This window comes from Cinclus cinclus, chromosome 13 (assembly GCF_963662255.1).
Source record: "Cinclus cinclus chromosome 13, bCinCin1.1, whole genome shotgun sequence".
Taxonomy (NCBI): domain Eukaryota; kingdom Metazoa; phylum Chordata; class Aves; order Passeriformes; family Cinclidae; genus Cinclus; species Cinclus cinclus.
This window is the reverse complement of record NC_085058.1, coordinates 5,916,792-6,060,970: the sequence shown is the minus strand read 5'-3', so window position 1 is coordinate 6,060,970 and position 144,179 is coordinate 5,916,792. Positions and strand designations below refer to the sequence as shown.

The window sequence follows — 144,179 nt, the reverse complement described above, 5'->3', positions numbered from 1 at the left end:
AAAAAGATGGTAAATACTACCGAAGGAAAAGCAGTATCCCAGTGATTCCAAAGGGAAGAGATTTTTCAAAACTTCCCTTATTTTTCCAAATTAACTTGCATTTGATTTTATATCCTCAAGTATGAATGAAACTCCCCCTCCTCACTCACTCCCCAGAAAACAGTAGTATTTGTTAAGAGATTTTCTGGGAACTGGTTTGGCACTCTCAGTGAAACAACTCTTCCATTTCCCTCATGCACTGAGATTCATTTACAAAACTATTTTCACTGAAAATGTAGATGTACACTATAACTCAAAATGTGCCCACATACATATTTCCCACTGGAAATCAGTCAGATGTCCAAATTGTAGCCATGCTCCTCTGCACCTTACTGGATATCTGTGAGTATCTAAACCAGTTGTCCTTTGGAGCCACTCAGCTGTGAATAAGTAAATGCTCCTGGAGTACAAACCACTGATTAGATCAATTGCCTATACAATTCCTGGCGGGTGAATGCTCTGTACACTCCCTGACTGTCTTAAATGTTGCCAATTAGAGCTTAAATGTCTAATTAACAAGAAATAGACAGAGTTCTCTACTGCTGACTTTGGAGGAATGTGACCAATAACTCTACCTGCACAACACAATGAAATGAAGAGAATGAGAAAGTGAAAATTAAATTAGTTTATCTAATTTAATATCTGGATAGCCTTAATGTGTGTATATACACACACGTATATATATACACAAACAAATATACATAAGTGTGTGTGTGCATATACATATATATATGTATGTGTATATATATATCTGGAGACATTGCAAACACACCTGAATGCATTCCTGTATCACCTGCTCCACACTACCCTGCCTGGGCAGGGGGGTTGAACTGGGTAATCTAGAGAGGTCCCTTCCAGCCCTGACTATTCTGTGATTCTATGAAATAATGTGGGTATAAATTTTCTTGGCTTATTTCTCACTACGTAGCTTCTTTTAGAATATACCGTCATTGGTTTCTATTAATTTCTGCTTGATTTCCCTTGGCTTCTAGAAAACACAATAATTTTTTAATAGAAAGTAACTGTAAAACAAGAACCTATAGCATAACTAATTTGGCTGTAATAATAATCACGATCCTGGAACTTAAGTGTTTGAAAGCATCCTTGTAAGCAAATAATGTATGGAGCAGACTGTAGTTTTCCTTTAAAAACATATCATACATTATTGACATTCCTCTTACAACAAATGAGACAGAGAAAAGAACTCTACAATGCAAACTTTGTGCATTCACTGTGAGCCTGAACAGTTCATCACTGCAGATTATGAACTACTCTGGTTGGAGCCAGTTGCTCAATATGTTCATAAATACCTCGCTCACAAACAACCCCAGCATTATTTCATGGTTCAAAGCAATTTCCCCCTCTTGACCAGGGTTAGACAACTGCCAAGAGCTACACAAATAGATGCAGTTTTGTGCTACCTAGAACAGAAATCTGCTGAGAAAGACATTTGAAACTGGCAATAGATGCAGGCACTGCAAATAATTTTTCTGCATAGATGGATGATGCACCAGAGATTACCTCTTATCATAAAAACTACAATACCAGATGTCAGTGAAATAATACTTAGCAATGACATGGACATCCTGCAAAAGTCAATGAAAAAAAAAATTCTTCTCAGATACATGTGTATGTTGTTAATCATAATTAAGGCAAGTGTGACAGTTTCTTGGCAACAGACACTGAGTTCCCTTCCCTGACAAACAAATCCTGCAGGATTACTCTCTTTCATTACATCAAGCCTGCAGTTCTTTACGCTAATATCCTCCACTTGGAACACCCCAAGTCATAGGGAAACTTTTGTTTTATCAATTGTTTTTTTCCTGGGTAATCCCATGATAATCACCACCAAAGAAAAGAGCAAGTTTTTCACTAGTAAAATAAAAAGAGCTTTAAAAGCCAGTACTATAAACAAGCACATATTATACCATTGTAGACAGGGGTGTGAGAGCAGGAACAAAAGACAGATTCACATCATCCAAGTTAGGAAAATAATGTCCACCATATCCTACAAGGAGATTCAGAGCAGCACATGGAAAAGCAAAGCAAAACATCCTAAAAGCAGCAAATGGATGACACATGCCCTAAAATGTATTTTTACTTGCATAATATGGCTGATGTAGGCATAACAGTATCTGTGACACCTGGCTATCAGCACCCATGTGTAAACACTGCCAAGAAAGAAAGAAATTTATAGCATGAGTGTATATTATATATATATATATATATATATATATATATATATATATGTAATAAGTATACATATACATTTACAACTGACCTTTGAGTAATCAGGGGATTACTGATTCTTCAACAGCAAAAACCTGATGGTTTGAAGGGAAGCAAGCATTTTCAAAGAACTTCCATTATCCTCCCTCCTTTTAAAAGAAATCCTTTTTGATTGCAAGGTTTTGGTCAGCTGAAAGTTTTTCACTCAAAACAAGTCACATTTTACCATGATGCATGAATTTTTTTTCAAAGCAAAAAAGGTTGAATAAAGAATGCTGAACCATTTAAAGAATAAGCCATAAATGCATGTATTAAAGGCTTGCAAAGAAAAATGGTTATGATTCTAAAAGACGGTGTAAATACCACAGAGAGAAAAGAAATCCCTTACAGTATATATAATTACATTACTGGTAATTATATCTCAGTAATGAGGAAATTACAGTATAACACCAGCAAAGCATCACACAATAAACTGCACAAGTTTATGGAACAGTCTCTTCAGGGAAGTGCAGAAACTCCCTACATCATCTGAAAGCCATAAAACACAGGAGACAAAACACATTCACAATGTGCTGTGGGGACAATGCTGAGCAGGAAGAGAGATGGACTGGCCTTTTCCATTTCTCAGAACTGTGCCCTAAGCCTGGCAGTGGGGTTTAAAATCACCACCTCTGCTATCTTCCGATTTTGTTGTCAGTTTCTGGCTGTATCTCATGTTAGTGAGATCCCACCGGGTTTAGCAATTAGCATGAAGAAAGCAGTATGATAATCAGAAGAAATTAATTGTTTAAAAACATAATCTTATACTTCCCATGAGATTTGTTCCATACAACAGGATTCTCAAAAAAAAAAAAAAAAAAGGCAACAAAAACCAACAAAACAAAACAAAAACAAAAAAAAAAAAAAAAAAAAACCAAAAAAAAACACACCAAAAAACCAGGTAATTGATTCTCATTAAGAGAATGATCTGCCACAAAATGCCAACCATGTGAAAAATATGTTCAAGTGCTCTCAGAGTCAGTGTGAACCTCTTCTCTGACTGGCTTTCTGAGGAAGAGAGGGATCCTCAATGCCACCTTTGCTTTTGCACCTATTTGGAATAGCTGAGCACAATAGGTTTTCACGTGCTAACAAACAGCAGCTGGAAAAGGGAGCATGATGTGACAATGAAATAGCAATCTCTAAACAATTTCAATGAGAAAAGATAATTTTTCCATCTTTCTCAGTCAATTGTGTGGAGAAGACAGGAGAACTCATGAGTCAAGGATAAGCTATATATATTGTATTTGACCATATCCATTGCTGAAAAAACTGAGTTACAGACTTTATTCCCATGGTTAGCTACACTATTAAACACGTGTATTATTTATTCTGTCTTAATTTCTGTCTCACTACATTGTTTAATGATGTAAAAAAGCAGTTCAGTGAAGCAGAAAGCCCTCAGTAAATGTCTTGTCCTACTTCAGTAAGTGTAGAACCTAAGCAGACCTCTTAGGGACTTCAAAAAAAATTAAACAGAAATTCCCAAGCACTTCAGTCCAAACTAACGCTTCCTTATACTGAGTAAGTTAACCAGCTCTTGATTAAAATAATTTTTCAAGATTGCTATTCCAAGGGGAAAAGAGGTTTTTCTTATAAATCTTTTTTGACAAAACAGCAGAGGCGTTTCAACTCCACGATTTCTTCATACAGCTTTGTCTATAAAGAGTGAGCAGCATTTTTTTCTGCGAACCTTTTCATGAGCCGTGCATGCTCTGAATCACACAGAGCAGCCATGCCTCAAACACTTGCTGAAGTCAAAGGGAAAGGCTGCCTTCAAACTTTGGGTGTTGCGGCAAACCCAGCCCCGCGGAGCATCTTCCCTCGCCTGGCCAGCAGCTCGCACGGCACGGAACAGACTGAAGTCCGTGAATTCCAACGCCACCTGGTGATCCCTGTCCCCTCGCACAGAGGGATTTAAAGCTACATTTTTCGTTTCCAAGACGGTAAGCTAAAAAGGTTAAAAAAAATAAAAAATAAAATAGATAACGTTCCCGAATAACAGAAAATCGCAATTAAAAATTTTAAGTGTCTATAAAATGTAAAATCGTTATTTTTAATTGTAAGTCTCAAGACTCCAGAAGTTTGTTTGGGTTTTGGGGGGGGGGTGGGTGTTTAATGGTTTTCCTTTTTGACTGTTTGTTTTTCTTAAAAAAAAAAAAATCTGTATTGTGGCATGGCAAGAACAAGTCACTGGGGAAGGCAGATCGGGAGACAGAGCTCGGCAAGAGGCGACTCAAACACAACTGAAATCGGCCACCACCAAGAGGGCGATTTGTCCTTCGCGACAACCCCACGCGACTGAGGGCAAGGAGAGGAGGAGCAGAAGGAGAGGGAGAGGGAGAGGGAGAGGGAGAGGGAGAAGGAGAGGGAGAAGGAGAGGGAGAAGGAGAGGGAGAAGGAGAGGGAGAAGGAGAGGGAGAAGGAGAGGGAGAGGAGAGCGCCCTCCGAAGCGGCCGCTGTGCGGGCTCACCCTTGCCTTGCTTCTGCCCGGGACGCGGGGCCACGAACCGCACTGTCACAAGCCAGCTGTGCCTGCTCCCCCTAGAAAGCTGCAGTGCACTAACCCAGGGAGGCCCGATTTGAAGGCACAGCTGTTCCAGACATCGGGAATCCCTGCATTTCTGAATTACAACTGATTTCTAACACACGCAGCCTGTGCTCTTTACAGACCTAGAGCCCGCTTTAAAGCCAGTCACCAGCTTGCAGCCTCACGCCCTTAGTGGCTCCAAACACGGCATCTGTAATATTAGTCCAGGGAAAACCAGGAGAAATACTATTTATTCAGACAGATGTCAAAACAGTTCTTTTTCCCCAGGGACATTCTGCCTGACTGCCCTGCTGGTTTTGTCATTCTGAGAGCTCAACACAACTCTATTAGGAAAAATTTTGTCATAAGATAAATTGCACGCTCAAAATGCCTCCTGAAGTTTCAAAATCCACAATTAACAATTTCATATTCATAATGGTAAACATTAATACATCTTCCTTGGAAAGAAACTACCATCTGCATAAATTTAATGAGTACTTCATTACAGTGCTATTGTGGTAGCAGACTCATGCCACTATTTCTCTTGCAAAATCTGAAAATATGTGCTAGAAAAATGTTGATGACATTGTGGTTTCCTAGGTTGTTTTCACAGGCTTCACAAAGGGAGCAGGTATATTCACAAACTATCTTCATGATTACAGGGGAGAAACAGACCTGACCCTCAGAGAGTGGTAACAGACACTGCTTTTTAAAGTTTTATAAGGCTGGACATCTAAGGCCAATGGGATCACAATGAATTAGGTTGATTTTTTGTTTAATTTATGTTTTATCTGAGACGGAATATCAACCTGTAGAGAAGCTAATAAAGGAGCCAATGTTGAAAAGCCAGTACCTTCTAAAATTCAATGTATTTAAAAGGATGACTATTTGTCAAGTATTTTTCCCTGCTGTCCAGTGCCATCTTTTGCACTTTTGCAAAAGCATCACCTGGAAATGTATTCTCTTTGGTTTTGTTTAATTTCTCAGTACTGGAACCTTGTTCTATCCGCTTGAACTAGGTTAATTTACTAGAAAGCTCTCAAGGAGCTAGATATTTTTTCGAAGCATTGGATGCTGTGTGTCACAGTCAGCCCTTTGGCATTAGGATTAGATTCCATAATAGATATATAATAGCACGATTGATTGTACTGTTGGATGGAAATAAAGGAGAAGGTTGTAGACAACTTGGAGCTTGCAGAGGATGTGCCTAATGCTTTCTTCTTTCAGAAAATACAGTAAATCTGCATGAAAGATTGCAAAAAGGATTTGATAGAGAATGCCCACGCAAGAAGAAAAAAAAAAATTCCCATGAGCTTTTTTGGAACTGGAGGCAGCCAGTCAGACCAAATGATAAGGGTGCACATGGAATAGCAGAGCTGGCAGTTCAATCTTTTTTGCCACAGATCATTATGGTTATACAATTATGCTCATAGCATACAGTAAATAAGTCTGATCTGTAGCAAAGATACATTGCCCCCTTATTTGTAAGAACAACTTATAGCAGAGACATTCCAACGAGTCCAACTAATACTACTAGAAATACTAATGTTTGCTATTTCCTTTTATAAAGGAAGGACTAACACCAGTATCAAAGAAGGAATGGCAAAGAGCAGTTAAAATAAAAATACTTGATCCTTTGCCATATGGTTCACCAGGCCTAACTCCATAACACTCTTCTCTGAATCTATTGAACTATTCCATATTTTGCACACTCAAGTCACCCCAAAGTGTACAGAGCTGACCACAAATAAGAATTAGTCAGAACTGTGAGCCACAACAGAAAACAGTTGCTTACTGCTTTTCTGAACTTCTAAGAAAAACACTGTGCTGAGAAGAGGTACAGAATTTCAAAACAGCTGTTTCATTGGTAGAGATAGGATTTATACACACTGTAAAAAAAAGAGGAAATTTTCCATAACTGCATAAATGAAGAGCCACCCCCTGAAGGGTAATATGTTGTTGGTTTCTGAGGCACTGATGCTTTACTGTTATCAAGGACTTATGGAAGTTGTGGCAACAGTAAGAAGATATTTTCTGAATTCAAAACTAGAGACAGGTTGTTAAACATCTACTGTTCTCCAGCATTCTTCTCTTACCATCTAGTTTGTATTTTTATTATAAATACTGTGTTCAGCTTGTAATTTTCTAATCAACTGAAATGGCAAAATACTGATTAATCTAAATGATAACATAATTATAGTGAAATCAGATGCACCACTGATTGAAGGCAGATGCAATCTGAAGAGAGTGATTGGTGTCTTAAAAGTGGCATCTTGGGATAACAGCAGGGAACCTAAAAGGATTTTTAATGCTAACATTACAGTTGATAAGTAAATACTATGATGCAGAGCTATTTAGAAAGATGGAAAGAAGATTAGGATGGAAGGGTTGGGGTTTTTTTTGTCACAGAACTTCCTAATTCTTTGTCTAAGAAGTGCCATCAGTGAAGGAAAAATAATTCTGTAAAGGATGTTCATTACTGAAATGTTCCATCTACCTCTCCTTCCAAATCACTCCAGCTACATGTTCTGTCAAGATCATTTGCAATTTCTGGTTTATTTGCTGATCTGATAAAGGAACTCTAGTTTCTCGCAAATTAGCTTTTGGTCCTCTAGAAAAAGTAACATTCATTTTCCTTTTCTAGTCCATACATTTTGGGTAGCTGCAGACTGATCTGGAAATCATAAGAGTAAGTTAAAAATGGTGGAGCTGGCTTTTTAATTTTTAAGTGGTCCTATTTTAAGTTGGACTTTCACAACTCCCAACATTTCTCCTCATTCTAGGTATCTAATCAACTTTTCCTCCAAATAATTTTTAAATGAGCAGTGATGTACTTGGATGGCTATTTAAGAAGTCATAACATTCTATTAAAAAACCCAACCAAACTAAAGAAACCAAGAATTATGTGGCAATAAGATCACTAAACCTATTACCACTGTGAAGTTCCATCTCATGTCCTGCTTCCAAGTGATTCTGGGCATGTCCTTCCCCATTCTTACATCCTAAGAGGCTTGATCAACCCAGAGCATGGGCAGAGGAAATGAATCTTATTCTACATCTGTTCAAATACACAAATTTTCATTGTGCCAGAAAAATGTTTGTAGTGCAGGCAGAGTATCACAATACAGACTGAACTCCCCTTGTCAATTCTGTGTTTCTTCCCTCAAACAATTCCGATGCAAGTTATTTTATTCCCACTGCCAAAATTCATTTTTTGGTAGCTGAAGATCATATTAGTGTCCACTACCTTATTCCAAAATACAGAGTAAGTCACTGTGCTGTGGCAGAAATAAGAAAGATACCCCATTTAGAGCCATATGAGCACTTGAATGTTGCAACAGGCTTTTGATCCATCCCTTTATGTTGTTTATTATTCAAATTCCCTTAGAGCTTACCCTATTTTTTTTGTTTGATTTTTACTTAGGTTTCCATGCAGATTTGAGATTGAGATACCTAAGTTTCTATACTATTACTTCAGCTCTGATTCAACAGTTTCTTATCTGATCATACAAAAGATGGAAGCAATTTTAAATTTAACTTTTTCTTTATGCCTTATTTCAGATGGGTATATAAGAAGTACAGGTCATTTTTCTAACGTGAATCTGTCAAGTCAGAAAACTGAATACAGTGATGATGCATTTGGGATTTGCTGCTCAAGCACACTTTATAAATTCTTTCTGATGCTGGAGAGACCTGGAGAATTCTGACTGGTGAAGCAGAGCAAACCAACGTCCATCTGCCTATGTCCATTTGCCTCTACATCAACTAATCCTTAAGGTACAGATAACTTGGAAAGCCATTGAATACACTCAAAAATATCCTTTTACAAGAGAGGAAATTCCATGGCATTTCTTTCTTCAGAACAATCAGTGTCTGTAGCATTTGTCATTGGCTGAAGTTCCACACAAAACTTCCAGCCTGTTCCCATTTTCTTTTTAGAGCTTCTGTTAGCACTCAGCAATCTGTGATCAAATACAGGCTAAGCATTCTGATATAAATCCATCATATTGGAGATTGTCTGAGTGAAACCTGAGTTTTCTGAACTTGTCTCCCATAACATGAAACAATTAAAGATGCACTGAATTAATTTTACTAATGTTTAATAGATAAAACTGGAATTAGGTTCTCCAAAGGCAGGGTTTTAATATGTGTTTACCAGTAGAAGAGTGGCAATGATTGATCAGAAATAAAACCAGAATGTTTATTCTAATTAATTTCTTGGTTATTTGAATATAACTCACATTTTATTTAAGGTTGTTTGTCTAGAAAAACAAGATTGCCAATGGAAACAAGAAATCCCTTAGCTTTCTTCTTTCCACTGGCAATCTGCTAACAGCAGCAAATTACATTCAAATTGCACATCAACTAGTATTAGTATTAATTGTAAACTAACCTCAGTTCACTTAATTGTGGGCATAATGAAGTATTACAATTAGCCATAATTTATTATTTAAATAAGAAATATCAATATTATTTAGAGCAGGTGCCAATTGCAGCAGGCAGTGAAATATGCTGCCAAAAAGGATTTCAATTAGAAATTCAATCTCAGCAAAGACAAAGGTCCCAATCACCCTGTAAAAGAGCCAAGAGCCCTGATTTGCATGATGTCCATGGAGAAGGGCAGGAACGAGGAGCTCAACTGCTCGGTGCACCGTGGATTCAGGGGGGTTCTGGAAAGGTGGTTACAGACACACCTGCACAGCTGTGCAGAACAGCATAACACAGCACTGGACACGAGAGAGAAATCACTACACAAACCTACCATGTTCAGCATTAATGTACCACTATTTGACTTTAAAATTCCTTTGGTCAAGGTCACATTTCATATCTATATAGTCACTATTGCTTGAAATTCTCTCTGCTTAATACAGTGATAAATACAAAACCTAGTTTTCAAAGGATTTGGATGCAAAAACTCTAGGGCTGAATATGTATTCCTTTTGCAGTATTTTAAAACTTTCAAGATTACTTCCTGGCTTCTTATTCCAGTTCTCTGCAGTTTTGAGCAAAGTAGTAAATGCTGAAGTTTAAATCCCCCCTGACATAAATTTGGATTGAAGATCCTTAGCTCTCCTATTAAAAAATAATGTATCTAGTTTAGTGTTTCTACAGTTCTCTATCAGGATGAGGACATTCACTCAAAATACTCATGTCAAACTTACTATTAGTTAGAGTAACCAATACTTTTGTCAGAATATGTTTGTCTTAGCAGTAAGGAAATTGCATCCACCAGAACAGTATCTGCCAAAGTGGAAACAAGAGGCATCTATAAAACAGCTTAGACTAATGTATACTAATTAAACTTTATACTAAAGATGACATGCTAGTGCTGCTAAAATCTAAATTTCTCAGCGTTCATATATTCTCACTGCTTCCTACCTCAGTTTGTATAATTATAAATTAGATGTAGCAACTGCAGGTTAGCAAAGCATGAAACATCTCAGGGGAAAGAGACAAAACAACAAACAGGTTTTGCGTATTCCATTATTCCCTAGAAGTGCTCTTGGGTTATGTTGGACTCTAAAACTGAGGCTGTCAAATGAATGTTGCCAACAACAAAACATAGCATCAGCGATTCTTTTAATTTTTCTGGTTTCTGAAAGCATTAGTTCCTGACTTCATGCTGCAACAACACAAAGCAAGGAAAAGATTTTGATTAGCTAGGAAACATTGAAGAGAAAAATTGCAAGCTGAAATATGCTGCAAGTATGCTCAAGTTTCAGCCACAGGCCCATGGTGATAGAACTTTTCTTGCTGTACATTAAGATAATTTCAGTATACTACAATTATGTGCCTAATTAAAATTAAGAAATTAGAACACAGTTAAAAGGAATGATATTTTGCTCACAGCTAATTTCATTAAAGTATTAATGAACAGGACTCATTTTGTGGCTAGAGGGCAACTACTTTCTGCAAAGTACTTCCATGCTAGCTAATTTATTCATGCATGAAAAACAATCCAATGAGAAATGAGTGAACCGGGAACTGCTGGTCCTAATTAAAATATTTAAAACACCATGTCTATTCTGTTCCATCCAGCCAAAGACCTAAGCTAGGAGCCAGCACGATACCAATTAACATGGAACAAGCAAACACACAACACCCACAGATTCTGATTAAAGTGCATATTATTGCACCATACAATATATTGTTCCACACATGTGTGTAAATGTTTCATTAATCCATGTCTAAATCTCTGTAATGTTCAGGAACTGATACTTTAAATCCTAACCAAGTGACAGTCAGACTGCATGATGTTCACTTTTATTTATAACAATGCTTTCTTAGCACACTCATTGGAGTCATCCTGCAATTATGTGGTGAATTTCTAAAGGGAGGGGACAGAGGCAGAAGCAGAGGGAAAAAAAAAAAAAAAAGGAAGAGGCAAAAGATTTTCTTCTGTGCATTTTAGACAGCAATAAGATTGCTGGTTGCCAAAGGCTTGGAAATGGAATGAAATGTTGGGTTAGCCTCAGGTAATACAATATTTTTCATTAATAATTGAAAGACAAGCCTGGGACTAAACCCATTTGTCAGTCTTGGACGCCAGCAACAAAAACAAAATGAAAGTGCTTCCCTTATAAACCAAAGAACTGTTTGTGGGGAAAGAACCCAAGGGAGAGTTCCCACTAGAGAAGAACACGGCAAAGGCTCAGAGAGAACTTTAAGACTTGCAAACTTACTCCAAAGAAGGATCAGAAATACAGAAAATTCTCTAAACTTTACTTCATACACAGATGAAAAAAATCTGAGTTCAAGAAGACTTGAAAAAGCAGAAATTTGCCTCAGTTTGCACCATCATATGTCTTCCTTTCTGAAAAGATTCTAGGGTCAATCCTCTCCCCTCAGTTAAAGCATTTCATGAGAAATCTGATTCCCCATAGATGCTTTTCTTCCCCTTTTCTGTGCCATTCCCCTACAAAACTCAGACACCAGTTTCTTCATTAAATGCAGCAAGTGAAAGAAGTCAAATAGCCTTCCCTTGCATTTTCTGGCCTATTGGGCAGACTATTTTCTACCCTTCCCTAAAGGACAAGCTTTGCAACATATTGATGGAAATGTCCAAAAGAATCCAGAGTAGCCAGAAACCCCACCAGAGAAGCTCTTCTGAAAACCTTCCAATTACCAAACTGTGCAAATCTGTTATCACAGCCAGTACCCATGCAAATGAATGTGTGCCCAGTCTTCATGCACTGGTTGTGGAGGGGTGAGAAAAGAGCGAGCTCACACCCACTCTGACTCTTCCCAGGCTCAGATATTTTGTGCCCTGGACTTGCTCCTCACTTTTCTCTGGCTCAGTGGCAGAAACTAAGTGCTGTAATCCTTCAGAGACCAGGGATGCAAAGATACAAGACCAAAAGGGGAAGAGGCAGGAAGAGCCAGGGAGCTCCGAAAGACTAAGGATTTGGAAGGCAGGTGAGGTCTGAATACAGAGGGTAGTGAAAGGCTGCAAGGAAGACATACAGTCAAATAAAAATTAAAGTTCCTGGCAGAGAGACCAAAGAGAAGTGTTTGTAAGGGAAAAGAGCAAATAAAAGATCTGAGAAAGAGAAGAACTGAAAGAGGGCAAAGAAAACACAGATGCAAACCCAGTGGAAGGAGACATCCTTATGTCCAAGAGACATGAGCACATCATCTCAGGTCTGGTAAACGCAAAGAACAGAAAAAACGAACGTGAGAACAAAGCAATTACCCAGAAGTACTGAAATCAACAGTTTGTGTTACAGCTCTGGGATAGAACTGGTAGCTGAAATTCACTGGTGCCGAAGGCACTAAAAAAATCCACTAAACCACTCCATAGAAAGGCCACCTTGCTTTGATATCGTTAGTTTGCAAGTCATGAAGTTATAACTTCCCATGAAACAGATTTGCACCAAAGGCAGTTTTGACACCTCTGCTGCTGCCCTTTACTGAAAGTAAATGAAGACTCTAGTGTGTTCTATGACAAAACAACCCTATAGCCTCCTATAATGAATGTCTTCAGTCTTCACATGTACATTCTGGTCTTTTCTACCAGTTGATGCAGTGAGCTACGCTACACATCCCACTCCAGTTCCTATTCCCTGCTCAGTCTCTCTGCTGCCACAACAGCACAGCTGAGTCAGATTCGGGATCCAGCGTGAGGTACAAGACAGAAAGATGACTCAAGGCTACTTTAGTCCATCTTCACCCTCTGTTGTTCTTGCACTCAGGACAATTACCTGACCAAGTCCGTGTCTTGGGACCAACACATAATAATTTTCAGCCATCAGGGTTGTTTATTGCCAGGCAATGTTCCTCTTTGTCAGTTCTTTCAGTGCTGAACTGGAAAAAGATACAAAAAGGTTCCATAGTTCCATATCCTAAAGCCTGGAAAACATCTTTACTGCCCATACAAGACTAAAGATTTTGTGCTTTGCCCCAGCTCCCCAGACTCTTAACACATCACTGCACATCACGGAGTTGTCATACATTTGTGACCCTTGTAACACTATACATTCCAGATAAAATCATGTCTCATGCTAAATAATTCTGCTGCCTGTCCTTCCCAACAGATGCACTTAAATGACTTGTATCCCATGGTAACCACTGAGGGAATTTTGCTACAAACTACTTCAGGTGGAAACAAGATTCTGCTCACTCAGCATGACTGGCAAGATCAGAGAGGTTGTCAGTTTGGGTTTTTTTTCATTTTCTGATTCATCCCATACAAGCAAGAGTGGATACAAATACCGGATGCAATTGGCTTCATCAGTGCTGAAGATCCTCCTTGATATTCAAATGGCTGATAGACAAAGAGCTTTCCCTTTGCCTCAAACTCTGGTTGAAGTGAAGGAAGGTCTTCTAAAAAATCTGTGGATATTTTCTCAGTAAGGTGTTGTTGCTTTGCAAAGACCTAATCTTTTCCTTGAGAGCTGCAATGAAATTTGAATAGCCTGTGTACACTGCACACAAAGGTAGAAGTCACTGGTGACAGCCAAACCTCTAAACAATATACCCCTATGGATCTGGGGATTTTTTTAAAGGCACTGCAAAAGCAATGTTTATCTGAGATAGCTGATCTCCTGCATGCTCTAATGGGAAATTGTGCTATCACTTGTGTTCTAAATTACACGGTGTAGGTTAATTTCAACATTCTCAAATAGCAGGAGCAAAGAGCAAACTTCAAAAAGACACTACATTTTTATGCATCTTTAGCCAGACAAACATTAGTCCTTTCTCCTAACTGAAGCAGCTATTCTAAAGAAAGTTAACTGTTTTCTAAATATTCAGATGTTCTGTTGTCATAGTTTCATAAAGTCATGAACAGCTTCTTAATATTTAATAAACCTTGCCTGCTGTCCCCAGGCAGGGAGCACAGACTGTTGATAGCCAGCTACAAAATATCCATTAAAATACAGTATCTCTCCTTAAAATGTATTTAACAAACAGGTTTTATCATCTGGAATGAAATGTTAATTGCATCAGCCACAAGACTGAAATGGTCTTATCCTACAAGAAACAGATGGGGAGCAGAGAAAGCTGGTACTTCCTGTACTCTGTTCTGGCTCTGATGGAACCCTTTCCCTGTGCTAAGTGCTTGTTACTGATGTCATTACACTCTGCTGTGTGGCAAAGTGACAGACCAAAACAACTGGAGCAGTCAAGGAATGCTGCAGAGAAGCTATTTATAAAGCTGCTTCTTGGAAATCTTGTTTATTATCTCCTGTGTGCAATGCAAGTCAGAACATATTGCAATAATGATCTTCACTAATTGGATACAGAAGTCATTAATTCAGAACAATAATATTTGTAAACTTTAGTTCTGGCTTTTTGTGTTCTCAAAGCAAAAACTAATACTGATGGGATGTGAAAGAAACAAAGCAAAACACAAATACAGCTAGGACCAGGTATTGCCCTTTATGGTGCTGCCAGATTCTGTGGTGGCCATTAAACCAGCTGAGGTAAAGGCTGCCACCGTCCCCTGGAGGGACAAGCCGTGAGCACAATCCCCTGGGTCATGGTGAGGTAAAAGCTTCTCCCAGAATGCACTGCTGGCATTGTAACCCCTTGGCCCTTCCCCCTCGCTCCTCCCCTGAGCCCTCAGGTGATTTGCCCTGATGTTCTACCCCACCCTCTGCCTTTCCTATACAAACCCCTGCTCCCTCTAACTCTCAGGCTTTGTCCCTGGACCCCTTAGAGGAAGAAGCTGAATGAAGCCTCCTGCAGAACCCCATATGAAGGCTCTGTCCTTCTCTTTTGCGTCGCCCTGAAGAGCTGAGCTCACAACTGAGTGAAATCCCTCAGTGGCAGCAGACGTGCCTGTGCCACCAGGACATACCTTAAAGGACACTTCCCTGGGAAGGTTGTGGCACTCTGTCCACCACTGCCTGCTGTGACAAAATTTGAGGTCCATCTGTGCACTGGACCCTAGCTGGACTGATGGCCGCGTGGCCTAAAGAGGTGCCAAAGTGCTGTGAAAAAATGTGCTGCAAAAAAGTGAAGGAAATTTCTATCTCCTCCTCCCTGATCCACACAGGCAGGCAAAGGCCACATCCAAAGAGCTGTTCTGTATCTGCAGTTATTGCCTCACAAATAACCTACACTGCCAACACAGATGTCATCAGTTTGAAATAAAAGAAGTGTGTTAATGTCAAAAGACAAAAAAAATACACAATCAGAAATAAATACGAGAACTAACTATTTCACCAAAGCCCCATGTAGCTGACAGGGAGTTCGGCTCTGGCTTTACAGGAAACACAGAAATAGAAGGAGGATTAGTGTGCCGATTAAATAATCTCAAGGATCTTTAAAACTGATCTCAACTAACTCTGTAAGAACTTTATCATTTCAGACTATATTTCTTGGTGCCTAATTGGTTCAAAGGCTGAAGAGAAGCAATAAAGGTGATTAGAGAGACACAATCTGCCTTTTGAAATCAAGAACATCTTAGACTCTTGAATACCTCTTAAAAATGAATTGGCTTCGGTTGGCTGCTTCAGTGCTTTTGAGCTACAAGACCCTGACTGGGCTACAGTTCATAACTTAAAAGGTTTTAGAAATTGTAGGGCCAATCTTTTCTAGATAAATGCACTCTCATGAGTTTCCTGCAAGAATGCAAACGTAAAAAGGGAAAACGTTAGTACAAGACATCACTGATTTATTCCACTGTTCAATATATGTTGCTCCTGGTGACGATATGAACCTGGGTTCACATCTATCCCTAACTGACCAGGAAGCAAATTGGAAATAAAAATGTTATAAAAGGATTTTATTTCTACATGTCCATGAAACAGGCAAGCATCATGCCTTGCAAAGAAAGAGCACCTGCTAGAAGAATACAAAGTAATAAAAAAAAAAATTTGATATTTCTTATCAAAGTACCGCTGTCCCGTATTTCTCACTAAGATTTTGACACACCTGTTTGTATAACCAGCTACAACTGTATATTTTAAAAACACTCCTACTCTTACCAGCTGTATTCACCCTGTAGAGATTTCAAAGTTTTTAAAAGGTGCACAACAGTACCTTCCCCAGGATATTCTCAGAAACAATTTTGAAATCAGGATGCCATCTTTGCTCCTGGTCTTTTTCTGATCAGGTGAATTAGAAATACAGCAATTTGATTTGTTCATAGTTGTTACATGGCATGAGAATGGACATGGAGAGAGTTAGCATGTTTGTGGGGAAGAAGGAAAAAGGAGAATGTATCAAAATATTTTTTTTTGCCATAAGCAAGGACAGTTGTTCCTTATCTTTCAACTGAGAACTCTTGTTTGCGATCTTACAGTCAACTTGAGTTGGATGAGCCAAAAGCCAGCAAACTTCTGATACAGTGAGGAAATAATGGAATAAGGCATGTTGTACTGAAAGCACGAAATTGTGAAGTAATTTTGGTAATTTTTCTTCTCTGAACTTTTCAAAAGCATTAGAAAGATAAAGAACTTTTTTAGGAACTGTTTTTATCACTCAGATACACTATGTCTGTGCTGACATTGAATGTCAGCAACAAACTACAAAACGTGGACACATCCAGAAAACAATGTAATGGCAGAAATATTTATATAGAGACTGGCCTTTCCTTAACTTAAAGACAACATATATTTAGACTTCTCAAAGTAGATCAGACCATGGATCTTCATGCTAAGAGACACAGTGACAGTAAATAACTAATAACTCTCACACTTGCCTTGAGTTCAGGCTTCAGTTTTCCCCTTCTGTGGTGATTGTAGCAATTGCTGGATGTGAATGCCCAATCAGCCAGATTTAGTAAACTGAGGTGCGGATCTCCATGTGATCAGCTGCTGGAATCAGTAGCTCTAGCCTGTTACAATCCTTGGGTTAGCCTCCTTATAAACAAACAGGCATGGATAGTATGTCCCCATGCTTAAAGCTGAGGTCTAAAACACAAGATGTATCCACAATCAGAAAAAAAAAAATTAGAACCTAAGCCTAAAATCTTATGGGAAGGCGTGTCATATCCCTGGGCTCTGGGTATTACCCAGCCAAGCAGGAAGGACAGAGGATGCTGCTCTTGGCAGCCCATGAAAAGTGACACCTTCAGTGTTTACTACAGATTGTCTGGGGGAATGCAGATGAGCAGTTACTCAGTCACTGTAAATGAACTGAAGGCTGCTATAGAGTAAAAAGGTTTTGTTTCTCATTCAACTCACCAGCTCACAACCCAAAATCTCATTTGGGGCTCCTCAAAAATTGCACCAACTTTCTGATGAGAGATTGTCTCCCACGAGGCTGCTGTTGAGCCCAACTGCCAGCAGCCTGCAGCTTCCAAAGCGAGTTTCTACCACATGGAGAACTAAATATACTGCCTTTATGCACTGCAGTTGACTGTTGCATATTATGGAGGAGAGTTGTTTCAGCCTTGAACTTCAGAAAACAAATACTGCATATTAAAATATTTCCTTTGTAATACAGAGACCCTGACACCTTGAGATTGAAGGAATCCCTCTCTGAGTAGATACTGTAATTAAGATAAATAATCAAGAAATTGGTATTGAGTAAAAGTTATAGCTTACAGTGGGAGGCAAAACAAAAAACCCTGAAGCACGAAATTTCTGATTTTTCTTCAACTTATTCTCATCAGCAGGTTCTTCAAGACAAACTCATTTAAAAGTTCCTGGTACTACGTACCTCTCAGTTCAATATTTAGATTTTTTTTTTATCATAACATGGCTAAAGAAACCTCCACTTATACTAAAAGGCATGTACATCAGCTATGAAATTGTGTGTCCTAGTGGTGGATTTCCATGACACTGCACTTTCAGCTATCTCAATATTCATAGAGGCAGTTAGGCAGTATCTGTGAAGAGGAGACTTTGAGGCAAAGAAATAAAGTCTGAAGAGTCTGAATTGAATAATGAATGAGAAGACTTGAAGCTTCCAAACAAACAGAATGGCTGACAGCCTGTGGAACACAGAATCTTGAACAAAGATGCCACTGGTGCAGCATTCAGAACCTGTCTTTAAACAAATCTTCCACAGCACTCCTTACAAACAAGAACATTTCTTGAAATTATATTATTCAACCCTAAAGAAGTTCCAAGTAACGAATGCTGGACAGGGCTTGATCTTGCCCTTGCATCGTGATTGAGTTCGATTTTAAGTCTATAAACAGTTTTATACATTTATTCTAACTAACAGTCAAAGACACTGGCCCATGAGATTTTAAAGATGCCTATGTTAACACTCTGCTACCTGTGCTGTGGCTGCAATCACATATTGAGAGGTCAGTATTTGTATCCCACATGACTGGATACCAACGGTTGAAGTAAAAGCCCATCTCTAGAAGAAAAAAAACCAACAAATTTCTAAAAGCATTTTATCACCTGTCTGGTTGTGATTTGGTGGCTTTAAGAAATTTTAAAATAAAAAACCCACTTGGTTTTAACTCTGAGCTTAAAGTTCTGTAATGACTGGTGTCTGACTCTACTAACACTTAAGAACATATTTCCTTTTCATAAGAGTCCATAAAAAGTAGTTTCATTTCCTACCACAGTGCTATACCTAATATGCTCTTTCTGGTGAGGAACATTCTGGAGATTGTCGTCCTTCAAAGCAAAAGATGTCTCTGACAATTAAAATATTGCAAGAGCTGATTGTTGTTGATAATATTAGCTCTTAATAATTAATTTTTAAGAAGATATCTGATACTTTATTTAGAAAATAATTATTCCTGTAAACTATCATTTAAAATATACATATGCTGCATAAACTGGAGATGCCCTGAGCAATGATCCAAAGAGCAAACCTATCAGAGGAACACGTCAACAAGCCTGTCATCCAAATAGCCCCTTCCACCAGCCACAGATGCTGTTCTCCTATTATAACTTGGATTAACTTTAATATATATATAACTGCTGCTAGAATTTTAAGTAGAAAACAGCGCTTTTTTTATTATTTTGATACCACAAAAACCATTACAGACAACCTTCTCCCTCAGAACAAAAGGACTTTATGTACGTACTGTACCTCTTTTCTCTGTGGGTTTGAAATTACACACACTAGTGCCAAAGGTAAGTCATTTCTAGAGGTTTAATAAATTTCTGATTTTCTTCCTCCCTCTTGTGAAATATATTTGTGGCCCACAGCAATCACTTTAGACTTTTTAGACACGTCCGGATAGAGATAGATGACACAAGTAATCTACTTATCTTCCTTTTCCATCACCAATAAAAGTGACAGCCTGCCTAATTAGACCTAATAAAGCAGCAGCCGGGAGAGGGGCTCCGCAGCGATCTAAGGAGGAATGGCATTGACCCACAGATACAGGTGCCGCCTTCAGGCACTACTGGTATTGCTTTATCTTCCACACATTACAGCCAGCTCATACCATATTCAAATGCAAGTAGCATGTTTTTCTCCTCAATTCTCAGATCAAGAACAAAAAAAAAAAAAAAAAAAACAAAAAAAAACCTCATCTAATCAAAAAAGGCACTGACAATTTTAAAGCCTCACATTAAAAGCAAAGAGTCATTCAGAACAGTGCACTCCATATTCTATTTTATAATATCACTTTAAGCTATTTCTTTGAATCACAGGCATTTCTTTGTTAGGAAGGAAAATCAAAAATTCATCAGAAGAAGTTCTCAGGTTTTTTTTCTTTTTTTCCCCACCCCTTTTTTCCTTTGCTACCCCCCTCCCCCTTTCCTTCAAACAGGGCTATTGCATGGGGTTTTTAGCTGGAACCAACATTTATAGAAGTTAGGGATCCTTAAGCAATTATTAGTGGTGAGACTTTGACACGCCTGAAAGTTGTCAACAACTGACTTTATTTAAAGTGGAAGGGAAGGGAAATAAACGGTACTCAGCAAAATTAATACAGAGCCTTGCAAATTAAAGATGTAGTGTTTTTTAAACAAGGAAAAAAGTGAACTTCACATGAAACAGCATTTTAAGTATATCTTCACAAAAATTATCAGATTGTCAAACGGCGTGAAAGTAAATCAAATCTGCAGCTATGTGTGATATTTCTACATTTGCTCAAAACAAAACAATCTTGTTGGTTTTTGTTGTTGTTCTTTCTTTTTTTTTTTTCCTTTTTTTTTTTTTTTTTTAATCTGCAAGTGTTCTTCATTCTTATTAGTCCAGACAGCCAAAGGCTGTTTTTCTTTAACTGGTACTGGAATACCACCACTTTCTGTGCATTCCTTGGCAGTGAAGGGTTTGTACCAGGAGAGCTGAATACACAAAGGACTTTATTTTGAATTATTATTCAGGTTTCTATCTTTTCTGAATGATATGGAAAGCCTGCAGTTCTGTGGTCCAGAAAGGTTGTCAATGTTTTGCATAACACCCCCAAGTACCCCACTTCAAATGGCAGCTTATACATTAGTCAGTAAATCCTGTCAGTGATATCTGTGCAGGCAGAACTTAGACCTGCTGTTCAAAATGGATGCAGAGCATTGCAGATGAAGCAATCTCCTTCCATTAGAGAACTATTGCTGTGAAAATATGCAGTACCAGTCTGTGCACAAGGTACCATCAACACTACGGCTGTTGGAGGAGAAAAATAAAAGAATTTAACATTATCAAACAAATTTCAGAAGGAACCAGACCTTCCAGTTCAGGGCAGTAATTCATCTATGAGCACCAGGAATTACTGAAAAACACTGTTTGCCAACCATGACTGTTGTTGTTGTTCCTTAATAATGTACAAACTGAAACACACGTTTGCTGACTGGGTATCCAAAACACTTTAATCAAAATATTTCAATTTATGTCAATGCCCTTGATTTAGATTTTTTTTTTTTACTACAGAAGAAGACTGTTGCAGAAATTTAAAACACAGAAAAAGATGACTGTTTGTGAGAATAGAGAATTTGAAAAATTACCACAGTGATATTTTCTGTCCTTTCTCCACATATAAAAATGACCCTTCACATGCAAGGCACTAGATAATGACACACTAGTGGGTGCCAAAGAGCAGTTTTACTTTTAAGATTATCTTGTTAAAAGAGTCCTTCAGAAAAAAGGTTTAACTAATCCTATAGTTACTCTTGAAATTAAATTCCTACTTACCATACAATTAAATAATATTTTTCATGCAATCACAGCACAAAGGACACATGGAAGATATAAATGAGAAATCTATGGAAAGCTTCTTCAGGTATGTGAAATAAACCTAAACCTACAGTTCAGGGGATGATGTGTCAACAGGCACAAATTAAAGAAGGACATAAAGAATTGAGACCCATTATTTTGATTTGACTGATTCTAATGAAATCACATGTTCAGCCTAAAAGTGTTGATATTGTAACTTCTTATTCATCAGTATAATACTTTTGCAACAGCTGATGTCTTGCCATTGTTTGAGGATGTTTCTTTTAAAGGAAAAAGATTTTTTCCAGTTCACTATCACAAAAAAATTCAGAACTCAGACCTCACTAAAATGATAACTACCTTAGGAGCCACAGAGAAGGCAGAGCCACTGCTTGTTTAACAGGTTTTCTTCCCCCAATTATACTGAAAACAGAATTCAGTTTTTAAAAATATAGCTGTCATAATAAGCCAAATGATGTGCAAATTATGCTGAGTTGTAACATCAACAGATTGTAATTGGAAACTAGAGCTAAGTAAGGGACAACAGACTGCTGACACACTTTTTAGTAAGGATATGGGTGTACAACCAGAATCATTTATATGGAATGAGAAAACAGAGTTGCCACCAAATAAAGAATGCAACACAATGAACACAGAACAGAACATAAAACCACGTGAAGGACACACTTATCCAACTGGTTAACATCAAGATACCCCTACAAGGCACTCAATGTGTTCAGCTTTGAAATCATTCATGGAGGGATGGAACTTAACGTTCGGCTCAACTACCAGAATCAGTCAAGCTACTGCTATTATCAGCTCTGGTGCACTAAATACTTGGAGGCCTCTGACTCCAGCCTCAAAATATTCAGTGTATTCCAAAAAAAATGAGTATCTGGGCTGAGCAAAAGCCAGATGATTTGCTTAAAGAAATCTCTCTGCAAAAATAAGAACATCTTTGGTCTGCTTGCATATTCATCTTATGTTTTTTAGTGGCCACAGTTACCCATTTCCTGTTTCAAAACAGCCATTTTGCACAGAAACTCTGGAAGGTTATCTAAAGGGGTTGAGCGGAGTAGGTTTGGTGGCTCAGCAGAATAAATTCAAGTGAGTTTAACACAGAGGGAAAATAATACCTCACCATTAAATTTGAACTATCTCAAGATTCAACCTCTTATCCCATAGTTAATCTCACTGGTTTAGTATTCTTGGCAAAAGATGAGGGTTGAGGAAAAAGAGGTGCTGCTCACAGGTAATGTCTCTGCATAATCACAGGGAACAGTAATTAGCTCACTACATTTGTTGCTTCTGTTTTCTCCACTCTGTGGAGGAAAAGAGTTATTCCTGCTCCTCTTATGTGATGCTGATTTTCTAACTAAGGGGAACTAGGACTTCTGTAAGGACATGGAAAAAACCCAGAGCAGGCAAGTACGAAGTCAACATCGACAGCTCCACAGGACTGGAAGAGCTGACAAAGCCAAGTGAACCAACAGCAATCAGAAGATTGAGGGGTTCGGATTAGGAGGGGACAATTTTGGGTCACTTACTCTGAGAATGAAAATCCTTGGAATGGAATCAGTTATATATTTCTTACTGCCTGCGTGACAACTGTGCTAACTGAAGTCACTGGTTTATAACACAAACCCCAGGCCCTTTCCCAGTCAGACCTCCCCAGCACGGAGGGTGACTGTGCTGGAAGCAGAGGACATCCACTCTGTGCCAGCCCTCAATACTGTGGCATGTGCTGGCTCAGCACTGCTATCTCAGCCTGAATTGGTAATAGACATAAAACCCTTGACCCTTAATGAAGTGAAATAATGTGATTTGCTGAAAATGCTGGGCCTTCTTTTTTATTGGTATTATTTGAAAGGAAGTAACAGATGTAGATCAGCTTATGAACAGAACAGATGAATAGCATTTCACTGCCTCTCACTGGTCAAACTAAAATGCTCTGCTGGGACTGCTACCTGCAAGTCTGCAACGTGCAACATCTTACTCATTTCAAACTATGGTTTCCACTTCACTACATTCGTGATAAAAGGCTTGTCATTATATAAATATATGGGTCAACTGGGCATGAAAAACCCATGTATGTTATCTTAGGTGTTTCAAGATTTGAAAGTTTCAGTTCTCACTAACAAGCCCAATTTAAATTAATCAGATCTTATTAGCAATTTTGTGCTGTGGTGATATCCCCTCGTGAATGAGGTCACAGCTCCAGAAATACAGGGAATTTCACTGCCAGATCCTGCATTAAGAAATTGAATTTTCCGCATCAGCTTCCAAAGACACTCCAAAGCTTCCTGACTTGATTGAAACCTGGTGATCTGCTGTTTTGAAGACCTGACCCAAAAGACATTGCTTAGCAAATTCCAAGACAAAGTTACCATATTGAGCCTGAAGTTAAAAACATTTTGTTTGCTGATACCTACCAAAGACACCACATTAATTTTAGCTGAAAATATTCCTCAGCCTCTTCAGGAAGCTGTTGTTGCTTTCTCATTTTTCAGTCCAATGATTTGCTCACATAAGAAAAATCTCTACCTTTACGTTATGAATTTCTGTAATCAGGAAGAGAAAAAAGCATTTTATCCAGTTAATCCATTGAATGATTTTTTTAACTGAGTCTCAGAATCACCCTCCTTGATACCTAGGCAGCAAATTGCTATGGCTTTACTCCCAGTACATCCTGGATAAGAATCAAAAGTCCTCCTACAGCATCCTGCAAGTACATGTTTATGGTTGAACAGGTTACTAGCTCCACCCATGGCAAAGATTTTTCTACCTGAAGTGAAGCCAGTGTTAGATTGGATTTCTGATGCACATATTGTGATCAGGAACAAATGATGAAGAAAGAGCTTTTGATGGAACTGATGAGCAATGTCAAGTGATTTTCTAGACATCTGTCTCACCTACATCTTTTCTTAGGGGGTTTATACATCACCTCATCTCAAGCTGAGAAAGTACATAAGAGATTGACAAAGTTTAAGACAAGCTACTGTAAAAAAAAAAAACCAAAAAAAACCATAATTGTCTGGTGTTTTGTGTCAAACATAACAAAATCCCACTTCATGCCCACAGAAATACACAGTCTTCAAAAGCCCTGTACACTTACCCATGCTTTATGACCCTGTACCTCAGAGATCAAGGGCATAAGAGGATACAAAGCTATATATTTATGAATACATCATGTGTCAGTTTTTTTTTTTCCTCCTTTTTTTTCCTCTCTTTTTGTGAGAGATTGGGCAGGTTTTCTAGAGAGACAGATATTCGTAACAATGCCCTGAGGGTTAAATAATGATGTTGAGGGGGAAAAGTTGGGTCAACCTGCATAGTTTCATATGGCCTTAGTGACCAGTGTGGAGCTGATCACCACAGCTAATGATTACATGGAGAAAAAAATTCCCTTAGTGCTCCATAAGTAAATAGAAAATGCTAACCTTAGCATATTCAAAGGAGCATTTTAGCATGCAGTCATTAAGTTATCTCTTGGTTATTTATTTCTTCTGCTTGTTATTAGCTGTGTGAAGAATATTATTCTAATTATGTCAGCCCAATCAGCAGTATTGCATGTCCAGGCTCATTTCCATTAGTTTGAGCTTTGTCTTTCACACTGTGATACTAATTCAATGAGACATCAAACATTTAAATCGACCCAGGATGCCGAGGTCAGGCAGTTTTGCCCTTCCACTCTATTAGCACTCGAGTGTAATTGTGTTTGTCACTCCCTGCATGACTAATAGTATCAGGGTGGCAATCAGAGCACAAATGAGCAATGCACTAATATATTATTTTGTTCTATAATATCAATATGTGTTTATTCAGTGGTTGTGTTAGCCAAGTTGAAATGTTCGCTTTAATACAATAACCATAAACTGTTCACTTAAACAGGGGCTCTCACTCATACAATTACTTTACAGCAATAGAATTTTTACTTTGCAGCAACAGAATTTTGCTTAAGTGGGAAAAATGAAAAAAGAATCTCATTTTAAGAATAAGCTTTCAGAGATGCAGCAAACCTCAATTTGGCTTAAAAGCATCAGGAAAACCAGCATAGTTCATACAAGAGCATATAAAACAATTTGCAGAATATAAATATAAATATAAATATAAATATAAATATAAATATAAATATAAATATAAATATAAATATAAATATAAATATAAATATAAATATAAATATAAATATAAATGCAATCAGAGAGTGTGTATACCACTGAAGCAACTTAAAAGCAGTTTGCATCTTTAAGAACGATTGCTAAAAACTTTAAAGCACCAGGCCTTGAACTACAATATTTAGATACCAAAAGAATAGGAAATCAAGAGATTTCCTTTACATCACTGCAATGATGCAATTCACTATGGAATTTCAGCATGTGGCAGACTTGAAAGACTCAGGTAATTACCAGCTGATGCTGTTCATGTACTTAAAGCTATAAATTTGCCTTAATAAATTCCTGAAAAGGAGATGTGATTAATTCCCTCAAAACTTACATAAATAGGGGAAAAAGAAGGGGGGAAAAAACTAATTATGAATTCAGCATAGCTGATAATGATAAAATCTGATAATTTCAAGAAAAAAAGAATTTCTCTGTTCTCAGTGCAATAAAGCCTCTGAGTATTTTAAATACTGCATCATTAACAGATGGTTTCAGAATAACTAGCAACGTCCTTATGCATTTTCTTTGCTAGTTAATGTTTCAAAACAAGGTAAAATTTATTCTTTATACTTTCTAGGGCAGAACTTGCTCCAGCTCCAGGCAAAGTTAGTTTTCACCTACAGCATTTGTGCTTTTGCAATTTCCTTCTCTAGTGCAGAGGAAAGAACACGCAACAACTTTTGTGTCAGCTTTAAAAATGCCAACAGTAAAAAGTATTACTTCAGAGCAGCATGACATAATCAGCTCGTTCAAGGTTAGAGATGTAAAGGGGAGCTTTATTTCTTCACTGAACAAATACAGTTTGCTTCTCAATAATATACAGTAGTTTTCAACATCTGTAATGCACAAATAAACTTCATAAAAATAATCCAAACTTTTCTCATTTTAAGGCACATTCATTAAAATAAAAACAGAAGCACAAAACACACACAGCCAGTCAACTCCTACAGCCATATGCCAAAGCTCTGGGATGCTTTCCTGCCTGCCACCATGTATGTGCAACCCTTCCCCCAGGCAAGGTTTCAACATTTGTTGATCTTAAAAATAAGTTGTTTGGATTCATTAGAGGTAACATGTTAAAATCTCCCAGACTGGACTACAGACTGTGAATATTAAGATAAATGATACCACCATCATTGTCTGCCTCCCCCAGGAATGTACACTGTGTTTACTCACAGCTACCTGGTTCATTCATTCTCCTTGAAGTACAGGTAAGGCTTCTCCATTGAAAGGTATTCCAGCTCATGTCACAAATTGTTTTAGAAGGAAATCCTTGTCCTGTGGCATTAACCAGACGTAAGTAACTTCTGAAATTTCAGACTGAATAAAACCCACTCAGTAAAATTCACTTCAACATGACAAGTTAGAACCAATAAAGGAAACACATGCAGTGCACCTGGCCTGATCCTTTTTCTTACCACATGGTTTTATTCCTGACTTTTCTTCAGCAGGTGATACAAGACCCCTATCAAACCCCAAGACAATTTCTTTTGACTTCAGGCCAGAGTACAGAGATTTAGAAATGGCTTCAAGATCCAGGAAGGGTACCTGAGCTGAACTTTTTAACGTTTATGCATCACTGAGCATTAGCAATCTGCACCTCCTTTACTCAGTCAGCTTGTGATGAATCTGCAGCAGACCAAATCTGGCATCATGCCCAGTCTAACTTACATATCTTCTCCAAATCATAAACTTCCTAAACTAATGCTTCCCTCTGCAAAGATATTGGAAAGAGGATAAATCTTCAGCCTTAGCAGGTTGTTAAAATTGAATTTGCATGAGTTACCTGAAAAAAAATTGTCCTTATAAATACAGCTCAAAGAAAAGTACATTTTAACAGTTTTTTATTGACCTTTCCCTATTTGAACAATCTCTCAAGAGAGCAAACACATCTGACTTCACACCACGTCACATATTTAATGACTTCCCTAATTTGTGCAGCAACATTCCATCTCATTTATACCTCAGACAAAAAGTACATTTTTGTTCAATCTTCACAAGTTTCTCAAACTGAAAAAAGAACAAACTAACAAGCAAACAAAATCACCCCCCACTCCCCTACCTTTTATGGAACACATAACAGATGGAGCAGCTCTTTTCTGGCCTAAGAGTAGAAACCTCAAAGTATTAACCTACTTGACAGTGATTTACAACACAGCCTTGGACAAATTATTGAAAAATATCTTGTAGGTCCCTGATCCCTGTGTGTCAAAGATACACTGTAAGCCACCAAGTGAAACTCAAGAGTCATGTTTGTCTACAGTATGCTTATTCCTCTACCATGCAGCAAATGTTTGTGTTCCTTTCTGTGCCCTCCCCAATTAGAGTTTTATGTATTTCTAATGAGCAAAATTAGCTTTCTTTGTTTTGAGTTGAACTTCAAAGTTTTCTTTTTTTTTTTTTTTTTAATCTTCGTCTGTGGCAAGTAATTGCTATATATGGTAGAGTTGGTGGATATTTTTCTATCAAAATATTTATTTTGATAAAAATATAAGGAAAGTGTGGGTGGCAGGAAAAAAAATGCATTTTCTGCTCAACTCTAATTATATATGCATATACACACATATGTGAAGAGTAAATGTACTGTTTTGCATACTTTGTTTTTGCCTACCCATCCATGGTAATTAAACCCATGTGTATTATATTTATTCCCTTGAGTTCAACCCTCCCTTTTGACAAATCAAATGATTAAGCATATACTTTACTTCTAACAAGACTCTATACAACACTAAACTGCTGCCACTTAGTTGCAAGAGCTTTGCTTTTATAATAAATACCAAATATCTCTATTCCCCACCCCCTTTCACTGGTGCTTTGATAAGCAGCAGCCCTGAACTGACAATATTTTGCTTGCTCTGGGGAGGGCATTACCCTTCATTCTGCAATGCAGCTTCTGCGTGTCAGCCCACGGGCCACTGGCTGCTCCTAAGGCAGTCACAGCAGCATTTCCAGGGTGATGCAGACACCCCGAACTACATCCAGAGAAGACCAAGAAGTAGTGATCTCACCTGCACTAAGATCAGAGCACAAAAGCAGCAGCTGCCATTGGAATGGCCTCACCTTACCAGGGGAAGCAGCTGTGCAGGCTGCCCGCTGCAGACAGCACAGGCAGCCTCAGGGGCTCCTGCCAAAGCACAGGGCAAGCTTACACCAGAACTTCCTTCTCAGGCCTCAGTATATTTTGTTGATTTTAGTTTCCGTAACACTGATTACTAATTCCTTAACTTTTTGGAAAAGATGACGCTTGGATCAAGCGGCCACTTGACCGCTCGATCAGCTAGAGTACTTTGATTCCAAATCTGTGGTGCTTCTGTAAGTTCTGCAAATGGATTATGCAAGTATGTCAATGTTTGGAAACAGGCTTCTAAAGAAAATCCATCATGATTCTAGAGAGAAACAAGAGTGTCAACAGCAAATGAAATGCCACTTCAGTGTAAAACGTGGCCCGCAGAATCAAGACTGTGGGCTGGTACTTAAGCTAACAATGTGGACTCTGTGAGCAACCAGCACAAGTGCCAGCAAGAGGGTCATAGTGCAACTCTTGCCCATCAAAAAAAAACAAGGAAATGTTTGCTCCCATCACAGATAACCAAAGCTACTGTTAAAAAATCCCCTTGAGTTTCTTTGAAAATTCTTCATAAAACCAGCAGTTATAACAAAGCATCCAAAAATCTGTTATTCTCTTCCTGCTAATTGGTAAGAGAGGCTGTGTATGGAGGGAGGCTGCATACTTTAAACACTGCAAATTGGCAGACTATTTCACTAGCCGGAAAATGAAAACTTAGCCTCAGGCACTCATCCTGTAAGACCTTTCCTTCCAAAAACAGAATAAATGAGGGGGAACTGGCTAGAACAGACAATTTAAACATTCAAATTCCCTGCACTCCCTATTTTACTGAGAGGGGAAGAAGCCCTCCTCCTTCTTATACTTTCTCTCATTTTCGCATAGGGTCAAGGCCTGCAGATTGTTTGCAAATTACTCATGACATGTAAAACACTGGCAATCCAGTTGACCAAGGAATTTGTAAAGCAGAAGTACTGCACCCAAGCCCAAGCAGAACTCAAGTTCTGTCACCTCTGCAGTCCATCAGTATCCCATAGTGGGCTTGGGAGAGGTTTATATGTGATTGATTTCAAAATGCCACACGTTTTAGAGAAGGACAGTTCATTTGAAGGATAAACATGAGAGAGGAAAGCCAATATGATGCAGAAAAAAATGGCAGGTGCTTTTGAAGTAGTAACATAGAAATTTAAAAATCAGAAGTCCCACATAATTTCCTTATTACAGTCTGCTGAAAATATCCACGTTTTAAATTCTTTTCTAATAGTTTTCTGGTTAGTTTCTAATACAGATTAGAAAATATTACTATAAAATGACACTATCTTCAGCTTTGAAACTCAATATCCATAAATTTCTATATATACATCTATAAGACAGGAGAGGTTTACCTCCTTAAAGTGAAACACACAGATGTGACACTTCAAAAGGATTTGCCTTTATTAACCAGACAAAAAATACAGACACATCACATTTGCAGTAGTGGCCCTGATTCCACTTCATGTGAGATATGTTGTCCCTTTGTTTGCTGCTGACAAGCGTAAAGAGCCACTTTCACTGCAGATAATAATGGTTAATTTATCACACAGAGCAGTGGCTGACCTCTGTTCGTCCCTGGCCCTCCATCACCTTCACACCTGCTCAAGCTAATTGTTAGAGCCAAGTGTAAATGAAAATCAACTGGGCTAATAATGAATGGAGGCCATTACTCGCAACAGCACATTACTTTACAAAGGTTTATCAAGTTCTGATAGAACCAGTCCCTTAGCCACAGCTCCCTGTTTTATAAATTGACAACAAGGCAAATTCTTCAGGCCAGGAAAGAAAAGCAGGCAGTAAGGTGAAACACCTATGTTTGCCACTGGTTTTATAGACCCTTAGCACAGCAAATAATATCCTGACACTGGAAAAGGCAAGCCAGAAATCCTGGTTCATAAAGCAATGGAAGTATTTTTTAAATTCTGGAACACGATAGAGTGTTTATTACTTTTAACATGGTACTGGTCTCTTAAGATTTATGGGTGTAAGTATACAAACTAACGAACAGGCAAAATTCTGTTAGTGAATAGGAAGGAATTAGGTGAAAATCCAACCTGTCAATCACACTAGAGACTTTCCCTGCAAAGAGCACAAGACAATCCACCACTTCAAAATTAAAATCTCAAGGAACTTTACCTTGCTTAAAATAAAACACAGAACTTGCTAATTTCTTTTAGTGAATTTTCATCTATTTATCTTCAGATGATAAGGACAAATAAAAATATCACAAATACTCATTCTCACACAATTAAAAATTGTAGAATTTAGGGGGTGGAAGGTTGTCTATAACTTCAAAACTAAGACTATAGAAGATCTAAAGATGTAAGAGCTACTAAATTATCTTTAAGATCCCGCCTCTGTAATTGTTTTCTCATACAAAACAAATTGTGAGTCCATCAGTGTATTTTATATATCTCCACCAATCCCAAGAGAAAAAAAGATAGCAGTTATATTCAGAATCATGCAACAGATGAACAAACAGCTTGATAAAGATTAAAACAAAAACTAAACCAAATAAATTCCACTTCCAGCTTCTTATCCACGTTCAGATTATTTTTCAAGCAAAATCTCAGGACCCATACACAGAGAACACTGGGTAAACAAGCTTTAAACACATCTGAACTGGGTCTTGCTGCCTTCAGTGATTTACTAGAAGAAAAGCAAATACCTGTTTTTCTGTAAGACTCTCATTACTCCTCTGTACACATCACCACAATTTTGACTTTTGCTCATTTGGAAGGAACATAGAGTATGTATCAAAATTATTCATAATCTGATAAAAAAAAATATTTACCCAGTGGAATAATTTTTATTGAAAGCAAATCCATACTCAGCCTTCCCACAGAGTATCATAAAAGCAGAACTTCTGATCAATTCAAAAGCATTTCTTCATAAAAAGTTAATAAAAATAATGAAAACATGCATAGTATCTTCTACCATGTATACTGTATTAACAATCTACTAGATGCCTTCAAATTAGTAAAATAAAGTGCTTTCTTGCATGGATTTACAGGACAGAATCCCACATCTATACAAATAAATAAAGGAGCTGCCAACAATTATTGAACATCACATTGTTTGTGCCAGGACAAAAGCTAAAAAAAAGGAAATGAAAACTTGAATGTGTGACAGACTTGGGACAACAAGATCAGTAATACTCCTCAAAGTTCATGCACAGAGTCTGGAAGAAAACTGTACATGTAGAATAAATATGTTCACGTATCTATTTCACAGGTTCACAGTGCTATCCTGATTCTCCGAATTATTTAGTAAATTTGCTTGACTCACACTTTTGGTCCCTATTACATTTTCTCTTGTTTTTCCATCCTCATCAAAAGGGAGCCAGCACAGAACTGTGCAATATGAGTGTGGCTCTCTATTGCATTGCAAGGCAAGGATAAGAGAGAAAATTCCTCTGATGTAACCTGGATGCAGCCAGAGCACGTCCAGTCTGAAGAGAGTTCCTGGGATCTCATTAAACTCAACAACCCCTCAAAGACATGCAAAACAAAAGCCCAAACTGATGTTCCATTGTCCTTAAGGGGAAAATATTTTTCTATACGTGACAGTCTCATGAAAAAACTGTAATTCATTTTGCTCTTCTCATGGTCAGACTTGTTTTACTGCACAACATTGTACACTACATCAGCTAGTGCTGGTTATTCCACTGTATAGGGTCCAAAATCTTATTTGACAAGAAGTGCCATACATTCACAGAGCTGTACCTTTTACCCCAGAATATGTGTGTATTTCTGAATAAGTACTGAGCTATCTTCACTCTTTTCCAAGACTACTAAAAGACTAAAGAAATGTAGGCACATGGACTGGTTGCTTTTTTCCACAGAAGGTTCTTTGCCATTTTATATTAGTTACATATGGGAGAGACTTCCAGAGCCACCTTACCTGCTCCCCATGCCATCACCAGAAAGAGGCAATTATCTTTTATAAAAAGTGATAACAGATTGCTAGCCAGGCTACTCTAAGTATTCTCCACCAAATATCTTTAGATATGCCATTCCTTTCCCACACATTGTCACAGTTCCACATGCTGTGACAGTATAATCTAACACATTTTCTAGAATTCAGTTTAAAGTTGGTGTTCTTTGTTCAGTTTTAGCTGACGGTTGAAAGAAATTACTATAAAAACATTGAAGTAAAAAAAAAAAAAAAAAAAAAACCTGCAGGAAGTTGTCAACAAATTTTATGCCAAACAAGCAGTGCATAGTGCTCCATCATGCCTATGAACAGACCTAAGGATTTTTCCCATATGCAAAAACTGTTCAATCAGAATGCAAAGCAGTCACTTGTGTACAGTCAAAAGACACATTTCTTCCCAATATGTAGATCTCAAAACATTTTTTCAAAGAACAGGTCTTTGTAAAGAGTGTTTAAGCAGCTGTCTCATGATAGACTTGATTCTTCTGGTTGAGCCTATTTAGAGGTAAAATCACAAACTCCAACCAGTCTATAAACCACATACTGCAAAACAGCAACTTCAGTTCAGTACCACTTTCCCTGTAATTATCATACTGACAGATGAAATATTTGCCTTGGAAGTGGATTCCCTTCCCATCCTCTCCCACTCCTCAAGGCACAGATATTATCTCAAAGGGTATTCTGAAGTAAAAAGTTCTCAAGGTCATCTCAGCATCTCTATTTCCCTTTGCCTCCTCCCCAGCTCATTTCAAAAAGAAGAGCCTCTCCTCAGCATTCTCTACCTCCTCTGCTCATGCTCTGACAGCAGTGCTGAACATGGAGCAAGATTCCAAGTTCATCCATGGAAGTAATTTCCTAGACATTTTTCCAGGAAGACATCCAGACCAGATGAGGGTCTGTGAGTAGAGCAGAAAAATTCTTCTGCTCAAGTGCCTAGGCACTTCAAGTACTACAGCAAGCATTCCATGTGTCTGTGACTTAGGAAAACACATGTGACAGAGTAAAGGAGTCTGATAAAGCAAGTCCTGTGCTCATACTAGCAAACGTTTTGTATTATACTCCAAGAGCAAGACTATTCTGAATATATAACTGGATTATATTTTTAACTTTTATACCCATTAAAACTTCAAAGTATTTTATGAATAGAAAATTTATGCTACATGTCCCATGAAGCTGTGCCAACCCTTTGGAGAACTAATCATCCCACTAAACAGAGCTTTCTCTATCAGTAATATTTAATACAGTATAGAGGCTGATTGTGATAGCAAAAATATGTTTTAGTTTCCTAAAAGGAGAAACCCTCAAAAAGCCCAGTCTTGAACAACAGTTTTCCTACACAATCAAGTTTAAAAGACAGACAAAAAAGCCTAGAGTAAGGTTCTATTTAAATAGCATTGCATACTCTCATATTAGTGAAAAAATGTGTACTTCGAAGAGGGGAAGAAACCAATCATCTACTTTATATAGTTCATGGAGAGCATGTGATTCATTAGTGGTAGAGGTATTCAGAAAATCCAGTTAAGGAAGGCAGCCAAAACCAGTTGATGCAATCAGAATGCTCTCCCCATCTATTAGGCATACAACATTTAAGAAAATTTACAAGCAGCAACATTAACTACTGTTCCCAGCCTTTACAATTTGTACAATGAACTCGGTCTTCAACAGACAGAATAATTATGCTAACAGAAGAAAAACTTTCCCAAAAAAGCAGCCAAATCTAAGAGACCTGTCAATGCCAGTGTCATCAGTGGAGTGATAACTAGTGAAGAGCAGATATCAAAGGTTGTCTTTTTCTTCCCCTCCACGCTCAGTTCTGTTTGAGCCCATGGTGGCCACAGCTTTTTTAACAATATTTATAATGAAGGAACAACGTTGGAGATGTCAACCCTCATTTTTCATAAAGGCTCCTCCTGCCCAGTTCTCCCCTTAGGCTAACTGTAAAAGTACCTGATTCCCAATTCTCAAACACAAAAGCGCACCGAGCTTGAAAGCTGAGCTGACTAATAAAGTTTGCATATCCCTAAGAACAAGAGCACACAATGAAGAAGAAAAGGAATGGCAAGATTAAACAAAAACAGTAAGCTTGGATGGGAAATAATAAAAATTTAAACAGGCAAGAACTTACACACCACACTACCCCCCCCCCCCCATACTCCTGTTCATTTACATTTCAGCATGTCCTAAGAAGCATCTGTTTCATGTCCTGACTGCTGCATAAGGTATAACATACACCACAAAACTTAAATCACAGTTGGAATGATGAAAGGTTGTGAGCAATGTAACTTCCAGGTCATGAAATTTCAACTCAGGAGGAATCTAGAACAAGAGATAAGACTGACCCAGCAAACAACTCTGGGTTACTGTTTCACTTTGGACTTTTATTGTATGTAAAACACACAAATATGGGAACTGCCTTCAAACAAACAGGAAACATCATCTTACCAAAGTACCATGAGCCAGACTTGTATACTGTAGAGCATCAATGCATTTCTGAGCACTTGTCAAACAACAGTAGCTCAGGGCTACACTGTCAGAGATTTTTTTTCCTTATTCACACACTGGATTAAAAGAAAACAAGGCCATCTTTGTCCCTCTGCTCTGCCTCGCTTTCTTTATGATTGACTGCTGGAGAAGGCAGGGGCCTCCTGCCCAGCACAGGCAAAGGGCAAGAAGGAAAATCAGGGCAAGGAGTCCATGCTACCCCAAGCAGGCAGCAAGCCGCAGGAAGAGAAGCCTCTTCACTGCTCCTTTCTGGAGACAGACACCACAGCATTGCCTCACACTGAGAGACCTGCCTAGTTCAAAGAACTAGGGGGACCATGGAGGCTGCCTCCAGCTGAGAGGCGTGAAGCTGCTGGACTCCACTCTAAGTTGCCTAAGGCAGAAAGCTATAACAAAACCACCATATCTCAATAAAGCTACAGGGGCATTTTGAGGTGGGAATAACAAAAGTACAGAATCATCCAACAGAGAGTTTGAGGAGGATACTGGGAAGAACATTCTAAACTGGATAAATGGACATGACATCATCTCTACAGAGCTCCCTTCCACAGGTTACTTCCACAGCAGAGTGGTTTCAGGGCTGAGCAGGCACAGGCTGCCCTCATGGACAGAACTGCTGACACACTCCCCTGGCCAGCAGAGCCACATGGAACAATATCTGAGACAATGTGCTCCCTCCTAAGTGAGTCCAGTGGACTGCACACCTCCTATCCATCTGCAGTTGCTAATGAAATGTGTACTTTTAAATACCAAATGGGAATAAATTTATTTTATTTAGTCTTTAACAAAAATTGAGTTTCTTTCACCTCACTTTCACAGACTGGAATAGTAATGGAAGACGGGAGAAACTATATCAGCAGGATAACACTTTCAACCAACATTTGAAACTCCATATAAAGTATGAACAAAAAGGAAGCACTGAAGCAGAAGATACATTCAGCAGTAATATTTTAAAACAACTGTTATTGTAGAAGTCCACTAGTAGTATTTATTTTTTTAATCACACATGCGCTACACAACCCTTTATGAAGCAGTGACATGGGACTGGCATAACTAGTTAATCTTACAGGGTACCCAAAATATCCCACAGAGCAACAGGGAAACAGCTGAGCCATGTAATTTTTTCAGAGCACTTCAAAGCAGCTACTCCCTCAGCAGACAGGCTGTACTTACAGACCATCCATAGCAACAGATCAACGTTCAGATGTGTCATCCCAGTGGGAGTGGCACAATATGTGTTACCACCAGCCAGGTTACACCTTGCTGAGAAAAGCATCTGAGCTTTACAAATACAAAAAGATAGCAGTGACAAATTAAGCTGAGTTAAAACTTGTGGCAATAGTGCGGGCTCTAGACAGACTGAAAAAACCCACATTTTCATTAAGGAATTCACATTACCCATAACTTTTGTAGACTGTAATAGTTTCTGTAGAACAACTGGAATAGTCCTTCTAAACAGCAACAACAAAGAATCTGTTCTCTTAGTGCAACTGCAGATGCTTTTCATTTTGTGAAAGAATCTTCCATGCTATGACAGGAAATGAGCCACGCCTATCTCAGCTGATTTTGCCAACACACACGTCCTTGTACTCCTTTTCTTGGAAGAATTAAAAATGGGTAAAATTTCAGACTACCACAGCCTAGACTATGTTTTCTTTTACCCTTACAGATCAAGTTATGCCACTTCAGATGACAGGAAAGTCATAGTACTGTCTCTGGGACTTGGAAGTTTTGCCTTTACACTGTCCTGTTTGGTTTACTGTAAATCCCACAAGGAGAAGGATGATACTGTGGGTGGTTTACCCACAGCCTACATATTCACTATTCAGATATGCAAAACAGCACTGCAAAAGGTCAAACAGAACCTTCCTTGGTTCACTTTAATTATTGTTGGCAAATAGATCAAGAAAAACTGGCTTTCATTCTAATAGATTGGGAAGTTTTGTGAAATGTAACAGCTACTCAACCTCAGACTTTCAAATTCCGTCTATTGACTCCCCTACATACAATGGAAGCTAAAAAAACCATTTCATTTTCTATGAGATACTTATTCTATCACATGACACAGTGCCAGATTCAATCCACTAGCTCCTGAGACCGTGTCAAGGAGTGGCTGCTCCCAAAAACAGAGATCCAAGATACAGCTTAGCTGGGTAGAGACACTATGGTCTAATCAGGCACAGGCAGAGGTCTTCCATATGGTTTCCAAGGAGGTCTATGACCAAGCACGCTTACCATTAAGCAGCATCCAGGTATGAAAGATGAAGACAGTGAAGAAGTTGGTGTGCAGGGACTTTTATATAGGGGAGGTTCTACAGGAGGGTACAAATTCTTAACCAGTAGGGAGAAGGCTGAGGAGGAGCACACGGTGGGATTTACAATACACCAGTCAATGGGGAAAGCAGGGGGAGGGGAACAGATCAAAGAAACCAATGGGGCTTTGAAGATTAGGCGATTTCTAAAGGGGATTTCCAAGCAGGGGCTTGGCACAAGGAGGGATTGACAGCTTGACAGGGGAAGGGCAAAGAACACTATACAACCAGGGGCAGGTCTTCGGGTATGACGAGCAACTGGGTAGGAGGGCACAACTTAGACTAACCAGCAACAAACCATTAAAGAAAAAACACACTACAGCATCTCCCCCAAATCATAAGGGATAAAAACACCCTGCAACAATCACAACCATGCTAACCTGATATAAATGAGAGATGAGCAACTTAAACATTGAGAAGTCCATAAAATTTAGAAACTGGTGAAGAGTCTCAATTATACATGATCCAAATGAAACTATTTCTGCTCAAGGATCAGCATTGTTCATTTAAAAAAATCCCAGCTCTATTACTCTAGAAGTTTTTCTTGAATTACAAGGGTCTTCCATACTTAGCTGCTGCAGGAGTTATGGACTTTAGCTAGACAAACAGCTGTGTCATTGCTCAGTGACATGCAAGCGTTCACAATGTCACTGTCCTTCTCTGGTGAATTCTATTTATGTACCTTTGTCATCTAGAACGTAACAGAACACATTCACCTCCGCTGCCACTCTGACAACCTCAGTGTGTTTCTAGGAGGAATGCACTCACTCCTAGATGTGTTCATGATACACATATCTCTAGCAAGAGGCCAGTGCATGGAGAGATGAGGGACAGTACCTGACTCAGCTCAAGTAGTTATAAGGCCATGGCTTTTTTACTAATTAGCATGATTTCAAAAATAATTGGTCTTCTTGACTATGCCACAGTGCATCAAATGAAGTTGAGCACTAAGAAAGTGGCACAGTAAACTCATTCACTGCCAAATTGTTAAAAGAGGTAATTTAAAAGGTCAAGAGTGATACTACACTACATGAGAGCTTTAATATGAACATATAAAAATTGGCAGTACCTAATTATGAAACCAGAATTAATAGGGAGATGGTTGAGGACAAGAAGATAAGCACAACACAGTCAGAGAGGAGTCATAAAACAGTCATATATCTCGGAACAAGCCAGCCCTACATTTCTAGTCATTGTAGATTACTGGTCACTACTCATTCACCGAACCGATTCCTGGAGCTATTCACTTTTTAAGCCTCTAACCTAACCTAAGTAGAGATAAGGATGCTAAATCTGCCTCTTCTGACATTGTGAGGCACCCTACTTTAACACAGTATAAACTCACAGCTCAGCTCTCCGGACATGGATCTTTAGGCTCCCTCCATAGCTCACAACAGTACTTAATAAAAATCTCTGTCAGCAGCTTTTGGTTTGCAAATAAGCTTTTTAGGAGAATTGTGATAGAAGTAAACATCTCATGCTTGCTCCAGTTTTTAAACATAAAAAACAAACCTTCTACTTATAAACAAACATACAAATTGCTTACCCTTTTACACCTTTCCACCGCTCTTTACCAGGAGTGTCCTTAATAAGGCACTGTCCAGAGAAAGCTGGAGCTGCCTTTGGTGAATAGGGGGCCAGGTGCTTTTCCAGGTTGTTTGTGTTTGAATAGATTGCTATTCCTATTGAAAGCTTTTTTTAGTGCTCGATTCACACCCATCCCAGCTGCCTGGTCTCCACTCTGACCTGAAGACAGAAAGGAGAATGTGCTAAAAAAGAGTTCGCAGCTGACTAAAGGCACACACATCTAGTAGAAAACAAATTTAAAGTAACACTCCCACAAACAAAATAGATCTTGCTCAATCTCTCTTCTTGGTACACGGCTTTCTTCGTAAATACACCATGTCTTAGGAAAACAGGGAGTAGGGATGGAAGGAAGAATCACTGTCCCAGCTGTCAGGAGTTGCTGCCTGCTTTAAACATTCCAGCAAAGCAGTGGCATCTTTGCAAGGCTGCCCATTAACCATCACACTGGAATTTCCCATTCCACCAGCAAAGCTGCACTTTGCATCTGACTACCTAGAACATTTAATCAAACTCCCACTAGGAGCCAAGTACGGGTCCAGAAACTCATGGCAAACTTCAGCAGGGAAATGAAGTAGATTTTTAAAACAACAATTTCCTAGCCAATCACTGTTGGTAAACTTAGCTTTATAGCATCTGCAGCCAAACATGCAGACATATGTGACTAAAAAAGCCAGCTCTCCATTTCCTAAACCACAAATTCAATTTAGATTTAATAAGACAGTAATTGCACATTAAGTACTCATTGATTATCTAAAATACATTTATTAAGAAATAACAGCTATGTAATGCATCTCTTATATACTCACATATCTATTACAAAGCTGTTAAACAGCAATAAATGTTTATCTAAAAAATTAGCATTCGGCTAACATAAAATACACATCCTATTAAATCCAAGAGAAATACACATGGAAGACAATTAAAGCCCCTGTCTAGTTGCCTCAGTTCTTCTGAAAAATGTTGTTCTCCCAATGTCTTAAGCTGCAGCACCAAACCTTTGAACAGAAATCTTATTTAAAAGATTCAAGAAATTTTCAAGAAGAAATCTCCAGCCTATCAAGAAATCCTTCCCAGAGCTTCATTTACTTGTGAAAGAACCTCACCCTTCACAGCTCTGACTCAGGGATACAGAGAAGTATGAATGCAGACAGGTTCCCAGGAAACTCATTTCCACGGGGTCTCAGAATGTTAGTCCCAGATGGAAAAGGAATTTGTGTACTGCATCCTTATTTCAGTATCAGTAAGGAAGGTACATGTCTCTGCTGAACAGGTACACACAATGAGATAAGCAAGGGAGGTGACATTCAGTGTAGTAAAGAACATTGCAGTCCCATGGGATACATTGCACAGAACTAAAAATAACACTCAGCCATATCTGACCTGGATCAAAGACTTCTGACAAAGAGGTGGCAGGAGTCTGGCCAAAGATGCCAAAATAACCACCAAAAGGAAGAGACTGTGAAAATGGACAGTGCCTTAGGGACAAGGGCTCTACACAAACATGAGGCACTGAGAAAATACATACAAAATGGGAGCTGCATTCTGAACAGTTCCTTTAAGCCCAGAGAACTGCCTTTTAGAGAGAAAAAAGCTACTGGAATAAAATGAGGTACACTCTGTCCAGTGGGTGCTCCCTGGAATCAGATCTGGAGCACTTATGTAGGGCAGCATAATGAAATTTTATTTCTGCTGCTCACAATTCATCAATTTTCTGGGTAAGTCCAAAACTCCTACAGACTCACTGGCCTCCTGCTGCAGCAATTAACTCACTTTTCCTACTAACTTATTAATTAATTTTAAAAAGCCCTTGCTATTGAGCAATGCATATACATCATTAACATCAGAGAACTCTTTTATTGCATTACTGTTTATTAAAACACAAACTCAGAAAAAGGGAATTGGAAAGAATGAAGGTTATAAAGCAAAAACACCCAGAGATGGGTCTGGAACACAGGCATACTCAGTCATGGAAATTCTGTTTGAAGCTTCACTGTCTGTTTTATTATGGATTCCATAGGCAGCTTCTAATTTAGTGCAGCTGTTAACACTCCTGCTACATCAAAAATTCCCTCTGCTGAACTTTTGTAGAGGTTTTTTTGTTAGACAAGAACCAGTCCTTTCCAATTTCACAGTTTCCTAATTATGGTATTGCAGCTCTCATTTGTACTGTAAACCTGATCAGATATTTTTTTAATAGTAATTTACAAGTGTTGGTAGCACTGTTTTTCCCAGGTGCTGCATTTACCCAGTGATACATAAGAGGTGAGCAATAGCTGGTCACTAACCAGCTTAGCAAATCGTGTCTAAGAATATTGCTGGGAAATGTGTATTACAGCACCTTCTGTGACAAACCACCTGTAAAAGCTTTGATGTTCAATTGCTATTCAAATCCTCAATACTCATTTCTTTAACTGCATACTTTAAGAAAATTAATTTAAACAAACACCTCAATTACCAACAAATGAAGGGTAAAAACCTACAAGAAGGATTAACCCACTAATTGAAAATTTAAAGTTTTAAATAGCAACCTAACTCTAAATCACTAATAAAAAGGCTGTCGCTGTTAAAACATGTCTGACAAACAAAACAGACTTGTTTTTCTTCTTCTATGTTTACAATAGCCAATAGATTCTTTCCAACCACGTCCACAGAGGTATTTCCCTTTTCTTTAACATACTGAGTTTATTGTAGACAACACAATTCATGCCTTTTTCCAGCAATAATGGTTCAGGGCTCCTTTGAAGCATTTGCTCTGAAAAGTGACATGTTGTGACAAATATAATGATATTGGGGAAATATGGAAGTCTGACAGAAAGATTTTACTCCTCATTTCCACTAATGAGAATAAAAACAATGACAGACACCTATCAAAAAATTGCAATAAGCAATTTATTTGGTTGAAGCGCAAGCAGTGCTTTTTCTTTCCTTACTTCCCTTTCTCTTACTTTGCTTAGAGCAGGCTTTTCATTTTTTTTTCTTCATTTTGCTTATATTGTCAACCAAGAACAGAGTTCCTGAGGAGACAAACAAGAGGTAAAGAAGACAAATCTGTCTCCTTTGTGTGAGAGCTGTAGGCCAGAGTTATCAACTCCTCTGCTATTCAAGATAGATTTGCATATCCAAGGCCACCCGAGGCAGAGAAGGCATTTGGAGTCTGATTTTTTTTTTCCACAAGAACACATCAGGGAGCTAAGAAAAATAAGGAAACTACAAAAAAATACAAGTAACTACTGAAAAAAAGCCCCAACCAAACCACCTCAAAACTTTGTGGAGGGAAAAAGCCTTTTGTTCAAGATTTAATTTCTTGAAAAGAAGACATTTTATACATGATTTGAAAATACCATTTTTAAAGAACCTTCACTGACAGACCTTGGCACAAGAGCTGCAGATTAACATTCATGCTGCTTCTGTCTGTATCTTAATACATCACAACTTCTCTGGATTCAGGAATCAAGGAGGATGGAGCAGACATCTGCAAACAAGTCAGTCACTTTCCTAGCAGTCTTGTCCCAAAGACAGACAGACAGACATAAACACACAGACATAAAACCCCTGTGGTGGGTGCACGGTGCATCAGCCTTATCATTAATACCTACTCTTTGGTAGTATTGCAGAAATGTCACTGCTAAGGGGTGAGGCTCCCATACAATCCATCTCTAATCACAGAGCTTGTCTTCTTACAGATACAACACTGGAATTAATAGATCTCATGACAGCAATGCAGTGCCCGTGGAAATTACTTTTAGAAGTGTTATCAGGAAAATCACAGTTAGTACAAAACATTTAGTTGAAGTTAACTTTATGTATATCATGTACATATCAGGAATGTGCATGTAAGGTATAGGATGCTCTGGAGACTGTATACATTCAGTACTTCTATTAACCACAACTGCCAGCTAATTGGCTGCTAAGCTGTGCTGCTGCCATGTTACCTATTGTCACACACAGGCTTCCTTTAGTCCAAGAACAAGACTTGTGCACTTCATTTTCTGGCACTTCCTCACCAAATCCATTTGGAGTGCCAAAAGGCTGCCACCTATAATGGCATAGGAGTACTCTGGCAGATCAAGGTGCTATAAACCTGAGTAAAGACAGCTGAATTCCATTCCTTGGTAGACAGCCCAAAGACCCTAAAATCCCCATTCTTGTCTACTGCCCACACTGAACTGCTGTTAAAAAAATCATCGTGTAATTTGTTCTTGATACAATGACCATTAGAAACAACTGTCTTAGCTAGACCTGAAACACTACCCAACTATCCAAACCCAAACTGTATGTATGTGTATATGTATGTGTGTATATGTATGTGTATGTGTACGTGTACGTGTACGTGTACGTGTATGTGTATGTGCACGTGTATGTGTATGTGTGTGTGTATGTGTATGTATGTGTATATGTATATGTATATGTATATGTATATGTATATGTATATGTATATGTATATGTATATGTATATGTATATGTATACGTATATGTATCTATACCATGCTACAGAACAGTTCTTAGCAAATGTAGCACAAAAAGACAAAATATTTTTCACCAATTTCAATGTTCTGAGTCTAAAGCTTTTCAATTGCAATTTGTTTGGTTAAAAGAATGGTTGTGGATGTCACATTTTCATAAACATTTATCAGTAGCATGAGAAATTAAACACTTCCTAGAAACCTTCAGACCTAGTCATACCCATATTGCACATTAGAGAATTGTTATTACATTATCTATTAATTTATTTTTGCATATTTTCCAAAGAAAGTGAGGAATATAAATATACCGAAGTAGAAACTGAATTAAATTTGTATTAATTTATTAATTACAAAAATAGAGGTTATTGTAGTGCAAAACAATACGTGGTTGAGGAAGAAGGCAAAACAAACAGAAGTCAGAATAGTAGAGTCATGTGAGTCAATCTCCAGACCAGCTGCTCTTTTGTTTTTGAGCTTTTGTGTGTGTGGTTGTCTTAAGCCAAATATTTGTGTTTCTTTTTATGTGCATTTTGAATTATGGGGTTTTATAGAGTAGTAAGGATACATTTTTTCAAGTGTTTAACAGGATTTCTGAAGGAGTGTATTAAAACTATCTCCCACATGAAATCAAGCAGCCCCCACCAAAGCCTCTCAAAATCACTGATCCACATGGTGCTGACGTTGAAGAAAAGGTAGAAAGCCACCACCAAATATGCAGAAATCCATTGGAGTACAGATCACAGGTATTCATAGCCTGGCATGTGATTTCCATGTTTTCTTGTATGCTGAGAAATATTAGTAAAAATATCAATGCAAACATAAGAGGGGAGCTTTGCTGTGTGAGGTGCTGGCTGGGAGCAAGTGAAGTATCAGAACCCTCCGTCTGACCCTTCCACTTGCCTGTTGCCACAAAGAGTTAAAGGATGGTAGATGCAAAAGGCTGAGAAACTGCAGCAGAACAGAGTAGAAACAGGAACCAGCTCAAGCTTTTCCTCACCTTTTCATGCACCACCACATTTCTTCTCCTAATGGCCTTTCTCACGTGGAACATTAACTATTAATATAGTACAAAAATGAGCCTGTTCTCTCTTAGAAGCTTCCCAGAACTGGTGTGACTGAAGCGAGGTTCCTCCTTTGGTGTCCAGACTGGATTCTTCTAATCAGTTTCCTGTCTTCAGGATAGCAGTTGCTAGAAGTGAAGAATATGGCCTGTAGTTCCTATAACCAATTGGAGGGCAAAGCAGAAATGAAAATCTGATGGCACTGCTTTGCAATCCTCCTACATCAAGAGAAGCAAAACTAAAATTCATATAATTATCATAACTGGTTTTTAAACCTACGAAATTACTTCCAAGTGAGGAAAGGTCGAAGTTCTATACTTACTCTATCTGTTTCATAAGCAGGTTTATGACTTTACAGGTATTAAAAGACTCATTTTAAATACCAGAGAAAAATTATTCTGCAGGGAATCTTGAACAAGAATATGCAAGTCACACAACAGGTTATTCTGCAGAAAGAGGATAAGCAAAGAGCACATATATATGAAATACTCCATGAATACTTAGCATGCTTTCAGGATTTATAGTGCCAGATGGTAATATTGTGCAAGTGCCACAAGCCACACCCTTGGAAGTACAATGTCACAAACCAGACAACATTTAAGGACAATTTGGATCAGTTTCAAGTAACTCAGCACTTTCTCTAAAACAAACCAATTTATAGGTATTATAATGAGATCTCACGGCTTTTTCTTCCATTTACAAGGGTCAGCTTTCAGAACAGTTGATTCTTTAGCCCAGACTCATCAATGTACTGATTTCTTTGCAGAAAATTGGAGCTAGAGAAGAAGCTGCAGGAAAATGTAGGTCCTGAAAGATTCTGTATGGCAATACCTGCCTTGGTTTGCTTAGCTGTCACTCTTGGGGCTTACCCAGCCAATGCTTTTCAAGGAATAGAATGATTATTTCAACCTTCCTGGACAGAGACAACCTGCCATGATTAAGGTAATAAATTTAATGCTAAATAAATTTAGCACCTACATGAACATATACAACACCATCAACGATAAAGTTTAATTCTTTGAAAATGGGGTTGCTGAGTCCATTGTAGTCAGTCATAAGGTAGACATTTGGAAATACTAATTCAGAGCCTTTATGAAACCAGAACTCCAGTTTCTTAGTAATTTCCTGTTGGAAAAGTTGCTAGAAAGGTAGATTAAAAAGATCATAGATAACAGATAAGGTAAAGTCTCATGGTAACTCCCTATTAAGGCTGATCTCAGTAGTCAATTTTTTACCCTGTGTTTTCAAAATTGCAGATTGCTTTTGCCAGGATTGGTCAACTCTCTTATATCTTTCAAATTTCAGTTCCTAAACTAAACTAAATATCACCCTTCTCAATGGAAGCAAGTCAAGTAATTGCCTGTTGCACAGTAATGGACATTTTTACAGTTAATGTAAATCAATGCTCAGTATACAGATGCTCACACAGATTCACATCTGTTCTGCATTTGGTATAATAATCTATTTGCTAAAGTATTCCCTTTTTTGGCAGGTGTTCTTAAAAACATTATCTCACATAGATCTATGAGCAAGAAGTTGGATAGAAAACTGACAAACAGTTGGAGGTTCTAAAATTGAGTCCAAAATACTTCATTTGAGAATCGGTGAAGTGATAGCATTTTCATTTCCATATGCCCCTTTAGCTTATAGAAATACAGGACCTTCATTTATTTTTAATTCACTTTGAAAATATAATGAAAAGTATTATTTTTGAGCCAATGCAAGTACAAAGTCTCCCATCTCAAATAATTCTTATAAGCATTTACTCAACAGCAGCTAAATGTAGAATTGGGAGAGCTTGAGGAGAATTTGAAGATGTATGTAAAATTTAAGTCCTTCAGTTGTAATGTTACTCCAAAATATTCAAATGTTCAAAGACAGTAACAACACCAGAAAATTAACTTTCTTAAAATTCATGTCTTTTCTAAGCTCAAATGGATTAGCAGAAGATTTGAGGTAATTAATTATAATTACAAGTTTCCTAGGGAAACATGACATAATAGACTCATTAAGTGAAATGTTACATTTGTTCTGTGTTTGATTCTCAGGTTATTTTAACACAACATTAGATTTTTTGAGCCAGATACTTTCACTTATGCTGAACAGTTGCTCCCTCAATGAATAGCCCCAACGGACTTCAAAGAAAACCCACTTGGGCCCTTAATTAGGCATTTTCAGCCTAGGAAGGTAAAATTCATTCCTTCTCAGTCAAATTCTGTGGTGTCTATTGAATGTGAGTCAGTGGGAGCTTTTCTCTGGGAAGGACCATTGAATCTGCCTCACAGTTACTCCCTGATACTCTCTTCACTCCTGACAAAAGATTTACTACCTAACCAAATATCTAACAAAATAGCACCTGCATAGTTTTGAAGTAGTCTTAAAAAAGGGCTCAATTATATTTTTAATTTTTCAACTGTCTTCTGTTTAGGGCTATTGTTAAGCAGAGGAGTATTTTACACCTGCCTTTCATTGTGAGGACATAAATGCCACTGAAGTCCTTATGAACTGAATACACAGAAAACTCACTGCAGTCATTACTACATCCAATACATAGAGAATTGCACATGGCTAATAATAAAACTCCTCATACAAGCCACAGCTCTCAGTCTAGACAATGCCAGGAACACGAAAGATGACTCTTGATGCATGCAAAAATCCCCTCTTTGATGCCCTTCTACCATTGTCCTCAGTTTGTAAGTCAAGGGAAACTGATAATGCACTTGCCAAAGAAAGTAGCTGCAAAAATGAAGAAGTGGCTAATTGAAACAGAAAGGACTATTTATTTTATGGTCTTCTGTGCTCTCGGGAAGTTCTGACGCACAGAAGACAAATTAAACGACGATTCATTTTGTGTCTGTGCTTTGAGAACCATGCCCAGTAAGATTACAGATAGGACAGTGATAGGTCCAGCAGGGATTTCTACCAATTAAGCTTCTACACCCTGGGTGGGTTGAGATATTTTGTGAGCCACGAGTTATTTTTGCACATTTCATGGGCTGCAGTAGATAGCCACAAAAAGGCTACATTAGGAGCAGTGTTACAGGTTTTGCTCAGAGCCATCGTGTGTTCCTGCAAGTCCAGACCTCTAAGAAGATTTCAGCGAGAGAATGGAGAATGCTTAATTCTCTAATACTATCAAAAGATTGATAGGTGTGCTTTTACTTACCCAACCCTTACATTTCTGCAATCAAGAGGGAAAAAGAAAAGATTACAAGGTTTCATTAACAGATACAGCTAGATGATGCCAGGTTTTGTTCCACTGAATATTTACTGTTTTCTCCTATATGCCACCTAGCATCCCAAGAAACTATAACTCACAGTCTGTCTGTAGCTAAACCAGGGCTTTCACATTACCACCTTTTTTTTTTTAATGAAAGGCATAGTTTATATCTGTTGCACATGGAAACAACTGTAGTATTTAAGGTATTTTTATCTTATGTTTTAGGAAAAATTAATTCAAAAAACAATGAAATGAACAAATTTCAGGTGTGTCTGACAGTATTATGAACATCCTACTTTGTAGAGTGACAATTCGAAGTTACACACACACAGAGGATTCAATAAAGGCAGTTTTCCTTTGATAGTTCTACAAGTCCACCAGACCACAGCAAAAGTATCAGTGTATGTATCCACAAACAGTGTGATGTTTGTCATACATGTGTGGCACGTATCTTGAATATTTCATCTTATCTTTAGAGGCCTACGATCATAAGGCAATCCCTGTACTATACACCTTCCTTTTCCCTTGGATAGAGCAAAGACAAAAAAAGGTAAACTTCACACTATTGTAAAAGCACAGAATCTGGTGTTGCAGGCAAGACTGGCATACAGTGCCAAAATGAGGAAGACTAATGAAAGAAAAAAGCAAAGCTGCTTTGATGCAAAACTGATCAAGATGGAATATACTCCACTGAGAGACCAGTGGAAGAAAAAATTTACTGAATGGGACAGATTCAGACAGATGCCTTGATTTCAAATGTCTGTCTGAGGAAAGCATGTGTGGAAACAGAAATTTGAAAGTAAAAAGAAAGAATGGACAAAGCCACCCTGCCTGAAACAATCACATTTTTAAAATCACAAAATACCATTTCAAAACAAATGAAAAAAATATTATTAAAATCTTGATTTTAACTATTCATGCAAATTGCCTAGTCATAATTTCCCCTTCTCAAAAAGGGATTCAAAAAAGAAACAGGGGGGGAAAAAGGAATTAAACAGGATATGTCTAAAATTTCTATTTTCCACAAAATTTTCTGCCTTTATTTTACCATTTTTTAATGCTAACTGAAATCTTAAAAAGATTCAAGGATGATTTTCTGGCAAAAATAAGCCAGAACTACTAATTTCCTGTTCTCACATACCTCACACACACACTATAGAAACATAGGCACACCTCGTTTTGCTGTCCTAAGGCCAAAGGGGAACCTGCACATCTGCTGGGATTCATGTTTGGCCTACTGCCTGAAGGAAAAACTTCCTTCAGTCAATCTCTGCACAGAGCTGCTTTACTAAGTGGATACATAAAACTAGGCTTTCCTCCAGTTAAACAATAATATTTTGTTTTAGTTTGATAGGTCTTTCTAAATAATGGTGTGATCAGTAAACATCTGGCTTCTTCCTAGCAGATTAAGCCTCCAATGAGGAAAGTGTGTTTATAATTCTAATTTGAATCACAGCACATTAATATGCTGATTCTCATAATGTTTGCCTTCACCTGTTTGGAGAAATTATGACTACAAACATCTTGTACACAACACCTCTAAACTACCAGCTTGTGCAAACAACACAAGAGCGGCTGCAGTCTCATGCAGATGATTAGAACCACTTCAGAGGCAATCATGATTAGCGCTTTGGCTTGAAGCCATATTTTACACATAAACAAAGCATCTGTTTCTGAGTTCCTGTCCCAGGCTAATAGACCCACCTCCACTATTACTAATAAGCTCATTCAAGAGAGCCAGATGGCCTATCTGAAACAGCCCTGGCTTCTTCCTGAGCAAGGCAAACCAGAGCCATGGAAGCAGAGCTGGCTCTAAACTGTATTTCCTTGGGCTCTAGGAGCCAATAAAACAGGGCATCAACCGGCTCCACTAAAAAAGAATACAAATGTTGGTACCATCCATTATTTAGAATTGGTGGCAGGCCAACATCTGGCCCTTCAGAAGATCCTTTCATGTAGGTACGATGAAGGAAGATGAAAAGTACAGCACGCTTCTGCAGGATCAGTGTAGTGCAACCCTCACTGTCCCCATCCCTTGCGGGGCTCCTTTGCAGACTGCAAATCCGTGCCTGCAGCCAGGCACTCCTGCTCAGCTGTCTTTGCTGTACATTGTGTGTACTTGACAATAGGGTGGGTTTGCATATTTAATAAAAGTGTCATCTTCAGTTAGTGGAAATGGGCTCTAAAAAGGATCTTGTGCTCCTTAGCAGCAACAGAAAGTGTTGAGAAAAAAAAACAGAGCAGCACTTGACTCGTCCAGTTCTAAGATCTTTTTTTTAAAACATGTGATCCTAGTTCTCATTTAACTTGTTCAAACTTAGTTCAGTTTCTAAGTAGATTACAGTCAAGATGCTCCACAAGCCAAGGAGTTGAGGCTACAGGGAAACCCATAACTGACCTAGCCTAGGAAGACTCCTTGTACTTTATTCAATGCAAACAGACAGGCAACAGTTAGTGACAGGGAGAGATGGCCAGTTAGGTCACCTGCCCCAGCAAACCATGTGTAGAAAGAGAACTTCATTCCCCCCTTTCCACTATGATGCACAGAGTGCTTTATTCTAGTGTGCTGAAAACTGAATTTCAGCAGAGTGTGTGTCTGCATGAGCTATCAAAGACATTTTGCTACACCAGGAGCAAATGAACTTCACTCTAAGAGCAGCAGCAGGTCACATCACCCCTGCAAAAGTAAGGAAGTTTTGCAGAGATAAAGTCCTTTCAAAACAGCATGGCCACAGTGAGCATCCTTCTTGTGTGCTACTATCCTGAAGCTACAGACAAAAAAATCCTTTCTTTCTGTCTCATGGGGATACCAGCAGTGTTGCAAAGATATAAACCTCCCCAAACGCAGCTCTCCTTCCCCTCCCCTCACCATCAGAAACAGAAAAATGAACCACTCTGTGAGAGGAAAAAACCCTCATGGAAATATGCTGAAACAATTGAGGCCTGTCACTACTCTTCATTAAAGGCAGGTTCCATGGTAGTTACTGAAGCTCTGTGGGATCCCTTGGGATAAAAGCCAGAATAAAAAATGTGTAAAGTATTGCTCTTCATGCCTTTTCACCATACTGCCAGTCTTGTGGGCTATGAACACAGGGCATTCCTTGATTTAAAGGAAAGCCCTGAAGAAGTCACATTTTAGTATCCAGATCAGGTGTGATCCCCACTCTGTGCCACTGCCCACACCAGCAGCTGAGAACTCAGCCTGACATTCCTTGAGAGCACAAAGGATCTAGTCAAAGGTGCATAACCATAATTGTCCTTCTACTGCAAGGATTTCAGCTGTTTTTCCTTGAAGTGATTATTACAGTGCAGGTAAGCGGGAGGATGAGATATGAATATTAAAAAAATCTCTTTCTGCTCATCTAGAAATGTAAGAATGCACTGCTTTATGCATATGGAAAGAATGACATGTATGCATGAGGCATACATGAAGAGAGGTTTCCTCTCTTCATATTTTGAATTGCACAACACCAGTCATTTTGTAGGGGTACAAAGAGATGGGGGTTTTGTTTTTCTCACTGAGGGATAGAAAGAAGGGGCTAAGTAGAAAAAAGAAAGAGAGGAAAAGTGATCAGAAACAAAACTAAACCCCTTGTTCCAAGAGGAAAAGCAGGTACATGGCTCTTACAAGCTTCATATAATTAACAACATGCATAGCAGTGATCTCAACCACTGTCTGCACAGGCATTACTGACACCAGCATTCTCTTATAGGCTGCACCAAATTAAGTTATTTAGAATAAATCTTTGGATGGAATAATTCTACCCTCTGAGAAAGCTGTTTTAATAGGACAATTGGAAATGAAGTCTTAATCCAGCAAAAATATCATGTGTCCAGAGAAGCCTGTTCCAACAGACACTAATAGAATTGCCAAGTTTTTACAGGAATTCACATCTGCAAGCTAACCTCAGTACCTATGGGGGAAAAGGGAAAAAAACCCCTTTGTAATTTTGATAGACTATGACATTCTCTGTATCTCTGCTGGACAATTTCACTCGGACAAAGAGGCTTTCCTCCTCTGCCACAGCACCCTGCTCTATCAAAGAGAATTCCCCCATGGTGCCACTCAGTTTTTGCTTCCTCTAACACTGATCACAAGATCTTATCAATTTTATCACAGCATAGGGATTTTCAATCTAATGAAAAATCTCAATGCCATTTTTCAGAGAAGCCTTCCGAGGCTATTTCCACTATTAATCTGTTTGAGTAAGAGCACACCAGACATTTTGTGAAACAGTGGGAAACATACACTATTACTCCTTTTAAGCTGAAGACTTTGAGATCTCTTTGTTTATTACTCCCCACCAAATGGTAATGCACAATTTATTTAATGCCTACTCTGTGTGTGCTGAATTAGTTCACAATGCTGCTGAGTGTCCCTTGTGAGCATGTGCACATGTCAAGCATCCTGGTCTATTTAGTCCTATCCCAACTGCTTAATGTCTGAAACAGAAGCATCCACTACATTCTGCTTGATCTAAACAGATAATTTAATACCCTTGGACAAAAGGGACCCGGTGTTTTGGTATGCTCCCATGGGCCTAACTATCACAAAGATGAGATTGTTAAACACACGCACACACACACACACACACAGACAAAAAGGAGATATAGGAGGCAGGCAGTCTGATCTTTATGACCCACTGATTATTCCATCAATAAGTAGCATCATAAACTAAATCCCAACCTAAAAAAATACTATTTTACTTCCCTTTACTCTGTATTGTATCTTTTATAGCCAAGAAAACATTGAACATTACAAAATATGATGTTCTCACCAGTATTTTCACTAAATTACAATAAATTCCTAGTTGAGTCAAGCAGAGGTTTCAGCAGCAGCCATCCTGACTTTGTTGGACACTCTTCCTGCAATTCCCTTAGAATACGCTGGTGCCACTAATATGAAGAAAGCCCATCTGGAAAATCTGACACTGAATTTGAATCAGTGTAATGACCCTCTTAATGATTTAATGGCAAATCTACGCTAATTCAAAGCTGAGCTCTTCTCCAATGATCTGGTGTAGTGTTTACCACGGAAAGGAAAATTCTTTCCTTAACCTTGCCCTTCTGAACATCCCCAAATACCAAAATTAGTATCAGCCCTCTTAACTGATCTCTGTCAGCTTTAGATCAAGGCTCTAGGCTTGTTCTCATTTTTTACTCCATGAGTTGAGGAGGAAATTAAAAGAATTGTAGATTAATAAAGAAAGATAAATGAAAAAAGAAGAGAGATGAAGGTAGTTCAGAAGCATCAGGAAGGGAGCAAACTACATCTTTAATCTGCTCTCAAAGCAAAGCACTCCATTTACTTGGATTATATGCGCATGAAAGCCAGGTAGATTGGAAAACAGATCTGAAAAATGATACACATGTTATGGTCCATTGATCTAGGAGAGAACAGCAGAGCATGCAGCCATTTCAAAACAGATACAGAAAAAACTCCCCCAGAGCCGTCAATGACAGAAGACCCCCAAAAGACTGAAGACTGGCCAAAGAGCATTGGAATGGCAGACAGGACAGTTCTATCACAACACAAGACTTCCCCCAATATTTCAGCCTAACAGGTTCGCTCATACACCAGCTGCTTCATTTATTCCATGAAACAGATGTTGAACTGTGAATTCTCATCTTGGCTGCCTTTTCCAAAGTTTTCAGATCCACTCTTGCCCTAGTAAGAGTAGGACCAAGAGTGCAGCTTGGACAACTGTGAAAGTACTTGTCTACCTGAGGAAATAACTCAGATATGCAGGCTATGAAAATTGGGTCAAAGCTTCAAAACACATTTCCCAGGCAGCATTCAAGCTAAAACATAATCATTAATGTTAATCAGTCCTGAAGAACTGAACTTGGGAACTAAAAACACTTAATGAAAACAGCTCATCAACTGCTGTAATAGGTTTGCTGTATCAGGAATTACTTAAAAATATAGGTTTTTTGGTTGTGTTTTGGTGTCTTTTTTGTTTTAGTTTAAAAAGAAGAAATTAATCTCTCATTTAAAAGGAAAACTGAGAAACTGAGATCAACTAAGTTACCTGGATAATGTCATAGAATAGATGAGGAGAAAAAAGGAAACTGCAATCAGATAATTCTGTCCCACTGAGTGTTTCTTTTTTTTCTTCTATCAGTGATTCCAAACTGCTGCCAGAGTAATTAAACAGAGAATAGTATACCTTGGCAATACTGTTTCAAAACATGCACCCATGCCTACACCTGAAAAATGTAGCAAATGTTAACTAGCACCTTGTTGGGGGCAGGAGAGCTATACTTATAAAACACATAAACTATTGTATTAACCCTGAACCAAGAGCATTTTAATAATCAATTAATGTCTATTTATAACTGGTGGCAACTTCTTCCAGTTATGATTTTTACTAAAACCATGAGGTTTTCTGATGACATAAGAATATATGATGGCAAAGATTAAGCTAAGAGACAAAGAAAACTGGGATCAAAAAGCCGGGATGTCTGCAAGCCCAATATGTGCCCTGTTTAGGAGAAACTCTGAACAAGGTCAGTGGGGCACTGTTCTGGCTGAAGGGCCTGCAGCACTGCAGAACCTGATAAACGCCTGATGTTAGGAGGCAGTCGCACAGCAGGAGACTCAGACACTGAAAGGAATGTAGACACCTACTTCCCATTGCTGGAAATGCCAGCTCTGGAGCTTCCAGGACATTGGAGTGCCTAATGCTTGATACAGCAGACACAGACCTGAATTTACAGCTGGCTCAAGGCTCCAGCTGAGCATTCCACTCACTCAGACAGCTCGGGCAGGCCCTTACATCACCCAGGGTCCCAGCATTCCTTTCCCATCTCAGGAGTTTTCTTCCATAAATTGCCCACCATATTCCCTTCTTTTCTTTCTAATATTTAATCAGAGGAGATCAATCTGTGTATGTAAATTATCTGCTACTTACTCAACTTCCTGTCCTTCTAAAATACAGTTCTTACAGAGCCTAGAGAGGCAGCTCTGCAACTTATTCATCCAGCATTAGGGTGTTTTCTGAGCTATGACTTCCACTAATCCAAAATACCTGCCACACAATTGCTTAAAACAAATGAGGGAGGAAAGCAGATTGCAAATTTATTTCCTATGTTCTGTTCTACTAAGTCAGAGCTCCACTCATAACACACAGTCTTAATTTTTTTGTCAGTTCATCACTTACCTTACTGGAGTTCATTATTTTCAGCCTTGTGGCTCCCACTCAGTTCCAATTCCTTGTTTTAAAACACTTCATTAGCATTATCACCAACTACAGATAGAGCGGTCTATTTCTGAAATAGCTGCACTTCTGATTTCTCTCCACAATCCTGTCTATCTATGGCAAGAAATGGTGGAGGGAGAAATAACTGAATAAGTCCCATTCCACCTTATTAGGGTTTTTTTTTTTTCTTTTCTTCTACATGACACCTTCAGACTAATACAGCTCATGTTCAGGCAGATTTGAACCAGCAGGATATCTAAGCCGATTTTCTCAAAGTAAAATAAAATAGACCAAGATAGAAGAGGGAGAGAGAAACAGAAGAAAATTGTACCATCTACCCACATCAAACATGTAGCATGTGAGACCTGAAAGCAATGAGAAATTAAAAAGCAGTTTCTTTAGGAAGACTTTCTCTAGTAAAAAATCTAAAACCCACCCAAAGCCCAAACCAGGGCAAACAAACTCTGCCAGTATTCCAGGTGTAATTATAGCTCACATCAGCCTCTCCTCACCTTGATTTACTCTAAAGATTTACTAAGAAGATCTTGTAACAGAAAGTGTTTTAAAGCAATTAAACCCTTGACATATTGAGTGCATTTGCAATATACAAAGTTCCAAGAGACCAGGAAGTAACCCTCCTGTAATTCATTATTTGCAATAATAACACTACAGTGTAGTCACAGTCCAGAACCACTACAGAGTACAGTCTGTTTGCTGCTTGCAGGGAAAACCTTCCTACAATGAGGAAGAAAATTCAGAACTAAGAGTTCACAGTAAAACCTAAAACACACATGAAGAGCTCCTGTATTTTTTTGTTGGTTTGTTTGGTTGTGGTTTTTTGGTTTGTTTTTTGTTGTTTGTTTTTGTGTTTGTTTTTGTTTTGGGGTGGTTTTTTTTGTTGTTTTTTTTGGGGTTTGTTTTGGTTTGGTTTTTTGTTTTGTTTTATTTTTTGGTGTGCGGGAAAAATCTGGGCTGGGAAAGAATTAAAATCCCCTGTTATTAATGTATTTGTTGTACAATGCCAACTGTTGCTTTATTGATGTATTTAAGCACATCACTGTTCATATATTTGTAATAAGTTAATTGCCATACCTTTTCATAAACAAAATACAATTTACTATATATATTCATAGAAAGCCTATAAATTTATAATTTTTTTTTACAAAATGTTAACAAAAATATTTTCCCAGAATACATACCCATTTTTAGTGTTTCATAGATCTAAAATGCTTTAGTATTTGTTTTAAAATCAAACGGCATTAAAGCTACTTCACATAAAATTTTCATAGAATGTAACTGCAAAATATTTGACAAGTTCAACATTTAATAAGATGCTTATTTTGAATCAGGTAATTCATCCTGATTTTTGTACAGAAGTGATAAAATAGATTCAATGAGTATTCAATAATAATATTAAAACCAGATTTTTAGATAAGTTCTATGTATGCTTAGAAATAGCCTTCACAAGTCTTACATTTTATTTTTACCTTACAAATAAAACATTACCTGAAAATAAGTCAGAAAAACCAGCCAGTTAAGGATACTTAGGAGAGGATAGTATTGGCCACATTCCTTAGTAGTTACTTAATAAGAAATTACAGCAATAGTCTGTGCTCCAATCAAGCTTCTTAAATAGCTATATACAGTGTTGGTAAGTTTGGGGTTCTTTATTTGTGTGCTCAGCATTAAGCAGGACCTTAAAGAAGCCATACTCATAAGAAGTTTAATGAATATCTTCTTTTCTTAATCCTAAAAATGTGTAAGATGAACTTTAACAGTCACTTCACATAACTGGACAATTTTTCTCTGTATCAAAATTTTAAAAACATTGCTCATTGTGAACAGAAGAGTCAAAGTGAGAGGAAAGGAGGGTTAATACACAGGATTAAATTGAAGTATCTCCTTTAGAAAAACTACTTTAATAGCACATATATTTTGTTATTAGCAAAGATAATGAAAACGTGATGAGTGTGCAATGCTTGTGATTTTTATATTATGCACACAGCAAAAGATATGGGGTTATGTTTAATTTTCTACAGAAAATAACAATGTACCTGATTTAAGTCAGGAAGCAGCAGATGATTTCAAGATCAAAACCCCTTCATTTAAATAAAAGGAAGAAAATTCCTTTACACTTACTGTCATTATTAACCCAATCTTTGAAAGGTTCTTTGTAGAAAGCATCTCTGTTTTGGAAATTCACAACACGATTAGAACTTAAGAAATCCGTTTGTTTGCCTATGCCTAAAGAGAGCAATTATTAAAACCGGTGAAGTATTTCAGAGAAGAGGGCAGGAAAAAAAATACTGGCAGATGAAACTGAATTTTTGACACGAAGGCTTAGAGTCGGGGAATGTAAATGTTTGGAGAGAGCAGAGTTCACAGGCAGGGAGAAGAGATCCCAGGTCCGAGCGGTGTTTTGTTCGGCTGCGGGAGCAGCTTGCCGCTTTCTCCGAGCTCCCTCTCGCGAACGGCCGCTGCCAGCGCACCCAGAGCGGCCCCGCCGCGCCCGGCCCGGGGCAGCCGCGGCAGCGCAGACAGCTGGTTCTTCGCCCCAAAGGAGCTCGCAAGTACAACTGTCCGCTGCCAGACGTGTCGCCCAAATACGGCTCTTGCTCTAGAAGGGAAGGGATATAAACAGAAAGACGCGCCGGACACCCCACCCCGAACCAAAACCCCGACTCTGCTGCTCTCGGTGCTGCTTCTGAAGACCTCGTCTGCCCTCACTGCGGCGGGGAAAAGCTACACTTGAGGAATAATCCCAATAAACAGTCAAGTCGCTGTTCAGGGAGCAAACATTATCCATCTGAGAAAGGAAATTATGGAATAATATTAATTACAGCAAGGAGTCAAAGCTTCCATCTTGCAAGGAACCTTTTCTTTGACCAGGGTGTAAATGTTGGGTTCAGTTTTATCTGGGCTACATTTAAATTTAATTAAACCATTCTACATCTGATTCTCACTTGTAAAACATCTTGCATGACTCCTCATCAATGCACAGCACTAATAAACTGCTTGTTTATAAGATGTTTAGATGCTGTGCAAACGAAGGCAGGAATTGCAGAAAAAAGGAACATGGCTTACTACAAGAACCCCATCTATTCTTTAGTGGTGCTCTCTTACTTTGAATTGGGCTGTTTAGGCCCTGACTTAGAAAACTTCCTCTGAAATATGAGTGAATTCTGAAAGGAGAAGTAAAGTCTCCGGTACACATAGGACAAGGAACCACCTCTCCATGTTAGAAACATCACTACTTTTTTACTAAGTTTAAGTGATACTGGCCCAAAGGTGCAGTTCTTTAGCTCTGTATTCCAATGTCTGCGTTAAACAGCAGGTCTGGTAAGAAACACATCCAATTAAACCCTATTGCTGCAATTTGCTGTGCACTTTGGGTAGTTAAAGAAACAGTGCCAATGAAGTGTAAAACTTCTGGTTATTGCCTGTGCTATTGGAATGGGAACACCAAAGAGCAAACACAAGAAACTGAATCAAGATCAGACCTGAAAAAAAAAAATTCTTCACAGATTCTTTGGACAACAAAGACCGGGAATAGTAAATTTTAAGGTTTTGTTTAGGGGGTTTTGTTTTGTGAGGTTTTTTTGTTTGGTTGGTTTGGGGGGGTTTTTTGTGTTTTTTTGTGTTTTTTACTTCTGAATGTAAATAGGTCTTAGATAATGGTCTAAATTATATTATCAGCAACTAAACATTTTGTTTGTTTTTTAATCATATATTTAATTTGCCATGTGAGGATTTACTAATAAAATGTTGCAACACTGTCAAACATTGTTCTTCAAGGCATTCATATCTTTCAAAGCCTCTGAGACCTGATTTTTGCAATACACCATGGACAGGGACCCATCTTGCTTATTAGCAAAGCTGCGACCAAATGACAAGATCAGCATCAGAGCCTGGAAATCTATTCCTATCTGAAACACCAATAAGCCAGTAATTTAAAAAAAAAAAAAATCAACAATGCTAATGAACAACTTAAATTTTTAGAAATCTTCTAGATCTCACAGGAGACTAATTTACTTCCTTGTCTAAAATCAGTAAAAATAGTCCTGGCCTTTGAAATCCTGCTGGTTTATTTAATATGATTTTGCTCCTGAAGAAAGACAGCCTGCAGTTTTGAACATCCTGTGGCAGTGAGGCAGAGCATGCCAGCCATCAAATTCTAGTTGTTCATTCCACTGACTGGAAAAATGCTTGCAGTTTGATTTCTTTTATAGGGCCACATTTGAGAAAGCAACATTTATAGAGATGACTTACCTAATTAGATTCAAAGAGTGATTTGCTACCTCAGCAATAATTTTTAAATGCACAAATCTAGACAGAGAGACATTTTGTAAACAGGTGTGAATGACACTGCTCCATCAGGCATTAAAGTGGAGCTGCTCCTGAAAAATCATATCATTTGTGCATTTAAGTTATCAATGTTTTACTAACTACAGTGTTTTGACACCAAATATTTTTTGTGGTTTACAGCCAATGATATTTAAGCAAAATCTCTCACCCTTCTAATGGTGGCATGAAACAGTCTCCTCGTGTGCTTCTCACAGCTCTGAGGAGATTAAAATTTTCTCTGAGGAGTACCTAAGCCATGGAAACAGTGCTACAAACCAGATAATGACAGAGGGAAAACATCTGATACTTACAGATGGTTTTGCATTTCCAAAGGAGCAACAGGTGTGAAAAGAGGAAACCGTTTTACATCCCAGCGACAGCTCTACGACACTCGCACGGCGGTGTGCCGGGGACGCGATCACCAGAGCACCTTGGGCAGCCGCTCCCCTCAGCCTTCACCGTGAGGGCAACGCGCCCCACTCCCAGCTGGGGAGACTCCTGTTCTTCACACTTGTCCCCGAACACTCGGGTGGGACTTCCACGCCGTACAAGAGAAGTGTCTCAGTAAGGCAAGAGCAGCGCATCCCACCGGTTCTCACTGCGCCGGGCGGGGATCGCCCCCGTGCCCTCAGCCCGGCCCGGCCCCGCCGCGGGAACTCGGCCCTCACGAAGAGCGCCCGGCTCCCTGAGCGGCCCGGGCACCTGGGCAGCGAGCCCCAGCCCCGGCTCTGCCGCAGAAAACATTCCTGATACAGACAGGCTGCTCTTAGCGTTCCCAGACTATTTCCCCTTGCGTACAGGCACACAGTGTTTAAACGCTGAGGAGGGATTCAAGTGTTGGCCCCTCACAGGCAGGCAGATACGCCTGGGGGGGCTCAGGTTTCTGTGGCACTTAATCAGGGGAAAGATGGTCACAGAATAGTCAGAGTTGAGAGGCACCTCTGGAGATCATCCAGCCCAACCCCCTGGCCCAGGCAGGGTCACCAGGAGCAGGTGACACAGGAACACGCCCAGGTGCGTTTGGAATGTCTCTAGAGAGGAGACTCCATGACCACCCCCGGGCAGCTCTTCCAGTGCTCTGCTACCCTCAATGTGAAGAAGTTCCCCCTCATGCTGAGGTGAAATGTCTTGGCCATTGCTCCTCATCCTGCTACTGGACACCACTGAAAAGAGTCTGGCACCATCAGTTGGCACCCACTTTGGAGATATTTATATGTGTTAATTCCATCCCCTCTCACTCTTCCCTTCTCCAGGCTTAGCAGGCCCAGCTCCCCCAGTGTCTCCTCATCAGAGAGATGCTCCATTTCCTTGATCATCTTGTGCTCTCCACTGTACCCAGTCCGGGATCTCCACGTCCCTGTGTACCGGGGAGCCCAGAACTGGACACGGCACAGGTGGGCCGTGCCTCAGTAGGGCCCAGCAGAGAGGTGGCACCACCTCCCTCGGCCCGTGAGGAGAATGGCTGACCTGCTGACAAAACAACGCTCCGACGGCCGGAGTGAGATTGTGATTGGCTGCAGGAAGGCGAGGCAGGGTCTGAGCAGGAAGCTGATTGGATGGCAGAAGGCACGGACGGCAGCAGCGCGGCTGCGCCAGCCAATGGGTGCCCTCCCGCTAAATTCCCTTGGGTAAATTGGTGTCGCTTCCGTGGGGCCGACATTGCAGGTACAGAAAGGGAGCGGTTCTTACACTCAAGTGATCTCTGCATGCCTAAGGGAGCTCTGGGCCGCTCTGGTCCCCACTGCTATACCCTAGGAGGATAAAAACAACACAGAAAATGGACAGCAAAAGCTAAGTACACAGCAACTGTTCAGACAGTTTTCAAATTAAGGTCTGAAAGACTCGTATTCTTAAAGTAAAATGTAATTTTTATTTGTTTTATTAGAAACATTGCACAGAGAGGCAGAGCCTTTCACAAGCACGTGTGAGCCTGTTTCTCCCTGGAGGGTTAGTTTCTCTGGCTAGGATCTTAACATGATGAAAAGTTAGTTTCACTGTTAGGATCTTTGGCAGAGCCAAGCAGAAGCCCTCTGCCAAGAGGGGCATGTGCAGCACAGGGGAGCAAACTGCAGCAGGGCTCTTGGGAGGGAAAGGGCAAGTCAAGGTTAGCTAGGAAATTCAGGTTTTCTAGGATTACAGTAAAATGAAGAGCAAAAAAAGGCATGTCTCTGGACTTGGGCTTCTTCCATCACAGTTTTCAGTCCTCTCCACCACACAGGTTCAGCAGTGCCCTCTGGTAGTCCCCTTTTGTGTCTTGCTGTAAAGCAAGGGAAGAAAAATTCAAAATATCAGGAAACATTCACAAAGTGTGAAAGCATATTAATTATATTCTAGAGCTGTGGGACAGTCTATGATTCACAGTGAAGCCTTCTCAGCCCGGAGGAGACTATCTTGACTGAGTTTTACTTGGATCTGAACTGAAATTATTTAATCATTCTTGCAATACAAATGCAAGGCAAGAAGAGAGAAGTTTGGGTATGAAAAAGAGTAACAACCAAGAAAAGCTGAAGGACTCCATTCTGCTCTGTCTCACTGATCACTGCAAAAATCATATACCAAGGTCACTATTAAAAAAAAAAAATTGCTAATAATCTGCAACTGACACCTTCAGGAAAAGATTTTGAGTTAAGATTTTGACTCTACACAAGGAATAATGTTGCATATGCTGTTGTGAGGGTAACGATTAGCTTTGAAAGAGATGCACAAGCTCTTAGCTATGCCCCAAGTTAGACAGCCTAGTGCCTGTAGCTTCTGTCTAATCACAGAAATGGACAAAAGTCACTCTAGCTAAAAAAACCTTCTCCTTGAGCACTGAAATGAAAGGAAATAGCAATTTAGATGCTCTATTTTCATTCAGCAATCACAGAACAATTGTCTTTTCTTTTGATCTGAGGACATGGACTGGTGAACAGAATTTTCCTTCAGAACGCATCAGCTGATTGCACAAAGCCTGCATATACTGTCCAGTGGCTGCCAGGAACTGTACCAGCTGTAGACTGTGAAGATAAAGGTGGGTTTTTCCATAGCACATAGATAATACAATATTATCACTGCAGCCTCTAACACACCTCCCATGAATTCTAGTGGTACCACAAATCCAAGGAAGACTGCAGCAAAGGCCCATGATCTAAAACCAAAGATAAAAAACTTGCCTGGATGAAATAATAGAGAGATTTTCCATATTTCCTCTTGAATTCACTCTTGATTTTCAGCATGTCAACCTCACAGCGGGATACCATAATCCTGATCAGGATCTTGTCCCGGGTTCCCTTGCCCTACAAACAGACACACATTTAGAGTTGCAATAGCTGAAATGCATAAGCCACCATTAGTTAATGGCAGGACAGCAAACTACAGGCAACCAAGATGAGCAATAAAAGATACAATGAAATAAATCTAACGAAGGTCATTATTATAATCCAAGAATTTGAGCATGAATGTACCTTTCTCATCAGCAGTGTTTAACCAACTTGCAGTCACAAATTTAGCTTAGACTGGAAGCAGCACTTTTGGTTCACCGGTTCTTCCTGGAATCACCTAATGCCTGTCACCAGGTGTTTCTCTTTCATCCTTTTTCTTCACAAAATGTTTTGAGGCAAATTTAGTATCTTATTTTCGTATTCAATAAACAGCTTTTTCTGCTATCAGTCAAAAGCAAAAGATGTGTCTAACTTTGCTAATTATAATCAATTGATGTAATAGAGATCTTTATTATGAGACCCTTTTCTACATTTCCCTGTACCAGATGAATATGAATAGATATTCCAGGCTCATAACTGTTAAATAATGCTATTGAACAATATTAGGTAAGTGTTAATTTATTCACATGCCAGTCACATTTCATATGAACAGAAGTGTCTAACAATGACAACAAAAACAAAAAAACAGTAGAAAGAAAAAACAGTCTTTCCTACCTTCATGGAATCATACAGTCTGTCTGCAAAATACAGCTGCTTGTTCTGAATGCACTGGACTAAAGAGAGAGAGAATAGTTAAATATCCTGCCCATACACAGGACACAGAATGTTGCAGCCATTTTTAAAGGTATGGTAAGTAGTCAAAATAAGGTTTTCAGCAAAACTCCTCCAGAAAGGGGACACAGAGAAAATATTTTTACCTGACTTGCTACTTAGAAGTAATTTGGTTTAGCTTGTGACTGAACCACAGATGCTCACATTCTTAGGAAGTGTTTCCTTCCATGGAAATTGCATCATTTCAGAATTGTATCATTTCAGAATGCTAGCCCTCCTCAACAGCTCCCAGTTCATGGTTCCATGTCTAAAAGCAATCTCTCCTCTGGAAAAACTCCTTGTATACTGATCCATGAGAAGCCTCCTTTTCAAGGCTGAGCTCTATACTCCATTTGCATTAAACAGCTCTCAGTTCACCCTTAGTCTGAAATGGATTTTCCCCTTAAAGATCTCCCTCTTAAAGACAGTGACATCCTTGTCATCTTCACCTCATGGCACAGTATTGGCCTCACACCCTGCCTCCCTATTTCAGAGAATTCAGTGTCAAATCAGCCCTTCAATTAGCCCCTACCATCCCTCACCTATCTTCTCTCTCTCACACACTGTTTTCTCTCCAACCTGTGTGGGTACTGAACAATTTCAACCTTTATGTTTGCTTGAGGAAACAAACCTTAAGCCACTCTATCAAATAAAAGTGGGATTAACAGCAGATCACAGCACACATGCATTTTCATTTCAACTGGAAAGCAAAGTTTTTATTTTGCAGAGGGCAAAAATAAGATGCTTCTCAGTATCTGCAATATTCTAAAATACACCAGTGGATCCAACACCAGCACGTCCAGCTAATTTCTCATCCAGCAGAGTGAATCTGGGCCCTACTTTTATCATGATACATTGCCAGAGCCCTGTAAAGATCCTATATAAAGACAGTCTTTGCTTCAGGGTAACTTACCAAGATTAAGAAAGGCATTCTCCAAATCTCCCTTAACCTCCTTCTTGATGCTCTCCAACATATCATATGGGCTGTAGCTCTTGTACCTGTCAAACACTAGCACAGAAAAGAAAGTAGGTAAAATTAAAACCAAATCAAGAACTGGCAGAAATAACCACCCAAAGCATGTACACAGACACAGGAATGTAGGGATACATGATTAATAAATATCTATGCAAGTCCTTCTGAGAATCCCATCTTAAATACAAGCAAAAGTTTGTCAGCTAAAGGTTCCATGCCATGGCCTTTTGTTTTCCTTGAACACCTCCATGATCTGGGAAAATACCATCTTAATCCTGTACTGGCATTATGTTGAAACAACAGTGATTTAAGCTCTGGAAAGTCTTCAAATGGCTTTTCCCATGTGCTGCTTTACAGCAGTATCAGAGCTGCTTTTGAGTCTTCACTGGCAGATTTAAACACATGATATAGCTAAGCTACCCTGGCACAGAGGTAAAAACTAAAGGACTTCTCAAGGTCTCCTGCATTCACGTTTTCTAGGTTTGCAACATTTTTGTTTTCAGTGTATGTGACATATAATTGAGCATTGTCACACTTGTGTAAAAAAGAGCTGTATGCACTTAAAATGTGAGATCAACACATCCACAGAAATAACTAGATTAAAAAAAAACAACAAAACACCTTGGACATGAATTAAGATTTATGAGATCTATGCTTTTGGAGTGCTTTTCACAATCATTTCAATCTGGGACAAAATAGTTACCATTTTGTTATAACTTTCTCTTACAGGAAAAAAAAGTCTGTCTCTTGAATAGTACCTTTCTGCAGGTGGGGAACACTTCTTTCAGTCATAATGTTGATCCACTTGGGGACATCAGTTCCCTTTCTCTTCACACCAGCATCATAGAGGTCCTGAGGTTAGAAAGAAAAAGAAAATCACAAAAAAATCAGGAGTTGCACAAGAAGCCATTTGCCATTGCAGATGTATACAATTTCCTCAATGGAAAAACAAATACTGCTGGAACGGTGTCTGTGGGAGGAGCACACAAGGACATGTGATTGGGCAGGTCGCCAGGACAACATTTAAGGATCTAAATCTGACACTAAGACTAATTACTTTGTATTCACCTCTGGCTACAGCTTTACTCTGTATTTAGCTGTATACTTCAGCAGAACTGCTCTTGACAGATGCAGATGTAACAAACAAGCATCAACAGCCACTAAATTCACTGCAGTGGATCTGTTTCCTTTCATTAAAGACTCTCTCTCTTTTCATGTGTCTAAAATAAATATCAGAGAGCTCTGCATAGTGGGGAAGTAGGCTGTGAAAATTGGTACCTGAAGGCATCAGGACTGCAAGTGGTGGATTCACTGACACCAAGCAAACATTACTGTGCAGGACAATCTGAAATACACACACCTACTTCACAAATGGTCTCCACTTCCACAGTTCAGTATCCCCCAAAGCCTGACCAACTGGAGATATTTCATCCTCAATACCAGCACTTACCCTGGCATCTTGGTCAATCAGCTCGTAATCAATCACAGAGGTATCTTCACATCTTTTGCCCTTCAAACAAGACATCAGTATTTTAGAAAGCTTTCACAGAAAGTAAGCAGTTTGCTATGTGCATATTCCATTTTTTTTCTAATCTGAATCTGCTAAATTAATAACTGCATATGCCACACCCATTATGAAGCTAATGCTGTGAATGCTGCATTTCTGTTAAAATTTCTTTGCCCTTCAACATTCGAATATTTTTTTCCCCCAAAGGTCAGTGAAAATACAGGGAAATTTAAGAGTGCATCAGAAACCAAATTGCTTCAGTGGCAGCCACCACTCAGGAACATTAGAAAAAGTGGAAAGCTATGAACAGTCCTACCTTGGCCAGGGCAACCATTAGCTTGCGGAAGTCACCAGATGTGTCTGATATGATGTCCTTTTCCAGTTCTGTCTTGTACACTAGAAAACAAAGTTCTTTTCAGGCAAAGGGTGTCCTACAAATAGTCCTTTGCAGGAAACAGGGCTCTAATTACAGTGTTTCATGCACATAAACAAACAGCTACAATCTAAGTCAGGTGTGGAGGACAATGAAAATGAGCCCACGCTTGCCTACATCAAACTCAGCATTGCTACCAGCTGATCACGAGTTCCATGCAATCAGTCTCTCATGGAAAGCTTATAAAAAAATTCATTTAGACACAACTTGTATTAGTAGCAAATACCCTTCAATCTGTTTGCTACCAAGCAACAAATGAAACTACATAAGCTACACAAATATCCAGAACAACAGTACAAAATAGCAGAGAACCAAAGCAGGTTTGAGTGAGCTTTCTGATAATGAAATTCACACTGAAAGGAATTTATCCAAGTAATGTAGTGTAGAAGACATAGTACATGGAAACTTGCAAAGTAAACTCACTTTCCCTGTAGACTCTGTTGATTTCACTGAGCTCCTGATTTGTCCTGGAGCAGATGATTTCAATGAGTGTGTCTTCATCAGTTCCCAGCCCCTGCAACCCACACAGGACTCAGTTAGGAGCTAGCAATGAACAGGAATGCTTAAATGGTTTAAAAACATTTTACAGACATCTCCTCTCCTCCACTCTAACACTTCACAGATATTTTTTGCCAACTGCTCCTGAGAAAAAACAAGATGGAATATTTCTAGTGGCTTAGAGATCCTCTAAAAGCTCTCTCTGGGCAACGTGCATCTGCTATGAGTGTTTAACAGTGGCCTCCTCACCAGCATAACTGGAGAAGACCAGCTTATCATGGCCTGTCTGATGTTTTATTTTTCTGGGAAAAAGTAGTCTTGAAGGTGTGGAGAATGGAGGCAATTATGTAGCAAAGTAACCTTTGGGTAATATGTCTCCTTTGAAGGGGCAGGAAAGCAGGACAAACGAAAAAACAAAACAAAAACCACACAAAAAAACAACGACAACAAAAAAAAGCAACCACAAGAGGAGTAAACCCAAGTAATTTCATTAAAATGGCTTAAAGCTAAGAGAACTGGAGAACTCTCCACACAAGGGCTCTAATAAGCATCTGGGGAAAAAAAATGAAGACTAGCAACATTACTAATTTTCAAAAAGATTTTGAAATATTTTCAAGAATGTGTAACAGAAAAATAATTAACTCATCATTGATAACTTTGCTTTCCTCAACTCGGATGCCAAAGTCATAGTTTGTAATGCTCTATGTATCAAGCCAAATTCAAGCTCAGGCAAATTCAGAGCATTGAGAGGTATTGCTAATTCAGCCCAGGTGCTTGGAAGCTGGGAAGGGCAACCCATGGAGAGCATAAAATATTCTACATTTGGGGCTACTCTGAGGCAATTGCATGGTGTTTACTCCCAAACCTGAGAGTAATCTGAGTCACAATAAATTATGGATAGGCTGTACTCAGACCAGGAGAGGGCAGCATCTGATTACTCAAACAGGGCATTTGGCCCACAGTTGAAGAGTTACCATCTCCATAGTGGGTTGGATTTTTTAGTTTGGGATCTAAGGAAATTGTTTTGGGGGGTGGGGGTAGTGTGTGTGTTTATGTGGTGGAGGGGGTGTTTTTGGTTTTGTTTTATTTGCTTATTAACTCCTTTTTAATTACCTGGAGAAGTTAATTAATAGGTTTTATTGACACGTTCTGAATTTTAGACACAGCTAAGTACTTGTCTTTAATCCTTAAAAAAAAAATTAACTTGAACAAGAACATCCAGAATGTAAGTGATGATTAGATGACCATAACTACAATTTCTACAATTTCCCACACTTTAGTTTGCTTAAAAAGGTGATTGTACTGACATGAGCACCTGTCAAGTCTTGCTCCAGTGGCCTACAGAGCTGATATCTCTTTCTGCAAAGACTGCTTTTGATGCCCCATCTTCCTTGTCTTTTACACAAGGGCAGGTCTGCTACAGGATGTTCTGTCCAGATCAGTGATGACCCAGTAACTGAACACTACTGCTTAAGCCTATAAATGCCAGCAGAGAATCTGATGGCTCCTGCCAACAACTGCTCTCTTAAAGATTTCTCATACTATGAACTTGTGCATTGTTTGTAAGAGCAGCCAGCAAAGCAGCCAGGCAGAGCAGCCTACCTGTTACTCCTGAACTGACAATAATAACTTTTTCCTCAAAGAGAGGATTTAATTAAGAGTTTAAAAACTCTTAATTTAGTTTAAATATAGTTCCATTTCTCTCATTTTGGATGCCTTGCAGCTGGATATTTAAACTAAAAAAAATAAAAAAATCAATCAGCTTGAAAACCATGGCCCTGGATATGAAGTCCATATTCTTTCTCAAGACAGCGACATCAGATCAACAACGTTAAATTTCAAAGCTTATTTACCTTCATGGCAGCTTTCAATTCAGAGGCATCATACTGTGCTGGTGTTTTCAGCAAGCCCAAGATCACTGCCTCCAAATGACCTGAGAGAGCAGACTTGAGCGCTGCAGAAAGTTCCTGTGAAATAGATGGGACAATGAAGAAAGGAAATTAAAGCTCACTTCTGATCTCCAGAGAATTTAACCTGCAGGGCTTTAAGTCTCCAAGCCTGCAGCAGTGTTTCTTACACAACAGACAAGAAAACAGAAACATAAAGAGCTTTCTGGCTTGAAAGCCTAAGAAAGAAATTAGGGCAAAGGAGGTTTTTTTTTTTTTCTAATCCTCTGAAAACAAGAAGAAATGCACCAGTGTCTGACAAAGTGCTGGGAAGCACAGTACAGACACATCTGAACAGCTTCACTCCCGTCCTGAAGCAGTGATGCTTTGCTGGAGCTAATAAGCACAGATGGATCTGAGTTTGACTCCCTGTGGTCAGTGCTTCCCCATCATACTCCCACAGTTTTCCCAGCAGCACTGTATTATTTGTGGTTTTCCTCTTATCCGAGCCCTTTTTTCTAGCTAAGACATCGGAAAATTGACTGCGCACTATTCCACTATAAGGCCCAGCTCCCAAACAGATATTTGAGGAGATAAAGCATCATTCCCTGAGCACTGAAAAATCATGCCTATCTTCAAGGAAGCTATCAGAAGATTGTAGCCTAAATCCCCATTGTTAATTGCCAGTCAGCCCTAGAAAAAGAAACAGTCAGGGATGTTCACTGCAGAGGATGCAAATCTGCACCAAATAGAGTCCATGTCCCCTTAAGGGTTTCAGATGCAACTTGAATTATGCTAGTTATCAGCTTCCCTGTAGTGTATGCTACAAAGTTGAAATCCCTGGGATCAAGCCTGTGGTTCACACAGATGCATGTATTCCCTAAGCTGAAGTTGAATCCATAGCATTCAGAAGGGAATTGCTGCATTTCAGTTGGTGGTTTCTCACTAACAATCAGTGATCTGGAGAGGCAGGGGAAGAGGAGGTAGAGAAAGAGACCTCAGCTGAATTGCAGAGGAGTTGTGCCAGAGAGATAATGAGCCAAGGCACTGAGTTAATTTCCAGAGTCACCCACTTAGCAGGGCACTACTTTATGCTAATATTGTATGCACTTACTGCATGGATCAACCAAGGGGGAAAATGGGGGTCTGGGGCATCTGGCTGCTTTAGAGCTAGACACATTCTAGTACAACTATTCCATGTAGGATACAATGCTCCAGCAGCCTTTATTTGGATGACAACAGGCTCTTCAGAACTGCCACAGGAGAGCTGGCACGTAGCTGTAATAAATTTTAAGGAACACATAGCCCAGAGAAGTTGGGGCTGACTTATGCCTGGAAATGTTTAAAAGGCGAGGCAGGATGGGGCTTTGAACAACCTGATCTAGTGGAAGGTGTCCATCTTGGGCACTGAAGTTCCCTTCCAACCTCAACCAAAGGTTTCTATCAGACACTGCTCATCCCAAAGGAATTAAAAGAGAGGTAGACTATGTGACATTTAAAAACTACTATCTATTAGTAATTTCTGTTAGGATCTATTAGATCCTGCAACACACAAAGCAAGCAGCCTAGTACAGCACAACACATTGCCAACAACTGCTGGCAAAGGAAATCATCAGATACTGTCCCTAGAAGATATACCTATGTGTCTTTTCATATCCCACTTCCACCTCTCTTGCCTCCTCACGTTTATCTCTCTGAGTGGTTTCTACTGTACATTTCCAATTTATATGACTGTTTTATTCTTTGGCACTTGTTAAACTTCTGATAAATTCACTTTGTTCTTGGGTCACAGCAAGGAAAAAAGTGAGAGAAACATGAAAAAAGCTGCAGATTTTCTTGACTGTGCATTTTTGTGGTCATGCAGAACATTTAACAAAGCTTTAAGCGACACATTTCATGACTGGGCTCCATTTATGTGCAGATTGTCCCAGTATCCCCAGGGAAAGATGTGCACACATGCCTGTGTCCAACCTGGCTGTGCCTCTGCATATGCCTCTATCAGTCATGCAGAAAAGCTGGTGAAATTCCAAAATTTAAATCTACATTTAAATACATTTGGTTTCATATGAGTATTCTGGGATGCTACTGGAGGACTACCATTTGGGGTCTGGCAAACCTGGAACACATACATTCATCATAATCTGAACTCTATTTAAAGTTTCCTCTTTTTCACTTCAAATATTATAAGATTCTCAAAACTTCAAAAGAGAAGAGCTCTTGCCTCCCGGACAGCAAGACTCATTTTGCAGAATTCTGCACACATCTTAAAAATTTCTCTCCATCAATAGATCAGTATCTAAGGTATTTCTGCCAGGATAATGTTTAATGACATTTCAACTCATTACATCACTATTCCACAGCTGCAGTACTCACAGCACAACTGACTGCAGTCCTTTCTCAGCTAAGTTAGCTGTGGAACAGAAACAGAACACTTCCTACATGCTGAGTTGTCTTAAAAAAATAAACAAAAATTCCATACCCCTCCAAAAAATATAAACCAACCAAAAGGGAAAAAAAAAAAACAACCAAAAAACCCAAACCGAAACAAAAAAAAGTAACCCAAAGCATCTTTCTTTCATTTTTTTCCTTCAAATGGAGGCACTTCATGCCAGTGACTGCTCAGTATTTTTAGCACATTTCACCAGGGAATCCTGTGGATCCCAATGTGATTTCTGAAGATTCTAGGAAACCACTATCTCCAACAGATTGCAGTCCCAATTGTGCATATTCAACGTATTCCAAAGTTCTACCAGTCTTAAACTGAGACAGTATGGGCAAATAGATGCATCTTGAATTTCAGTGAAAAGACAAACTGAGAAATTTAATTTTACACAAGAAAAATATTCAATAATTACTATTTCTTCATATTTTACTACCTTTTTGGTTCTCCTCTGATAGGCAAAAGCAATGTCCTGCCTCTGTTCATTATTGCGGTTTGTCAGGATGTTGATGATGGTGATCTCATCCACACCTACAAAGACACAAGACAGAGAGTTAGAGGAGTTTTCTTATCCCTGTTTTTGCATCAGGACGTTCCCCAACACTCCAAACACAGGACATGTGCTGTCTGAGCTCAGCAGCTCTCACTACTTAGTGTTGATCCTGTCCTGGCTGTGGGGGAAAAGCCACCAATAAAAAGCCACCCAGACTTCTGATGTGATGCAGGTCTTTGGACTCACCTCCAATTCTAGTTTGTGACCAGCTCTGTCACTCTGTCTTGTGCTTCACTTGTGTGTCTGTGCACTAGTTTTCAAGCACTCAGAATTCTGCAAAAAGCTGCTCAAGAACACGGACTTCAGAACTTGTACTTACTAAATCCTGTCCTGTTATTTTAGTGGAGCTTTTTCAATTAAGACTTCTTAATGAAGCAGTTATATTTTCTATGTAAGCAATTTAATCCATCAGTCCAAACATGGAAATGGGAAAATTAACCAGTATATTTAATTCAGTATGTTTCAGAGGCTCAAAAGACAGAAGGGATTTTTTGACACTGGAAGAATTAAGTATGTGCTACTTCTTTTTGAAATCACTGGAAGATCCATGCTGAGCTGTAACTGGCACATCTAGAGGATGGGGATGCCCAAACTCCCAACTTATCTTTTAAGTAAGTAAGCTACATATCTGCAACGGTTTAGTTTTAAGAGAATCATTCCAAATCCATGCACTTCAGTGAAACTGCCAGCTTTTGAAGCAAACAGGTGGCTCTAATCCAGAGGTCAGAACAAGCCCAGAGCTTCACCTCCGTTCTCTCTGCTTAATAGAAGTATTATGAATAGCTTCTTCCACACTTGCATATACACATCAGTGTAAAAGATGATTTCTTGATTAAAATAAAACCCCAGAAAGTAAGCACTGGATCAGCAGCTATTAGCAGGACTCAGATCCCTGCCAGAATCCAGCTACATTTCTTTTCACTGTTACCCAAAGTAACCTGAAACAAAGAACTGCAACAGATACTATAAAAATAAATCATTAAAGTAGGAATCTTTGCAAAAAACCTTTTAGCCCCTAGCTGCAGAGTCTAAAATTGTAAATCAAATACAAAAATTCTTTCTTCACCACATTTTTCATGATGAAATACTACATTTGGTAGCCTTGTGTCCTTAGCTTGTGCTAGGCAGAACTACATCAGGGTTCTTAGTCATACAAGCTTGGCCTGCAAATGATGCCATAAGGCCCTGGAAAGCATCATGTGTCTAAGTTACAAACTCTGAGTTGAAAACAAGCTGACTGCACATTTCAGCCATAATCTACTCCCACACATTTTAAAGTGTTCCCACATTATAAGAGAAAACAAATTCTCCCTGTTCAGAAATGGCCACACACAGACACTGAGCCTTTTAACTGTTGCAGGCCCACAGCACAAGCCAATGTCTTAAGCTTTTTAATGAATTCTGAGTTTAAACCATTCTTGGCATTCAAAAAAGCAAATGACATTTTCAAGTTGTACCACAATTGCTACACATTAGAAGCCCACAAATTATTTCCAAATTCCTCATATACATGCTATGGAAATATGAAGTTAACTCATCACTCTGGCATTCAGTGGAAAGTAAGTGCTTTTACTTCATTTACACTTGGGAATCACACACAGGATGCTGACTCACAGCTGCTGAGGTGGGGCAGAGCAGGACAGCAGCTCAAACGCTTTGCTGTTTGTTAAAGCCCCTGAAAGTTTCAAGGCAATGAAACAGAGCTTATTTCCAAGTTTATTCTGGCTACGCAGATTTTATCCCTGCATTTCTATCAATGGGGAATGGAAAGGAAAATTCTGCTTAATAAAAGCTTTTCTTGTGAAAGAGGCAATGTAATGGCATTGGTAAGCTCACAATGTTGGAGCTCAATCAGCAAAAATGAGGAAATTAACATGAATGGGGTCAAAGGGAAAAATTTAGATAAAACAAGACCATAATTTCAGCTCTGCTATTTTGCTTAGCAAGGGTTCACCAAACCCAAACCATGTTTCAATGAGATATTTTTTTAGTGACAGTTTTAATATTAGGAATATGTGACTGATGCAGTTTCATGGATTTCAGGCATTGCCCTCTCTCACCAGCAACCCAGCAGATATCCTCTAAAAGCCTTTACTTCATAATCTTGAAAACTCTGTCAAAAGGTATGGGCATGTTGGATATACTACATACACAGAAAACCTTTCTGTAAAACTGAATTGACTGGTTTACATGTCATCCTTGTTTTACCAATTTCTGGATATAATTAATTTATTACAGATCTATGTTCTAAGCCCTTTCCTACAACAAACCTATGCCTGAATTCTGCCACCCATGAAATAAAAAAATATCCCATGAGACCTCAATAGAAGGCTGCAAGTAACAAATATTCACAACCTAGTCTGACAAAATTATTTAATACTTGTGACACACTAAGTGTCAGTGCTAAGAAATAACTCAGAAACAGAAGAGAGACACTTAAGCAATTGTCTTTGCTACAAGAAAAAAAGAAAAGGAAATCTAACATAAGCTCTGTTCGTGCCCTTCCAGATAGCTTCTTCTGTTTAGGTTCATGTACATCAGCTGATCTATACACAAAACACAGTAGAGCATTGTACAGAACTTAAACAGCTTCTTGTCCTATGCAGCAAAAAGCCAACATTTCCAAAGGACACGCCAAGGCACTAAATTAAGTTTATGCAGAAACACTAAAGAGCATAAAAATAAAACACAGCCATGGGACTTATATCAAAAGGAACAAGCCAGAACTTTAACAAGTTATTTGCATTATGCAACCTCTAGGTTGAACAATTGCTAACTACAAGGTTTTATATAACCTGCAGTCATTTTTGCACTTTTCCCTTCCAAGGCTGGTGGATATATATAAACCCCCTACATTTAATTCAGCTCCTCTCAAAGCCTTGAAAAGGGCTGGACAATGTATTTGTACAATATAGTTTTTGCAGGTAGATCTAAGCCCAAATAAACACATCACAGTATTTTCCAGAGGTCCCAACAGATGGCTTAGCAACCTCTGAAGAGTGCATCTGAAGAGTGTGAATGAATGCTGAAATATTTAGATATTACAGTCATACACTCCAGATCTTCTCCCTAAACCAAATATACAGCTGCTGTTTAGGCAGCAAAATAAGTTTTAGCCATTTTACAGAAGAATCACTAAAATGGAGATTCGTGACTCTGATTCTGGGAGTTTCCATCAGTGAGACACAGCTGGATAATAATTTAAATGGTAACTCTCCCAAACTCGCCCGCCCTGATGGCAAACACCAGACTTCAGGCACTGTTTATATAAGGTATAGTCAGAGATAAGACTCCACAAGATATCATTTCCATGGAACTGCTATAATTTCCAATATATAGGAAACACTGCTTCGGTGAGTGTGAAATACAGGCCCATTATAGCATGGACAGATCTTGATATTCAACACAAAGGAAGCCCAAGGGTTCACATACCAGGTGCCCTTTTATCCTGTAGAGCATAAAGCCCCCAAATGTTCCTTACATGCCTGGGGGGTTTTTGTTTGCTTGTTTTTTGGTTTTATTTTTAAATTTTCAACCACAAACCAGCTTGCATACAGTTACAACTTACCTCTCTCACTGTTTTAAAATGAGCAGGTCATATTCCTCGCCATCATTCAGTGATAACTTACATAGCTTATTTCTACTTCCCACATAAATACAAATTAATTTCCAGAGAAATGCTGATACTTTCCAGGAAAATGGTAGCTGCTGTGGATGTTTGTTCATTATGGGTGTTATATTTTTAGTTCAAAAACTACTTAGATATTTCCCAGAATTATTTCAAAACTTTTTCTTGCAGGTAGCTCTTCACATCACTCTTCATAAAAACCAGCTCTTGTCTGGATGAGTTGAAATTTTCATTTGAGGAAAAACCCTACATCTTTAGAGAGCTCACATTTTATCAAAGCTTCTGGATTCGTAGATGAAAACATTCTGTTCCAAAGCACTCAACGTGCAAGGAAACAGTACCTGGAAGAAGTGTCACAACACTCTAGTTCTTAATTTTCCACAAGAATACTTTCTTGTGAGATTCTTTAGGGTGGAAGATCTGGTATCAAAACCATAAAGAGATTTTCCCTTTAAAGCCACCTTCCCAAAATAACTTCTGGGTAACAAACTAAGAAGCAGAGAGAAGCTCAGTCCTACATACATGCAGGTCCATGAGTAAGTTCTCTAGTATTCACTCAGAGAGTTAAAAATCATCTCTCTACTGAAATGTTTCCATGTAACTTTACTGCACTGCTTATCTTTACTGGGACAAAGTGGAAAGACAACATGAGCCTGAATTGCCTGACTGGAAAAGCTTTTGTACTGCCTAGGATATTGCAATTTCCTTTTGCAATAATTAGCAGCTTGGGAGTTCAAACATGCAAGTTTGTACCTATCCTGAGAGTCTGATGGTGTATTTGACAGATCTGCCCTATAATCAGAGCCACAAAAAAATTATTAAGTCTAGACAAAGCTTTACATATATACAAAGCATCTGCTGCCAAACCTGATTTTGTATATATATATATATACATATATATATATATATAAAACTCTCTCACCAGAGAATTTTTTCTAAAAAACCAAACTATAAATGATTCAAAATCAGAACTGAACGCACTTTAATAAGGAATTTCTCCAGTTAAATTAAGAAATCTTGTGAAAGAAACCCTTGTGCTTGTTATGGAGGGGATATATTTCACATTTTATAGCAAGTCAAACACATGCTTTGCTGGCACTGATGGAAGTATTTCTTTCTGTTGAGAAATTGTTTAGCTTTTACATTTCTCTCTGACATGAAGGCAAAAGATTTGCCAGTTCCAGCTACACCCAGCTGCTGCTCCTCTGGCCTGGAGCAAGTGTGGAAAGCTTGGCACTCCCTGTCCCAGGACTAGGACAGGATCACAGCCCCAGGAGTACCACCAAGGCATTACTTCAGAGCTGCACTTCACACTCCCTGCTCTCCTGATGGTTTCAATGTACCAGAGGGAAGCTGATTTAACAACCCAGCTCAGAGAAGCTCTCATATTGCCCTGTCTCTGAAATACTGCAAACTCATTTCAGAAACTAGTTTTCAGGACCTTCTTTGACCCCAAATGAACACAAGATAAATGAGTTTTATCACCCCATGCAACTGTCTGGAGAGCTGAAAGGAAGAAGGAATGTCCAATCCAACAATCCAGTAGAAATCCACGATTCAGAGCCCACTCACAAATCACTGCCAAAGGAGCTGACACTTCATTCTTAAGTGGCAGAAAAGAAGAAGAATTTGAAGTACTGATGAGTCAAGAGAGAAAAAGTGGACACTTTCAGTGATAATCTCAACAACTCATGGCTACAAACTGCAAAGCATATTCAAAGCATGCACTTACAGGGTTCAAAATCTAACTCGGTCAAGATTTCATCAGCGCAGGAATCCAACACCTCCTAAAGTAGGTATCCTTGAGTAAGGATACCAAAATGTTGGTGTTGAAACACGGTCTTGTTTTGTTTTTTGCAAGCCAGCCTTCTTCCTTACCACAGAATGGAAGCCCCTGCTGCTCACCTTTGGTCTTGATGGCTGTTTCAAGGGCTGCAGCATCCCGGTCAGCATCGAAGTTTGAGCAGGCCTTCACTGTGGCATATGCACTTGGAGGGAGAGAATGCTGGAAGGAAAAGAACAAAAAGAACAAAAAATCCTTCAGAGTTAAATCGTGCAATTGCTGCAATTAATAAAGCACATGGCTCTTGGTTACCTGGTATTCAGCCCAATGTTTAAACGCAAGAACTACCACCAGGTATCCGTGAAAATGGAATTCTACTAAGAGCCACTGAACTCTCTTCTCCTCAAGTGTATTGCCCAGAAATCCACTCACATAGTGCATTTTATAACACAGAACATATACAAATAGATATTTTATTTATTGCAGCAAAAGCCCAACACCTTCCAAGCTCACTCACTAAACTTCAGTATTCTAAAATCTGGAGTTTTCTGTCTAGATCCGAAGGAAAATGACTACAGGAAGCTAATTCCAAGGAAATTAAAGTATGACAGTGTTTTAGATTTGAAGTCAATATTTAACTTTTGATTATAGGCTGCAAAATTTTTTTTAAAAAAGAAGGAAATTGAAGATTAACAATGATAAAGTCAGAAAAAGCTTTGTGCACCATCTCATGAACTTTAAAGATAGCACATACAAAAAAGAATCTACTTAATGCCATATTTCTAGAAAGCAGAAATTAATCATAATATTTTGATACTCTTGGCCTCCAGATCCTTGCTTTAACCAGGATGAAGCTTGCAAAACCAAATGACATTTGAAATTCCCTCTCCTAAGAGTAAGAGGACTTGCAGGTAAGGCCACTTAGATGCAACATTTTTCCAAGATACCAGATTTTAACAGCTGTTTATTATGGTCTAATCCTGAGGATTATAGCTGCAAACAGAGGCTGACCAGAACAGAGATTCAACTCTTCTCAGCTCCTTCAGTGTAAGCTAACAGCTTGTTATCACCTCCCAGGGGAAGGTTAAATTAAACCACAGATTTTTATACAAGTACCAGGGTAATATTCACAAATCCCACTCTGCTGAGTTCAACTTAGAAACCTAAACCTCTGGCAGAGAGGTAGAGCTACTAGCACCTGAAATTGCCACAGCCATTTCATAAGTGAATGAACAACTAAGCTTTCTTGGAAAAGATCCCCAGAAACTTTTGTTTCCGTCTCTAATTCCAAAAGGAAGTCTGGTTCTTGAACAGAACTAAGCTATCCTGATATCCCCGGAAAATATTTTTACATGCAAAATTTTAAAGGATAGGTTTCAACTAAAAAATTCCATGGTTTCTGACTAATTCTGACTCTACCCCTGCAGAGGTCATGCTGTTCTGTACAGATTCCTCTGGCAGCTACACCTGGGCCTTCTGGATTATGCTGTGGAGATAGGAAGTCAAAAAAGTACCAATAAACCGAGTAATTTTCTTTTGTCTCTTACCATCAGTTCAGTCCAGCAAAGTGGCCCCAGTTTGGCCCAGAGCCACACCACAGAACACAGCCTGTGCTTTTAGTAGATCAAGCTGGCAATGAAAACAGTAAATGGAGACATGCAATGCAGCCTCAGAGAAATCTGTGTGCCTGAAAGATTCCTAAGCCAGGCATCCACCATCCTGGAGCACTGCTTATTAACCAGAACTCTGGATAATCTGAGGCAAGTCAGCTGGTGACCTTAGCAGAGCTGGGTACCTCTCCTTCCACCTCTAGCTCTAAGTATTTTCTGAGTAATTTGGATGGAGTAGTTTACTGTAAAATGACAGCATACAGTAACGAAATACACATAATATTTGCAATTTGGTGGCCATTTTTCCTATGTCCCTCCACTCAAGGCATGTCCCAAGTCAGACTGAGTTACCCTGAGAACCTGACAGGTCTTATCAGGGTGATTACCTATAAAAAACAGCCATTTAAATTCCAAGCTATTCAATTACTCTGGTACATTACAGTACCACAGTACCAGTACTGTATATTTTCAGACAAGACAGCTTTCAAACTGACTTTCCATTTAGTTCAGTATGAAATTCTTTACAATGTGGCAGTAAAAATCCAGATAATGTGCAACTGCATCACCTATCTGGGCCAAACTAAGGCAGAGAAATTGGTTTTCTCCCTATGCATTTAGTGTGCTTCAGAGGTCCTCCAACTGCTTTACTTCCTCCAAGCTTGACAAACTTAATCCTATTGGGAAACATGAGGGAGAAGCAAGTATCACTGACAGCTGCAGAGGCTTAATTTAACCTAAAAACACCAGGACTTTTTCATAATCTCTACACCTGAGTATTCTGAGAATCTTTCTGTACTCTTGTGGAGAGATACAGAAACTGGGAGCACAGATCATCCTCAGCTCAACTCCATCCTCTCCTGAAAGGAAGGAAGGCTGAGGCAATCAGGTCCTTTACTTCACTCAAATCAGCAGCAGTACCTGTGATGCAGAGCACAGGACAGCACTGGGGTTCAGCCACAACCGTTCTATACCCTCAAGGTTAAAAACTTTAAGAGAAAAACTGGTGGCCCAACTACAGTGTTTAACATCAGTTAATTTGCTAAATCATTGCTTAGAGGAACTGGTCTAATGCTGCAGAGCTACACAGGCCAGCTGCTCAGTAATTCTGGCTTCCAATTTAGAGCACAAACCAGGCCCTGAGCCTTCTTACACTCTGCAGCAGGATTTCTGGTGGAAATGCTGCCACAGAACAGTATTCATATCTGACTCTTGTAACTACTTGCAAGCATCAAGGAAGAAACATTTCTGCCCTTGAGAACAGATTGCTTAATTATTATTCCAAAAGTAATTCTCCACTGAAATACACAACCATGAAAGCTGAAGACTTGACTGCTTTTGCACTACAAAACCAATTTTACTACTTACCTACAGTGCACTGGCCAGCTCTTTGCAACAGCTCTTCCACAAGTATAGTCAGGTATAATTTATTTTGCAACAAGTAATGAAAACTGGCAAAACATTTGCTTGTACCAAGCTCAGATCCAGAGCTACCAGCTGTAAGATTTGTATGTGTAGCAAGTTCATTAGAAATGTGATGAAATAATGCACGGATAGGATTCACTTCCTCTTCAGTGACCATCACAGAACCACAAATTAATGGCATGATATGCTGATACCACACTGGTAATCTACCATCTAACTGCAAGTTAAGAAATCAAACAAAGACTGTGGCTTTCTGGTATTTCAACTAAACTATAAACCAAGTGCAGATGTGGAGAAAAATATATAATCCATAACAAAACAGAAAATTAGAAAATAAGTTTGAGAAAATAAATTTTTTCAAGAACTAGTTTGGTTTTGGTGATAATCATTAGAGGAATTAGATCCCCAATATTTTTGCTCTCATAATGTTCTCCATTTTTAACTGGAAAAAAAAAAAAGAAACTCAGAGAGTATCAGCAAAACCAAATATATTTCCATCTTCTGTTCTCATCCTTAATTCACTTGTTCCTGTGGAAGAAAGAGGGACACAGATGCAAACCAGCCATTGTTTGCCCTGTAATCTCTTTGATAAGGCCCAGCAGGAGGACACTGCTGGACAGTTAGATGAACTCTCATTAAACGATTTAACTGTCTTATAGTTTACAGCTGGTTTGTGAATGAAAACTAATCACTGCTGATTAGGATTTTTGGCAATAAAAGTTTGAGAGATGTGTGGAATCTTGTAAACTGTACAGCTCAGAACAACTGTTGGTGCAGAGTCCTGTAAAAGGAACAAGATGAGATTTAAGTAAAACAAACTTTTCTTGCTTAGATAATAATACTTACATCTCCTTCAAGGCTGAGTTTGCTTAAAATTTCATGAACAGTGGACATCTTGAAAGAATGCTGGAGGAAAAGAAAAAAAGACCAAGTAGATTTAAATATATTTACAGTTACACCAGTCGTGAAGCATTACAGCACTCCAAGTGACATTCCAAAGGAACTGCTAATACCAAGCAGGAAAAAAGATTTAAGAGTTCCCAAGCCACACAACCATTAATAATGCAACAACAAGAGGTCTTAATTCCATTGTACAATAAAAATCCCTTAAACAAGCATTTTTTTCTGCATTTTAAATGTTTAAACATGAATTCAAGAATCTCTGCCTCAGAAACAGAGTTGCCTAAACTGAAAACTCGGTATCAGGAAAATTATTCAGAAAAACATAACTTGGTTCAGCTCAAAGTCAAAGAATAGCAAGAAGTAGTAGAATTTAAATCACACGGCCAATTCCTCAAGGGCCCCACTCAGGAAATGCAGTGGAATTATTTCTTTTCTTGCAGGTATTTTACAAAACCATAACCCTGTTTAATCTTTAACCCTAGATGCTGGGCCCTGTGGTTTTGTTGTAGCTCTCCAAAACAAACACCACTTAGTAACATGATTATGAGAGATGAGGTAGTAAGGACTATGTTAAAATGGTAGCTCCAAAAAGAAGAGCCATTGTGGCAAGTTAATATCAATACTCTATTGCCAGGACCTGAATAACAACTTCCTTGTATATGTAAAAAAACAGGGAAAATCCCAACCCTGTAATCGATTATATACATTGCAGAAATAAACACTGATGTGATAAAAAGTTACAATACTTTGCCTTTTAAAAACTCTGGTTTCTGGTCAGGGAGTTTGCCAGAGCTGTATTACGGTTTTTGTGAAAAGGTCTCTCAGTTTAGGAACAAAGGTTGCAAGCCAGGGGCAATATTTAAAGGGCTTGATGCATTCCCAAAACCCTGCTCTCCAATTTCTCTACAGGACGGACAGACACTGCTACTCACACTGCTATTCAGTCACCCAGGATGGCACCTGCAGCAAACATTATTTGCTGCTGAAAAGAAAGCTTTTTCCCCCAAGGACCTCTACATCCAGCTGCAGAGAGCATTATCAAACAGGGAAAAGGGAGAGGAGAGGGAGAGGGGAGGTACAGCAGAGAGTACAGCAGTTCCTCAAAACCAGTGACATTCCACTAACTGAAAAGTGAACCCGGTACCACAACTGCCCTGTTTTCAGCTGGGTGCCACACCCTTCACTTCCACACTGTCACCAGTTTCCCAGCGCAGTTACTTGGCTCCATGCCCCCTCCAGACAAGTCCCAGCTACTATATAGCCAGTCCTGGTTATGTCCTTTCAACTGGTTTTCAATCCTCCACCAGTCACTCTTTTGATAGGATGGGGGTTTCCTCAGTACCAGCCACCCAGGCCAATTTCCCAGACAAACCAATCTCCTCTCCACTCAATGACCAATTAAGAGCTTGGAGAACCAGAAAAGTTCAAAATAGTTTCATGATAAGGGCGATATGGTTAAAACACTGGGAAAAGTGTTTGTTGGTTTTTTTTTTTGTTTGCTTTAATTAATTAATTAATTAATTTTAATTTCAGCTCCTGTAAAGAGAAAAACAAAGAAATCATTACTTTGGGCAAAAATAGCTAGTGCTACAAGAATAAAACATAGCAGCAAAATTACAGTACTTCTGTAGTCTAATTGCTGTCTCACATTTCCTCACTTAGAACACAGAAAGAGAATCTTCCATCTTCTGAAACAATCTAGGTTTAAGTAACAAAAGCAACTTTATTTCAACAAAAAGTAAGATTCCAGTGGAAGAAAAGTAAGACAGAGAACAAAAATGACAGTCATGCACTGATATATTTGAGAAGAAATGTTTTTTCAGAGGTAAAATCCAACCCAGGTCTTTAAAGACAGGCTGCAGAAGCTGTAATAAGCTGTTACTTGCTATTGGCATTATTAACCATGCTGGTTAGAGGAGACTGATAGATATTCCTGAGTTATGGAATTCCTAATGTTTCCACTTCATAAAATGAAGGGCCTATCTGTGAGACCTTTGTACTCTGACAGTATTTCAACTACTACCAAAGATAAGCAACTGAAGTCCTTTAGTCTGTCTTGTCACAAAGAAAACACCAGTGAGAGCTAAGGAAAGCAACTGCAGCATAACCTTTCATATGAAAAAAAAAAAAATCACTGAACAGCTTTTTGCAAGACTACTGTTTCTAAATCAATTAAAAACCACACTGAATCAGGTTTGCTGGAACAAAACACGTGATCAGAGTCCAGGAACAGAACTAATACACCCTCACATAGAGCTGGAACTCCAGGTTCATATTACCAGAACACAACAATGCTATAGCAACTGACTGCCCATCAACTGCAAGCTGGCAAAAGAAAAAAAAAGAAAGGGAGCTCTTGTAAGAATCATAGCAGAGAAAGATTTTTTTACCCTAAGAACAAGCACAGCTCTTGTCACACCCTGCCCTGTAAAGCACTTGTATTTGAGAACAGGCTCTCACTGTGCTCTGATGGACTGATTTTATCTGATGTAGTTTTGACAAGTCCTGGATGGGTTTGAACACGTCCACAGAAAATACTTGCACTAGCCTGTCCTTCCTTACACTGGGAAGGAATCAAGTTTTACCTTCCAGCTGAAAACTAATACTTCAACACCTTAAGACGTTTCTACAACCAATTTCTAAATGCGCATTACACAATCTGAATCACATTATTCTGCTAAAACAGATGGCATGTTTTGACCTCAGCCCTCCCAGAAAGCACTGGTTTACAGGTCTGTTATTACACTGGCCCAGTCTCTATTCGCCAAGTTATCCCTGAAACTCCTTGGTAACAGAAGAACATGTGTTTAAAAACAGCCCCACATCTTGATTTCCAGGGCCAGCTCACACATATAATGGAAAAAAAACCAAACCTGTGTTCCACGGAAAAGTTTCAGGTATGCACAAACAACTACATTGCTCAATAAGGAGAATTACAACTTTAAGAAGAACTTATTACAGTAGGCAGAGATATGAGCAAAGGGTGCTCCCAGACATGTGAGCCAAGAAAACAGCATCCCTGGAACGAGAATGGAAACTCTTCCATTTGGAGCACATTTGTGTCCAAAAACTAGGGCAAGCAAGTTAACAGAGGAGATGAGGAAGAGTGAGGAAGACCTGCAGTATCTGCTGTAGATGAACCAAGGGCTCAAAACCACTCATTTATATACAATGCTAAGCAAGAGTATAAATAGGCCAGGCTGCATCTCCCCAGACCACCCAGTAAGGTTTAGCATAAAGCCACTATTTGGAGAAAAATAAAAACTAAAAACATCTTTAAAGAAAAGCATTTCAAAATCCATTAAACTGCACTACCACAAAAATACTTGAACCATTTTCTTCTGCAGGCATTACTAATAATCCAGAAAGTTCCATTCCAGGAAGATACCTTGCACATACAAAATTAAATACTTTTGTTTCTCCAAATTCAAGTTATTCTCACTTTTGAGGCTTTACAAGAAAACCTCTTTGGCTTTGGGGTTGCTTTTTGTTGTTGTTCATCACGGCAAGCTACACCAAATATTGGCCAATGGAAACTCTGCCCACTAGGGCTGCTGATCAAAACCAGCTCTAACAGTAGAAGGCACGCACAGGGATGAATCACTCGGGGGCATATTGGTTCCAGGAGTCTTTCACTCTTGATCTGTACATCGGGGTCTGCACCCCTGTGCAGATAAAGCATTTGAATACAAGAACTAACGTTAAACAGAAGTAAAGAAGCCACATACAAGCACACAACTCTCTTCTGCATGACTATCCTCAAGTCATTTCACGTCTCTTTCAGCTAAAATACCTGGCAACATTCCTCTGCCCTACCTCCCCTCCTCACTCGAAGCGGTGTCCGAGCTGACTGACAATCCAAAAGGCAGCAGCAATCTCCGCGATTCCGCTCACGGCCGGGCACGGTGGGAGGCAGAGCCGCGCCCAAGCCTGGCAGTGCGAGCCGGGAGGCGCACGGGGCTCCCCGCGCATCGCGGGGAGCGCAAAGGCAGCACCCGGGGAGCGCTGCCCACCCGGCACTGCCCCGCTGGCCTTTCCTGCTGCCCGTGCCGCCGGCTCCGGCCGCACCCTGGGTGGGAAGGGAAGGGAAGGGGCCGCTGACCTGGCGGGCTCGGGGCTCCGCCGTGTCTGCGGGAGCAATTCCAGCCTCGCTCCAACTGAATGAACACCGCCTTCAGCGAGCCTGGCTGGCCGGCACAGCTTCCCTGCAAGCCCCCGCGCCGAGAAGCCAGCGTACCCGGCCGAGCCTTTGTGCACCTTAACGACGAGAAGAAATGACTATCCGGGGAAGTTTGACGAAGTTTGGGGCCAGTTCCTTTTTCCTGAGCGCCGTCGCCACACCCAGAGTTGCTGCGGGGCGCACGAAGCTTCCCGAGGGCTGCCTCGCCCACGGCCCCACCGACCCAACGTGGAACCAAGCACAGAAAAGTAACAGGCGGGCAGGGCCGGAGGAAGAGGAGCCGGGCGCAGGAGAGGGGCGGCTGCCGCAGCCCCCAGCCCGCTCCGCATCCCGCCCGCTCCGCTCCCGTCGCAGAAGCGGCTCCCGCAGCGCGACCCCCGCCCGCAGCCCGGCCCGGCCCCGCGGCGCTGCCCCCCCCCCCCCCCGCTGCTGCCGCCCAGGGCTCACCTGGCTGGGGCGGGCAGGGTGGCTCTGGCGGTGACTCGTGCAGCTAGCTCCTCGGGCGGCTCTGCCAGCGGCTGGGGCCCGCGGCCCTCCGGGCGGGGTTTTGTAGGGCCGGGCGGGCCCTTCCCTCCCCGGCTCCCCCCGGCACGGCGCTGACTCACCCGGCCGCGCCCGACTCCGGAGCAGGATGGGGACGGGGACGGGGTGGGCAAGGGTAGGGCAGGATCAGCCTCTCCCTCCGCACCCGTGCCCCGCCGGACGCCCAGAGGGCAGCGCCCGGGGCCGCAGGGTGTCGGGGCACCCTCACCCTCCGGCCCCGCTTCTCCACCGGCCCGCTGGCCGCCCGCCTTGCGGATACGACGCCCCGGTGCCTCCGGGGAACGCGGCCCCCTACGCCTCTGCCCGGCCCCTCGCCCCAGAGCCCCTGGTGCAGCAGGTGGTTGTTTGCAGCCCGTGCTTCGAGTTCCTCAAAGCGACGCGGCTGTGCCAGCGCTGGAGCTCTCGGGGTAGAGCACAGCAGACGAGTCCCAGGTGCCCAGCACAGGGCCCAGACCCCGAACGCCCCCGCCCCGGCAAGCTGGGCACTCCCTGACCCGGAGTGAGAACTGGGCTCATACACAGCAAACCAAGATCCCGACAGTGTGCAGGTGGGGCCCAGCCTGCTTCCTGCAAGCCGTGCTCAAAAGGTCTACATGACGCCTGGCACAAGCAATAAATGATAGAAGAACGAGACACAAGCTCTGCTCTGAGGCCGACTGAATCATGCTCAGATACCCGAACAGACCTACCACACCCAACACAGGGACAGTGATCAAAGCTTCTCCCAGCCTGGGTAGTAAAAACTCTATTACAGAGTCCCAGGTGTTAACACTTGTAACAAAAGACAAATATAGCTTAGAAGTACTTGCAGATCTTTAGTTGGATCACTTGAGATGACTTTCACCTCAACAGTATGGACAATTTATAGGTCATCCACTTTAAATACTGCAGGAAAAAAAGCACTCCCCATCCCCAATATAAGCAGTTATTCCTGTAACTTCAGCGTGGTTTTCTTAATCCCCTGCAGGTGAATACATGTACATAGTTCTTTCAAGAATATGTGGTCACCCAGTCGATTTGATTCTGCAAAGATATTTGTCGCTGCTAGTAGAAGTATTTTTTGTAGGCATAGACAGAGATGGCAGACACGGGGTAAAAAAGTTTTTGGCTTACTCAGGTGCATAAAAACAGTGGTGGCAAAAGCTGGCAAACACGAGACAGGAACACAGAGACACTAATTGCTGGGATGAAACAAGATCAGCAGTACAAAAAGGGAGAAATATTAGTAAATACTACACTCAACTTCAAACACAGAGGCAACAGAGTGGACACATGAACTGGTCATTCCAGAAGGTGAAAATAATGTTAAATACACCTTTTCTGGTTAAACAGAAGTGACACAAAGGGGAGAGCCACAGGAAAAGGCAAATCATGGAGCAGTGTTTTGTCAGAAAATGTCAGTGCCAATATTGCATTAGTTTTGACACATTAGCCTTGTTTATGGCAAGGCCACTGTGCTTATTTCTGTGTATTAAGGAACTCATCTTTCAAAACTAATTCCTGGTTATCCCACTTCCATCAGTATCTGTCACTAACATTTAAATAATTTCCCCCTGCTTTTCAGGTTTCTCAGGGGAAAAAGAATATCACAGGCAACTTGGAAATGTTATTCACAGATCAAAAATACTTACAGTCCTAGAAGTAACAACCATTCTGTACTGCAGGATTCATTAGAGGCTTTAAACAAGGATATGCAGCCAGAGAGCTAATTTGCCTCCTAATGGGTGCATAATCCCTTGGGACAGTTTTTTAAACTCCCATCTCTTGTCAAACATTCTTAATACAAAAGCTGAAAAGCATAACCACAACACCCTCAGCTAAAAAAAGTGTTTTCAACATACACATTGCATTTCTGTATACAACCTGCTGAGTCACACATTAGAATTGAGGAGGAACATAATCATTCTCTAACCATGTATCTTTCCTGATACATGTTTCAGTGACAGTGCTGTTTCAGCAATTTCAGTGACACTACTACTTCCACTTCCTTAGAAATTTATCTTTTTAACAATTCAATACTTAAAATATAAAGTAGATCATACACCACCATTAGTTCATGTCAAGCAAGCTATTATTACAACCAACAGCTTCAGAAATGTCTCTAACATCCAACTCAATCATCTGTTATTCAACCTCAGAATCACACACTAACCTCAGTTCAAAAGGAGCTTCTCTGAACTTACACAAACTTCAGGGACTGCTGAAGTGATTTCAAAAGAAAAAAAAAAAAAGAGATTGACAATAGAAGAAACCCCAGTATATTCAGAGTCATGAAGATACAAACTTATTCAAACATGTTATGAATTCCCTCAATTGCTCTCTGTTTATGTAGGTCAACTGACATCAAAGGCACTGATGCCAGCTGGGGAATTTAAGTAGTATGAACAGCAGAAAACACAGTCACACTTTTGGCAGAACAACCAAACCCTAGTAACAAAGCCATTGATCCTGCCCATGGAAATATTATGTATTCTTCATACCTTCAAGGAAAATGTCTGCAAAACCAGTGATTTAAGGAAGGCAGCAGTCAGAGTGAGCAAACAGGAAAGCCTTCTGTTATCTGCCAAACAGGGAAAGGGAATTAATTAATGGGAAAACAGCAGCCAAGTGCCAAGTGTATAGCTTTTTAAAATGAGACCTAAGCCTGTATGTCATACAGGCTATTTCTGAGATTTTACACAGAACTTGTGAGGGTTTGTATAGCACCTATTCCAAGGGGTTCTGGTCTGTGATCACTGCTCCTGAGCACTACTGTCAGCTTTAGACTGGATAAAGGGCTGGGACAAGGACTGCACTTACCGCAAGCCCAGTGTCTCTCTGTGTCTGCCTCACAGGTATTTACTGGAAGAAACAGGCTTCAGACAGTGAGCAAGGCAGTGCCAAGAAAGGTTTTCAATTTATTTTCACATTGTTTGGTCCCTGCACTCCCTTAAAATATCTGCATAGAAGGTGATATTTTAAATTGCCAGCAACTCTTTCGGCTATAATTCCCTATTTGGGACCTGGCTTCCTGCATGCTGACCACAGCAATCCAAGAGAGCACACTTTGCTTGGCTGGGGCTGCACAGAGTCCTGTGGATGGAAAAACAAATATAGTTGTGCCAACTTCCCATTCTTCCTTCTGACTGTTCTCTGTGATTGATCTTCAGCCTGTAGTCTATGGACATGCTGTAGGTCCATTTGTTCCATCCTCTCAGTGACATTACCACTGCCAACTTTACCATTCTTTTGTTATTGCTTAATATTGTGTGATACTAATTTTATCTTTTTTCTCCCTCTTTCAGTTCAATATACCATTTTCTTCTACCTCACCAACATTATTTCCCGCGTCATTATCTTCTTATATTACTGAAGGCTTGATGTATTTAACTTGAATGTTCTGTTTAAGTTCCCCTCTGATTCAACTTTATCCTTGCAATAACATCCTTGCATACGGGGTCACTCCAGCTGATTTTTCTCTCACTTCTATTTTGCTCCTCCATCTACACAGATCTTGCTCATCTCTTTCAGGATGCTGTCTACAAACAATCAACACTGCATTAACGCTGGAGGTATGAGACACAATTCTGTCAATATGTATTGCCTACTTAAACCTGTTGCCTCAACTAAAAGAAAAAGAGAGGGGAGGGAACAGGAGAAAGGACTTTCTGGTCTAGGTGTGACTAAGCCTCTATCTAGTGTTTCTCCCTGATTGTGTTGCAAGAGGGCAATATAAATTCCATTCTGATAAGCATATGGATCAGGCAGACCTCTGGGTGTTGTTTTTGCATCTTGATTATTTGTGTCTAATTTGGGAACTACCATGACACAAATACCCACGGATTTGTTATTACCTCTCATGGTAATCACAGGTTACAAAGACAGTTAAGTATAACTCTGAAGTTGTGCTACTTTGGTTCCCAGGGTAACAACTTGGGAAATTATTATGTCTATGGCTACAGATGAAAGAAGGAAGCACTCCTGCTTAGCACATCTACAACATATTAGTAAAACTCTATAAACACTGAAAGGGTCGTTTTCCTTGGGAGAAGGGGAGTTGTGTTCTGGGTTGTTTGGCTTTTTGGGGAGAGGGTGGAGGGAGTTTACTCTAAATACTACAGAACTGTAATCCCACATTTTTGAAAAACAGACTGAATACCAGAATATCAGTGCCAACTTTCAGCTAACAGAATACCAGAGAACCAGTCATCTTGTTAGGTGCTCCACCTAACAACTTAAGCCCTCAGATCAATTCTATTCTGTGCACTCTCATTCTTACACTACATGCATATTCCTGCACAAATATTATTCTCCACTCATAATTTAATTTACTTGAAATAATCCCTTTTAAAAAGCAAGACTTAATCTCTGGAACGATCTGTGTTGGCCAGATCTCTAGTATTTTGTTATGTGTGTGTTCTACAAATGAAGCATTCTAATAGGTAAGGTGGCTGGCATTGGCTGGTTCAGTCTGGGAACAGAGAGTGGATGTAGGCATAAGCAGAGTGCTTATGAACAGATCACGCAGGTTAAACACTGGCTCCCTGGGCTACCTGCCTTGCAGTGCTGTGGGTTTGCTGTATGATCTCAGACTGCTGCCTTCTGACTGATCAGGCCCCATCTTTCTACTGTAAACTCTTCAGAGCAGAGTTTAAGCATTGCATCTGCTAAAGAAAATGGTAAACAACATTAATTACTTCATCAAGATACAAAAATAACTTAGACTCATCCAACTGTTTCCAGTTTATCTTCACACAAAGTCTATGTTACAAGAAAAGTGACGTAACCTTGTTTAAGGGGTGTATTTTAGCAATCACTGTGATTGACAAAGACATGACGTGTTTGACATGCCCTGAAGTTACTTCCCATGCAGAATCTCCAACTGCCTCACACATAAGAGCCTGACAGTAAATGCTCCTCAGAGCTAGTAAAACATCTACCTATCCACCAGATGGCTGCAGCTTGAAGGTGATGTCTAAAGGCTTCCTTTTACATCCTGATACTGTTTCATCACTGGATTTGCCTTCAGCTACTTCTCAAGTCTGTATCTGTGAAATAATTGTCTGCTGTTCAGTACCCCTCTCCTGCCACCTTGAAGAATACTTGACTACAACCTTAGCTTGAAGTCTAATTTATGGTCAACTGTTTTCTTAGTTTGAACTCTTAACTTATTTTCAAATACTTTCTTCATCACCAGTGTAAATAACACCATAATATTCATTCTTCTATCCTTCAGTCTCAGTGGATCCTTCGACCCCAGACCCACTGGCACAAGGAGTTTGCCTCCACAAAGAACTAGATGCTTGAGTGATTTTGGATACCAAATCAAGACCAAGGGAGTAATAAAACAAAATATTAGATAAGACTACAGTTAGAGTCAGAAAGAAACTCCTTTAGATACCCACAGAAGCTAATAACAAGCAAAACTGTGTTAGGAGACACATACAGCCTAAATAAAGTCTCTATCACTTGGCAAAGCTCATGAAGTTTAGGTCACTGTGGTGCAACCTACTGGACTGGCTGTCCACTGCTTAAGGCAAAGAACAAGGAGTCATCTGTGCTGTGTCAAGATGCTCAGAAGGAAGCAAACCCCTTTACAACCCCCACCTAGCTGACACAGTTAACATGGGCCACCAACTTCAAATGTGCTGTAGGTTCTTCCTCCTGACACAGTCCAGGCTACTGCACCTTCTTTCCATCTGCTTGGCATGAGAACTAGAGGAAGCCAGAGAGGTTTGCACATTAAGTGACACAAAGATCCAGACAGGAATATGCATAAGGAACAAACCTAAACCAGCAACTCAGATAACACGTGCAGCAAAACCTAGAAAAGTAACTCCTCTGGCATGTGTTTCTCATGAGTATTACTTGTATCTGGAGCTCAAGTCCATTTCTAACCTCAACTGTGAATCACTAGCAGTTTGGCTTCTCCGTGTGCCTCACAGCTGTAATCATCTAGTGACTAGGAGAGGTCTCCTAGATACACACAAACACAGAAATGAAACACTTGCCAAACCCCTTGTACTGGTATCGGAGGCTTGAATAAACTCCAGTCTTTACATTGAATGAAAGAGCAGCAGGATATAGAAACAGTCACTATGTGTATAAACATGTTTCAGTGCATTTCCCTGGGGACTGCCTGATGTCTGCTTGCCTTTTCATGCAAAGATCATGCAGTCTGAGGCAAAACCAGGACTGCAAAGCCTTGTCAATTAATAAAGTTTACTTTCTGGTCTCAGATTATCATGAATATCCTCAACCACAGTTTAATGTACTTTGGGTCACAGAGCTGAAGTTCCATCTGAATCCAGGTATCATGCTTTGGTCCTAGAACTAATCCTTAAACTGGCTAAAAAGATAAAATCTCAAATCCAAACCCACTATGATGAGTTCAGCTTTCTCAGTAGTATCAGCACAATGCTGCTGGTATAAACAGGCTACCAGTAAACATTAAGGGGAGATTTTGAACCTATTTAGATATCACAGTGCTTAAAACTACCACAGCTGCCAGCTCTAAAATAAGGTTCCCCAGACAGCCACCACACTGGAAAACTGTAGAAAATATTACCAGTGCACGTAGGAGTCCCTGACATCATCCAGAACAGAGCAGCATGAATAATTACCACAGAGTTTTTGGCCAGTCTCGCCAAAGGACAGAAACAGCTACAAAAGATGGAAGCTGCCAAAAGCCCTCAGGGAATTTTTTCCTAGGAATAGTGTTAAAAGCTTTAAGTCTGTTTCTGCTTCATTGTTTTCCATCATTATGTGCTCTTTCCACTTTAGTGACTCATAACACAAACAGTCCCATGGTTTGGATTAGTCTTCTGGCCTCTGCCAAAGTACTGGGGAGGCTGTCACACCTTAAATATGTACCTGAGAATCCTGGCAAATAATTCTGAAAGGTTCAACGAATCTAATTAAGAACCACCTAAACTTACTCTAAAAATGCTTACACACCAGGCTCCTATGGCAAATCCACAGGCTGCTAACTGCATACTGCAAAAATTACCTCCTTGTTGTTTAACATTATCCTACCTCTGAAATGACCCAGGAAAATGAATTTTTAAATCACTTACAGTGAGAAGTTCATTGAAAGAAGTCAACATACAATTTCTACCACAATCTGGAACACAGCTGGAAATTTTCAAGTAAAATCAATGATACTGTGAAATAGCAAGAAAGGGATTTTTTTTGTGGCTTGTTTTCAAAACATATCAACTTTGTTTTAGTACAAAATAACAAACCACGAGATTTTGAGAAAGTTCTTGCATGATCTGAACTTCATTACCTAAATTAGGATCAGCTGAGGTACTAGCTGGGAACTAACGATGCCTTGCAAGACAAAGGAATGCCACAGATTCCTAATTACACAGCACTGTCTACACTGATGCTTTTGTTGCTCTTTCAAGTGGCATCTCACAGCTCTAGAGAAAAATTAAGGTTAGAAAAGTTGACTTCAAACAGCTTTTGACTGAGTGACTGCTACCAAGAGATTAATTTCTGCCAGGCAGGCTAAGACTTGTTTTTTCCAGGTAAGAAGCACAGGTCTTAATTCTAAAACCAGAGATCTCTTCCTCTAATGAGTAAGAAAAAGTATAATAAAAGCCTGTTGTTTTAGCATAGAGTACACATAATACTTAACAGTAAACTCTTTTACTGGATCTGGTTAATTTTCAGTGCTGCGTCCTGCACATCAGTAGCCAGTGCCCACATCAGGGACAGGTGAGGAGACAGAATAAAAGGCAGCAGTGCCAACACAACTACAGATAATTTTCAAACAACTTCTCAACACTAAGGTTTATTTTTCTAATGCTACTACCCCCCAGGGAGTTATTAATACAAGAATGAGCAGCCATCAGTGTGTATAGAATAACTGAGTTCAGAAGGGGAAAGAGCCCAGCTGGATGATCAAAAAGGACAGACATGGAAATCCAGCCAGCAATCATCCACGGACCAAAGAAAGCCTTTGGGACTTGCCTGTACAAAGAAATGTGTACAACACTTTATCTTCTCAGTTTGTCTATCTGAGCTGGTAGAAAACCCATAAATGGAAGACGATGTATTTTTTTGATAACTAGGATGCCTTGTGAATTATCCTCCCTGAAGAGGACAGGAAACAAACTTATTTATTCATGTACCCATACACAAATTTTCTGCTTGTTATTTAAGCAACCAAAGAGGCTGGTGACAGGTCTACTGACGCAAAAGATGCTTTTTCTCCAGAGATATCAACAGTATCAGCACAAAATTCTCTCCAGGTTTCTCAACCTCCATGCGCTGTTTTTGCATTAAATGAGTCACTCCAATCAATCTCACTGTGCACTCTGCTTAGGCTACTTGCAAACAAGAATTTCAACTTTCATGCAAGTACTTGTTAATTTACAAATGGCTACAAAAGCTTTTGAAAGTAGCATGTGCAGCTTTACTGTAACTATACCTCCTTTTTATTTCATTACTTCTGCTATAAACAAAGAATATCCAAGAGAGCTGCACAAGGTTACTGTCCTGTCAGTCAAGGGACCAGAACTGCAGTTAACTGCAAGGTTTTGAAATAAATAGGCTTTGACTGCTGAGGTAGCTTTTAACTACAAGACCTGCTCAGCCATGGGCTTCTGACAGCTTTTTCCTTCCCTCTTATTTTAAGCTCAAATTTAATCCAATCATTAAAATATTTGTGGAAGTACTCTGTCTGCTTGGCAGCATAGCCCACATGACACAGAGTGATGGATTACTTATTTCAGCACAACTTTTTTTGCATTCCTCCTGGCTTTTTGTTTTGAATTGTTTGTGCAAAGATTTGGCAGGTGAAGCTTTTGAATCAATTGCAGCAGATCTGGCACAGGGTGGCACTCATGCTGTTCACTCAAATATGGTATAAACAAATGTTAAAGATAAAAATCATGAACAAACACGAGTCTTCAACCTTTTTGAGGTTGCATAATTATTCCAAATTTTGTTTTCAGTGATGATACTGAATTCTAAACAAGTATTCTCATTTTATTTATACATGCTTTAAAACAGTTTCTTAAAAATATACCGGAAGTATTGACTTCAGCATGAATTTGACTACACTGATTCTTAACATAGGTATTTCTAAATTTATTTTCAGGAAATCCCTATATTGTTCTCTCTAGGATAAAGTATATCAGAAGAAGCAAGAAAACTTCAGTAAGAAAGGCTATGATGGTTACTTCCTTTCAAACCATAGCAGAATGCACTGCAGCAGCAGCTCTGGCAGCAGCACACCTTATGGGAAAGAGAGTAAAAGTCACAGCAAGACTTTCTGTTGGATCTGTTTGGGAAAACAGCTGAACTCTCAGGTACACAGATGCACCCTCACATCAGGGAATTAATCTAGAAACATAAATTCTGGTTGAGAATATGTGCTGCCAGCAACTGATTCTGTGCCCAGATGTACAGAATTTGACACTTTTTTTCTTCAAGGTCTGATAAACCAGTAGAGTGGTCAATACCTTTCTGTTTTCACAGCTGATCACCTAAAGGTACTTGCACATGAACCTACATTATAAACTCCAGAAGTCTCTTCCGAGATCACAAAAAGTCTTTATAAGGAAATGCCCACACTTTCTGTGTTTGTACAGAGGATGGGTATTTTAGCTCTGTGACCTCTCCAGGAGCACCTTTAGTACACATGGAATAGATGGGAAAGAGTCTTCATTTGGCATTACTTCAGCATCTTTGATGCTGTTTCGTGGAGGAATTTATGAGCTCCTTTTCTACCTAAACATCCAAATCTAACTATTCTCATGGTGCTCACACAGTGCAGGGCTAGCAAAGGACTGACTGCATTTAGATAATGTTATCACTATTAGAGCATCACAGAGTCTCATGGTTTTTATTTCTCTGAAGGCATTAGCTTCTAAAAGCCTGAAATGAGGTAAGAATTCAGGATTGTGTGGACAAAGTAGTGATGGGGAGTGGACAGAGAGCCTACAGACGTCACTTCAAAGTAAAATTCCAAAAATACAGTTTCAGTTACATGTCCTTGAGTATCAAAAGGCTTGAAACACGCAGAAATAATTCAAGGTTTATCAAAACCTACAAGTATTTTAAAATTCTGTATTACCTTTGTTCAAAGGATCCTGATGATACCTGCCATGGTAGAGCTTGCTCTTTTCTTTCTTCCCAAAGTGTATATTCACTTGAGAACGAGGCTTGTGGTATGTGCTTGTTCTCGAGGCACAGGCAGGTAAGGTGACATTCCTGGCCACTCATACAATGGAGGAATCTCATGCACAGGTGAAAAACTGTTGAGCAAAGTTACCTCTGAGTAAGTTTCAGTGAAATTGAAACCTATTCATGCATGTTTTGGAACAGCTGGTTCGGCACTGAAGTGAGAGCTACACCGTCAAGCTGAAGGATGCAAAGAGCCAATCAGATTTTATAGCTTTTGTCAACAATATCAGTATCCTTTTCCTTCTGGCTCCTCTCAAAAAGGACATTGCCCATTTCAAAAAATAAATAAATACTTTTCCTCTATTAGGGCTATCAACAATAGGAAATGTACACTTGTAAAAACATGCTGTGACTACTCAGAAGGATGTGGTTGCTGTATTTCATTGTAAGAATCAGAGAAGATGCCACTGGGATCTGCAATATCCCCTCCCTTCCCCATATAGTTACTGCTACCTTATGTTCTTTTTTAATACTGAGTTTAAAGTGACACTGTTCCTCTAATATTTATTGAAAGATTTTAATTACAAACAATAACAAGACTTTTCTCTACTACCTCTACTGCTGCATGTCAGACAAAGCTGTCATACTGTCTTGGGGAAGAATGGGGCTTTCAGGCCTTTTATTTTTTTCACTCACTGTTAGGCAGAAGTGAGAAGTAACAATACTGAGAAATGCCCTGAAGGCTGCACTAGCACTGCTATTATTTAATAATCATTACACTAAATTATTCTACGATTTATAAATTGCCAGTATATTTCAGTTCCATAAAAGCAAGAAGTCCCTCAGCAAGGTATATCACCACGTCTCCTCAGTGCTGCAGCAAGGTGGGGACTAGCTCACCTTACAGACACAGCCATGAGTAAGAGCAGCCTGAGATTACCTACAGACTTTCATAAGGCTCAGAATGGCTTGAACCAGCTTTTTGCCAGTGACAATCTTCCATCTACACTAAGTAGGGCATAATTCAAATGTTTTAAGCTTCAACAGAGTGTCACCTGGCCATCAAAGGTATTTTCTGGCACTGAGAAGGAAATTGAATTTGAAGTATGTAACACAGCCCTGTATTTTTGAAAACATTTTAGTGCAATGATTTGGATACACCGGAACAGAATTTGAACTGGCAAACAAAGTTTAAGAATGTCTGTAGAAACATACATTTTAAGAGAAACTAAAAAAAAGGTGAATATATTTTTAGTACAGAAAAATTTAACATACCAAGCAATGACATTGTTTCTGGGAAGGACTGTACTCACACTATAGGAAAGGACATATTTTATTAAGAAAGAAAGAGCTTAGTTATATAACTTCTCAGAGAAACATGAGAAAGTTACACATGCAGACTTCAACAGGGGGAGAGACTGAAAATGGTGCAACTTCTACCAGTAGAACTAGAAGCAAGCTTAAATGCAGGTCAGCACTACACATTCCCAAACACTACACCTGATCTAACTTCCATGTTCTTCTGGAAACAGGCTGCTATTTAAAACACAGGGCAAAACAATCAGAAGCAGAAGAAATACCTCCTCAAATGTCTCAATAACTGCTACTGAACTTCACATCATGGAGGTGGGCAGAGTCCCTTGCTGTTGGCATCTCCCACCTTCCAGCACCAGAATGGATGACTGGTCACTTGGTCCCAGTTTTCTGTGCTTCCAGCTGCTAGGCTACACTAGAAAGAGAGAAAAAAATGCAGCAAATCTTTCCTATTATATTTTACATAGACAGCTTCTATTGTATTCCTAAAACTGTTTGCAGTCAGACAGAAAAGGTGAGGAGACTGAGCCAACCACATACAAGAATGGAAGCAGTTTATCAGCGCATAGTGCAAATGATGTTTCAAAACTCTTATTACTACAGAAATAAAAAAAGTCAGATTTCACAGCCAGTAACCCCTTCACACTAACATAAAGAACTGATAAAGTTCCATGGTTTTGCAAACAGGCTAACCAGTCATCTAAAATGCTAGGTCAGAATGTCTCTTCCAGTCCTCCAAAACTAACTTCAAACTGTCTGAACACGATACAAAGCCAGCAATTTCATCTCCTAATGAACACCAGTGAATGGGGAGAACCAGACATCCATCAGTGATCTCACACAGCATGGAACAATGCCTCTTCTCAGAGGCTTTCCTCCATTTCTGGTGGTTTGCAGCTCAAAGCTGAACCAGGTGAGCTGGTCATGGACAGAGCTTCTTGGAGTCTGGCACTACTCAGTATTTTTAGGTCAGCTGAATAATGTGACAGAATCAATTTTCCCTGATTTTACAGATGACACCAAATAGGCAGAAGAGGTAGGAAGAGGGGACAGATGAGCCTCTTTTCAGAGAGACTTGGACAGCCTGCACCACCAGGCCAACAAGAATTGCAGGAGCCTTAGCAGAGATGAAGTCCTGCACCCACAATGCAACAATGCCAAGCAGCAGCAGCACAGGCTGCTCCATTGCAGTTCTGCAATTAGTACACTATAATTAGTAATATACTAGTGTAATGTAGCAGGCATAGAGACAGATGAACAAACAGACCATACAATTCTACCTCATGAAACTGCATTGGGAAACCAAATTCCATACAAGTCTGGCAAAAAGTTTTATATATACAATATGAAAACTGCCTTGAATCCCCAAGACAGAGTCAGTTATCTGGGAAAAATGACTCACAACTAAAGTATTCCTATTATGAGAAGTCACTAAGGCATTTAGGATTTTGAATCAGAGCTATTTGTAAATTGCAAACACAAGTTCAGTTTGTCAACAGCTTAATACTGCAGATAAAACAAGCAGTGGTCCAAAAAAAGAATAAACCGAGTAACTGAATAAATACATCTAACAGTTGGAAAAGAGCCACATCAGAAAATGCTTTGTATTTCACAAAGAACTTTTTAATATATGTTCATTATTGAAGCCTAATTTCAAAAAACATCCCTACCTTCAGGATTTTTTAGCAGGTATACTCCAGTAAGCATTTTTTTTTTATTATTTTTACCATCATGACATTAAAACATGTCCTGTCAAGTCCCAGTGAGAAGCAGAATGCTTGATCAAATGTGTATACTTGGTAACTTCCTCAGTCCAAACAAAAGACTTGGAAGAACACCTTTAAGACCTCTACTTTTTGTGAGAGTTTAAACATGCAAAAATGCAGCTCTCCTGTTACTGTTTTACTTGTTTAGTTGTACTTGTAAGCTTCCCAATGCAAATTTATTCAAATACACACAGATTTTGTCCTTCATTTGTTACACCATTCTAAAAAGAAGAATGTATTTTTGTTAGCTATTTAAAAGCCAGTAGACACCAGAAGTCAAAAAAGCTAAATAATTAAATCCAAGTTCTTCCCCTATACACAATACACAAAGTAAAATATATCCTTAAAATAAATGAGAACAAAAAACTGTAGTGAATCTGGAAGAACTGGGAAAGCTTAAAAACTATTTTTCTCATTACATGGTAGTAGAGGTTGTTGTCAGCCCCTGCTCCACTCTTCAAGAAGCAGCTTTTCTATAAAAATCACCAGACCAGCACAAGATGCTCTGTTCCCCATAACCAGCCAAGTGTCTGCAGCCACATCATTTTTTTCCTCTGTCTGGTTTTGAGATTTTCACTTGAAACATGTCCCCTGAGGTACCAAAGGGTTAAAGGTTTAGAGAATGCTTCAGCTTTTGGAGCCATCTCCCCTGCCAGCTTGTTCTGCCTCCTCTGAAGCTGCAAGAAACCTCAGATTTCTTGTGTCCTCTTGCTCTTCTCCAGGCTTATTCCTACTTCAGTTGCATTTTGCTGAATTTGGTTTTCCAGTTTTTCTTCACTTTTCTTTGCTTGCAGAAATTCTTCCTCAGCTTCTTTGGAGCCACACCTTCATTTCTAACAGGCTTAGCTGGCTTGGCTTTTGTTTCCATAGCTACTGGCTTTCCTTCATGGGGTGTGTCTGACTGTCCTTTCACCCCAGCCATCTACAAACATATGGGGAGAGAATGTAAGAAAAAAACAACCAAACAAAAAAATTCAGAAAACCAAACTATAATTAACAGAATTAATAACCTTCAATCTGTATTGAGCACAAACATTCAAACAACTGTCTTCTAATTCATGTTGTTTCAAACAGACCCACAGGGCACATCTGGACTGGCACAGCTGGTCTTCAGTGACCAGTGAGAAGTGACCAATCCTGCCTCTTCCCTGCCTACGTGCCTGGATTTCCTTCTGGCAGAAACCAAAGTGCACAACGTAATTAGGAATGGATGCATGACAATTTCTTACCTTTACAGGGCCATACTATCTCAAAAATAATAGAGGCGAGAGCAGAATCTTTGGGAAATTTCCAAAGCATGATAGGCATCACTTATTCACCAACATAAATTACAAAGCAGGATGGGATTCCCAAAAAATTTCTGACCCCCAAAGGTGACAGATAAGCTGTATCAGCTGTACCCCAAGGGACTGAAGTGCTTTTCCATCAAGTGAGATACTGACCTTCTGTTTCCACCCTTCCCGGGGTGCAGGTGGAAAGGTGCACGGAACTCTTCCATGACTTATGTGGCAGGGCAAAGGGAGGCTGGGATCTAGTGGAACCCATGGGACTGACAGGGTTGCAGGTACAGCAGGCAGATCACAGTGAGCTTTGTGCAAATTATAGGATGATCTGCTCTTGTTAAGAGAACTCTTATAAATTGCAACTGATGAATCTCCTGCAGCATGAGTCAATAAATAAGAGCCCTCCTCCAAACTAAAATGAGAAAAGTTCAAAATGAAAAATATTGTTTAAATGTTTTTGTAGTTTTTTTATTTTGATCAGGATAGCTAATAAGTTTTTAATGCAAAAGCAGAACATCTTTAGATGTTTAGTCCCTTCAGATGTTTTATAAAAAGACTGCACAAGAAAGCATTAAACTGTACTGATAAACACGTACTAATTAATGTGTTCATAATGTACTAATTTATCCAAAATGTACATATTGTCATCATATTGAACTAAACATGTAAGCAGACACTGAAAACCATCCATGTTGGACAAACTGTAATTCCTTAACCAGCATCTTCCAAAGAACAATGCCCATGTGGACACACACACACAAAGAACAGATGAGCTTTCAATACACCCAGGATTAAACAGGTTTTCAGGAAGATGAAGGTCAACTAACTGCCCATAATAAAAATCATGAACCTACAGAAACTATAAAGAGCAGGAAAACCCCTTTACAATTTGAATGAAAAGGCTTCACAATCAGTGCAAGAAGCATGCATCACAAAAAATTTCAGACACTTGCAGCCTGAAAGCCTTGAAGTAGCTATGTAAAGAAGCAGGAGAAAGGTTGCAGTGCTGTCCAGAGAAAGACAGGCTGCTATAAGTCAAGGTAAGCAGAAGTGAACACAGTGTTATTTCTACAGTTCAAGCAGAAAGACTCACAAAACCCAAATGCTCAAACCCTGTGAGCCAGCCCGTATACATAATATTACACCTCACTCCTGTGAATTGTTTACTCAACCCCTAAGAGTCCATTTTCCTCTCTCGAAAACACTGGTTCAAAAACCTCAAGTTCTTATTCTTTTGCATCATTTATGCAAACCTTATCATACCAAGCATATTTTACACAGTACTACTATGACAGACCTAAGAGAACCTGTAAAATATGAGTTTCTTCATGAGGCAATTTCTTCATATAAAGAAATAAAAATCAGAGTAGACAAATGTTCTACAGAAGAAACAAGATGAGCTGGGCAATGTGGCAAACAAATACAATGAACAAAAACTGAGAACTTACTCAGACACCTTCTTCAAAACATGATGAAGTATATTTAATGAATTTGCAGGTCTGTGAAAGAAGAAAATAGCAACAGTAGTAACTTGCAAGGCTTGTTAGGGTTTGCAATTCATTGCTAAAAAAATCTTACTACAAATACTCACTTAATCAATCCAAGTTTTTCTCTGAAATTTTCTGAAGAAATCTTTTCTAGCATAATAAGCTTTGATGTAAAAGCATCAATATGTCCTGAAAAAAGAAATTAAATCAATACACTAAAAATAAAATCAAACAAATGCAAGAGCATAATTTGCAGACTTAATGCCTTTTTAAAAGGACATAAACTTTGTTCTTTCGGCATAGAACAGTGAAAAGTATTTATCAATGTGGAACCATAACAGAGATTAAAATGTGCAGCTACTTTAAGTACAGACATCCATACCTTGGCTGTCTTTCTAACCATGAAATGCCTGACTCCAGCAAACCTTACATCTTGGGTGGTGTGTGGAATACACAACCTTATCTTGCCATGGCCTTAATCTCATCAGTTAGTCTGTATCTTCACAAGTTTATTTCACACTTATCACTTTGCCTCCTCACTGGACAGATCCTGAAAGCTGACCTTTAAAAATAAATTTATTTTTGTGCTTAATATACTTTCTTTTCTATTATGATCTACTGCATGACTTTCTGGGGATGCTGACCTCTGCATCTTAATTTTTCCCCCCCTTCCTCACCTGAGAAATTACAATTTACTACTCAGGCCTTGATCATGGCAAGTTGTGAAAGACTATTTGTCTTTGACACAGTGAGAAGCAGCAATTCAAAGCTCTCCTCACCACACTTTCAAAATAAAGGCTGCCAAGGACAGTTTAGCTCACATTTCACTTGATGAGCAATAACAATCACCAGCATAGCTTGGACATGGATTTGACAACTGTACCTAGCCTTCTGGTTCTTTCTTATGCTGAGGTTTCCCCAGAAATCTATTTCGGTTCCCACAAGGAGGATGAGGAAAAGGCAGCATAATAAAATACAGGCTACTCAGTGTAATTTACTGTCTTACTACAAATCTGCTCTCTTAGGAAGTGTAAATGCTTCAACTGCACAGTTAAAACTAAATCAAAGCGTTTCACGTTCCAAGCTATCCATTACTAAGTTTGTGTTGTGTAAGAAGACTAAGTAATAACTCTCACTTCAACAAATTAAAATGATGCACTAGGACAACTGATTTCTTTTAAGCATTTCATTTGTTTCTTTTCTTGATATCAACATTTTGTGCAAGACTAAGAAGATAAATTTCATATTCTACATTGCTGACTAAAAAAAGAGACTTGAAGTCATTATTAAAAATATAATAAAAAAAAAAAAAATCTGTCTGGGCTCTGTATTCCTCACCAGCCTCACCTCAAATCAGACTTCTCTACTTCTAAACACACTGACAACATAACTGAGACAAAAAATAATAATTACAAAATACCTACAAACTACTTCCACCTAGTTTATATAACTATATCTTATATCTGAGAAGTGACTGATTGAAAATACTTGTCATGTAGTAAGTTCCCCACACACCAAGTATTTTTTTCCAACCTATTCTTCAAATAATGTTACTTTAAAGGCCAATTATTATTCCATTCATGTGAAGGGGAACTGTGTTTGCAGAAAGTTTTGCTTAGGCACTTAATGCAAATAAGTGAATAATGGTCAGGGTAAAAGGCTCCCATTAATCAGCAAAGCTTATCACAACTTTATTTACTGCTCAGATCAAGTCCAAGTGCCTTATTTGGGAAGCTTGTCACAGAGATTACTGCCTTTTCAGATGCAGGATTTCCTGTCTGAGTAGCAAGGGGACTGAACAACCAAGCCAGGAGCTTTGCTAGCAAGAGGAAGACAGCGCTCTTTATTTGATGACAGTATCTCTGCTTTTTGAGAACATCCCCAAAAAAATAAAATTCACCTTCATCTCCCCCCCCCCCGCAGTTGTTACAGGGAGGCCATGGCTACATGTCTGATTTCTTTCTCAACCCCTGAGTGGTGGTGCTGCTGAGTCACGGCAGAGCTGAGATCCTCCCTCTGTCACACATGACAGTGCTGGACAATTAGGGGGCATAGACCAAGGTCCAAAGAACTTTCCATCCATTCTTACTCGGCAATACAGGAGATGACTACAAGAATTCAGCTTTTTCAAGAGCCAAAAACATCTATGCAGTTTACCACTGCTACACGCTTAAAACTTAAAAGATAAAGGCTGTCTGATCAAGAATGCAAGTTGTAGGTACTGCATTAGTTAAGATCATAGTTTTCAAACCATGTTATTCCGTATTTCCACACTCATACTGTGAGATAAATTTAAAAAGAGCAGTAAGTTTATCACTTTATGAAATGTTTGATTTGAAATTCTTTTATTATAGAACACAGCACTTAAAATAATTCAAATTACAGCATGATTTCAGAAGCTCTTTGCCTTTCTCCTTATACTGAACTCATCACTGCAGTAGTTCTACTATCAGGCATCAGATTAGTGACAGAGAATGAGAGATTCACCCCACTTTAAGTTGCCCATAGCATAAGAATATCATCACCCTCAGAGAACTGTCCCTGGAGTTTCAGGACAAAGCTTTCTGCTGCAAAGAGCCCTCCAAGAAAATCTGGACACTTGCAACCCGGCATTTTTCACAGCTTCCTCAGGAATACAAACTGAAAGGTAGAATTTCACAGCCACCTTGCAATACACCATGAGCAGAAGACTCCCCAAGCAGAATATGGTAACAGTTTCCTATTAAAAATTGTGGTAGATACTCTTTCATATAACAGATACTTACTTCCACCTATTTTTTTGATCTACCTCTGTAAGAAACTAAATGGCAGTACCAAGAATCTGCCCCACAGGACGGGAATACCCATTTACTGCACAGGACAGTGACAAGCCACAGAATCCTGTGCCTCCTCAGAGCCCACAAAAGGAGAACTCCTGTGCCTCCCAGGGCTTGCTTCTGGAAAGAGTGTATCCAGGAACAGACAAACATGACTGGAATAACCAGTGCTTCTCAACACCAAGGACACTTTATCCCAAGCATGGGAACAGGGAGGGATAGGCTGGAGGCCAGGCCAGTGCAGCCTGCCAGCCCAGGGCACTGCCTGTTCCACAGCCAGCAGTACCTACAGGAGACACACAGAGGAAAGCTGTGCTGGAAGGGGAGGGCTCTGTGGCTCTTCATCTGCTTCCTCCATAAAAAGGGGTGGTGGCTGGATGAGCTGTCTGCAAACTCCTGTGCAAGCCATTCCTTCAGTATTCTGTAACTGATGGGAGATTAGATAGACACTCACTCCCCCACTTTGTGTACTTAGCAAACATCAGCCTCTCTCCACAGTTCACTGTTTCCTCACACTGCCTGCCACTCGGGAAATGTTAATAAAAACTTTTATAACATTTCCTACAGGAAGCCAAACTGCAGTGCAGCTCAACATGCTGGATATAGCCTCAGCAGAAATACCCAGAGTGCACTCAGTATAGTGGTCTGCTTGTTAGAGAGAAGCAATGCCTCTGTACTGTACACTAAGATTCAGTTACAAATAGAGAACTCTGTAAATAATTAGCTCTTCATAAGGGTTTCTTTTTTAATGGTATGGAAAAACCACATAAACTGCTTTTAAAGTTCAAAATTAGAAACATCATTTCCATTGAATAAAGAGAGCAGACTAAGATGCAATTGGCAAATACATTAGATTTCACATAATCCAAATAATTCCACGGTAGCTTGCATAGTTTGTATGTAAAAACTGGAAAACAGAAGTTAGTATTTCTAAAATAGCATTCTGATGTAAGCCAACAACAGCAAAAGTGTAATTCAGTGCACAAGTGGAAAGGTTAGGCAACCACAAACCAGAACTGCTTCCATAACAACCCTAAAACCCAGATTTGTTTCTACAAAAGAGAGGCAGTGCCCACTGCAGAACATTCACTCACTGCACAACAGGACTGCCCTCATACAGTAGTGTGTGCCAAGCATATTCTAAATATCAATTAACCACTTTGTTGCAAATCTTCCCTTTTAAAATCGTATTAATTACAAGATAATTGGTATCAGAAAGCTCTCCATATATTAAAATGGTTGTTAAAATAACCTGATCACATTCTTTACATGTATCATTTTAATTTCTCTACACAACATGTATCTCAACAAACATAAAAACTTCCCTGACTTTTTAAAATGTCATTGTACAAACATGAATATAGCATTTTCTACAGGGCATGGATACTATTTATCTAAAACCAAAGCTGGGATAACTTCATCTAGCACCCAACAGAAATTTTAGACAAAGAACTTACTGAAGATAAATGTGAAAAAAAGATTAGAAAGTTAAAATACGAAAGGATATATTGAATACACCTTTAATAAATATGTATTTCTTCTGTTATTCTACAAGTACACATACATGTGTCTTAAGCAAAAACTCAAAACACGTACTTACCAATATAAAACAGGCATTCAGAATGCAGCATACTCTGCATCCACAGCTGGCACACTTCACTTTCTGTAAGAGCTTCCACACCGTAGTAGGCTTGATATTCTAGTTTTGGTAACAGGAATACGGGAGTCAGCTGAAAAAGAGAAGATAAAAAGAAAAAAATTGCACTCACTGTCCAAAACATCCACAATTTAACTGCATTTTGTAGTTTACAATAACCAAAGTCCTCCACCATAGCTGAAGCAACAAAGACATTTCAGAAGTTCTGCTTGAAGGTTCACATGCTATGAAATCCACAGTACAAACATTGGAGTAGGAGACTTTATACAGAGAAAGATGAAATGGACAGGGTGGGCGAGAAAAGAAAAAAAGGCCTGGGCAAGCTTTTACAAATAGTAAAATTCTACCACTTAGTAATAATTCCATGTGACTAAACTAATTTCAAGTTTACACTTCCGTGCTCTACTGCTCTCTGCAGCAATTTAAGAAAAAACACACATTTCTAATTAGCTCATTATTAGCAGAATTCTGCCATTTATCACTCCTGTCAGAATCTCACTTGAAATTAGAACCTAATGCTTGGACTCTCATTTGAAATCAGAGGCTACCCTAACTAGTGAGTTAACCCTGCTGAGCACTGTCAGCTCTCACTGACAACCCATAGTTTAAACTTCAGCAGGAATTAAAAACAAAAACCAAAAAAAACCCCAAGTGATCAGTTTCTGAATAACTAGGCAGTCATTCCCAGGCATTTATGAGCAGTGCATCAATAGCAAAAAGATGGGATTTCTTCAAAATGAGATTCAATAAGCACAGACTCTTGGCAAGTCATCAGCGTTGCAATGATTATTTCCATTTCAACAGAGCATAAACACCTCACAAAACACCTGCCTGCTGTAATTCTGGGGTTCTCAGGAGGGACATACCACAACAAATTTGCTCAATGATTAAGAAGACACTTTATAAAATTACTAAATTACTGAGAATTACAGAATAAAGTTTCCTTCTCTTCATGCTGCAAGGAGTATTTTGATTACAGTTGCATTCAAACTACTTAATTCCATGAGATAAACTATTTGCTAAGAAATGGCACAGTATTTTCAAGGAGAACAAATAGAATCACTTTTTGTGCTCTCTGTTGTTCATTTTATCTCCTATTTCTCTGCTTAATTAGGCATAATAGCAAGGCTGAATCCTGTTTGAAAGTATTTGTGCTCATGAACATTATCAAAGTCCTGGGCCAAACCCCTAACTATTCCATTAACTTCTAAGAATAGTTCAAAATTACATTATTTTTACCTAAGTATCATTACCCAGAAATACTACTGTATTAAAAAATGGAGACTCACACTTCCTTATCTTCTAATCAAGCAGCTGTAATGAAATCACAAGTTATTCTTCCCCGTCTTCCTATAGCAAATATTTACTTACAGAAGACAGACACACTGCGGAGTCACAATTGTCTCAGTGAAAGCACAAATGGTGACAAGGACTGGGAATACCAGAAATGCCAGCTGAGCACAACTGTTCAAAAAAGCCCCACAAAAACATGAACCCAAAAAAGCTGAAAACAAAATCACCTTTTGGGCTTTTTTCTTTTTCTGGTATCGCGTCAGTGACTTGACTTTCTGCACGCTGCAACGCACGAGTAACAACAGATCATTCAAACTGAAGAGCTTGTACACAACATTGCCTTCCTCAGGGGCCTGATACTCTGAAGGGTCTTCTTCAAGTAGCTGAAGTTCACTTGGCAGCTTTCCTAGAAATAATGAATTAATTGAGAAATTAATTGAATGACAGAAAATTACAAACTCGGACATTCTTTACCATGATGCTGATTAGCTTTCTTCCCTTGCAGCAGAGTTTTTTGTTCAGTTTTTTTCTTTTTACTTTAGGGACTGTTTTGTTTTGTAAAATTTTGGGGTGAAAACTACTTTGTTAGGAGCAAAAAAGTCACATATTAAAAAAAATCTAAATCATTACATTTGGGAAACATTCACTGTTAAAGACTGTATTTTTAAATAATCCCACATCATTAGATTTCTCACAGAAACAGAGCAGACTACAAATGTGAGACTTCAATTAGTTCAAAAGTTGCTTTTTAAGCCACAATCACTCAGCACAAAGGAGAGAAAACTTTTATTTACAATTAATGCCTTCTGAGAACTGCCACCCATTCACTGGGTACTGATGTAACTCAAGTCTCAAGTCTGGATGGCAGCACAAGTCTCCACACCTCATGGAGTTCAACCTCAATCTGGATACTAGCATATTCAAGAGGTGCTACTGGATCTCCCAGTGCAGTTTTGAGTACATTAACAAACATCCCTCCAACCCTTAGAAACATTTTAACAAAACACTTCAAATAAACACAGACTCCATATTGGTTTTCTGAAAACATATCCAATTTTTTCTTTTTTTTGTCCTGCAGATATATGGAAGTATGTGTCAAAACTACACCTATAAATAGGGATTGCTGTAGTGCTATGAACAACTAAATTTTTAACATTAAATTTAGAGTTTATGTGCATGCACACTGTGGGAGATTTTATCCAAGGAACTGGAAATAATTTTCTGTTAGTGAAATACGTAACTCAAATCTGGCTTTCTGCAAAATAGGCATGCAAAGAAGTTTCTCAGCTTGGCATAGAATTTTCAAATTGTAGAATTACGCCTTCTATTCTATACAGTCACTTTTCAGCATGTTGGCAATATTTATTGCATAATCTCTATTAAAAAATTCTATGAGAAAACATCTGAACTCTATCTTTTTAACTGAGAGAGAAATAAAGCATCATGCCTCTCAGCCTTTCAAACTGAGGGAGGAGACATGGTCTTAGTGATTATTCAGTCAAAGCAAGAAAAATGTAGGAAGCAATAAAACAATTTTATCTAAAACAGATTTAATCGTGTTAACCTACAGACAAAGTAACTAATTCCTACATGATCAAATGCACACCTCCTCAGAAAATACCAAACATGGTTTCCCACCAAAAAGCATGGATTTGTTGGAATTAAATATTTAAGAAAAGTATCTGTCCTGACACAACCTGTCTGGTTTCCTGCTTGCTTATCTAACACAATAAAGAGTCTCTAACATCAGCTGTATAGAGCTCAGAAACAACTCAGACATATGAGGAAAACCTCCAGGGCCATGGTCCCCAGGATCTTCATGACTTGTAATTCTGAGCTAAGGCCCAGCTGCAGCAGAGATTCAATACCAAGCTAATTGTCTGAAAACTTGGAGAGGTGGCCTGTAGTGAATCCTCATTTGCCTTCTGGGACAGAGTGATGGGAGCTATGCAACAGCAACTGAGCCAGGAGGGTCAAAACTTAAGACATACAAATTCTTTTTTTTTTTTTTTTTTCATTTTTAATTGCATAACTTGATTAATTTTTATTCTACAAAAATTGAAATAATTCTACTTTTGATTGACAAGAAACTACTTTTGCAGACTAGACTACTCAAATATTTGAATTTCCATGCAACAATAACTCATTCCACTACCAAATTATTTCTTTTCCTCGCTTAAAACCCTTGTGTAGGACAACTTGTTCCTTTACAGTAAAACAGTATTTCATATTCACCTCTGTGGACAAATAGCTCCCAGTGCTCCCTTCTGTGTGCAAGACAGTAATTCCCACACAAAGAAGGCACTGTTAACTTGTGCCACATCTCTAAATCTATGTAACAGATGCACTACTGACACGCTCTTCAGATAAAGCAGGTAAAGTGTTTTCTGTTCTATCTTCCTCCTTATGCAATGACCACACTTACTCTTTGGCACCCCCTCAAAAAGCCACGTCCAGGTATTTCTAGAGGAGCTGGTGGGATTGGAGGTTGGGGCTGGCAGAGTTTCTGTGCTGGAGGTCACCAATGTTTTTGGAGACTGAGGCAGCTGGGCTGGTGCAGCATTAGAAGTAGCAGAGCTCACCACTGGCTCATGAGCTTTTTGGGAAGGGGACTTGAGAAGTTCAGTTTGCATCTTCAGAATTTCCCCAACTGTATCCAATTCTTTGGATAACTTCCTTGGAGGTTTCTTGGAGGCTTTTTTTCCCTGATCCATGGTATCTGAGCAGTCACTGATGCTTGCTAAAGGACTCTGGGTAGGGGAAGGAGATCTGGCAGTCTCTGCTGAGGTACAAGAAACAGTGGCTGGTACAGCTGGTTTGCAACAAGCAGCAGTTTTACATTCTAAATCAATCACCAAATGTTCTTCATCCGTGTCACTACTGCATAAAGAAGTGTAAGCCGCTTTTGTCTGTGCAGCATCAGGCTCTTTCTCAGAACTCACTGCAACAGATAGAGGATTTAATTTTGTTTCATTGTCCAGTATTTCCTTGGTCAAGAGATCCTGTGCTTTGTTCAGTCCCACCTCCATTGACTGAAAGCTTTCACAAGGAGAATGCTCTTGAGGGCTGAAGCATGGAATGCCACCTAATGATGGAAGCTGCACACTGGCACATGCTGAACCCTCTTGCTCAGAAGGGGCATTTTTCTCCTCTTCACCTCCACCATTTATGGCAGATGAATTCTTACCCCTCATTTTTAGGCCATGAGGTAACATTTTAGCAGTGTTACTAGCTGCAGGAAAAGTACTTTCCATTTTACAAGTTCTTGAGAACTTGGTAGTTGCTCCAAAAGTTTCAAGCTCTGTAACATCATCATCGAAGTCCATCCCTGTGTCATCTGGAGGAGGAATTGTCCTGCACTGGTAGGTGTCAGAACACACCTTAACACAGGGATGAGAAAGTAGAAAAATTTAAAAAAAACACCAAAACAATAAAACAAACCAAGAAAAAGACACTGCCAAACTGAAAACACAGAAAGTGTTCTACCATCCATATTTGCCTGTTAGGAAAGAGGAGCAGTAATTGAAAAATGATTTTTCTTGTTTACCATTGAATAGCTTGGGTTACACAAGTTGAAAGACCTTTCTAGAGGGTAAAAATTCACACAACTTTTTCCAGTGAAGCAAACTGATCAAAAGACATTTTAAAGAAGTAAACATTAAAGCTGAGATGCCCATGAAGAAGCATTTAAAGGAACTGTACAGCCATTTTCTAACAGGGTCTGTAACTCAGGAGTAGAAAAATCACCAAAAGAAAACCTAAATTTCCCTTTATCACAGAAAAAGCAACTTAGGAATTTTAATGCAAGTTTTTGATTTTGCTTGTTTTTTAAGCATATGTGAACCTACATACATCCCACTGCAACAGGTTGTCCTCAGCTGGTTTGTCCATTGATACATCAGAAACTGAAACGCAAGATGTTTTAGTTGCTAGGAATTCCATTGGAATTTCATGGAAGATTTGATTCCTATCTCTTATGGTCATTTCTTTTCTTGGCAGAGGTGGATCAACGTAAACCACTTTAGCTGGTTTGCTACCTTTTCAAGAACGAAAAGAGATAGAGTACATATTAAATGAAAGGAAGAAAGACTGTTGTATAATTTAAATAAGTACTTCAACTTCCAATTACAGTCAAATCCACTGCACATGCACACCAGAAGAAATGAGAAGTGATCCCTTCATTCATTAACAAAAAAAAAAAAGTATATCCAGGTATGGTATGAATTATTACAATCCTGCAGCAGCAATATACACCACATTAATACCTGAGCATATTTCACATGCAGTCTTAAGTAGAGAATTTGTAAAATAATAACTAGGAGTCATCATTTCCTATACAGTACTCCATCATCAAATGTATCCTGTTTTCCTAAAAGATCTTTTTTTCCTCCTTGTTTGAAAGTAAATTCTTTTTTTTAAGTCTCATTGCCCAAGTGACAGCTGCAGTTTATTTCTCTTCTAATCAGTTAACTCTGTCTGGGGTCTGCTGCTGCACTCCCTTGTTTGCACCTTAACACACTTATAAATCACCCAAAAATAAAAGCAATACCCTGCCCGTGACAACAGAGAAAGCCAAGGCACATGGTGAAAACAGTCTGCCTGTTTCATGGAAAAAAGTAAATTAAAGCAAGAGGTTGGTTACAGGAAAAAGTGAAAAGGAAGGCTAAGGGAAACCCTTCAAGAACCACTGTGCATTTTACTACAGTCTGAATGCCCTTTAGGTGTTAATTTTGGATCCAAAAATTAAGTTTAAAAACTGCAGTGTTGCTACAAAAGGAGTCAAGCGTTATCTTTACTGATTAAGTAATTTAATTTCACACAGGAAAGTGAAAATTCATAAACGTTGCAAGCATTTGATAGCTTAATTATTATCTGTAAGTCTGCTATGAAACATGTAAAAAGCACAGAAAGAAATTCCAACACAACACACATTATAAATACTTGAATAAACCATACTGTGTTTAAAAGAAAAGTGTAAGGGAGGAAATTTATATTCAGATTACTGAAGAAGTGCTTGGCAACTGAAGTGAAGCAGACAGATGAGTTCATCAGTTTATTAAAACATTTTCTGTTGCAATTAAAAAAAATATCTTCATGGACATTCATTCCTTATTTACTATTAGAAAATGTTTGCTCTTCACTTTTCCACAAAATTCCTGAATTTCTCTTGTTTTTTAGTTTACTGAAATCAGTTCACTTGATAATTTTAACAGCTTCATGCAACTGTTTTCTTTCCAAGGAAACTTAACAGTTTTGAAAAGCAAAACTGGTTTAAACTGGTTTTTTGTTTTGGCTTTTTTTCCCAGGTGGAAAACAGCTGAATATCCAAATTCAATGTTTATGGTGGTAACTGTAGAGGTTGTTATTAGTCTCAGTAACGAAGTGGAAAAAGGTATAGGGAATGATATCCAGTGACCCTGGATCAGCTTTCCAGCTCTTTTGGACAACCTCCCTACAGTTTTAGTAACAAAAGCATTCCATACCTGCAACAGTGATCACTTTAACACAAACTGGTATTTCCCACTGTTCCTTGTAATTTACTCCATGATTATTCAGTAAAGTAAATAATGATTGATTACTTAAAACAACTTGAGGACAGTATTTCAAAGCAAGTTTTTCTGCATTTGAATCTGAACTAATATCCTAAAGAGAAAAAAAAAGTTATTTCTTTCAAAGTTCTTTTAAGAAATACATATAAATTTAAATTTACAAGAAAAACTTCAAATCCAATGAAAAATGGATATATACAACCCTTACCCCCAAACAAGTCCAAAGACTACCACAGTGCCAGGCTTCAAAATGAAATGAAAGAGAAAAAAGCTTCCTTGAAGGTTTTCAGCTGAATCTTATGCATTCACGTTGCAGCATAAGAAAATACATCTTTTTAACTTGTATTTTCAGTTAATTTCTATACACTTGAATTACTAAGTTGAATAGGAATTTAGATAATCATGAAATATAGGAGTGTGCTGAACCAAACAAGAAAATCCCCCAAACCACATTAACTCACAAATATACACTACAGATCTTCTTATGAGTTAAGCAACAGCACAATAAAGACATCTAATATTGAAGTATGGTTAAAACTGCACAGTTGTTTCAATAGAACCAACAGAATATATCTAATTACAATAGTGATTAGACATAAACAAGGTTAAAACAAATACAAAACCATCAAGGATACAAATTCAGACTGAAATGATGAAATTGTTAAAATTTACAAGTACACACTTCCATGAAGGAAGGAAGCTGGGAATGCTAATGAAGAACATCATCAAGGACTACACAGATAACAGGAGTCCAGGAGCACTGAGGACCACGAGAGAACTAAGAAAAACCCAGCTATGTTCTTTTTTCTGCCACCAGAGACATCATCAGAAGGGCTCTGTTTACAGCTCTAACATCCTCTGAGGCTTAAACCATTCTCCTGCATCATCTCTGCTCCTTTCTTCAGCAAGTCTCTCTGAAATAACAGTACTTCTGTTGAAAGTCTGGGTTTTGATATGTGAAAAAACCTCCTTAAATTAGATGATAAAAAATTATGTGGAATAAACAGTCAAAAAATTCAGTTCTACAGAATGAAAACTCCCCGATTTTCACAGCAGAACACAAACAGAAAAACCAATATTTAATGATCCAATACAGTCTAAAAACTGTTCAAACATATAAAAAGGATCAGATTGCACTTCTGTATGACATATGCCTTAAAAATGCCAATGAAAAGGTTACTTACATTATGCATAACGTGAGCTTTTTTTTCTGGGGTTATAATAGATGTAACAGTGCTATAATCTGTGGGCAGCTGAACAGGCATGGAAGGGAAATCTGTTCTACCACGTCTTGCTGTACCCTGGGGGAAATCAAGCAGTGCCAAAAAACAGCTTTCACAGAAATCATGCTCACCCAACAGTGCATTTCTTATGAAGAAAAATATAAGGAATTAACACATGTGCATTATAAAGTTATGTGATATGAGAAAACATACTGTTAATGTAATCTTTTTATGGCAAACATCTGGCAAAAAGGATTAACGGACTTACTACCAAAATAATTTTATTAAAGGTTTAATTAATATTTTAAAATATAAATTATAACCCCCAACTCAAGCACTGAGTAATAGTTGCAAGAATCCCTAATCCCTGCGTAACACAAATTGATGAAATTCTTCTTACTTAAAAACAACAACAACAAAAAAAAAACAACACAAACGCAGTATGTGTACATAAGGTACTACCATTGCAAGAAGATTTTTTTCCAGCTTGAAGGTCAGCTGTGTATGAAACCTTCCTCCCATGATACTCATGATCTCCTGCAGGGTGTAAAACTCTGGATATTTCTGTACACATGCAATACACACACGTAGCAATTCCTAACACAAAAAGAAAAATAATTTATGCATTTGTATCTTTCACAAGAATTTAATTTTTAAAAGTTTTTTCTGCAATTTCAAGTCGCATTTATAAAACCTGCAGGTAACAATACAGATCTATAATACTCTTACAATCACTGCTATGAGAGCTGCAAAGTATTCCAGATTCTCCTCAGTCCTTCATAAGCAAGGCTGACAACGTATGCACATAGCTCAGGTCAATCACTAAAAACATACAGTTCAGTAGAGTCTGAAATGTGTTAAACTGGGTAATTTTCTTTTTAGTTATTTAGTTTGGCTTTTAGAGAAGTAATATTCTTTGTGTTACTACCAGCTTACACTAAGCCTTGGCAAAAGTCACAAAGATAAAGGCATAGGATTATTCCATTTGTGTTTAAACTCACTATCATGTCAACTCTATATTACAATACCTGAATTAGGTATTTAGGATATTTAGATTTTATTTAGTAACTACAATGAGTTATTTCTTCAAGTATTGGTTAAAACAAAATATGGGCCTCTACTTCATTCTTAAGTCAGGGTATTAACAATAAATAGGACTTCGAAGTCTGGAGACACATTTTGTGACCAGCTGACAAGATACAAAATTGCAAAGCCAATACCAGTATTTAGGGGATAAAAAAAAGAAAGCAAGATGTTTGTTTCCACATGTGCCCAAATTTCGTGGTAGCGCACTAATGGGAAAGAAGTTTAATGAATCTATATTCTGTTGTTTTGTTTTGTTTTCAAAAATATGCTATCAACCCAAGAATGATAAATGAAGTTGCATTCATGTTTGATCTTAGAATCATCAAAGCAGATATTTTACACAGCATGAACTTGCAGAGAGAGGGTTATGACTAAAGCCTGAGTAACTTCTAATTAAAGTGACTTTGTAACATGGTACTATGCTTTCCTGAGGAGGAACCCTTAACATTCTGTCCAGTAGTGTGTATCTAGGAGCCACTTCTTAATGGAAAGGCACACTTAAAATGCAGCTCCTCTTTTCCTGAATATAAAGAAGCTATTTATTTGTTTATTTGACAAATAAACATTTTTGCAGTGCTGTAAAAAGTGATTTCCCTTCCCTCACACCTTTTTGGCTCCAATGAACCACAGGCCAAGGCAAGCTGTGCAGCACATGGGAAATGGCCACTTCCCCATGTCACCCCAACAGGAAACCTGCAGGTCAGGGAACATCACATCCCATGAGCGCTTCTACACGTCCTCATCGTAAAGCCAAGACAATTTTTTAGGAAGGGCTGGAATGAAGCATGGCATTAGTAATTACCTCAGTATAATGCAGTGCATCTTCAGAGATGGCATCATAATCTTGGGCACAGCTCTTTGCAGCGTTTTGGGCAAATTTCATAAATTCTGCAATTTCATTGTTTACTACTTCTTTCATTTGCTGGGGGAAGGAAAAACCTATTTTTAAGGCAAAACAGTATCCTCTATGCTAGATATGTAACCAACAAAATTTCCAGAGACAGTACAGGTAATTATATGAGGGAATAGATTCCACTTGCTACTCAATTTGGCAAATATTCAATCTCACTTAAGTAAAAAAAAAAATTTTGCAAAGCCCATTTCCTTTAAAAAAAAAAATCCCAAACCAACAACACACCATCCCCAACAAACAGCAAGTTCCTTTTTTTATGCAGTGATCCATAAATAGAGAGGTTACAAGACATGGTTGATGAAGTTTACATGGCAAAGTAAAAAAGATATCTGAGTTACATCAGATATAAATCTGAGTTCTGATTTCATGAGAAATTTTAAGTAACTGCAACACAGTAGTTACCTAAACTACTGCCTGGAAACAATATTCCCATTGTTACAGCATAAAACAAAGAAATTAACATTAATAAGGAAGCATGGGAAACCAAATGCAATGGCTCAAAACAATTTGCCAATTAATTATGTTTTACAGGACTCAACTAAAATGATTCTCCCACCCAACAGGAAGGTGGCCCATTTAAACACATCCCTGAGACTCAGCCTTTCTCCTGTGTGAGCACAGCAGGACAGCACACAGGGCCCTCCCCTGCTAATGAACAAAGCTCCCACAGCTGGCAAAGATCACATTAAAACCTATCCAGGGCCTAATAGCACCTAAGACACTGTTACAGGCCCCTATGGAATGCTATAATCACAGTAAGGACAACTTCTAACTTCCACCTCAGAAAAAAACCCAAAAATGTATTTTGGGGGCTGGGGGGGGTTGTTTGGTCAGTTGTCAAAGATCTACATGCTCAGCTGTTCAGATCACCTAAAAAAAATCCCCAACGAAACAAAAAAGCCACAAAAACCCAGTTTCAGTGAAATGGCCAAATACACTTGAAATGTCTATTAAAAAGCTTATCCTGAATTTTTTTCCTGTTTTCCTTTATTCTTTTTAAGAACAAAAAATTGTATGACTCCCTCTGTGATGGTCATATCTTACCATATATGTGAAAAATTCCCTTTGACTTGCAGCATTAACTTGGAAATGGTTTCTTTTTTTTGAGAACTTAGTCATCAGATACAAGTATGTTTTCTGCTCCTCCTCAGTCAAACGAGAGGTAAATGGATAGGGGAGCCTGGGTTCTGGAAGAGGATGGTCATCAGCTGGGCTTTTAGCCTCCACCTCAAGTGATCCTGCAGCCTGCATGCTACAAGTCTGTCTGTTTTCTGAAGAGTTTGCCAATGCCTCCACACTTTTCTTAGCCTCTCTGAAAAAAAAGTAACAAATCAACAAATTTGCGGTCTTCACATAAACACCAATATTAGTCAGAAACAATAAAGGCAGCTGTGCAAGACTGAACTGCTCTGAGAGACACTGCTATTCCAATTCCTATCTGTGCCAGTGGACTGTTCTTATTCTGAAACTTCACCTGTACAGGCTAACCCTTAGTGCCAGCTGCAGGTCTGCAACTGGGTTCAAAATACACAAACAAAAAAAAAGGTACAGTTTTCCTTTAAAAAAAAAACAAGATAGTCTTAACAAGCTAAATATGAAACACTTTCTCTGTTCTGGAAACACACATTATTAATGAAAATATAAAGAATCTCCATATTTAATCAGTCACTGATGGCCACTATTCAGAAACTGCCCTCAGAAAGGTCAGACTTGTCAGCCAGTTCTGATAGTGAAGGAGAAAGATTTAACTAGAGAAAGCCTTTCCTTCACTGCAGAAGAATAAAATTACTTCATTGTAACAACAGAAATTCCAGATTTCAATGAAGAAATTCTTACAGATTACACAAATCAAGCATTTAATTTTCTACTCTAAATAATGCTGGAATCAGTCACCAAAAATAATAGTAGGCTAGGGCAAGAGGCATGGCTGTTCTAACAACAATAAAGTAATATAAAGCTCAGTCTTAAAACAACTCCAGTAAACAAAGGCAAACCAGCCCTGCCCTGGTCTACTTAAAATAACTCTACTTAACACAAAAAAATATTTAAGGGTAACAAAATGAACTTTAACTGCTGATCTTGGAAAAAGTATATTTTTAAGATACTATTTCAGCAGTAGAAAACATCTCAAGTGTCATTCAAACCCAGCAGTATCACATCCACAGTTCTTAATAACACTTCACAGCTGTCTCTCTAAATATGAGAATGTGTCCATCCATGTGGCACAAACTGGCAAATTTAATTAGGCTGTAGCAGGAACAAGATGCTGACTCAGATATGCCAGTGTAAGAACATCAAGAAATTCCAGCAGCTTAAATTGACTATATTCAGCACTGAATGAAATGGCAGCACATCAAGATCATTTCAGCATGCACTGCTGTCACAGTCTTCATTGGGGTGCAAACCAAAATAATCTTAACAGAGCTTTTCTGTCCATGTTTACAGCACTATACTTTATTTGAACTGATGGCTTACATTTTTCTCCTTCAGTTTATTAGCAACCTGCTTTCACTGCTTCTACACCAAGAGAACATACACTTTTGTAAATACCTATGAGAAACTCCCCAAAATGAGCAGATTTCCTCCAGCTTTTACTTTCACACTTGCTTCAAAAGGTTTAATTTCTCTTCTCTTTACTCTGGTCACACAATCCAGTTCCACCCATTTCTGATTTTTATCAGGTGCAACCTCTCTTGCTTCTTCTGGCTGTAAACCTACTGGAACCACACACAGTTGGCCACAGTGCCATTCCTGAGCACCCACTCTAGAAACTCTTCCAGGGGAGAATCCCACAGTAGCATCAGATGTGCAAGTAACAAGCTGTGAGGCTGTGCCCCTATCCTGCCAATTCAAGGAAAGTTGTTCTAATAGATATGAGCCAGAACAGGTATCAGCCTTCTCCAGCTGAAGATGTGGGATGAAGTCATGTGATGTAACAGGTAGCCCCTCAAATACACACTCACTGTCAGCTTATAAAAACCCAGTAATTCCTCTTCTGAACAAAACTATTTCCACACATGCTGAATTCCCCACCTACATGGTTTCCCATCCACGTTCCTCCAGCGAGAAGGTTCATGCCCCAGGCATGGCATTCACATCCCTTATCAGCTTAGTAACTTCTTAAACCAAGAGTATCAATACAGTCCTCCAAATGCTGAGATCCAGCACCATGAGCCACACCTTTCACTACGTGAAATAAATGTTATTCTACTTCCTCAACCTCAGAAAATATAAAAATGACACCAAAAACTGCTAAAACAACACCGCCTGTTACCAGCTATGTTCACACAGCTTCATTCCCCAGACCAACGGACTCAACCCCAACTCCTCCTGCTGCTCTCTGAGGTTTCACAACAGATAAAGCACTGGCCCACAGCTGGCCCAAGGAGTCAGTAACAAATCCTTGTGTGCCAGACAACGTGAAGCTTTTCCCAAAACAGTATGGGGATGTATCCATAGGATGATAACAAAGAGCAGAAAATTATAAAATAATGTACCTGTTTGATAAATTCCAGAGTTCAGAGAGGCTCAGAGACAAGGAATATTTTTCATAAAGTTCATGGGAGAAAAAAACTTCTTGGCCATTTTTTGGTGAAATATCCCTAACAAAAGAAATTTTAAAAATAAATATATTGCAATACGAACAAAAATTAAAGGCCCCATCTGCCCCTGAGAACTAAAAACAGAAATTAATTTACATACAAAAAAAAGAGGCTACCTACATGATGGTTCAAGATTTATTCTTTATGGAAGCAACATATGTACTAATGTCTTATGTTCTTCGATTGTAAAATACATATTCTTCACAATACAAAAGAATTTCATTAATACAGGATATAAATTCTAGGTACGGTGAGAGAAATTCTAATGAGAGTTTCCTACTTTCACACGTTCATGAATCAAAAAAAAACTTTGGTGTTAAACTCGCTGGAATTTTTGAGAAAAACACACCGGCTTTAACTTCTCAGAAAAGAATTGTTCTTGTCTTCTACGCTGACCTGACCTTCCATATTGCCTTTTTCTTTTTTCTAATACAGCCGTTCAAGTGAACCGGGTTTCTACAATCCCAACCTTCCTACGTGAAAATTACGAGCATAATTTAATTTACGTTTCACCTCACAAACTAATTCCAGCCCGCCTCGCCTCTCTAGGGCTAAAGAGCCGAATTACGTATTTGCAGGGCTTTTGGTATTAGAAACACGAACGAGACTCCGCAGGCCCCGACTCCAGCCCCGCGCTCCCGCCGGGAGCAACACCAAATGGCGCACGCGCCCTCGGGGCGGCGTCCGGCGGGGCGGGAACCGAGCCCGCCCAGCTCCCCCCGGGTCGCGGCGCGTTCTGCTCCCGGCGGGGCAGCGCGGAGCTGTGTCCGTCGTCCACACCTCAGGCGCACCCGGCCAGGCCGCTCAGGGTGAGGGAGACGCGCTCACCATGTCAGCGGCGGCCCCGCGGCCGCCATCTTGGCTAAGCCCTCAGGGGCAGCAACTTCGCGGTTCCTCGTCTCACCGCCGTGCGAGCCCAGCGCAGGGCACTGGCCAATCAGCGCCCGGCGCGTGGGTCAGGTGTTCTGAGCCAGCCAATAGGGACACGGGCTCCAGCAGCGCCTCAGGGTGTGGCCGCCATTTTGTGGCGGGCGGGGCGGATGGTGGCGCGGAGTCGAGTTGTGTGGGGAGATCTGTTTCGTGTTCACAGGCGGGGTCGAGGCGGGGTCTGGGCAGGAGGTGGATGTTTCGGGCGGTGCATCCCACCCCTCCCCTCCCCTCCCCGGGTGTTTCAGAGGTGGGGCCCTGGGCATAGGGTGGGTGGCCCGGGTGGCTCCTCCCTCTCCGGTGAAGTGCAGAGTTGGGGGGCGGTCTGTCACTGAGAGATAGGAACCTCGTGCGCGGGTTGAGGTTCTCCTAGGGGTGGCTGCGTTCCTCACCTTCCTTCCTCTCCGGCGTTCAGTTTCCCTGGCTCACTTCTCGTGAGCAGAGTCGCAAAACCTTTTTTAACTGATGGACAGGCTTCCCAGTGTGGCAAAATGTGGAATTCGGGTATTCTCAGAACCCATAGGTCTGGGTGATGTAAACTCATTTGCTTGTTGTGTTACAAGAAAAGGTGATGCCGGTCACTGCTCTAAAGATAGGGAAATTATGAGGGCAGAGTGTGTGCTTGGTGTCCTCTGATTAAAACGGGGGACTATTACACAAATACAGGAAAACTCGAGGGTGGTTCAGAATGATTTCCAAACCCACCAAGGGAGTCTTCAGCCTGCTTGCAGATCAATTTCAAGGGCAGTGATTTTGATTCTGCCCTCTTGATTTGTTTATCTTAGAGAAGCAACAAGGTTTTCTATCCCACTGGATAGACCGACCCAAAGCCTAGCTATGGAATGACACCCTTGTGAGAAGTGATCCTAGTTCCTGACCCAGGTATGGTAACAGTTCTGTAGATTAATTATGAGAACGCTTAGTTTGATAAATGTGGCATCTTAAATCCTACTTCAGGCTGCGTCTCTCTAAAACCTGCAGTATCTGTGGGTTTTTTTTTTTTTTTTTGGTTGTTTTATTTGTTTTTGTTTGTTTTAATAAAATAGTTCTACTACCTCCTGGTGATCTTTGTACTTCCATGACATAAACGTGAACCACTGGGAGGGTGAGGCGGGTGATGAATCAGTGGCACAGGTTGCCCAGGGAGGTTTTGGAGTCACATCCTTGGAAATAGTCAAAAGCTGGGTGTGATCCTGGGGCAACCAGATCAAGGAGGCCCTGCCTGTGACCTCTGAAGTCCCTGTCACCCTCAGCAATTCTGTGGTTCTGTGAAATAATCAGAGGTCAAACCCACTCCCTCCTAACGTACTCCTCCCACCTCCTAAAGTTAGCTTTCCTTATGGCAAGCAGGGAGTCTTCAGCTTGCCTCACTTGAGAAAAACTCCTGTGTTTTATATAGAAGTATACAGTTCTTTTTAAAGCTGTTCCCCAACCTGTATCTTAGTGGTTAGGAGCTCTCCTGTGACTCGGAAGACTGGTACTTGACTGCTGTAGACATGAAGCTGCTGTAGAACACATGGCACTGCTTGGTGCTACTGTTCAAGGAGTTATCATCACACTACTTTTTTTGTAGTGCTGATCTGTAGGTGAAGGCTGCTTCCAGATACAGTGCTTCAAAGATGAATGCTAGAATCTATTTCTGTATCATGGTCAGGCATATAAATACTGAGCTGTTAAAAGCTCTGTCAAGACTGAGGCATTTCTTAGTACATGCAGAAGGAGAATTTCACATGCCTGAAGTCTTAAGACCAAGCATGCAGCTGACACATTCAGGTGTTCCCAATGTTAGCTCAGAAGAGGGGAATTGCACCTTTGACTTTTGATGCCTAAATTGTATTAAAACTTGAGTGTGGATACCCAAATCCTCATTTAGGACTCTGACCTGAAGTAGTGTTTCTTCTTGGAGGGTTTGGTGCCAAATTTCTTGTACTTTGCACTTGATGTAGTGAACTGTGATTTCAAGCAAGACACCTTCAAATAGAGGGAAGCTACATTAATCCACATTCATTCTGAGAAGGCTTAAAGCTCTTATTGGCCAAAAGGGGATCTTAAAAGGTGTTTGGGGGTCATCTTGTTTCCCTGCTGGCAAACAAAATGTGCTGTACGTGCCACAACAGCTCTAATATATGCATAGCCTAATTCTGTATCAGTGCATTCTTTAAGGGCTAAGCCTAATAAACCATAATTCATAAAAACAAGGAAGATGCGACTGACAAAACAATTAAGACAGATTTTTCCATTAGAAGCTGAAGTTTTATTACAGGATAACAGTACATAAAGCACATCTAAAATCGATGTGTTCAATGCACTTAATAAAGGTAATGTAATATTAAAGGTACGGTTTCTAAGTACAATATAACAACATTCATATTAGAATGAAAATTGGAGTATTTAAAAGACAACATTAAATCTCTTATTTTTACAGTCATATTTACAAAATGAATCAAAATACTTTTTTCGGGACCGAGTAAAATAACAAACTTGAATATAAGCAGGCTATCGTAAGAGTGAGTTGGAAAGGTCTATGGAAGGGAAAAGTGAAGTGATTGGGTAAAGATCATTAGCAAAGGTTTAGTACAATACCAGTTTAGTATTCCTCTTGATGGCTTACATTTTATTGTGGGTAGAAAAGGAATTTACACATACTGTACACATAACAGACAGCACATATTTACATGTACAGTATAATTGCATTAAACTTGTGTGTATTTACAGATATTTGAGCGTATCACTCAACGAGGTTTTTAAGTCTGTGTGCTTCATCTTCAATCTGATGTATATTTGTATTCAGCGTTGATTCTGGCGTTGGTGTGTTGAACATTTAGTAAAGAGGGAGGATAAATGTTAACCAAACGGTTTTGCATAAATACATCGAACTATTAAAACAACAGGGGGACTGTGTTCCTGGCATTATGTATAGGTTGGTACGTACAAATTTAGGAGTGAATCCTTTTCTCTTTGAAAATATCAAAAGGTGACTTAAATCAAGAAGGGAAAACAAAATTGTCATGGCTTATATTTAAATAAGATTGTAGCTTCAAAAGGTTTTTATAATTGTCCTGATAGTGTTTGCAGTTAAACATTCCACTTATGAAAATATACCCATGGTGCAGTAAAGTTTGTTTTTGTTTTTAGGTCAACAGTATGTTTGCTGTTTAAAAAAAAATATTTATATATATATATTCCTTGGATTTAGGGTATAAAAGCAGTGCATGGAAGCCAAGAACCATGGCTTTAAAATTCACTACCTTCTATTATCAAAAAGTGCAGTAAACAGAAACATTGTTATTAATAAATTGCTCAAAAATCTTTGCTAAAGATCTTATAAATTCAGTAATATTACAGAAAAATTCTAATAAATATTTAAAAGGTTAATTACCTCAGTTAGATATTTGATATCTATCAGGTTTTAAGAATGAACATGAAAACAGTATCTAGAATGAGGAACAGGGGATAGGAATATTTTGAAGGGTATATGACTACGTAAATTAAGGTATACATGAAAAAATAAAAACAAAACCCCCATACCTGACAAAATGTTGCAAATTCCACTTCTTAATTAACTTTAGTTGCTACTGGCTGTCCTTGGATATGTAGGCATGGTGTACAAAGCATATCCAGGGACTGAATTTAGCCCTCCATCAATGACGGCAGATTTACACAACATTCCTATTTACAGTAACTGGAGTTAAGTGTGTAGGCGTGGCCCAGTAACATCCGCAGTCTCAGTGTGTACAGATCCTACTGAAAGTGAGAAGGGAGGAAGGCACCCAGCAGAATAACATCTAGAAATCTCTGATGCAACAACAGGATAGAAATCCCCCAACAAGCCAAATAACTACCTCCCTTTCAGACAGACAGCATACTGTAATTATTTTATACTGGCAGATTATATGTTTTTCTTATTTTTGATACAATACAGGCAGACTGTTTTAGTAACCAAAAGGATAACAAGCTGGATAGAACATTTTTAATAACATTAATAATTAATAATGTTAATAATGTAGAAAAAAATTCTACATTTGATATCAAGTATCTGTACTGGTGAAGTAATTTTCTCCTTATTAAATATACTATAGAATAATTTATATAATGACACTATGCATTTAAAGAGAAAACCATGTCCCAAATCTTGTACTCTGATACAGGTACTTGTTGGGCATATGTTGGTGTATATATATATATATACACAAATATATATATTTATATATAGTTATACTCAGTGAAATTAACAAGACCCAAAGGTGGTATTGTCTAGGAATAAAAGGGGTTTGTTTGTTTTTGTTCACAAAAGTAACTTATCTAGCACCACACATCAGAAAAACACAAAAATAGCACACTCTAGTTCTAAACAGCTATGTCTAAAATAGATTATATAGTAAAACAGATATTATACAGCATAATGTGGTATTTGATAAACAGATAAATATTTGCACTGTGTATGCTGTTTATAGTATAATTTTATCTATACAGAATGAAAGCAAAAAGTTAACTGTATAGAGGTGAGCAGAACAACATTAAATATTATGACTCCAAAGCAGAGACGAAGTTAGAGTTGAAAGAATAGAGCAAGATAAAATGTTTACAGGCCATTACAAGTCCTTAAATTAGTAGTAAAATAAGGAATCAGTTGCTCAAGTTTAAGAAAGCAGTAAACAAGAGATTGCATTTACATGCAGATGTCTAAAACTTGTATTTCTTTTAAATCTATGCACAAAAAGTCATTTGTTTTTATTGCTTGACATTCAGTTATGGCTAGAATATTTTTAACCTTTTTTTTTTGTACTTTGGAAACAAGAATATTGTTAAAGGTGCCATAAAAATGGACAACATTGAAAACAGTTTGCAAATAAACCACCTAACACTGCAGTTCTTTATACATTTTAAAAAGCCTTGTCTGGGGTTTGTCATATGTTAAATATATTTAATCTGGGAAAATACATTGTAGCTTGAAGCCTCCCATTGGCCCAAACATCCAATACAAAAACACATCTCCAGAAAAGGAGCAGGCAGACAATACAGTTACATATAAAGAAGCAGCCAGTTAATGTCCTAATACTTCAAATAGTGACCACTGTTCTGTAACTTGTTTCTAAATCAATGTAGAAATGAGGAACATTTTGGATTTAAAAAGGTGTACAGTACATATGCCTTTTTGTGAAATAAAATTCACTGTATTGCTTATGAATTCTCTGCATTAGATAGCATTACAGATTGCAAGTTCCTGTAAAGTTTGTGCATCTACATTAAGACTTTGTGGGGTAACTGAGGGTAGAGTTTCTCAAACTGAAAGTCACAACTGGTTGTTTGAACGCTGCCCAAGTGTTTAGATTACCATGAAAACACCCTGCCAGGCACACCCAGCTGGGTTCTTTGCAGAGCACGTGCTTGTTCTGGATACAGGAGTGCACTGGGCAGGGAACTCGGGAGCTGCAGCTCAGCCACACGGCCTGGAGGAGCCAACTGGGGACTGCACTTTGCATTTGCAGTGGCTGGAGAGTTCCCAAGTACCTGCAGCAGCTTGGTTCCTTCAGTTAGGAAATGCTGCAAGCAATTCCATCTTACTCACGCTCCCTGTCCCAGGAAATAAATGTAAGTCAATTCCAACACGAAGAGCCCTGTGCAGAAATATAGTTCACAGATTGTGCTTTCAGAAACCTTGAGAAACACTAACATAGAACACGAGTATACACAGGACATGTGAACACTGAAAACATGCAGATGTTAAAAAAGTGTGATGTCACACATCAAGCTGAACAACTTGATTGTGAAGTTCAGCTTGAAGTAATAAAATTATGAGGGAAGACATACAAGTGAATATGGTGGCAGAAGTGAGCCTATGAGTGTTGATCTGAAGCCTTTATCATGTTTTGTTTCTTATTTGGATAGCCTACTTATTGCTATAAAGTTATTGCTATATTCTACCAATGATAAAGGCAAAAAAAAAAAAAAAAAAAGACAAACAGCAACATTAGAGATGGAAAAGGTAGAATACAGCTTCTGTTTAGATGTTAAAATTCTATTTAGTACCTGAATAAAGTTCCAGAGAAAGACTGTATATTATGTTACATGTTTTTCCCAAGTCCAGTGACTTAGCATTATGTAGCAAGCCATTATCACAGTACTAGAATTAAAGCACATACTGCAAGGATTTTAAAATAAATACTCATTTACATTTTAAAACCTTTCTTTTTGCTGTTGCATTTGGTATCTGTATGCATTTGCCCTCATTTCCACCAAATGATTTACTGACGGGAATATTTTAAAAGAAAGTAAGAGGCTAATATTAAAATATATTAATGGATGTAACTTTAAAAGTGATAAATATTAGTATTCATAATTAAAAAATAATTCTAATAGTTATATTTCTCCAGCTAATGAAAATAAAGATGTTCTGTGCAATCTGAATCAGCTAGCACAGGTAGAATTCCTTACAATGAATACTCAAGAGAAAATTGCTTGTTATTTTTGGATATTGTATAGTAAGTGCTGTTTCTGGCATTTATACTAATAGGTTTAGCTACATTGAGGAGTTTAGGAATGTCTAGGGAAAAAAATACACATCGCTTACACTATGTAACCTGTTTTGTTCATCAAGTACAGACTGGGGATTGTCTATGCCAATCCAAAGAAAAGATACTGTATTGCTTGGATGATCCCACTACACAGTTAGAACAGCTTATAGGTTGTCCATTCTAAGAGTGTTTAATTGATGTGCAAGTATGTAAAGAATAGGGTCCACTGTGAATCAGCAATAGGAATTTTCTTCTGCTGAAGATGCCAGAACACCAACTGATCATACTTGCTAAGTACTTGTCTGCCTTGGAAAGCCATTCCAAGCTGAACTCAACTGTCACCTTGTGAAACCCTAAGTACGGTTTTCCTATTTATTGAGCAATCTAAAGTAACCAACTGGAAGCCATATATCTGTGAAAAAACCCTCAAAAATCCCAGAAAACTGGGGCTTTCTCCAAGCAGACAGATGTGATGGAGAAATCAAATTCACTGTCTTACCAATGTAACCAAAGTGTTGAAGTCTTGCTCATTTTGTTCATATTTACTTTTCTACTTGCATTATCAAAAGAATATGAAGCCGTAAAACAAAGCTAATTGGTACAGGCATCCAGCATCCTGTCATTTGGCACTGGGAGACTTCTAAACATGGCTGGGTTTTGGTGCCATTGTGAAATCACTTAGAATTGATGCATTTGATGTACCAGATATGAAAATTTATTCAGCCTCAGTATTTCTTTCCAGTCAGGTTTTGGCTTTACCATGAAACATCTGCAACGACAGACAATATTTGAAGTGTTGTTCTTGTATTCCTGCAGATGTGTGTTCCTTTCTATGTGACTTCACTGCTGAAACCTAACCATGACCTTTTCATTCCTACTGTATTCTCACCAACTGATTCATTTTCTTTGACAATAATTCAAATACTAAAAAGCCATTTTCTATTGCAGAACATTGAATTTCAGCTGGAAAAGTAGTCCTATCATTATAAAAAAATGTTCAGAGGATATTTAAATTATTTTCAATCATTTATTTAGTGGGTCAGCATTTATCTTCTAAAATAGAATTGTAAAATCTTTGTGCTATTTGGAGTACTTCTGTTTTGAGCACAATACCAACAAAAAAGCAGCTCTACTGCAAGAGTGAGCAAGAGAATGAGGCACGCATAGAGCATTTAGTTAAAAAAAAATCCAGTTCTCTTGTGCCTGGGGGCAGGGGGAAGGGAAGAAATACTAGCGTATCTTTTAAAAAGTAACTTGTTCCACCAGCAGTACTGGCCACCCTGTTGAAGAGTTTTAGAAGATCCCTGAGCACATTAGTTTCTGACTTATAAACCCCAGCTCCAAAATGATAGGGCTTCTCTTGTTGATAACGAGATGGATTGTCATTCACAGTTAAGTCAATCATAAGGTGCTTATCTATTTACCCTTTTTTTCACCAATCAGCACAAAGAACTGTCAGAAAATAATTTTTATTTTTCTTTTTTAAATAATAGAAGGGCACAAAATTTAAACAATGTTTTGTGACAGTGGTTTAGGATTATTATCTGGCTGCCCCTCAACAACAGACAAGTGATTCAATCGACATTCCTTAGCAAAAAAAAAAAAAAAAAAAAGAAAAAAAGGAAAGAAAATTAAAAAAACAAAGAAAAAAAAAGAAAAAAATCCTGTACAAATATGTATTTTTCCCTGAGGGATCAAGGTTACACCCGCAAGTGCTCTATGTACATATTGCACTGTAGAGGAATGAAGAACATGTGCAAAAAAAGCAACAATGATTGAAGCTTACTAATCAAACCTTTTAATCATGACTATGTCATCTTGCATTTTGGAATGTCGGAACACAGCTATTCCTTTAATCTAAAATGTAAAAATAAAAAAACAAGAAAGAAAAAGAAAAACGCACCTCTACTATGGCACATTCAATGAAATAAAAAGTTTTCCAAAGACAAATAGACAAATTCCATCAAGAAAATAATACAAAGTTCGTTCATTTGTGGTTTTTTTTTTTGTTTTTTAGAAAAATTACATTACTTTCATTGTTTCACATTACAAAATTTTTTTAATGTTTACACAAATCACATTTTATTGCAGGAATATTTCAAGTGCCATCAAACATTTATAGAAGGGTTAAAAAAATAGAAGTCTCTCTAAAGTGGTCCAGACAAGGCTTTGTATAGAATAAATCTTTTTACCACCTCCTATTTTTGACTTAAGTATTTTGAATACATTTTCTTTATTCCACTGACACTTAACAGCCTAGAAGCAGCCGCTCACACATCCCACACATACACTCATGTATGCACACAATGGACTCTCTCACACACACACAGGTGCACATAGACAGATATCTTGGTATTCATACTAACATAAGCTAATAAAGAACAACCAAACTTAAAAACAGCCTCCATTTTTACCTAATTCCATATGTCAAACAGTGCTGGAGGTGATGACATATATTAGGGTGGTTCAAATGACATTACAGCCTGGAAAGCCAGAAAACATCTCCAGGAATAGATCAAACTCCCAAGAAAAGTATCTTTGCAGACTCCTTGAGGACTAGGTCATCAAAACTTAAAATATTAAGTTCAGCTATCCTAGTGTTTTTATTTGTAGTGAACTGGGAAGATGATGAAAAGACTCATGTGAATATCCATTGACCTCCAGTGTTTTTTAACTGGTTGATCATCTGATACCAGGCCCCAGTCCCAAGGGCGTTGCAGAGGGCATTTCCTCTGCTGTGCCGAGTTCTCGCATGGCCATCTCTGACCAGCTACTCTGGGGTTATTCTGAGTCCCCTTGCATAAAAACCTCCTTGGCAACAGATGTCTTATCAGTACATCTGCTATGCTGTATCCCTTTTTTCCCCTTCCCATGAGAAGCAACCCAAAAATTACACTTCTGTTGCCAGGTGGCTGTCAACTGTGACCAGGAAAGCAGAGTTACTTGGGGGTGTGTTATGTTCAGCCTGATTTAACAAGGTCCCAGTACACACGAGCTCTCACATGATAGTACTTTTCTGACCTGGAAGATCACTCTCAGCTAAGGCCCTATTTGAAACCTTTTTAATGTTATGTATTTTACTAGTAAATGCTCCAAGACATATATTGTCAATGATTTATGAATGTAAATATGCTAAACAGACTCCAAACAAAACCACTGGCACCTAGATGCCTGGTAAAGCCCTAATATTCATCATGAAAAGGTAAGAACAGGATGTGACTGAAAACTAATCCTCAAATATTTTGCCTGGTAGTCTACATTGTCAGAAGTAGGAGGTATATCACTCTCTAAAATAGTACAGGTCTTACTTCACTATTCATTAGCTGACACTGAGATTAAGTTTAGTTGATCTTTACAGGACTAGCACCAAAGGCTGGTCACATTCAGAAAACAAATTTTAGTTAAAAGGGGTGCTTCAAAAATAGGAACGCACATTAGAATGCCAGTTACTCCAATAAAGTAAACAATGATACTAGGAAAAGTGTTTCAGTGAGAACAGAGAGAGCATGTGCCGGGCTCTGAGCTGCCTCTTCAGGAGCAGGCAGGACGGGGCAGGAAAAAGACAGCTCTATGGACTTTTCCCAGAAGCCCTCTCCTGCCTCCTCCCCAGTGCTCACAGCAGTGCAGGTGTTCCCCTCCCACACCCAGGGCACACTGCTCTGAGGATGAAGCGTGGTGCTCTCCTCTCGCCCTCCTTGCAAAGCCTACAGATCAGTGATAGCTGTAACCTTCCCTGATGTGCTAGAACATTTTCAGTAAGTATCATACATAAATGTCTCAATTTGACCCCAAAGGAAACATGTTCAAATCGTAGAATAAACCTATATTCTGCTAATAAGACTCCACTGATCTGATTCTCCTTTTTAAAAATACTTGGGCTTTGGTGTGCTTCTATTCACTTGTTACTTCTCAACAACTATAATATATATGAGATTGTTTACCCTTGGAAGTTAAAGCAATAGGGCACATTCTGTCTCATTCCTTTTCATTTTTTGATGTTCCCAGCTTTTTTCTAAGGTACTTCATCAAAACTGCATTTGTGATGGCCTACAGGGCATCCAGTTATGCATCTTCATCTCATCCAAACCCAATTACACACCTCTGGCTCAAACAGCCACAGTTTTAATTTGTGACGTCGTTTATGTGACTCTGCTTCCTTCAGAACTACATTTACTGCCAGCTTTGCTCAGAGACAGAATTCTTCCTGAAGGGAATGGTAATTAGTAATACTGCAAGATTCAGCTTACTGGTTGATTCTGCAATACAGGAATCAGAATTGCAGAATGCAGGTTTCTGATATTAATGATTTCCAGGCTTGTACTGAGTACCAACTAATGCTTTCTAACAAGAGCCCTTCCTTTCTTAATCTGTCCCCATCTGATCAACTTTAAAGTGCATCTTTTTAAACAAGGAGAGAACACACTTCTCTGTTCAGCTCCCTGAAACTGAACTGCTGGATGCTGGAAGAACAGGCATCAGTGTGTCTGATCTCACTGAAGTCAAAGACAAACCTATGGATTTTGATAGACTACAACTTGGCATTTGAAGGCATTGTTTACTATATGGAGTACAAAAGCAGGTAATATTACATATAAAAATTACTTTTCCACAAGCATGTCACACACATACTTTTACTGTAGATACAGACTTGAATAAATACTTTCAAACCTGGATTTATGGTGGGCAGAAATACACTATTTAATAGCCTGATTTTCAAAGATGCTGTATTACTCATTTGTAAATGATCTGCAATTAATTAGTTCAACTCTTGACAGTGCAAACTCGGAACCTTTGAAAATGAGGCTTCTGACTTTGAAATATCCAGGTTTAAAAGATTTGAAAATAAAAGCGTCTTTGAATTTAGCTTCTGAAAAGATTATTTTAATGTAGAAAATTGTCATTATTTTTCAACTCTTTAAAAAAATCTGTAGCTGTTTCAGGATATGACCAGCCTCTCTTTAAAAGTAACATGGAAAACAGCAGCATAAATACCTCCCAATGTACCAGTACCTGCCAAACCTTTTTCAGTTAAACTTGAATTTCTGGTGCACATGCAACACAACAATGAACACGCTAGCATTTAATTTAAAGAAAAAGGTGCAAAATGAAAGTGCCTTATCAATTCAACAAGAAAAGCTATACCAGTAACTACATTTTATATTAATTAAAACAATATATAAACAATATCTCTTTTGCTATATATAGTCTTCATGCCCATTTACCCTGTAATATATTATAATGCTATTGTTGCTATTGCTATGGACCCTTTTCATGCCATTCTGTCTACTGGCAAACAGTGGTAGGTGAAAAAAAATCGTCCTTCATGAAACAATGAGCAAGTTGTGCAAACTGATGCTGAAATCTCTGCAACGCACACCAGTCGCTGATTACTAGGTGGACTCTGTTCTGACCAACAAATTGATTGTTCTGTCAAAAGTCTGGGCAGTGAACTACAGAAGAAAACAACCTTCTGACATTAGTACCCTCAGTCCGTGTAAACAGAAGTCAAGGATTGAGAAGTTGAGACAGAAAAAGGGTCCATATTTGTAGGCATAATGGAAATCATATGCATGAGAAAAACAAGTTCAACTTTGTTTCATTGTTTCCCATCCTTCGCCTGACCCCGACCACCAAGAGATGTGCAGTGTGTTGGCTCCCTAGGTCTGTGCAGGGCCATATAAAGTGTCTTGGTTTTCTTTTTTTTTTTCCTTTTTTTTTTCTCCTTTCTTTTGTTTTATTGTTTGTACTTCAGACATTCTAGAAGTGCTTAGGTGATACGTTTACCCATCAATTTGCATTGCTGGCTCAAACTCTGAAGTGAACAACTCCTTGTAAAGTGGAGGAAAATGAAGTCGCACAATGTCTGGGTATATTGCTTTAAATGCCATTAGCTTTTCTGTATGTCGTCCACACAGTGCTCTTAAAGTAGACACTTTGCATATTAACTGAAAAAAAATGAACACAAGTCATATGGTCATACATGGAACCAGGCCTCCCAATCTTGCTGTAAGGATTAAAGCTCTCCCAAAACAAATTATTTACTTAACAAGGACATTTCAGATGCACAGTCATGGCTATTTGCTAGAAGCATTTAAGTAATGGACTCACATCTATTTGTGAAATAATCTTTTTTAAGTTCTTAGGAAAATGTGGCATTAGGTTTCCTCACTGGATTGATAAACAAGTATTTCAGGGCTGGATCTTCACTCATTAAATTATCCTCTTGGAAGAAGGCAATCCCAACTGGTTTTAAACTCACTGTGAATATTGTGGAGGGAACTGGCACTGCAATAGATTAGACTTATTTACCTTAAGCCAAATAAGGTAAAAAAATATGTACTTCAAAAATATAATGAGGTTACTCCCTGAAGTTACTGACTAAAGTATTTGTATCAAAGCATATGGAAGACTCTTCCGACAGAGGTATCCAAAGTATACACTGGGAGAAAATTACATGAGCTAGGATTTGAAATTTAAAAAAATCTGCAGAGCCCAGGTTGGACCATCCTATTCTATTGTAACTAATTCTGTGGTGTGAAACAAAGCATAAACTTTCTGGCTGTGCAGAGGTATAAAAGGAATACGTCTGCAAGGTGAAAGCAAAGCACCTATCTTTCCCCAGTTCTTCTGATTTACTCCTTGTTACATCACACCAGTTCACCACTTCTGAGAAATTACATGAAGATATTTTAGTATAACAGTAGGTAGTGTCTCTTTTTCTTAGGCATCGGTATTTGGAAGAACTGAAAAAAGGCTGTGTAGGGAATTTCTCACAGAAGTCTGAAAAACAAGTTTAGTTTGTGTGTTGCATGTTATAACAACTTAATTCTCATGCAGGCAGAGATTCCACAAATACTAAGGCATGCATGTTGTAGCACTGAAATAGTATTCTGTGTGGCAGGAATGTTGTGTAGGAGAACTACGATAAAAAAACTTCATCAGTTTTCATGAAGTTCCACATAAAAATACTCCCTTTCAGACCATTATCAACCTTGTTCCCTAGTACATCATCATTTCACCTCTTCTAGGTTTAGTTAATAGGTTCAGCTGAGCAGCTTGATTTTGAACAAGGAATTCTGGGTTTATAAATAACTGTGTATGAGCTTTTACCCCATAATCAGAGCAGTGTTCAGATGAAGCCACTCTTTCACAGTCCAGTGACATGGCACAGGATGACTCTTACCTTTGTTAGAATTCCATCTTCTCGGTGGTTCTTCTGTAGGACATGCTGAAGTGCTAGCTGGATCTTCTGCTGGAGTTTTTCAATTTTTACTTTCTCCTGAAGCCATGAGCGATCTGAATACAAATGGAGTTAAAACCTCTAGTAATGCACACATGGATCACAGCACACCAGGAAGTACTAAGTCTGTTACAGATTCATTTTTCCTGTCTGCAACCTTCCTTCCACTTGTAATATACTTTCATAGGGAAAATGGCTTTCAAAATTAATAGGTTTTGAAATATGTTTATTATATGCACCTAAAGTTACTTTTTTAAAGCCCTTATTTAGGAGAATGTAACGCATCTGAGTAAGATCTTTTATTCATTTGCTAAGAAAATCTGTAAAATGCAGGGTGTTTACAAAATGAGGTTAGCAACTTTTGACTGGGAAATGAATAAATCATACAACGAACAAGTAGTTGGAGAGGATCTTCTTGCCAAGATCTTACAGAAAACCAACAGAACTCACAGATCCTTACAGAACTTGCAGCGACTTACAGGAAAATCAGATGCAAAGATTCAGCTGTTAAAAAAAAGCAGCTGAACTTCCAGGCAAAAAGCAGTATTGAGCTGCCACATTGCTGGTGTGACAGAACTGTAGGGTTCTGTGGCTTGCTAAGACACAGGGCTGCCACACTTCCTGTCTGGCCAACAGCACGAGAACATATTTATGACAGACTCAATAAACCCACCATTGCTAACAGAAGTTTCCATCTTCACTCCCGAGTCCACTATGCTGCAGTCTGAACTCACAGTTTTCTTCCTCAGGTGTCAGACCAGGCACAAACTGACTTTCAGCCCCAGTACCTTGTTCCACCTGACCTAAGAAGCCTTTCCAGGACCTGGAGCACACTGTGCAGCTTCACCTGTGATTATTTACTTATTTTAGCCACAGGCATGGGCAAACCCAGGCTGACACTTTTGGGGTGACTTGGATATCTGTCACCATAACTGTCAGTGTCCACTGTCACACTAAAATGGCAACGTTGGAATTTTTCTGTTGTGCTGAAGCTGCAAGCTCACACACGTGGAAAGCTGACTATGGGAGTTCACTAACTGCCTGTCTCACCAGGATTGGCTCAGGGTCTCACTCAAATGCATTTAAGCCTTTACAAAGCAGCTGAGTCCTCAACAAGGTAAAAATGTGGAAAATAAAGTCTTAGATTGGGATTTCCAATTTAACAAAGTGGTTCCTTAATTCATAGTTTTAATGTGTTTATTAAAATAAAAAAATTGGTGAGGAGACTCAAAAAGATTATATTTCCACGATGTCTGATAAATAGCCTCAAAATAAAAACAACCCCTACCAAATCTAGAGAAAACCTTCATGTCTTACCTGCTGACATTAAAACAAACGCAGAAAACAGAGCTATTTCATCTTCCGTCAGGTGCATAGAACATAAACTTTTTCCAAATTCAAACACAAAGCTAATGAAGTCTTCACAACCTGTCAAAAAGAAGGTAAGCTCTTGTTACATTGTTTAAAATTACTTCAGCACCACAGAGTTGTTGATTTATTCTGATGGAGATGAGAAATAGATGTAGAACATTTCATAGGTAGTCTTCTCCTTAAGTACTGCAAAGTGATGGCAGTGAGATCTCACTCATCCTTGAGGGTATTACTCCACTCCCACAGGTTCCCAACTCCCACATCCTGGCAGCCAAGATTCTGAAGGTTTTGCACACTTTTCTACATTGGGTTCTCATAGGCTAAATATGGATAAATCCATAGCCATTTATTTTCAAGCTCAAAATTGCTTTATCTTTGTTTCTATTCTACCTCGAATTTTGTCACGTAAGTGTGGACTGAAGGCTTGAAATGTGGACTTAAGAAGTTCTGCTTCGAAGATTACTGAGCACACAGAGTGGGAGAAGGGAGAGGAACACAAGGGACATGTAGGAAGCAAAGGGAGAAGCCAGGTCTGACTGAACATGGTTCATGCAGAAAAGGAACTCTCTCCTTCCATCCATTCTCTTGCTCACACAGGTGTTACTCAGGTTACTGATGCTGTCACACATGCAGGTACTGTCTTTGAAGTGAGCCCTGCTCTGAAGAGCATCACAACCTGAGAGATGAGGGCTTTCCTCAGCCTCCCCGGCCTAAACTTCTGGATAGAGCTGGTAACAGATCCAAATTATACTTCCTTAAAAACCAGAATTGTTTGCACTCTGACCTTGTACCTTGAGGTGTTTTAGAAAGGCAGGGAAAATTTCAGTAATTGTCCAGCATTCTCCACTGATGTATTTTTCACTGCCCCCAAAGTGTCTTATACCCCAAATCTATACCCAGTGAATATATCCTTTTAAAATTAGCAAAAATACTAATGGGAAAAAATTCCAAAATTGTATGCAATTTAATTTTTTAAAATTATTTACAGCATTTTACCAGCAAATAACTGGACTTAGCAGATTTTAAAACACCATTAACTTCTTCAAAGCAGTAATGTCAATATATCCCAAATTAGCTTAAAATCTGCTGCCTTTTCCAACAGGATATATGAAATATTACATTAGAACTCTTATTTGAATACTACAGACTGATTTTTAAAAGCAGCTGTTTTCCCTTGCTTTTCTACCTTTTTGGGGGTTTTTAAATTTTTTATTTTATTTTTATTTTTAAAGACATAACACATTTCCTTACCTAAGGACTTGAAAACCTCTGGGCTAGCATACTTGCCATCAAAGTAGACTGTGTTGTTCTGGGAGTCAAAGGCACGGCACATTCTGATGAACACAACCTCTAAAGACCCTAAAACAGAAACAACGTATGTTAGACTATGAAAGGAGAGACTTCAGTTGTGTAGAGCAAGTGAGGATTTAATAATAATGCTCTGCATTCATTTTCAGTTCAGTGAAGTAGTAGGTTGCTGTGGTGTAACAGAGCATAGTTTGCTTTGCTGGTAGAATTAAAAGAATTCCCATAAACCCCGTTAGAAGTTTTTGCTAAAGCAACTTAGTTAATGCTAATAAACTCTAGTAATCTTTTAGAGTAATGAAGTCTCTGAAGTCGAAGAAGCTCATTTATATTTATGTTCACCAAGCCTTAACAACTTGGTCCAGTATTTGTAACCTGAATTACTCCTACAGTATCTTCCATAGAACAATCTGGATTTTTTTCCTTGAAATATTCACTTAAAAAAAAAAATCCCATTTTTACATCTTCATACACTCATTACTCCCTTTGTCCATAATGAAGATTTAATAGATAGACTTGAACTCCTTCTCCCCACTTAATAACTAAGATGATGTTACTTCAAAAACAATTTACAAGGTTTTCCCTTATTTAATTTTAAATGGTCAATGTACTGCATATAAATATATGTGTATGCAACCACTGTATGTAACACCTTTTCAGGCAAAACTAATAGAAGCAGATCTTAAAACTGACCCACATACCTGCTTTTAAAAGCACAATTTGATCGTTTTGACACAGTTCCATAAAGCCATCAATGCGTTTGGCAAATTCCACTACATACTGTATAGCTTCTGTTATTTTGACTGCACATAACTGCCACATTACCTCCCTTTGCTGTTTGAGAGAGAAGAGAAATGCAAAAATTACTAACCAAGCTTTGCAAAGCTCATTGTCAGAAAGTAAAACTGAGCTAAAGAAAACCAAACAACAAAATGGAGTGAGTTCTTTCCAACACTCCTGGCTACAGTCTGCTTATTACATAAGGGGAATTGATGTCAAAACCAGCCTCACATGGATGAGTGACAATCATGTCAGAAGAGATCCAACTTGGAGTACTTTTATTTCAAAAGCCAAAAACATCAAAGTGTAATGATTTTGGCCATTTCAGGGGGAATTTTATTCATAGCATTTCAAAATTGTATGTAATTTAATTTAAAAAAAATATTTACAGCATTTTACCAGCAAATAACTGGACTTAGCAGATTTTAAAACACCATTAACAAAATGCCAATTTACACCAGCAAGGCACGATCACATTTTTTGTATCAGCTTCTCTATTTTGTATTGAATGCAAATTATCAGCCCAGCTCATCTTCAGAGGAATACATACAAAGATATTCATTTATGAAGATCATCTTGATAACAACACAAAGAAGGCATGCAAGTATTGAGTTTTTTCCAGTGTTGATAATAATGAAATGAATGAAATCACCTAAAGTAGAAAAAAATGATACTCCTAAGGGTTAAATATATTTCTGTGGAAATGACAAATATGTTCAAAGAACAGTGTGCTTCAGCAGTGCTTCCCAAGGCCATTTTCCAAAAGTAGCCAATTGGTAGTAGCTTGTGGATGGAAGGGATGTTGGAAATAACAGTGATTAGATCTTACAATACCCTGGTGGCATGGCAGCACTGTGCTGTTTCTCCACAGGTAAAACCCAAACACTGAGGGACAGCTGGAGCATGAATCAGGATTACAGTGAACCCTGAAGGCTGGAAATCTGAATGAGCTCCGTGTTCAGAAACTCAAACCAAAGCACAGCATGTAACATCATAAACTCGGTGGCTTTGGCTTTTGTTGTTGTTGATCCAGGACATTACTAATTAACAGAAGAAAGTAACATGCCAATTAGGATTGAAAAAATTCCCATTGTTTCCTATCCTTCTTTATCAGAGTTGGATTTTAGGAGAATGTCTTTGCCTTTTCCTATACCTGTAAAAATCACAAATGCAAATAATATCCTGACCATCTTGCTGCTTTTGATTCTAGCATGTTATTTTTTTTAAAGACAGAAATATACATTTCTGACAGTAAGGAGAAAGCAGTGAAAAAAATGAATTTTGCACTGTGTTATGGAAATAAACATGATTTAAAGAAACCATGCCATAGTCTGGCATACTTTTATACCTTGTTCTGATAGTTCTCAATTTCTTCCTGCAGGAAAGTCTGCCATGTTATCTGCTGTAACTCTTCTCTCAAGTACTGGCAAGTTTCCATGTGTGACTTGGAAATATTCTGTGCAAGATGCTCTAAAAGAAAGAGCAGAAAGCGACACGGATTAGAAATGCAAAGGTATACCTTCAGAGACGAGAAAAACTCTTATATTTCAGTTGCAACGGGGGGAGGGCAGAGGGTGAGCTGAGAGAAAAAACTGCTTTAGTTCGAGACCCCTCGGGCCCGGCTTCGGGGAGCGCCGCCATTCAGCCCGGCCGGGGACGCGGCCGTGCCCGCAGCCGCCGGCAGAGGGCGCCAGTGCCGCACAGTCGGGGAACAGCGGCCGAGCGGTGACCGGGGGGACACGGGAACCTCGGGGGGGGGACACGGGGGAGACACGGGAACCTCGGGGGGGAGACACGGGGGAGACACGGGAACCTCGGGGGGGGACACGGGAACCTGGGGGGGGAGACACACGGGAACCTCCGGGGGGAGACACACGGGAACCTGGGGGGGGGGACACGGGAACCTCGGGGGGGAGACACACGGGAACCTCCGGGGGGAGACACACGGGAACCTGGGGGGGGGGACACGGGAACCTCGGGGGGGAGACACACGGGAACCTCCGGGGGGAGACACACGGGAACCTGGGGGGGGGGACACGGGAACCTCGGGGGGGAGACACACGGGAACCTCCGGGGGGAGACACACGGGAACCTGGGGGGGGGGACACGGGGGAGACACGGGAACCTCCGGGGGGGGACACGGGAACCTGGGGGGGGGACACGGGGGAGACACGGGAACCTCGGGGGGGGGACACGGGAACCTCGGGGGGGGGGGGACACGGGAACCTCGGGGGGGGGGACACGGGGGAGACACGGGAACCTCGGGGGGGGGGGACACGGGAACCTCCGGGGCACTCGGGAACCTCCGGGGCACAGCCGGCCGGGGAGATACACCACGGACTACAGCCGCAGGGACCTGCGGCACGTAGCGGGGGGACGGAGGACACGGAGCTGGCCGTGCACAAGGCCGAGCTGAGCTCAGGACGCTCTCGGGGACGGGACGGGACGGAACGGGACGGAACGGCACTGCCGGCCAGGCACAGCTGCCGGCGCCAACGCTATCCAGTAGAGAAGTACAGTTACCACCTATCTAGCGTTCTCTCAAGCAGGACGCTGGTCCCAATGAGGCTGCCTGGCAGGGAAAAGTGTCCTTTTCTCCCTCCTACTCTCATATCATTTAAAAAAAAAAATCAGGAAAAATGCATCTATTAAGAGAATCCAGATGATTAAATAACACACTGGAAAAAATCACTAAGACTAGGGTTTTTTTCCTTCAGCTTTAGAGCAGTCACCTAGCTTACTGCACATGATTTAAAATTTCCATACGATTTAATTCCTAATGAAATTATTTTCTACTGCTATACTCGATTAAAAGATCCATAAGGCAGATTTTGATTTATTAGTAAAACTTGGTTCCGTAAGCATTTAGGAACACCTTCAAAAGCCTGAACAGAATTCAGATACCAGAATTCCACTTTTATTTAACTTCCTCTTTCCGGCCCTGATCCTTCAGGTGGGTATGTTCTCCTATTTTAGCATATGACAAGTAGAGGCTTGGGGACTTGTCTCACACAATTCTGCTTGTTAGGCCACTGAAAACGAAGGCTCAAACCAAACAGGAATGGTGGTCACTTGGTGGTACAGGAAGGTATTCTGAGGGACTGCAGTACTGAGTCGTCTGTGAAACTGGCTTTGTTTGGTAATGATCAAACTCAACAATCTGAACTGCTGGACCTATCAGTAGTTTGATTAAGGTATTACCTGAAAAGTCTTCAACATACAGATGAGATAAAATCAGATTATATGTGCTACCTGACCAGTCAGTAAGGTAGAACACAACATAATTTATACTTTGTCGCCATAGCTTTGGCATATTTCAGAACAATTTCTTTTTTTAACAAGCGTGTAGTTAAAACCCTTGTTCTCGGTAGCAGCAGCTGACAGCAGGATCCCTGTGCCCTTGCAGGATACAGGAGGTGAAATATTCCCATGTTATTTGCAAACCTCCGCCTAACTTCAGGACTGTTTTTCAGCACACACCTAAATATTTTCATTGAACAGCCACACCTTTCTAAATTGAAACCTTCATCTGGCAAACATTCTTCAAACATTGTTCAGTAATGGTAATGCTGGGCACCCATATCATGCTGTGCAGGGCTTAAACGAAGCACTATGTAAATAAAGGCAAACAACAAGACAAACTTACTTTAGGCCAGTGTTCCAAACTCAACACCAGGCCTACATAAGGAAAAACCCTCTGGTTTTTTTTTCCCCCTGTGGGTTTAATGTAAATCTTTTTAATACTTTCCACAAGAAGATCAGCAATCATTTCACTGAGACAAAGCTGGTAGCATTGCCTTTGTCCTGACATTTTCTTCTCCTTTTTACCTATCTGAAAATATTTGAACTGATGCCAGACAATATTTTGGCTGTCAGGACAAATTACGTTGTAGAGAACAGCATTCTGCAACATAAGGACATTAAAAAGCAAGCTTCTTGTGACTTCCTCTCTGCAAAACTTCTCAAAAGAACATAAACCACATAAAATTTTCATGTGGAATACCTGATTTTCTTCAAACTATTATTAGGTTTTCATAATAAAATAATTAGACAAAATGTTGCTTAGGCAAGTTTGAAATGCCTGGCTGCTTACATAAGTAATGGAATCATGAAACCACTTCTTTGATGTCCTGTTCCACTTTGTTTATAACCAGTTCACACAGCACACTCTAACCCCAGTCTCAGCTGTTGACAAGTCATACTTGTGGAATTCAGCTCTAGTGTAATCATTCAGGGAAGAGTTTAAAGTAAAACGTGCTAATTAATGTGGTTGTTATAAAGCTCTTCGAGAAATTATCAAAACTTGCTACATTCAGAAATGTCCTTCAGTATCTGCAGCCAGATCCTCTTCAATAAGTGACAACAACTGCCTTCAGATTAGTCCGGTGCTTTTCTCAGGTAGAGAGCAGAAGAAAATCAGCCTCATCACTTTTTGTTAGGAGTAACAGACTTAAGGTAATGAAAAAGGAAATAAGTTGTTAAAAACTCTTCAAATAAAGAAATGCCCTGTTTTCTCAGCACTAAAAATTAGCTTCTTAATCAGTATTCCAAGGGTTCTATTGCAAGGACTGAAAGCAAAAGCAATGCTGGTGGAGCTGACCAACCACAGTTCCCTAGGTGCTTTAGTCCAGAGCAGTAAGGAGCTCCCCGTGTGCCCCAAGATCAGGGTATTTACTGTGCACTTCACACAAGAATGCCCATACATGCCCACAGCTCTACTGAAGCAGCATTCTCACTATCATCTGGCTACATGTGTCACTTTAATCCAAAGGGTACTGTTAAGACAATTACAATGGAAGCTTTTCTCTCTCATTACCTAATTCTGCCATGGACACAGTTGGAGAGGTCTCCCCATTTGTAAAAGAACAATAAGGGAAGAAGCCCGATGCTGGTGTGTAGTCACATATTGGTTCTGGTTTGATTCCATTAATATCAAGACCCGACTGATCTGGAGAAGGCTGTATGTCTAAGTAGAAGCTGCTAACTGCAGAGTCTGCTTTGCTACCTTCAGGGGTATGCCCATCAATGTAATTACTGAGGTCGTCATGTAGCTCTGTTAACCCATTGGTGGTGATATTGTATGTTGGTGTGAGTGGTTCTGCCTCTCCTGGCTGCTGCTGGTGATCCCGCTGCTGCTGCTGCATTCGGTGTTTCTGCACCTCGGCGTACAGGCTGTCCCTCTGCTTTTTTGACATTCGACCAAACTTTACAGCTGAAACACAGACACACAAGAGATTACATCTCTACATACCCACCACTGCCTTTTAATTCAGTCTTTAAACACTTCATGGAAGGCTACAGCACAAACCCCAAATGTGCAGGATAGGCAGAGCTAAGAACCAATTCTCAGTTACAGGTACCCAGCTGCAGCACCTGCTCTTTAAAAGACTATCTTGACATGCCACTGAAATGGACCATTAGAAGTCATTGGTCTGGGTTAATTCATTAACTTTCCACTTCCGTACTGGAAAGATTTTCTCTTGTATGTCCGTTGAGGTTGACAGATGCATCTCTTCAGCATTCAAACCCTACCTAGAAAAGTAGATGCTAAACCAGAACACACTGGTCTGAGACAACTGTCCCGTTCCAACCAGCGGCACATTCCCACTGCAGAGTGAACCTAGAGCGCAGTGCCAATATGTGGGGTCTCAGTGTATCGACAGCAAGCTTTACTGAGATTGTGACTAAAGCATGCGGGAAGAACCACCAAGCCTGCCTTCAGTGCCTCTGTCACAAGCAAAAATGTTTAGTAGATGAGTAACTGTTAAACCTATGTGTGTGTGCGCACAAGGGCATGTGAGTATCTCCACAACATTACTATGACTTTGCGGAGCATTAGCTGTAAGCCAGCAGCAACTGGTTTGCAGCATCCAGAGAATTCCCAAGGATGAGGCATGGGATTTCAAGGACCTGTTATCAGCTGTAAAAGCTTCATCCTTTAGAAAGACTAATGCCTTCTGCTTTTCTACAGGAAAGCAAACATGTTGGAGGAACTAGCCATTACATCATCAGCTGTTTCAGGTTTTTAGTCTCATGGCCAGTTAAAAAAAATAAAGACAATGTAATTCAAGAATGTAATTTTAAAATAATCTACTTGATCAGGCCTCATGCACCTAGAGTAATGTGTGTTTGTAGAATATGCAGTGCTGCTCTCGCTGTGGCAGGGGAAAAGTCTGAGTCAGATTTTCAAATGGGTAAGTGGTGGCAGGCTCGTTCCATCTGTGGGGGAGGCATGCAAGTCTCAGCTGCAAAGCCAGTTCTGACTGAATTACATAAGCAGCTGTTTGGCAGAGGCAGGCTTTCATCACAACTCAAGCTGCAATTTTGA

At 39.3% G+C, this 144,179-nt stretch overlaps 3 protein-coding genes across 5 annotated transcripts in view; all 3 read right to left on the bottom strand.

Annotated features, from left to right (window-relative positions):
• Positions 1–61,166: 61,166 nt before the first annotated feature.
• ANXA2 (annexin A2) lies at positions 61,167–85,547 on the bottom strand. Its single transcript, XM_062501121.1, has 13 exons — positions 85,513–85,547; positions 80,829–80,888; positions 77,073–77,172; positions 71,423–71,517; positions 68,514–68,627; positions 66,586–66,676; positions 66,046–66,125; positions 65,673–65,732; positions 64,981–65,074; positions 64,163–64,258; positions 63,154–63,212; positions 62,392–62,514; positions 61,167–61,496 (listed from the first exon to the last, which is right to left on the bottom strand). The coding sequence occupies exons 2-13, from the start codon at positions 80,874–80,876 to the stop codon at positions 61,437–61,439; spliced, it is 1,020 nt and encodes a 339-aa protein (XP_062357105.1). The 5' UTR covers positions 80,877–80,888; positions 85,513–85,547; the 3' UTR covers positions 61,167–61,436.
• A 13,107-nt stretch (positions 85,548–98,654) lies between these two features.
• ICE2 (interactor of little elongation complex ELL subunit 2) lies at positions 98,655–120,602 on the bottom strand. The gene is made up of 15 exons (XM_062501456.1): positions 120,542–120,602; positions 119,609–119,713; positions 117,156–117,423; positions 116,001–116,120; positions 114,575–114,709; positions 114,074–114,190; positions 112,824–112,983; positions 111,193–111,377; positions 109,766–110,720; positions 107,568–107,746; positions 105,991–106,120; positions 101,679–101,763; positions 101,536–101,586; positions 100,247–100,499; positions 98,655–99,726 (listed from the first exon to the last, which is right to left on the bottom strand). The coding sequence occupies exons 1-15, from the start codon at positions 120,568–120,570 to the stop codon at positions 99,535–99,537; spliced, it is 2,964 nt and encodes a 987-aa protein (XP_062357440.1). The 5' UTR covers positions 120,571–120,602; the 3' UTR covers positions 98,655–99,534.
• A 12,094-nt stretch (positions 120,603–132,696) lies between these two features.
• Positions 132,697–144,179, bottom strand: part of RORA (RAR related orphan receptor A) — a 357,182-nt gene continuing 345,699 nt past the window's right edge. For all 3 annotated transcript variants that reach the window (XM_062501320.1, XM_062501322.1, XM_062501321.1), the window contains 7 exons: positions 142,668–143,063; positions 139,200–139,321; positions 137,773–137,905; positions 137,018–137,125; positions 135,713–135,823; positions 134,339–134,451; positions 132,697–133,100 (listed from right to left, as the gene is read on the bottom strand). In XM_062501320.1, the coding sequence (XP_062357304.1) occupies positions 132,936–133,100; positions 134,339–134,451; positions 135,713–135,823; positions 137,018–137,125; positions 137,773–137,905; positions 139,200–139,321; positions 142,668–143,063 (1,148 nt within the window). In that variant the 3' untranslated portion in view covers positions 132,697–132,935. The remainder of the gene's footprint in view (positions 133,101–134,338; positions 134,452–135,712; positions 135,824–137,017; positions 137,126–137,772; positions 137,906–139,199; positions 139,322–142,667; positions 143,064–144,179) is intronic.

Excerpts from the sequence above, each read along its gene's own strand:
- ICE2 (XM_062501456.1), bottom strand. The coding sequence starts at position 120,570 with ATGGCGGCCGCGGGGCCGCCGCTGACATG. Across the intron at positions 111,378-112,823 it reads TAAAGTGATCACTGTTGCAG|GTAGCAAACCAGCTAAAGTG; the intron begins GTATGGAATGCT and ends GTTCTTGAAAAG. Across the intron at positions 110,721-111,192 it reads ACAACCTGTTGCAGTGGGAT|GTGTGTTCTGACACCTACCA; the intron begins GTATGTAGGTTC and ends CCCTGTGTTAAG.
- ANXA2 (XM_062501121.1), bottom strand. The coding sequence starts at position 80,876 with ATGTCCACTGTTCATGAAATTTTAAGCAAACTCAGCCTTGAAGGAGAT. Across the intron at positions 66,126-66,585 it reads CAACAGAGTCTACAGGGAAA|TGTACAAGACAGAACTGGAA; the intron begins GTGAGTTTACTT and ends TTTGTTTTCTAG. Across the intron at positions 63,213-64,162 it reads GAATGCCTTTCTTAATCTTG|TCCAGTGCATTCAGAACAAG; the intron begins GTAAGTTACCCT and ends CTCTCTCTTTAG.